At 37.0% G+C, this 144,179-nt stretch overlaps 2 protein-coding genes across 14 annotated transcripts; both read left to right on the top strand.

Annotated features, from left to right (window-relative positions):
• Window positions 1-28,725: 28,725 nt before the first annotated feature.
• LOC133242459 (NADH dehydrogenase [ubiquinone] 1 alpha subcomplex subunit 1-like) lies at window positions 28,726-29,129 on the top strand. Its single transcript, XM_061408631.1, has one exon. It carries the CDS (start codon window positions 28,788-28,790, stop codon window positions 28,998-29,000), a length of 213 nt encoding a protein of 70 aa, XP_061264615.1. The 5' UTR covers window positions 28,726-28,787; the 3' UTR covers window positions 29,001-29,129.
• A 38,810-nt stretch (window positions 29,130-67,939) lies between these two features.
• Window positions 67,940-105,705, top strand: GPR174 (G protein-coupled receptor 174). 13 transcript variants are annotated; one of them, XM_061409629.1, is made up of 6 exons: window positions 67,940-68,429; window positions 81,634-81,726; window positions 98,225-98,350; window positions 99,139-99,195; window positions 100,246-100,280; window positions 101,120-105,705. In XM_061409629.1, exon 6 carries the CDS (start codon window positions 101,666-101,668, stop codon window positions 102,665-102,667), a length of 1,002 nt encoding a protein of 333 aa, XP_061265613.1. In that variant the 5' UTR covers window positions 67,940-68,429; window positions 81,634-81,726; window positions 98,225-98,350; window positions 99,139-99,195; window positions 100,246-100,280; window positions 101,120-101,665; the 3' UTR covers window positions 102,668-105,705. The 13 variants fall into 13 exon arrangements, with proteins under 13 accessions (XP_061265613.1, XP_061265618.1, XP_061265619.1 ...); XM_061409634.1 differs by having other exon boundaries at window positions 100,144-100,280; XM_061409635.1 differs by lacking the exon at window positions 98,225-98,350.
• The last annotated feature ends 38,474 nt before the right edge of the window (window positions 105,706-144,179 follow it).

Genomic DNA, 144,179 nt, shown 5'->3' with positions numbered 1-144,179 from the left:
ACTGGAAGGACTGATGTTGAAGCTGAAACTACAATATTTTGGCCACCTATTGCAAAGAGCTGACTCATTTGAAAAGACCCTGATGCTGGGAAAGATTGAGGGCTGGAGGAGAAGGGGACGACAGAGGATGAGATGGTTAGATGGCATCACTGACTTGATAGACATGGGTTTGGGTGGACTCCGGGAGTTGGTGATGGACAGGCAGGCCTGGCGTGCGGCGATTCATGGGGTCACAAAGAGTCGGACACGACTAAGAGACTGAACTGAAATGAACTGAGACAAGGATATGATCCATGTGATCTGTTTGGTTAAATTTCTACGATTGTGATTTTCATTCTGTCTGTCCTCTGATTAATAAGGATTAAAGGCTTGTGGAAGCTTCTTGATGACAGGGACTCTCTGTGGTTAATCTGGGTCTTGCTCTGATGGGCGGGATCATGCTCAGTAAATCTTCAAAGCAATTTTCTGTTGATGGGTGAGGCTGTGTTTCCTCCTTGCACTTTGGCCTGAGACCAAATTATGGTATGGGTAATGGTGGTAAATGCCAACCTACTTCAAACGGATTTATGCCAGCATGCTGCAGCTCCCAGAATTGTTGTATTCAGAGCACCTACCCCTGTAGCAGGCCACTGTTGAACCACGCCTCTGCCTGAGGTCCTGGACACTCACACACAAGTGGCTCAGTCCCTTGTGGGATCACTGCTCCTTTCTTCTGGGTCCTGTAGTGCAGGTTTTCTTTGTATCCTCCAAGAGTCTGTTTCCCTAGTCCTGTGGAAGTTCTATAATCAAATCCCACTGGCCTTTAAAGTCAAATTCCCTGGGTGTTCTCAGTTCCTTTGCCAGATCCCCAGTTTGGAAAATCTCTGCAACAGATTAATTTCCAAAATATACAAATAAGTCCTAGGGTTTAAGACAGTAAGTACCATTATAAACAACTAATGGAATATAATGGAATAAGTAATATTGATAACATCAGTTTGCAAGGAGACTTAATCATATTAAATCAAGACCTGGCTGGTTCATTTTTCTGTTGTGAATTTTATCTGCATAAAAACTCCAATTTTAAAAAATAACTATCTCTGTATAGAGATAACCAAGAGTACTGCTAAGAGTTGTTTCTTCTCTTATTTTCAAATATTTGAAAAGCATTGAATTTAAAATACTTCAAAATCAATGCATCATCCTAAGTGTTCTTGATATGCATTACTAAAATAAAAATACCAATAACTTTATCAATTGCTTAATACATACCAGAGACTTTACATACACTATTTTACTTACTTCATGTACCTGAAGGTGTTGAAAAATATTTGAATATGTGATGATATTCTATTTTTGTGATTCAATGTTATAATTATGATAAGATGGTTGGTATTATTATCATGCTGCTTTTACTGATAGAAACAGTAAAGCTCCATGTCTATGCTCTTCCTGTTACAAAATATTTGCTTCCTACGTTTTGGAATTAGGCACCCCTGGATCCAAATTTCAGCTTCACCACTTTCTGCTCAGGTATCCTGGGACATTAAGGTATCCAAGTTAAATTTCCTCCTTTGTAAAATACTCTTAACAAAGGTTATTGTGGGTAGAGTTTAAATGGTATACCTGTACAATAATAAGTGGGCAATAAATATTAGTGGCTTTCCTATTTACTTCTCTTATTCCTAGGTGGTTTTTCAGTACATCTAACACAGTTAAAATTCCATTCACATGATTTTCAGAAGTGTCTTGGACTGAGTTAGAATTTCTGGATGACTATAGCACTTAAAGGTAGAGTCCTGCAACTGAACATTTATTATAGTGCCTCTGAAATACTTCTAGCTGTGAGTCATACCTCACCAACCATCCTGCAAGCTCCTAGAAAACAGAAGTCTTGTCCTGTACCTCTTTGAATTCTACCTGGAACTAGATGCAGAGTTGAAAATACAGCATAATGTTTGGGCAAAGGTCTATAAAGGGTGCTGTTGCTACCTTTGACTGTATCATCTCAAGCAAATCATTTAACATTTCTGAGTCTGATTTTTCATTTTTAAAAATGGAGAAAAATAACATAATATCTACCTTATAGACTGAATGACAAAATGCACATAAAATATTAAGTACAGTGACCAATACATAGTAAATGTATAAAAACTGGAGTTGTAATAATATTAGTATAAATTTCAGATATCAGTAAATACAGGATTGATTACTCTATTCCAAGCAATATACTATATTAATCATAGTCCTGTGAGGGTTTTTTATACTATGAAAGCCAGCACTTAAATATTTTTTTTATTTATATTTTTCTTTATATGTTTTAATGTCATCTGAAAAATCATACTTTGCTATCACTGTTTTATCTATAAACATTATATTCTCATATTTATTAAAACATTTTATTTTTTCTATTTTTAAAATTTTAATTTTTAAAATTAGAGTATAATTACTTTACAATATTATGATAGCTTCTGCCATACATCAACATGAATCAGCTGTAAGAATACATATGTCTCTCTCTCTTGAACTGCATGTCCCATCCCACCCCTCTAGGTTGTCACAAAACACTGGCATTCTTGAGTCACAGAGCAAATGTCCACAGAGCAAATGTCCACTGGCTATTTTTTCACATGTGCATGTTATGGTAATGTATATGTTTCAATGCTACTCTCTCAAATCATCCCAGCCTTTCCCCACTGTGTCTAATAATCTGTTCATTACGTCTGTGTCTCCATTGCTGCCCTGCCAGTGGGATCATCAGTATTATCTTTCTAGATTCCATATATATGCATTAATATGTGATATTTGTTTTTTTCTTTATGAATTACTTCACTCTGTATAATAGGCTCCAGGTTCATCCAGTTCATTAGAACTGATTCATATATGTACCTTTTTGTAGCTGAGTAGTATTCCATTGTGTATATGTGCCACAACTTCTTTATCCAGTCATGGGTCAATGAACACCTAGGTTGCCATGGCCTAGCTATTGTAAATAGTGCTGGGATGAACACTGGGGTACATATGACTTTTTAAATTATGGTTTCCCCAGGGTATATGCCCAACAGTGGGATTCCTGGGGTACCAGTTCAGTTGCTCGGTCGTGTCCGACTCTTTGTGATCCCATGGACTGCAGCATGCCAGGCCTCCCTGTCCATCACCAACTTCCAGAGCCTGCTGAAACTCATGTCTATTGAATTGGTGATGCCATTCAACTATCTCATCCTCTTTCATCCCCTTCTCCTCCCGCCTTCAATCTTTCCCAGTATCAGGGTCTTTTCCAATGAGTCAGTTCTTTGCATCAGGTGGCTGAAGTATTGCAGTTTCAGCTTCAGCATCAGTCCTTCCAATGAATATTCGGGACTGATTTCCTTTAGGATTGACTGGTTTGATTTCCTTGCAGTCCAAAGGACTCTCAAGAGTCTTCTCCAATACCACAGTTCAAAAGTATCAATTCTTTGGCACTCATATGGTAGTTTTATTCCTAGTATTTTAAGAAATTGCCATATTGTTCTCCATAGGGCCTATATCAATTTTCATTCTCACCAATAGTGCAAGAGCATTCCCTTTTCTCTACATCCTCTTCATTATTTATTGCTTGTAGACTTTTTGATGATGGCTATTCTGACCAGTGTGAGATGATACCTCATTGTAGTTTTGATTTGCATTTCTCTAGGAATGTGCAATGTTGAGAATCTTTTCATGGGTTTACTAGCCATCTGGATGTCTTCTTTGGAGAAATGTCTCTTTAGGTCATCTGCCCACGTTTTGATTGTTTGTTTTTCTATTATTGAGCTGCATGAGCTGTTTGTATATGTTGGAGGTTAATCCTTCATCAGTAGTTTCATTTGCTGTTAATTTCTTTCATTCTGAAGGGTTTTTCATCTTGCTTATAGTTTCCTTAAAAAAATCATTTAAGTTTAATTCAGACCCATTCATTTATTTTTGTTTTTGTTTCCATTACTCTAGAAGAAGAAAAAAAAAGAAGAAGAAAGTTAAGTAGCTCAGGTGTGTCTCACTCTTTGTGACCCCATGGACTGTAGCCTACCAGGCTTCTCCATCCATGGGATTTTCCAGGCAAGAATACTGGAGCGGGTTGCCATTTCTTTGGAGGTGGGTCAAAGAGGATCTTGCTGTGATTTATGTCAGAGTATTCTGTTTTCCTCTCTGAGTTTTATAGTTTCTGATCTTATATTTAGTTCTTTAATACATTTTGATCTTATATTTGTGTATGTTGTTAGGAGGGCTTCCCAGGTGGTCCTCATGGTAAGGAGCCTGTGTGCCAATGCAGTAGACATAAGAGATGCTGATTTGACCCCTGAGTTGGGAAGATCCCCTGGAGGAGGGCATGGTAACCCATTCCAGTATTCTTACTTAGAGAATACCATGGACAGAAGAGCCTGGTGGGCTATAGTCCTTGAAGTCACAAGGAGTTGGACAGGACTAAAGCAACTGAGCATGCATGCATGGTGTTAGAAGTGTTCTAATATCATTCTTTTACATGTAGCAAACCAGTTTTCCCAGCACCACTTATTGATGAGACTGACTTTTCTCTACTGTATAGTTTTGCCTCCTTTGTCAAAGATAAGGTGTCCACTAATGCACGGATTTATCTCTGGGATTTCTATCTTGTTCCATTGGTCTATATTTTTGGTTTTGTGCCAGTACCATACTGTTTTGATGACTATGGCATTGTAGTATAGTTTGAAGTCAGGAAGATTGATTACTTGAGCTTCATTCCTCTTTCTCAAGATTGCCTTGGCTATTTGGAATCTTTTGTGTTTTCATGCAATTTGTTCTGATTCTGTGAAAAATACCATTGATAGTTTGATAGAAATTGCATTAAATATATAGATTAATTTGGATGCATCCTCAGTCACTTTAGTCATGGCCAACTCTTTGTGACCCTATGGACTGTAGCTAGGCTCCTCAGTCCATGGTATTCTCCAGGCATAAATACTGGAGTGGTTCACCATTCCTTTCTCCAAGGGATCTTCCTGACCCAGGGATTGAATCCACATTTCTTATGTATCCTGCATTGGCAGGTGGCTTATTTACTACAAGCACCACCTATGAAGCCCAGATTGCTTTGGGTAGTAGAGTCATTTTCATTATATTAATTCTTCCAATTCAACAACATGGTATATCTCTCCATCTGTTTGTGTCATCTTTGATTTCTTTCATCACTATTTTATGTAGATGAAAAATTTCCATGTAGATTTTTTTCTCTTTAAGTAAATTTATTCCTAATTATTTGATTCTCTTGTTGCAATGGTGAATGGGATTGTTTCCTTAAGTTCTCTTTCTGATCTTTCATTGTTAAGTGTATAGGTATGCAAGGGATTTCTGTGCATTCATTTTATATCCTGTGACGTCACTATATTCATTGATTGGCTCCAGTAACTTTCTGGCGGCATCTTTAGATCTTTTATGTAGAGAATTATGTCATTTACAAGCAGTGAGAGTTTTACTTATTTTCCAATCTGGATTGTAAAAATTTCTTTATCTTCTTTGATTGCTGTGGCCAAGACCTCCAAAATCTTGTTGAATACAGTGGTGAATATGTGTACCCTTGTCTTGTTCTTGATTTTAGCAGAAGCACTTTCAGTTTTTCCCCATTGAGTAGTATAAGGTTTCCTGTGGGTTTGGCATATGTGGCCTTTATAACGTTGAAGTTTGTTCCTTCTGTGTCTACTTTCTGGAAGATTTTATTATTATTGTTATTATTTTTTATCATATATGGTTGTTGAATTTTGTCAAAGAATTTCTCTGGGTGTATTGGTATGATCATATAGTTTTTTTTTTTTTTTTTTTTTTTTATTCTTCCAATTTTATTTTATTTTTAAAATTTACATAATTGTATTAGTTTTGCCAAATATCAAAATGAATCCGCCACAGGTATACATGTGTTCCCCATCCCGAACCCTCCTCCCTCCTCCCTCCCCATACCATCCCTCTGGGCCGTCCCAGTGCACCAGCCCCAAGCATCCAGCATCATATAGTTTTATCTTTCAATTTGTTAAGATGTATCACATGGCTTTGCATATATCAAAGAATTCTTACATCCTTGGGATAAAGCCCATTTGCTCATGATATATGATCTTTTTAATGTGCTATTGGATTCGGTTTGCTAGAATTTTGTTGAATATTTTTGCATATATGTTGCAAAAATATATCAGCCTCTCATTTTCTTTTTTTGTATGGTGTCTTTGTCTGGTTTTGATATCAGGGTGATGGTGACTTTGTAGAATGAGTTTGGAAGTCTTCCTTCCTCTGAAATTTTCTGGAAGAGTTTTAGCAGGAAAGGTGTTAGATATTCTCTAAACTGTTGATAGAATTCGCCTGTGACACCATGTGGCCATGGGCTTTTCTTTTGTTGTTGTTGTAAGATTTTCAATACAGTTTCAATTTCTGTGTTTGTGATTGGTCTATTCATATTTTCTATTTCTTCCTGGTTCAGTTTTCGAAGGTTATACTCTTAAGAATTTGCCCATTTCTTCTGTGTTGTCTATTTTATTGACATGTACTTGCTAATAGTAGTCTCTTAAGACCTTTTTTATTTCTGTGTTGTCTGTTGTAACTTCTTTTTCATTTCTAATTTTATTGATTTGGGTCTTCCTTTTTTTCTTGATGAGTCTGGCTAATGGTTAGTCAATGTGCTTTATCTTTTCAAGGAATCGGCTTTTAGTTTTACTGATATTTGGTATTGTCTACATTTCATTTTCATTTATTTCTGTTCTGATCTCTATGATTTCTTTCATTCTACTAATTTTGGGGGGTTTAATTCTTCTTTTTCTAGATGCTATAGGTGTAAGGTTAGGTTGTTTATTTTATGTCTCTCATGTTTCTTGTTTCTTGAGGTAGGCATGTATTGCTATAATCTTATTTCTTAGCTCTTAGCATTGTTTTTACTGCATTCCATAACTTTTGAGTAGTATTTTCATTGTCATATTTTAATAAGCATATTTTGACTTCTTTTTGATTTCTTTAGTGATCTGCTGGTTATTCAGAAGTGTGTTTTTTAGCCTCCGTGTGTGTGTTGTTGCAGTTTTTTTTTTTTTTTTTCCTGCAGCTGATATCTCATTTTACAGTGTCATAATCAGAGAAGATGCTAGAAATTGTTTTAATTTTTAAAAATTTACTAAGGCCTGATTTGTGATCCAAGATATGATCTATCCTGGAAAATGTTTCATGTGCACTTGAAAAAAAAGTGAGATTTCTTGTTTTTGGATGAAGTGCCCTATCAATATCAACTGGTCCAGAGTATCATTTAAAGCTTGTATTTTCTTATTAATTTTCTGTCTGGATGATCTGTCTGTTGGTGTAAGTGAGTTACTAAAGTCCATCACTATTATTATGTTACTGTCAATTTCCCCTTTAATAGTTGTTAACATATGCCTTACATATTGAGGTGCTCTTCTGTTGGGTGTATGTATGTGTGTGTGTGTGTATATATATACATATATATATATATATATATATATATATATATATATATATATATAATTGTTATATTTTCTTCTTGGATTTAACCCTTGATCATTACATAGTGTCCTTCTTTGTCTCTTGTAACAGTCTTTATGTTAAAGTCTATTTTATCTGATATGAGTATTGTTACACCTGCTTTCTTTTCATTTCCATTTGCATGGAATATCTTTTTCTAGTCCCTCACTTTCAATCTGTATGTTTCACTAAGCTTCAGGTGTGTCTCTTTTAGACAGCATATATAGGGGTTTTGCTTTTATATCCATTCCATCAACCTGTAACTTCTGGTTGGAGCATTTAGTTCATTTACACTTAAAATAATTATTGATATATATAATCATTTACCTTATTGTTTTGCATTTGTTTTGTATGTCTTTCTTTGTGTGTTTCCTCTCTAGAGAAGTTCCTTTATTGTTTTATGTAAAGCTATTTTGGTGGTTCTGAATTCTCTTAACTTTTACTTGTCTGTAAACTCTTGATTTATCTTTAAAATCTAAATAAGATCCTTGCTGGGTAGAGTAATCTTGGTTTTAGGTTTCCCCCCTCATCACTTTAAGTATATCCTCCCATTTCCTTCTGGCCTGCAGCATTTCTGTTGAAAGAACAGCTGTTAGGTTTAAGGGAATCCCCTTGTATGTTCTGTTGCTTTCTCCTTGTTGCTTTTAATATTTGTTTCTGTGTTTAATTTTTGTTAGTTTGATTAATATGTGTCTTGGCATGTTTCTTCTTGGATTTATCCTGTTTGGGACTCTCTGGACTTCCTGGACTTGGGTGGTTATTTTCTTTCCCAATTTAGGGAACTTTTGACTATATTCTCCTCAACCACTTTCTCATGTCCTTTCCTTTTGTCTTCTTCTTCTGTGACCACTATGATTTGAATGTTGTTATGCTTAATGTTGTCCCTAATGTCTCTGAGACTGTCCTCATTATTTCTTTCTTTTTTCTTTATTGCGTTCTGCTTCAGTTATTTCCATCATTTTATCTTCCAGCTCACTTATCCATTCTTTTGCCTCAGTTACTCTACTGTTGGTTCCCTCCAGTATATTTCCAATCTCTATTATTGTTTGCTCATTGTTGACTGTTTATTCTTTAATTCTTCTAGATCCTTGTTAAACATTTATTGCATCTTCTTGATTCATACCTCCAGTCTATTTATCTGTGCTTCTATTTTATTTTCAAGATTTTGGATCTGCTTTACTATCATTATTCTGAATTTTTTTCAGGTAGACTGCCTATTTCCTCTTCATTTGTTTGGTCTTGTGGGTTTTTACCATGTTGCTTCATCTGCTGTATGTTTCTATGTATTTTCATTTTGTTCAATTTACTGTGTTTGGGATCTCCTTTCTGCAGACTGGAAAGTCATAGTTCTTCTTAATTGTGGAGTCTGCCCACATGTGGGTAGCTGCCTTATGAAGGTTTCCTGGTTGGGGGAACTTGTGCCCTTTTTCTGGTGGATGGAGCTGGATCTTTTCTTTCTGAAGGGCGGTGCCATGTTAATAGTATGTTTTGGGGTGCCTATGTGTCTGGCATCACTTTGTGCAGCCTATCTGCTAATGTGCAGAGCTGTGCTTCTGTTTCTCTGCACAATTGACATGGGGCATCCATCTCTGGAGCTTTCTGGGCTTTTGGTTGAGCTTGGTCTTAGTGTTGAGATTGAGGCCTTTGGGAGGGCTCTCACTATCAATGTTCCCTGGGTTCAGGAGTTCTCTGGTGGATCACAGTCCTGGATTTGGGTCTCCAACCTCAAGCGTTCAAGCCTGAGGTCTTAGAACCAAGACCTCACAAGTCACATAGAACAGAAGACAAAACTCCAAGACTTTTGGTGAAGGCAGCGCTCAACATCCCAGAATACCCAATGAAACTGACCCCAGAATCCTCTGATATTTCTCAGATCTCTGGATTTGTTGTGGGCAGTGTGGGGTCAGCTCATCCTCAGGTCTGGCCTTATGTCAGCTTATCCTTTCTCCTAAAGCTCACTGCTGCTGCTGCTGCTGCTAAGTCGCTTCAGTTGTGTCTGACTCTGTGCAACACCAGAGACGGGAGCCCAACAGGCTCCCCTATCCCTGGGATTCTCCAGGCAAGAACACTGGAGTGGGTTGCCATTGCCTTCTCCAATGCATGAAAGTGAAAAGTAAAAGTGAAGTCGCTCAGTCGTGTCTGACTCCTAGCGACCCCATGGACTGAAGCCCACCAGGCTCCTCCGTCCATGGGATTTTCCAGGCAAGAGTACTGGAGTGGGTTGCCATTGCCTTCTTTGCCTAAAGCTCACAGTTGCCCCTAAAGTCCCTGTTCCATGCACAGACATGAGGGAGCAAAGACCGAGGCTTAATAGGGCACATTTGTTACTCAGGCTACAGAGTAGGGAGAATATAACAGCCACAGTTGGGATGTACTGGGGAGTGTCTGCAGAGATAGAAACCTGCAGGATGTTGTTACAGTCTCTGCCAGGTCATGTATTCTCCCAGAGCAATTGTCTCTAGATCATGAGTCCCTTCAAAGAGCCAAGCTGCTTAAGCTCCCAGCAAAGTGTGGGCAGTAACCTGTGCCTGCTCACAGCCTGGTGGTAGCTGCCACCTCTGGGGCTGAGACAGTATCAGCTACGATTTTTTGTCCACTGCCTCACTTTCCCCTGCTCTGGCAGTGACAGTAGCTTCCAATTTCACAACTGGTGCTCCAACTGGTTTTGCTGCTTTTGGTGGCCACTGGTGGGCACTAAGCCACTGTCTGCACATGTGGAGTTAGTGTTCTGGCAACAAGGACTTCTTGCCACTCTGAGATGCAAAGTCTTATCTCTGGACTTCCTCCACTGAGCTGAATTAGCCCCCTCAGTGTATCCTCGGAGAAGGTAATGGCACCCCACTCCAGTACTGTTGCCTGGACAATCCCATGGACGGAGGAGCCTGGTATGCTGCAGTCCATGGGGTCTCGAAGAGTCAGACATGACTGAGCAACTTCACTTTCACTTTTTACTTTCATGCATTGGAGAAGGAAATGGCAACCCACTCCAGTGTTCTTGCCTGGAGAATCCCGGGGACGGGGGAGCCTGGTGGGCTGCCTTCTATGGGGTCGCACAGAGTTGGACACGACTGGAGAGACTTAGCAGCAGCAGCAGTGTATCCTCACAGCAACCCATCCTGGTCCTCTCTGTGGGATCTGACACCCACGCCTGAGCCTGGTACCCTGCCCCCACTGTCTGCTGTGGGCAGTGATGTGCAAGTTGCTTCTATGCTGGAAAGGGGTGTTCTGCAGTGATTTCTGTGGTGAATTTTCTCTCTTTTGCCTTCTGAGCCCCTGCTGTTGCACTCTCCTCTCAAGTTCTGAAGGTCCTCCCTGGCTCAGCCTATAGGGGGCTTTCCTAGTGTGTAGAAACTTTCTCCCTTTGAGACTCCCTCCCCAGGTGCAAATCCCCATCTTGAAATCCTTTGACTCTTTTTTTGTTTTTATCTTTTGCTTTACCTCATTCTAAGAAGATTGGCTTGCCTTTTTGGAAGTTGGGGGTCTTCTGCTAGTATTCAGAAGTTGCTCTGTAGGAGTTGCTTCATATTCAGATGAATTTGTGATGTGTTTGTGGGGAGGAAGGTGATCTCCCGGTCTTACTCCTGCACCATCTTTTTCTGCCCCACTGCTACCCCATGAAGGTTTTGATGCAGAGAATCCTTATTTCTCTGTATTCTGGCATTATTATCAGTGTGATCATTGCAGAATTGTTAGGGTGACAGGGCAACCTTGAACAGCAATAAGTATAGAAATATTTTACTTTTAATTGTTTTAAACCTCTTAGCTTCAGGATGATTTGTACTCCGTTTCTTATAATTAAGTCAGTGACGCCACATGGAAGAAATTCTAAATCAATTATCTTACTGTTCCAGGTTACTTGGCTGAGCAATGAACTTTGGTTGCTATTCATAAACCACTGGTAAAAACAGGATATAACATCACTTCCTTGGGTTTAAAATAAAAATCCCCTACAAGAGTAAGTGGTACAGTCAAAGTTAATATGTAAGACCAGACACTTAAAACTCATTAGTATTCAGCTGTTGATGAAGAAAGTTATAGGCTTGGGAATTTACCAGATAATAAATTTACCAAAGATGCATGACATCATAAAGAGATAATATAGATTGCTCATGCCTATTCTATTGGTCCAACCTGCCCTATTCAAAGTGAAATTTTGACTCCACTTTTGATAGAGTGGGCAAAGAAAGTCCCTGCTGTACACACCAAAGCCTAAAATGTGCAGACTAGCATGCAGGCCACTGGTTAAAACACATGTCATATATTTGGCACTTGTAATTTCCCCAAATGAGTCTCATTCTTTCTTTTTGCCTGTTACAAAGACCAAACTGCTTTGTTCAAACATTTGGCTTATCAGTCAGCTCTAAATGAGTTTCTTATGGACTATGTGTTCTTCAGCAGCTTCCTTACAATTTAATTAGGAAGTGCAGTATATCCAGAAAAGAAGTAGTGAACACTACAGACATTGCAGAATAAGATAATTCTGTGGCCTCAGAGCTTGATAAATTTTGGACCCAGTGAATATTTGAAAGGGCCTTTGAAGGGTAAAGGACAGTTATGATTTCATTGGGCAGAAGGCCTATTTTTCCTCATACTAGACTATTTTGTGCCTATTAGGATTAGTTTATCAATGCACTGAGCATACAATAGCTGTTTTTTTTTTTTTTTCCATACCCATGTCTTTTCACTTACCCTGTACCTACTTCATGAATCTAAAGAAATAAGCTTTATAGACAAATGAAAATCTGTTATCTTCTAAGCCACAGAAGTTTGCAAACTTAACCCAGCTTATGTTGAAATATAACTCCAAATATTCAGAACTGAACAGAGAAACCTTGACCGCTTCCTCCAAAACAATGAGTTTAACTTAATTATACTTTAGTCATTGATGTAGAACCCCTTGAAATTATTCCATATAGCATTCATCACCACCTGCATTTACATTAGTCTCTTTCTTAAGCACAGCCTGGCACTCCACTAAACATTCTTCAACTTTGGCAGACAGCTTAAATGCAGAAATAATCTCTTCTTCTTTGATTTTAAAATTGGCAATAAACTGAGCACTCAGAGAGACCTGATTGCAACTTGAGAAGTTGCAACACTTTAAATTTTGTTTCCCAAAGGCTCAAGGCTGCAATTAGAGAACTCTGAACAATCAATCAGCTGAGCTGTCTAACAGAGAATATAGCGTTCAGGCCAGAATAGGAAACCCAGTAAGTGCTTTAAATATCAATTTTGAAACCTTTAAAACTCAAGGTTTTGAAGATGGTAGAGGAATAGGATGGGGAAACCACTTTCTTCCCCACAAATTCATTGAAAGAACGTTTGAAAGCTGAGCAAATTCCACGAAACAACTACTGAATGCTGTCAGAGATCAGGCACCCAGAAAGGCAGCCCATTGTCTTAAAGGAGGTAGGACAAAATATGAAAGATAAAAAGAGAGACAAAAGAGGTAGGGATGGAGATCCATCCCGGCAAGGGAGTCTTGAGAGAAGCTTCCAAACACCAGGAAACACTCTCATTGGTGGGTCTATGGTGAGTCTTGGACTCTCAGAGGGCAACATAACCAGGAAGAAAAATAAATAAATAAATAATTAATTAAAATCCACAGATTACATGCTTAATGGCTATTCCCAGCTGAAAAGCACCCCAGACGCTCACATCCGCCACTAGTAAGCAGAGGCTGGACAGGGAGGCATGGGCTGCATTGTTTAGGGTAAGGACTGGGCCTGAATGCCCCAAGGGCAATCTGAGGGAATTAACCTGAGATAGCAACCCAGACTGTGGGATAGCCGGGGGGGGGGGGGGGGGAGGGGAAAGAGAGAGAGGAAAAAGAGAGAGAGAGAGAGAACTATCCAGCGAAAAGGCCTAACCTAAGACACTGCCAGGCCTGCTCACAGAACAAAGGACTGAGCAGAGCTAGCCAGCTTCAGACTGGCCCATTCCCTGCCAGAGACAGGCAGGCAGGGGCAGCAAGAGCCAGAAAGGGGCAACTGTGGCCCCAGAGAGGCATCCTCTACCAAACTGCAAGCAAGCTTCTGTGCTAAACAAGAATATTTGGGATTCTGGACGGTTGACATCAGCTGGGAGGGTCGCAGCCAGAGATCAGCCCCCCAGAAGAGACACACAGCACACCCGAGAAGGCGCCCCCATTGTACACCCAGAAAACCAAGCAGCTGGGACAGGGGAGGTGATAAGACGCAGCCCCCACCTGGGGGTGAGTGCACTCGCCAAGCACCTGGTCACCTGAGCTGCTCGGACCTGGGAAGGGCACAAAACACAGGCCCAACTGAGTCTGTGCCTTTCTGGAGTACCCAAGAACCTGAACCTGAGCGACTTAGACCTGGGATATGCATGCAAACCAGGGCCTGCCTCAGACAGTCCCTGGCGGAGGAACTTAGAGCCTGAGAAGTGTAGACCATGAAAGCACTCACGCCATGAGTGAGGGCAAACCCAATGTGGCTGAAACACTGCAAGCACTCCCCAACCACGACAACGATATTTGTTTGCAGTGTTCCTCCCTCCCCACAGAACAACTGAACAATTGAGCCTAAAAAAGTGAATACCATTGCCCCCTTGTGTCAGGGCTAAAATTAGACACTGAAGAGACCAGCAAACAGAAGAAGCTAAAATAAACAGAGGGAACCGCTTTGGAAGGGATAGGTGAAACAGATTAAAACCCTGTAGTTAGACTGACTACATAGGAAGGGGCCTATAGATTTTGAGAAGAAGTATAAGCCAGATCAAGGAACTATCTCAAAATGAACTGACCCTGCACTGTTCGCAACAGCTCCAGAGAAATTTCTAGATATATTTTTACTATTATCATTTAAAAAATTTTTAAGTCCTCTATTATTCCTTTAACTTTCATTTTTATAACCTACTATTACCCTGCAAAAAAAGACTATTTTAAAAGCAAACTTCATATATATATTATAATATTTGTGATTTTTTTTAATATGGTATTTTTGAGAATCGAAACTCTACTCTAGATTTTTAATATTTGCTTTTTAGTATTTGTTATCAATTCTGTACCTTTAAAAACCCAATGTTCAGTACCCATTTTACTTGGGAGTCAGATTACTGGCTTGTTTGCACTCTCTCCCTTTTGACTCTCCTTTTTCTCCACCAGGTTGCCGCTATCTCCTCCCTCCCCCTTCTCTTCTCTACCCAAATCTGTGAATCTCTTTGTGTGTTCTTGGCTGTAGGGAACACTTAGGGAACTGATTACTGGCTGGATCTGTCTCTCTCCTTTTGATTACCCCCTTTCGCCTCCAATCCACTCTAGCACTCTTGCCTGGAAAATCACATGGATTTAGGAGCCTGATAGGCTACAGTCCATGGGGTCGCAAAGAGTCGGACATGACTGAGCGACTTCACTTTCACTTTTCTCCTCCTGGCCACCTCTGTCTCCTTCCTCCCCCTTCTCTTCTCTGTGTAACTCTGTGAACATCACTGAGGGGTACAGAATGTGGAGAGCACATAGGGAAGTGAATACTGGTTAGCTTGCTCTCTCCCCTTTTGATTCCCCCTCTTCTTCTCCTGGTCACCTCTATCTCCCTCCTCCCTCTTCTCTTCTCCATGTAACTCTGTGAATGTCTCCAGGTGTCCCTCACTGTGGAGAAACTTTTCATCAATAACCTAGATGTTTTATCATTGGCGCTGTATAGATGGAGAAGATTTGACGCCACTGTAAGAATAAGACTGAAAACCAGAGGCAGGGGGCTTAAGTCCAAAACCTGAGAATACCAAAGAACTCCTGACTCTAGGGAACATTAATCAATAAAAGCACATCAAAAGCCTCCATACCTACACTGATACCAAGAACCACCCAAGACCCAACAAGGTCCAGAGCAAGACATACCATGCAAATTCTCCAGAAACACAGGAACATAGCCCTGAGCTTCAATATTCAGGTTGCCCAAAGCCACACAAAACCCATTGACATTTCAAAACTCACTACTGGACACTTCACTGAACTCCAGAGAGAAAAATCCAGCTCCACCCAACAGAACACCAACACAAGCTTCCCTAACCAGGAAACCTTGACAAGCCACCCATCCAACCCCATCCACAGTGAGAAACCTCCACAATAAAGAGGAATCAAAATGGCCAGAATACGGAAAGGCCACCAAAACACAGCAATCTAAACAAAATGAAAAGGCAGAGAAATATCCAGCAGGTAAAGGAACAGGATAAATGCCCACTAAAACAAACAAAAGAGGAAGAGATAAGTAATCTACCTGATAAAGAATTCCAAATAATGATAGTGAAAATGATCCAAAATCTTGAAAACAAATTGGAGTTACAGATAAACAGCCTGGAGACAAGGATCGAGAAGATGCAAGAAAGGTTTAACAAGGACCTAGAAGAAATAAAAAAGAGTCAGTCAATAATGAATAATGCAATAAATGAGGTCAGAAACACTCTGGAGAGAACCAACAGTAGAATAACAGAGGCAGAAGATAGGATAAGTGAGGTAGAATGCAGAATGGTAGAAATAAATGATGCAGAGAGGAAAAAAGAAGAAAATAATTAAAAGAAATGAAGACAACCTCAGAGACTTCTGGGACAATGTGAAACGCCCCAAATTCGAATCATAGGAGTCCCAGAAGAAGACAAAAAGAAAGACCATGAGAAAATACTTTAGGAGATAACAGTTGAAAACTTCCCTAAAATGGGGAAGGAAATAGTCAGCAAAGTACTGCCGGAGTCCAGCTCCAGCAGCCAGCGATTCAACCTGAAGGGGTGAGCAGTGTCAGTGAGAGAAACTGAGGCAGCCTCTCATTTTAATTGGACTGCCTGTTTATTTCAAGCTTATGATTCTCTTTTATACTTTTACAAAAGCATTAGGTCAGAGGTTTGATATTTTTAGTTCCCATGAACCCAGATTTATTTTTCTCCAAAAATCATTGTTGCCCCTCAAAAGGAGTTCCTTCCTCAGCAATTCTCTTATCTACTTTTTCTCATGTGTCCTTGTGAATACACTGTAACTCATGCTAATGTCTGGGCTGCATACCACATTCCTCAGTTTAATTCTTATCTTTCTAAGTCCTGTTTTCCCCTAGTATCCTAAGCTCACTATTTCTTAGAAAGGGCTTCTACCTAATAATATCTCTAAAGTCCCTAATTTCTATAAGCTATAATAAAATATGTTAACATTACAGCAATCCTTAAATCTTTAGCTTCTATTTTAATTATTCCTAAGCCCTAAATTTAGCAAACTCCTTTGCCATAAACTTTTCTCACAAATGGGGTTCAGATAGCAATCCTTCCCATGGCCTCAAGCTGTGGCCTGTGTGCTCACCCTGGAACACTTTTTGGTAAAAGTCCTTGAACAAATGTCAGAGATTAACTTTATAAACTATTCTTTGAGCACAGCTGCAGAAGGCTTTATGCCTTCTCATGCTCCTCTCAAAAACAATAAGCACCTTAATATTCTCTTCAGTCAACTCAGCCCAAGGAAAGGGAAAAACAAGTCAGAATCACAAAGCCTAACTCCTTCATTCTGGGTCTGTGCCTATGGAACAAAGTGAGGGGGTTTAGGGCCATGCCTCCATTTTGTCAGTAATGCCTAACGTGGCTCCCTACAAAGTACAAGAAACCTAGAAAGTCCAAAACAGGATAAACCCAAGGCGAAACACCCCAAGACACATATTAATCAAATTAACAAAGATCAAACACAAAGAACAAATATTAAAAGCAGCAAGGGAAAAACAACAAATAACACACAAAGGGATTCCCATAAGGATAACAGCTGATCTTTCAATAGAATCTCTTCAGGCCAGAAGGGAATGGCAGGACATACTTAAAGTGATGAAAGAGAAAAACCCACAAATCAGATTACTGTACCCAGCAAGGATCTCATTCAAATATGAAGGAGAAATCAAAAGCTTTACAGACAAGCAAAAGCTGAGAGAATTCAGCACCACCAAACCAGCTCTTCAACAAATGCTAAAGGATCTTCTCTAGACAGGAAACACAAAAAGGGTGTATAAACTCGAGCCCAAAACAACAAAGTAAATGGCAACTGGATCATACTTATCAATACTTACCTTAAATGTAAATGGGTTGAATGCCCCTACCAAAAGACAAAGACTGGAGGAGTGGATACAAAAAACAGACCTCTATATGTGTTTCTACAATAGACCCACCTCAAAGCAGGGAACACATACAGACTGAAAGTGAAGTGCTGTAAAAGGTATTCCATGCAAATAGAGACCAAAGGAAAGAAGGAGTTACAATACTCATATCAGATAAAACAGAATTTGAAATAAAGGCTGTGAAAAGAGACAAAGAAGGACACTACATAATGGCCAAAGGATCAGTCCAAGAAGAAGATATAACAACTATAAATATGTACACACCCAACATAGGAGCACCACAATATGTAAAGCAAATGCTAACAAGTATGAAAGGGAAAATTTACAATAACACAATAATAGTGGGAGACTTTAATACCCCACTAACACCTATGGATAGATCAACTAAATAGAAAATTAACAAGGAAACACAAACTTTAAATGATACAATAGACCAGTTAGACCTAATTGATATCTATAGGATATTTCACCACAGAACAATGACTTTCACCTTTTTCTCAAGTGCACATAGAACCTACTCCAGGATAGATCACATCCTGGGCCATAAATATAGCCTTGTAAATTAAAAAAAAAAATTGAAATCATTCCAAGCATCTTTTCTGACCACAATGCAGTAAGATTAGATGTCAATTACATGAGAAAAACTATTAAAAATTCCAACATATAGAGGCTGAACAACCAAAAAATCAAAAAGAAATTAAAATATGCATAGAAATGAATGAAAATGAAAACACAACAACCCAAAACCTATGGGACACTGTAAAAGCAATGCTAAGGGGAAGGTTCATAAAAATACAGGCATACCTCAAGAAAGAAGAAAAAAGTCAAATAAAAACCTAACTCTACACCTAAAGCAACTTGAAATGAAGAACTCCAGGTTTAGTATAAGGCAAGAAATCTTAAAAATTAGGGCAGACATAAATGCAAAAGAAACAGGAGACCATAGCAAAAATCAACACAGCTAAAAGCTAGTTCTTCAAGAAGATAAATAAAATGGACAAACGATTAGCCAGACTCATCAAGAAACAAAGGGAGAAAAATCAAACCAACAAAATTAGAAATGAAAATGGAGAAATCACAACAGATAACACAGAAATACAAAAGATCATAGGAGACTACTATTAGCAACTATATGACAATAAAATTGACAACTTGGAAGAAATGGACAAATTGTTAGAAGAGTAAAACTTTCCAAAACTGAACCATGAAGAAATAGAAAATCTTAACAGACCCATCACAAGCATGGAAATTGAAACAGTAACTAGAAATCTTCCAGCAAACAAAAGCCCAGGACCAGATGGCTTCACAGCTGAATTCTACCAAAAATTTAGAGAAGAGCTAACACCTATCCTACTCAAACTCTTCCAGAAAATTCCAGAGGAAGGTAAAATTCCAAACTCATTCTGTGAGGCCACCATCACCCTAGTACCAAAACCTGACAAAGATGTCACAAAAAAAGAAAACTACAGGCCAATATCACTGATGAACATAGATGCAGAAATCCTTAACAAAATTCTAACAATCAGAATCCAACAACACATTAAAAAGATCATACATCATGACCAAGTGGGCTTTATCCCAGGGATGCAAGGATTCTTCAATATTCACAAATCAATCAACATAATACACCACATTAAAAAATAGAAAGATAGAAACCATATGATTATCTCATTAGACGCAGAGAAATCCTTTGACAAAATTCAACATCCATTTATGATTAAAAAAAAAAAAAAAAAAAAACGCTCCAGAAAGCAGGAATAGAAGGAACATACCTCAACATAATAAAAGCTATATATGACAAACCCACAGCAAGCATTATCTTCAACGGTGAAAACTTGAAAGCATTTCCCCTAAAGTCAGGAATAAGGCAAGGGTGCCCACTATCACCACTGCTATTCAACATAGATTTGAAGTTTTGGCCACAGCAATCAGAGCAGAAAAATAAATAAAAGGAATCTAGATTGGAAAAGAAGAAGTGAAACTCTCATTGTTTGCAGTTGACATGATCCTCTACGTAGAAAACCCTGAAGACTCCACCAAAAAATTACTAGAGCTAATCAATGAATATAGTAAACTTGCAGGATATAAAATTAACACCCAGAAATTCCTTGCATTCCTATACACTAACAATGAGAAAACAGAAAGAAAACTTAAGGAAACAATTCCATTCATCATTGCAATGAAAAGAATAAAATACTTAAGAATATACCTACCTAAAGAAACAAAAGACTTATATATAGGAAACTATAAAACACTGACGAAAGAAATAAAAAAATGACACAAATAGATGGAGAAATATACCATGTTCATGGATTTAAGAATCAATATAGTGAAAATGAGTATACTACCCAAAGCAATCTATAGATTCAAGGCAATCCCTATCAAGCTAGCAACAGTATTTTTCAGAGAACTAGAACAAATAATTTCACAATTTGTATGGAAATACAAAATACGTCGATTAGCCAAAGCAATCTTGAGAAAGAAGAATGGAACTGGAGGAATCAACCTGCCTGACTTCAGGCTCTACTACAAAGCTACACTCATCAAGACAGTATGGTACTGGCACAAAGACAAAAATATAGATCAATGGAGCAAAATAGAAAGCCCAAGGATAAATCCATGAATCTATGGACACTTTATCTTCGACAAATAGGCAAGAATATACAATGGAGAAAAGACAATCTCTTTAACAAGTTGTGCTGGGAAAACTGGTCAACCACTTGTAAAAGAATGAAACTAGAACACTTTCTAACATCATACACAAAACTAAACTCAAAATGTATTAAAGATCTAAATGTAAGACCAGAAACTATAAAAATCCTAGAGGAAAACATAGGCAAAACCCTTTCCAACATAAATCATAGCAGGATCCTCTTTGACTCACTTCCCAGAATGTTGGAAATAAAAGCAAAAATAAAAAAATGGGACCTAATTAAACTTAAAAGCTTTTGCACCACGAAGGAAACTATTAGATCAGATCAGATCAGTCGCTCAGTCGTGTCCGACTCGTTGCGACCCCATGAATCGCAGCATGCCAAGCCTCCCTGTCCATCACAAACTCCCGGAGTCCACTCAGACTCACATCCATCGAGTCAGTGATGCCATACAGCCATCTCATTCTCTGTCATCCACTTCTCCTCTTGCCCCCAATCCCTCCCAGCATCAGTCTTTTCCAATGAGTCAACACTTCACATGAGGTGGCCAAAGTCCTGGAGTTTCAGCTTTAGCATCATTCCTTCCAAGGAAAGCCCAGGGCTGATCTCCTTCAGAATGGACTGATTGCATCTCCTTGCAGTCCAAGGGACTCTCAAGTGTCTTCTCCAACACCACAGTTCAAAAGCATCAATTCTTCGGTGCTCAGCTTTCTTCACAGGCCAACTCTCACATCCATATATGACCACTGGAAAAACAATAGCCTTGATTAGATGGAACTTTGTTGGCAAAGTAATGTCTTTGCTTTTGAATATGCTATCTAGGTTGGTCATAACTTTCCTTCCAGGGAGTAAGCGTCTTTTAATTTCATGGCTGCAGTCACCATCTGCAGTGATTTTGGAGCCCAGAAAAATAAATTCTGACACTGTTTCCACTGTTTCCCCATCTATTTCCCATGAAGTGATGGGACTGGATGCCATGATCTTCGTTTTCTGTATGTTGAGCTTTAAGCCAACTTTTTCACTCTCCACTTTCACTTTCATCAAGAGGCTTTTTAGTTCCTCTTCACTTTCTGCCATAAGGTTGGTGTCATCTGCATATCTGAGGTTATTGATATTTCTCCTGGCAATCTTGATTCCAGCTTGTGTTTCTTCCAGTCCAGCGTTTCTCATGATGTACTCTGCATATAAGTTAAATAAACAGGGTGATAAAAGACCGCCTTCAGAATGGGAGAAAATCATAGCAAACAAAGCAAATGACAAACAATTAATATACAAACAACTCCTGCAGCTCAATTCCAGAAAAATAAAAGACCTAATCAAAAAATGGGCCAAAGAACTAAACAGACATTTCTCCAAATAAGACATACAGATGGCTAACAAACACATGAAAAGATGCTCAGCATCACTCATTATCAGAGAAATGCAAATCAAAACCACAATGAGGTACCATCTCACGCCAGTCAGAATGGCTGCTATTCAAAAGTCTACAAGCAATAAATGCTGGAGAGGGTGTGGAAAAAGGGTTCCCTCTTACACTGTTGTTGGGAATGCAAACTAGTACAGCCACTATGGAGAACAGTGTGGAGATTCCTTAAAAAAAACAGGAAATAAAACTGCCATATGAATCAGCAATCCCACTTCTGGGCATGCACACTGAGGAAACCAGAATTGAAAGAGACACGTGTTCCCCAATGTTCATCACAGCACTGGTTATAATAGCCAGGACATGGAAGCATCCTAGATATCCATGAGCAGTCGAATGGATAAGAAAGCTTTGGTACATATACACAATGGAATATTACTCAGCCATTAAAAAGTATACATTTGAATCATTTCTAATGAGGTGGATTAAACTGAAGCCTATTATACAGAGTGAAGTAAGCCAGAAAGAAAAACACCAATTCAGTATACTCATGCATGTATATGAAATTTAGAAAGGTGGTGATGATAACCTTGTATGCGAGACAGCAAAAGAGACACAGATGTATAGAATAGTGTTTTGGACTCTGTGGGAGAGGGCGAGGGTGCTATGATTTGGGAGAATGACATTGAAATGTGTATATTATCATATGTGAAAAGGATCGCCAGTCCAGGTTTGATGCATGAGACACGGTGCTCGGGGCTGTTGCACTGGGATGACCCAGAGGGATAGGATAGAAGGGAGGTGGGAGGGGGGTTCAGGATGGGGACCACATGTACACCCATGGTGGATCCATGTCAGTGTAAGGCAAAACCACTTCAATATTGTAAAGTATCTGTGCAACCCCATAGACGGCAGCTCACCAGGCTCCTCCGTCCCTGGGACTCTCCAGGCAAGAACACTGGAATAGGTTGCTATTTCCTTCTCCAGTGCATGGAGGTGAAAGTTGAAAGTGAAGGCGCTCATTCTTGTTCCACTCTTCATGACCACATGGACAGCAGCCTACCAGGCTCCTCCGTCCATGGGATTTTCCAGGCAAGAATACTGGAGTGGGTTTCCACTGCTTTCTCCATGTAAAGTAATTAGCTTCTGATTAAAATAAATACACTTATATTAAAAAATTAAAGAAAAGGACACCAAAAAAGAATTAAAAAAAAAATAAAATTCAAGGATTCAAGTGTAGTATCTCAAAGGGAAATTTCATGTCTGTGTTGTAAAGAGAAACCAAGTAAATTCCATGGTAATGGCCTTTTTGTAAATTCCTGAAAGTTGAGGTTAAGAAATCCAAGGAAAAAATATCCTAATGGTTACAGTTACTTTGACAAGAATTCCATTTCCCTCAATATGCCATCATGAGATTAGAAGAAAATTTTAAGAAAGTAAAGTTAGGGTATTTTCTCTGAGCTCCATCTCCATTCTAAAAAATTAGAAATAAGGAGGGAAAAACAAAACAAAACAAATAACCCCCAAATAAATGTTTACATTAATTTTATTGGGTTGGCCAAAAGGTTCTTTTTTTTTTTTTTTTTTTCATAACATCTTATGGAAGAACCCAAACAAACTTTTTTGCCAATTCAATAGTTTTGCCTAGGCACACAAAGCGTTATATCTGAGGTGCATTTCCTTCTCAGTCACAGGTCTGATTTCAGAAGTTGACACCTGTGTCTTTGCTCTGGACAGTTCTACAGAAAACCATGCAAAAAATAGTTTATCCCCCCTCACCCATGCAAAATTTCAGCTTTTATCCCTTCTTAGTTATTCCCATTAAGCTACTCTTGCCCTCCTATTCTGATTTCAATTCCACCCTTTTCCCTTAGATACTAATGACTAAGAACAGTTTGTCCATAAAGAAGACTGTCATTTTAATTCATTCAAATTTGTATTTAACATCTATTAGGCGTAATGTCTTTTCATTCATCTGAACTGGGGGATGAAGGTTTTAAACAAATACACAGACATGTGTTCATGTGTGTGCTTATGCACACAGGCACACACACGTGCACACAGAAGTCTTTCCTGGAAATATTTCAAGGTAAGTCAGGTCGAAGAGATATTTGTCGTGGAGTTTTTGGGTGAATGTAACTACACACCTTAATAGTTCTAAAAGATACCTATATTGAGAAAATTGAAAATTTGTCTAAGAAGGTTTTCCTCTCATCTTTCATAGAGAGGATGTGTTGAGATCTCAAAATAAGCCCTTTGTTTGTACTGATAAATTGACTAGACTCTCCAATGAAAGGATATCTCTCTATCATCCAAATTAGTAATGATTTTAGGTGGCCCAAATTATCTGAACTATCTTATATACAAATTAAGGATTAAGACAATCTCTTTAAAATACTTTTAACAGCAATAACAATAATTTATTTTATTGTCATTGGCAAACATGTTGAATGCATTTACTATATGCATATATACATATGCATACATATTTATATATACTGAATACTTCTTAAATTGCATTTATATTGACTAAAGTGAGCACTCATAAGTAGAGTTGAATATATATTATTTACATTTGGCAAGTGAGAAAAACTGGCAAAAGAATCATACTTTTTTTTTTTCAATTCCAAAAGTTAAATAAGCAGCATATCTGAGATTATTAAATAGCTCAATAGCTATGTACTATACTACCTTTAAAAACTTGTAATTAGAATTAATTATATATCTCTTCTTTTGTTTCTGTAGTTACTCAGTAGGTAAATCCACCCCCCAACCCCGCAAACCACATACTTCGGTTTAAAGGAATGCTTATGGTACAGCAGAAGGGAGAATGTGCTGATCCAGAGGTATTTGTGAGGCTTTCATCCCTAAAAGAGTATAAATCCTGAAGGGGAAAGGAAGGGACTATGAGAATTTGCAGGAGTGAAGAAAAAGAACAACTCACAGGGGTGGGAGAACTGCAGAGGTATGCATCAAGATTCAAATTTCACATTGCGGCCAGATTTGCAGAGACTGTGACCAAAACTGGGTGACTGGAGTGCAACATGGGGAATGCACGTCTTGGGCTTTATGTGCTACTAGGAAAATCTACCTGTACTCATAAGGCTGACTGTTTGCTAAACCCAGGGTAGGCACGGTAGGAGCTAAGAGGCTGGCAGAAGACTCGAGGAGACATAGGAACTGCAGATATATTTATTATCTCCTGGCTGACACAGTAGCCATATCAGTGGACACATTATTTCTCTACTCTTGTGGCCAACCCAATGGACACAGCCATGAAGCAGCAGTAATTGCCACCCCTTTATAGGTGGAGCTCATATATCCCTACAGCACAAACTAGCTCATGACCAAGTGAATACCACGTGATGTGTGTGCACTGTGATATAAATGATTTCAGCTGTTACATAGTCATTATTTACAAAACATAGGGTGAGAGAACCTGAACATACCATCTTGGCTAATTTGCCCTCTCCCCACACTTTCCAAACCAAACCAATCCAGAGGACACAGCAGGAAAATAAAAACTGAAAGATTTAGTAGATTTCAGAAACATTTTTAGAATTGAAAGTGGCCTCAGAAATCATCTAATCTAACAATTTTTTTATAGAGGAGGAAAAAGGCCTGGGTGGATGGAGACAGGGATAAGTAGGCTACACACTTATTTAGTGAGAGAGCTGGAACAAGAGCTTTTTGTCTGTGTTTCTTTCCATTTCACTTTACTTCAAAGACAGATATTGCCTTGCAGCAAGGAAATAGCAATCTGAGTAGAGACACTTTAGAGTTAAAGGGAGACACCATTAGAAAAGACGTCTGCCTAATTACAGCTTTATAGATTACTTAAAAATTATACTAGCTACTCACCAGTTGCCTGCAGAGCCTGAAAGGTGAATGAATACATGGGCCTGTGTGCAGGAGGATTTGGTCAAGGGCAGAGTACAGATACTCAAGAGGAAAATAAAGGAGCTTCCATAACAAGGGAAACAACAGTGCACAGCTGTGGGATAACAAAAGAGTAACAAATCATGTTTGGAATTTCACAGCTTTGGGGGCAAATTTGCAAAAGTTGTACCTTATCCTGGGAACAGCAAGCAAAGTATGGGGAACACGTACTCTTATGTACCTGGTGCTCCAAGTTGGAGAGAGCTAGAAGCTTGGGAGAAGGAAGCCTTCCAAAAATCTACTATATACCTGCTTTTTAGAAAGCCCACATATAAAACCACGCACACATGGACACCTTATCTTTGACAAAGGAGGCAAGAATATACAATGGAGAAAAGACAATCTCTTTAACAAGTGGTGCTGGGAAAACTGGTCAACCACTTGTGAAAGAATGAAACTAAAACATTTTCTAACACCATACACAAAAATAAGCTCAAAATGGATTAAAGACCTAAATGTAAGACCAGAAACCATAAAATTCCTAGAGGAAAACATAGGCAAAACACTCTCTGACATAAATCACAGCAGGATCCTCTATGACCCACCTCCAAGAATAATGGAAATAAAACCAAAAATAAACAAATGGGACCTAATTAAACTTAAAAGCTTTTGTATAACGAAGGAAGCTATAAGCAAGGTGAAAAGACGGCCTTTAGAATGGGAGAAAATAATAGCAAACAAAACAACTGACAAATAATTAATCTCAAAAGTATACAAGCAACTCCTGCAGCTCAATTCCAGAAAAATAAGTGACCAAATAAAAAAATGGGCCAAAGAACTAAACAGACATTTCTCCAAAGAAGACATACAAATGGCTAACAAACACATGAAAAGTTGCTCAACATCACTCATTATCAGAGAACCGGTCAGAATGGCTGTTATCAAAAAGTCTACAAACAATAATGCTGGAGAGGGTGTGGAGATAAAGGAACCCTCTTACACCATTGGTGGGAATGCAAACTAGTACAGCCACTATGGAGAACAGTGTGGAGATTCCTTAAAAAGCTGGAAATAGAACTGCCATAAGACCCAGTAATCCCACTGCTGGGCATACACACTGAGAAAACCAGAATTGAAAGAGACACGTGTACCCAGTGCTCATTGCAGCACTGTTTACAATAGCCAGGACATGGAAGCAACCTAGATGTCCATCAGCAGATGAATGGATAAGAAAGCTGTGGTACACATACACAACGGAATGTTACTCAGTTATTAAAAGGAATCAGTTCTAATGAGGTGGATGAAACTGGAGCCTATTATACAGAGTGAAGTAAGTCAGAAAGAAAAACACCAGTACAGTATATTAATGCATATATATGGAATTTACAAAGATGGTAACGATGACTCTATATGCAAGACAGCAAAAGAGACACAGACGCAAAGAACATACTGTTGGACTCTGTGGGAGAAGGCGAGGGTGGGATGATTTGAGAGAATAGCATTGAAACACGTATATTATCTTATATGAAATAGATCACCAGTCCAGGTTTGACGCATGAGACAGGGTGCTTAGGGCTGGTGCACCCTGAGAGATGGGATGGGGAGGGAGGTGGGAGGAAGGCTCAGGATGGGGAACACATGTACACCCATGGCTGATTCATGTGAACGTATGGCAAAACCCATCACAATATTGTAAAGTAATTAGCCTCCAATTAAAATAAAAATAAATAAAAGAAAAAAGAAAATTTAAAAAATACCATGAAGGATTATTAAAAGAAGAAGAAGAAGAAGAAATACCCTCACAGAAACACCTAGAAATCCTATCTTCTCACTCCATGCATGGACTAGTCAAATTGACACATAAAATTAGACATCATATTCCATAAGGGTAAAAGCAAAAAGAACTATGCAGAAATATTTTACTTGAATTTATAAATTTGTTTTTCACAGAAGTATGGATTAAGCAACTCTTGGAATTACTTTATATCCATTATAAGATTGTGCAAATAAATGTCTAGATTATATTTCTCAGCTATTAAAAAGAATGCACTTGAATCAGTTCTAATGCAGTGGATGAAACTGGAGCCTATTATACAGAGTTAAGTAAGTCAGAAAGAAAAACACCAATACAGTATATTAATGCATATATATGGAATTTAGAAAGATGGTAATGTTGACCTTGTATGTGAGACAACAAAAGAGACATAGATATAAAGAACAGACTTTTGGACTCTGTGGGAGAAGGTGAGGGTGAGATGATTTGTGAGAACAGCATTGAAACACGTGTATTACCATATGTGACATAGATCACTAGTCCAAGTTCGATGCCTGAAACAGGACACTCAAAGCTATTGCACCGGGACAACACTGAGGGATGGGAGGGGGAGGGAGGTGGGAACGGGGTTCTGGATGGGGGACACATGTACACCTATGGCTGATTCATGTCAGTGTATGGCAAAAACCACTATAATATTGTTAAGTAATTAGCCTGCAATTAAATAAATGAATTTTAAAAATCTAATATATGCCTGCTTTTGCTGTGTTTGATATTTTACTAATCCTATAATTTAAAATGTGCATTTTTTCTTCTAAAGTTGCCTGAAGATAGGAAGCATAATGTTGAAAATATTAAAGTTAGCAAGCAAAAATGATTCAAATGGCATCAGGAGAACCTGGGTACAGTTATCTCTCAATATATTTTTAACACTTCAGTGAATCTTCTCTTCCAATACTCCACTCACACTCTATGTCCTTATTTTGCCCTTTCACTAGTCAAAATTCCCTTCTTCAACCCTCCATCCACATCTGCCCCCCCATAAAATCTCCAGAATCCCTAGTTTGTTCTCAGATCATAGATGCTGCTGCTGCTGCTAAGTCGCTTCAGTCGTATCTGACTCTCTGCGACCCCATAGACGGCAGCCCACCAGGCTCCCCCATCCCTGGGATTCTCCAGGCAAGAACACTGGAGTGGGTTGCCGTTTTCTTCTCCAATGCATGAAAGTGAACTCGCTCAGTCGTGTCCAACTCTTTGCGACCCCATGGACTGCAGCCCACCAGGCTTCTCTGTCCATAGGGCTTTCCAGGCAAGAGTACTGGAGTGGGGTGCCAATAGCTACCAGATCCTAAAATAGAATTTCCGTTCCTTGAAACAGCTGATCATACTAATTTATAACATGAATTGGATCACTGGTCAACCCAACTATACCTACAGCCCTCTGAGATGGTTTTCATCTTGTAAGAAAAAGCTGGTTGGAGCCGGGTCACCTTTAAGGGACCTGGAACGGAGTGTTTGGCCTCCGGAACGGCGTCGCGATGTGGTTCGAGGTTCTTCCTGGGATCGCCATTATGGGCATGTGCTTGTTCATCCTGGGAATGGCCACCACGTGCATCCACAGGTTCAGTAACGGGGGGAAGGAAAAAAGAGTTGCCCATTATCCATATCAGTGGTATTTGATGGAAAGAGATAGGCGCGTCTCTGGAGTAAACCATTCCTATGTGTCAAAGGGTTTGGAGAACATTGATTAAGAAAACGTTTTCCTGGTTGATGAAGAACAACTCAGTCATGCTCTTCTATCCCTGCTAGTAGATTATGCAGCATATTGTGTAGCATGCATTGTATTTTGTAGTGTGTAATAAAAATAAAAAATAAAAAAAGCTGGTTGACTGAAGGTAATGTGTATTTAGGCCAGAGATTGGCAAATGTTTTCTGTAAGGAGTCAAAACAGTAAATAATTTTGACTTTTTGGCCATATGATATCTATTGCAATTACTCAGTTCTGACTGATTTCAAAAGTAGGCATAGACAAAAATGTATTCATGAATAAGCTCATATATGAGTGAACATAGCTGTATTACAATAAAACTTCACTTATAAAAACAGGTTGGTAGTGGGGGTAGCTCAGCAGACTTTCTTCACAGAGCAACAAACATTTAGCTCATGAAAATTATAGAAAACAATTATTAAATTATATGAAAATTGCTCAAAGCAACACATAGGAAATGATGAAATAGTTACCCAAGAAAATCTACCAAATCTAATAAATCTCAGCAATAAGAGTTAGAGTCTGTGGCACTTAAGCTATGAGCTCCCATCCTCTGCCCTCCCCAGCTCTGTGTTATAGGAGCTTTACTGTAGGCATACTACAGTTTTACCTGACAGGGGCAGGATGATTGTCTCATGCTCTCCTCTTGATCAATGTTGCTTAAGCACGATTCCAAACAGATCTAGCTGAAAGGACTGGAAGTTCTTCTGACTACCCAACTTAGACTCACAGAGTTAAGACTTTGCCTAAGAAAGGACAAAAAATGTGGGAGCCTGATTAACTCCATTCTCCTTTGCAGAGATCCTACTCTGAAAAAAACAAGCTGAGAAAAATCAAGTACTATCACACCCCACCTCCAAAATTCATGGCACAGGAAAGATTCACTCCTAGAAAAATAATGTGTTATTTTCCACTCTCAGCTCCTACTCAATGGCATAGAGATGTGAACAAGAGAAGAGGCAAGCCACAAGGAAAGAATGGAAAACTCCATACCTAAGTGAAGTCGCCTAGTCATGTCCAAATCTTTGTGACCCCATGGACTGTAGCCTGCCAGGCTCCTCTATCCATGGGATTCACCAGGCAAGAACACTGGAGTGGGTTGCCATTTCCTTCTCCAGGGATCTTCCTGACCCAGAGATTGAACCCAGGTCTCCCACTCTGCAGGCAGACTCTTTACCATCTGAGCCACCAGGGGCCTTGTCAAAACAGTGGAGATTTCAGCTAAGAACAATTAAGAGGCAGCCAGTAGCTCTGATATAAGCAAAACAGAAGAACAGCCAGAAGTGCAGTAGAGATCTCTAGAGAAAGAGAAAGCCATGAAGAACCCTCTTGGGATCACAGTAAACTCTTAGGGTTGGTAAGATTGTGTGCATGCACTACTAATGAGCAGTCAGAGTAGGACATGGGGTAGACTTGAAAGGATTCCCCAAACCACATACAGATAGATCAGCAAAAAGTGGAAGACTTCTTGGCTCAGGCAGCTTAAGCACAATATTTCTCAGGTATAAAAAGGAACAAAATTGGGTTATTTGCTGAGATGTGGATGGACCTAGAGTCTGTCATACAGAGTGAAGTCATAAAGAGAAAAGTAAATATTGTATATTAATGCAAATATGTGGAATTTAGAAAAATGACACAGATGAACCAATTTGCAGGACAGGAATAGAGACACAAATGTAGAGGATGCACAGATAGTAATGAAAGGGAATGGGGATATGATAAAGTGGGAGATTGGGATTGACATATATACACTACCATGTATAAAATAGCTAGCAAGAACCTATTGTAAAGTGCAGGGAACCCAATTCAGTGCTTTGTGGTGACCTGAATTGGTGGGATAGCAAGGTGGGAGGATAATCCAAGAAAGAGGGAATATATGTGTGTATATATATATATATATATATATATATATATATATATATATATATAAATTTAAATATATATATATATATATACACACACACATTCGATTCACTTCATTGTACAGCAAAAACCAACACAACATGGTAAAGCAACTATACTCCAATAAAAAAGAAGTATATATAACAAAAATGAAAATTCTAGAGATTTAAAATATAATAAGCAAAGTGAAAAATCAAATGAATGGACTCAAGGGTGCATTGTTTTCAGATTAAAGAATCAGCATGCTTTGTAATAGCTTATAATGCAAAGTAATCTGAAAATAATGTAAAGCTGAATCATTTTGTCATACAGTCAAAACTAATACAATGTTGTAAATCAACTTCCCATGTGTGCTAAGCCATCTCAGTCTTGTCTGATTCTGTGTGACCCCATGAACCATAGCCAAGTCCAAGTCCAAGTCCCTGTCCATGGGATTCTCCAGGTAAGAATACTGGAGTGAGTTGCCACATCCTTCAAATGGACTTCAATGAAAAAAAGAATCAGCAAACTTGAAAATACATTAACAGAGATTATGCATCTGGAAAACAGAAAGAAAAAGGAGTACAGAAAAATGAACACAGTCTGAAAGAGAGATGCTACAAGATGAAGCAGACTAACAGTGCTGCTGCTGCTGCTTCTGCTAAGTCGCTTCAGTCGTGTCCGACTCTGTACGACCCCACAGATGGCAACCCACCAGGCTCTGCCATCTCTGGGATTCTCCAGGCAACAACACTGGAGTGGGCTGCCATTTCCTTCTCCAATGCATGAAAGTGAAAAGTGAAAGTGAAGTCGCTCAGTCGTGCCCGACTCTTAGAGACCCCATGAACTGCAGCCTACCAGACTCCTCCATCCATGGGATTTTCCAGGCAAGAGTACTGGAGTGGGGTGCCATTGCCTTCTCGAGACTAACAGTAGCATAATAGAAATACCAGAAGGAGAATATAGGAATAAAGGAACATAAAATCATTTTCAAAAGAGATGGCGGTAAACTTTATCAATTTGGTGAAAAATACTAACCTTAACATCCAAGAAATTTAAAAAAGAAACTTAAATTCAGATTAATAGGAAGAAGTCCATAACCAGACACATAAGCAAAACAATGAAAGCCAAAGAAAGAGAAAAACACAAAAACAGCAAGGGAAAAACAATAACATAAGAGGAACCACTATTGGATTGACAACTGACTTTATATCAGGAACAGTGGAAGTCACAAAGCAGTGAAATCGTATGCTCAAAGTGTTGAAAGGGCGTAGGGGGATCAACCAAGAATTCCTTATGCAGAATAAATATTCTTCAAAAATGAAAGAGAAATGAAGGCATTCTCAAATAAACTAAGAAAGAGATTTTCTTGCTAGCAGACATGCATTGTAACAAATACTGAATAAAGTTTCTTTAGGCTAAAAGGAAGTGATACTACATTACAATGCAAAATCACATAGAAAACCAAAGAACTAAAGTAAAGATAACTACTCAGTTAAAAAAAAAAAAAAGCATAATTACATATATCGTTCCCTTTCTTCTCTAAAATAATTTAAAAAGCAAGTGCATAAAACAATATGCATACAATTGCATCACAGCAACCATAATATATGTCTATTGAGCATATTGGTAATAACAGTGTTGGAGTAAGAAAATTACTCTTGGTGGTAGTGTGAATCTACAGGAAGAAATGAAGAGAATCAGAGCTAATAAAAGAGAGTGAAATTATCTTTTTAAAAACTCTACAAATATATTGTGCTCTCGTTCTTCTCCTAGCTTCTTTAGAAGAAACAAAATTATACATAGTAATAATTTTAACAAGGTATTGTTAATCTGTTCATATGTTTGTATATCTATATCTACAGAGTCTTATTTCTTCCAAAGTACCTGGAAGATACATATCTCCCATATATCTTGTGCTTATATAGATTAGTACAGAAATGGGAGAGTAAATGAAGGAAGAAGAGACTGGCGGGATACAGTCAATGGGATTACAAATACTCGGGCAAGAAGAAATGACTGGATAAATGAAGCTATATAGGAATAAATTTCCTTTATTTTACTTTAATTAAGTTGGCATAAATCTAAAAGTAGATTCTAATAAATAAAAATATATGTATTAAGCATCTAAAAGTAGGTTCTAATGAATAAAAATATATGTATTAAGCCTAAGAACTACCAGCAAGAAAACAACTGAAAGCATTAATACAGCTAAAAACTCCTAAAGGAATAAAAATGGCATATTGGAAAATATCTACTTGGAAAACTCAGCGGTGGCCACAGGACTGGAAAAGGTCAATTTTCATTCTAATAACAGAGAAGGGCAATGCCAAAGAATGTTCAAACTACCGCACAATTGTACTCATTTCACATGCTAGCAAGGTCATGCTCAAAATCCTCCAAGCTAGGTATCAATAGAACGGGAAATTAAAACTTCCAGATGTACATGCTGGATTTAGAAAAGGCAGAGGAAACAGAGATCAAATTGTTGACATCCACTGGATCACAGCAAAAGCAAGAGAATTCCAGAAACACATCTACCTCTGCTTCATTGACTATGTTAAAACCTTTGATTGTGGATCACAAAAAAACAGTTGAAAATCCTTAAAGAGATGGAAATACCAGACCATCTTACCTGTCTCCTGAGAAATCCATGTGTAGGTCAAGAAGCAACAGTTAGAAGTGGACATGGAACAACAGATTGGTTCAAAAGTGGGAAAGGAGTGTGTCAAGGCTGTATATTGTCAACCTGTTTATTTAACTTCCCTGGTGGCTCAGATAGTAAAGCATCTGCCAGCAGTGCAGGAGGCCCGGCTTCGATCCCTGGCTTGGGAAGATCCCATGGAGAAGGAAATGGCAACCCACTCCAGCACTCTTGCCTGGAAAATCTCATGGATGGAGGAGCCTGGTAGGCTACAGTCCATGAGGTCACAAAGAGTTGGACACGACTGAGCAACTTCACTTTATTTAAGTTATATGTGGAGTACATTACGTGAAATGCCAGGCTGGATGAATTACAAGGTGGAATCAAGATTTCCAGAAGAAATAAAAATAATTTCAGATATGCAGATGATACCACCCTAGTGGTAGGAAGTGAAGAGGAACTAAAGAGCCTCTTCATGAAGGTGAAAGAGGAGAGAGAAAAAAACTGGCTTAAAACTCAACAGTAAAATAGCTATGATCCATTCTACCAAGTTTTGCCTAGTTTTAACAGTACTCTTGCCTGGAAAATCCCATGGATGGAGGAGCCTGATCAGCTGCAGTCCATGGGGTCGCTAAGAATCGGACACGACTGTGCGACTTCACTTTCACTTTCATGCATTGGAGAAGGAAATGGCAACCCACTCCAGTGTTCTTGCCTGGAGAATCCCAGGGACGGGGGAGCCTGGTGGGCTTCCGTCTATGGGGTCGCACAGAGTCGGACACGACTGAAGCGACTTAGCAACAGCAGTGGCAGTAGCAAGACATAAAGAACAGACTTATGGACACAGGGAGAGGAGAGGAGAGGGTGAGATGTATGGAGAGAGTAACATGGAAACTTACATTACCATATGTAAGATACATAGCCAGTGACGGGGGAAAGAAAAAAAAAAAAACAACAACAACAAAAAACTAAGATCATGGCATCAAGTCCCATGGCATATATATGAGGAAACAATGGAAACAGTGACAGAGTTTATTTTCTTGGGTTCCAAAATCACTGTGGGAGGTGACTGCAGCTATGAAATTAAAAGATGCTTGCTCTTTGGAAGATCCCCTGGAGAGGAATGGCAACCCACTCCAGTATTCTTACCTGGAGAATCCCATGGACAGAGGAGCCTGACCCTGGCAGGGGGTCGCCAAGAGTCAGACAGCACTAAGCACATACATACGCACAGAAAACAAAAGAAAAAAAGCAAACTATGGAAATGCCAATAATAACATTAAATTTAAATAGATTAAATGATCTAATCAAAAGTAAAGAATTAGAAAGTTGAAATAAATTGAAAGAATATTCAACTATATGCTGTCTACAGTGGACATACTTTGTTTTCAAAGCTAAAAATAGGTTGAAAATAAAAGAATGGGAAATTATATATTAAACAAATAGTAACCAAAAATTAGATGGGGTGACTATACTAAAATCAGACAAAATAAACATTGTTACAAACACTGTTACTAGAGAGAAAGAGGGATATTTATAATATAATGGTGATTTCTGGTTAGTAAAATGGCATAATTATAAACATGTTTGTATCTGACAAGAGAGCTCCAAAATACATGTAGCACAAACTGATATATTTGAAGAGAACTAAGTCACTTTTAAAATGGATAGACTGTAAGGCAGAAAACCAATGAGGAAATATAAGATGTTAACACTATAATATACATTTATAGAAAAATTCAAGAAACAGCAGCAGAACACATACTTTTTTCTAGATAGACATGACATATTCTCCTTCATATACCTATACTTGGCCATAGATAAAGCATTATCAAATTTGAAATGACTCAAACTATACCTAGTATGCACTTTGACTAAAATGAAAGTAAATTAAATTTGAACAATAACAAATTTTTTTAAACAAATATGAACACACTTGTAAATAACCACTATATCAGAGAAAAATGTGAAAGAAATTGTAAAACACATTGAGTTAAAACAAAACAAACACAAAATACTACAGTTCCAGAGCTTATGGGATGGAGAAAAATCACTGCTTAGAGGGAAATTTTATCCATCAGTTCAGTTAGTTCAGTCTCTCAGTCATGTCCAATTCTTTGCAACCCCATGAACCACAGCATGCCAGGCCTCCCTGTCCATCACCAACTCCTGGAGTACACCCAAACCCATGTCCATTGAGTCAGTAATGCCATCCAACCATCTCATCCTCTGTCGTCCCCTTCTCCTCCTGCCCTCAATTTTTCCCAGCATCAGAGTCTTTTCAAATGAGTCAGCTCTTCACATCAGGTGGCCAAAGTATTGGAGTTTCAGCTTCAACATCAGTCCTACCAAAGAACACCCAGGACTGATCTCCTTTAGGATGGACTGGTTGGATCTCCTTGCAGTCCAAGGGACTCTCAAGAGTCTTCTCCAACACCACAGTTCAAAAGCATCAGTTTTTTGGCACTCAGCTTTCTTTATAGTCCAACTCTCACATCCATACATGGCCACTGGAAAAACTATAGCCTTTCTAGATGGAACTTTTTTGACAAAGTAATGTCTCTGCTTTTTAATAAGCTGTCTAGGTTGGTCATAACTTTCCTTCCAAGGAGTAAGAGCTTTTTTTTTTTTTTTAATTTCATGGCTGAAATCACCATGTACAGTGATATTGGAGCACCCAAAAATATAGTCAGCCACTGTCTTCACTGTTTCTCCATCTATTTGCCATGAAGTGATGGGACCAGATGCCATGATCTTAGTTTTCTGAATGTTGAACTTTAAACCAACTTTTTCACTCTCCACTTTCACTTTTATCAAGGGGCTTTTTAGTTCTTCTTCACTTTCTGCCAAAAGGGTGGTGTCATGTGCATATCTGAGGTTACTGATATTTCTCCCAGCAATCTTCATTCCAGCTTGTGTTTCTTCCAATCCAGCGTTTCTCATGATGTACTCTGCATATAAGTTAAATAAGCAGGGTGACAATATGCAGCCTTGACGTACTCCTTTTCCTATTTGGAACCAGTCTATTATTCCATGACCAGTTCTAACTGTTGCTTCCTGACCTGCATACAGATTACTCAAGAGGCAGGTCAGGTGGTCTGGTATTCCCATCTCTTTCAGAGTTTTCCACAGTTTATTGTGATCCACACAGTCAAATGCTTTGGCATAGTCAATAAAGCAGAAATAGATGTTTTTCTGGAACTCTCTTCCTTTTTCAATGTTCCAGCAGATATTGGCAATTTGATCTCTGCTTCCTCTGATTTTTCTAAAACCAGCTTGAACATCTGGAAGTTCACGGTTCATGTATTGCTGAGGCCTGGCTTGGAGAATTTTAAGCATTACTTTACCAGCGTGTGAGAAGAGTACAATTGTGTTGTAGTTTGAGCATTCTTTGGCATTGCCTTTCTTTGGGATTGGAATAAAAACTGACCTTTTCCAGTCCTGTGGCCACTGCTGAGTTTTCCAAATTTGCTGCCATATTGAGTGCAGCACTTTCACAGCATCATCTTCCAGGATTTGAAATAGCTCAACGGGAATTCCATCACCTCCACCAGCTTTGTTCGTAGTGATGCTTCCTAAGGCCCACTTGACTTCACATTCCAGGATGTCTGGTTCTAGGTGAGTGATCACACCATTGTGATTTTCTGGGTCGTGAAGATCTTTTTGTACAGTTCTTCTGTGTATTCTTGCCACCTCTTCTTAATATCTTCTGCTTCTGTTAGGTCCCTACCATTTCTGTCCTTTATTGAGCCCATCTTTGCATGAAACATTCCTGTGGTATCTCTAATTATCTTGAAGAGATCTCTAGTCTTTCCCATTATATTCGTTTCCTCTATTTCTTTACACTGATCACTGAGGAAGGCTTTCTTATCTCTCCTTGCTATTCTTTGGGAGTCTGCATTCAAGTGGGTATATGTTTCCTTTTCTCCTTTGCTTTTCGCTTCCCTTCTTTTCACAGCTATTTGTAAGGCCTCCCCATACAGCCTTTTTGCTTTTTTGCATTTCTTTTTCTTGGGGATGGTCTTCATTCCTGTCTCCTGTACAATGTCACAAACATCCGTCTATAGTTTATCATAAGAAATTATATTAAAAAGAAAATTTCACAAATCAGTAACCTAACTTTCCACCTAAGGCACAAGGAAAGAAGAGCAAATCAAACCCAAAGCAAGCAGGCAAAAGATAATGAATGGAAATTTATGGAAAGATTTTTAAAAAGAGAAAAATTGCACAAAAATTGCTTCTATTAAAAGATCCAAACTCTTAAACTAATAAGGAAAAAAAATGATTCACATTACTAAAATCAGGAATAAAATCTGAGTCATTGCTATTTGATTACACAAATAAAGGTTATAAAGGCATACTATGATATTCCTGTATGAAAAGAAGTTAGGGAATGCCAACATTTATTTTTATTCAGGTATAGTTGATTTACAGTATTGTATTAGATTCTGCTGTACAGCACAGTGATTCACACTAACATATGTAGATACTTATTCTTTTTCATATTCTTTTCCATTATAGTTTGTTATAGGATATTGAATATAGTTCCCTGTGCTATATAGTAGGATCTTTTTGTTTATCTATTTTATATATAATAGGTTGTATCTGCCAGACCCAAACTCCTAATTATCCCTCCCACCCTCTTATAATAACCATAAGTTTATTTTCTATGTCTATGCATCTGTTTCTATTTTGTAAATAAGTTCATTTCTGTCATATTTTATATTACACATATAAGTGATACCATGTGATATTTGTCTTTCTCTTTATGACTTGTTTCACTTATTATTATAATTTTTAGGTTCATTCATGTTGCTTCCAGTGACATGATTACTTTATTATTTTCTATGGCTGAATAGTATTCCATTGTGTGTGTGTGTATATTCATTTATTGATGGACATATAGGTTGATTCCATGTCTTGGCTATTGCAAATACCTCTGCTATGAACACTGAGGTGCAGTTATCTTATCAAATTAGAGTTTTCTTCAGTGGATTGCTGGAATCATATGGAAACTATTTTTAGTTTTTTAAGCAACCTCAATATTGTTTTCTACAGTGGCTGCACCAACTTACATTCACACTAATAGTGTAAGAAAGTTCCCTTTTCACCACACCCTCTCCAGCATTTATTATATTTAAACTTTTTAATGATGGCCATCCTTACAAGCATTAAGTGGTACACCATTGTAGTTTTGATTTCTATTTCTTTAATAATTAGTGATATTGAGCATAATTTCATATGCTCATTGGCTATATGTACATCATCTTTGGAGAAATGTCTATTTACATCTTCTTCCTGCTTTTTTTGGCTGAATTGTTTGTTTTGTTATTGAGTTGTAAAAGTTGTTTGTATAATTTGGAAATTAAGCTCTTGTTGGTTGCATCACCTGCAAATACTTTTCTCCAAGTCTGTAGGTTGTCTTTTCACTATGTTTATGATTTTCTTTGCTGTGGAAGAGCTCATGTTTGAATAAGTTCCATTTGTTTAATTTTGCTTTTATTTCCATTGTTTGGGAGACTGACCTAAGAAAATATTGATACATTTTATGTACCAGAGAATATTTTGCATATGTTCTCTTCTAGGAGTTTTTAGGCAACATGTCATATTTAAGTCTTTAAGCCATCTTGAGTTTATTTTTGTGTATGATGCATGGGTGTGTTCCATTGATCTTTCTGTTTTTTGAATGCTTCTGTTCCATGGATCTTTCTGTTCCATTGATCTTACTGTTTTGATTACTGTAGCTTTGCCATATAGCCTGAAACCAGTGAGCCTGATTCCTCCAGCTTCATTTTTCTTTCTCAAGATTGCTTTGACTTTTAGTGTCTCCATTTTTTCCAAGATCTTGGATTATTTTTGTTATCATCACTCTGAATTATTTTATCTGATACATTGCTTATCTCCTGATCATTTAGTTGTTCTTACAAGTTTTTATCTAACTCCTTCCTCTGCAACATATTGCCTTGTCATTTCATTTTGTAAAACTTACTGTGTTTGTGGTCTCCATTCTACAGGTGGAAGGATCATAGCTCCTCTTCCTTCTGGTGCCTAACCCCTGGTGGGTGAGGAATGGTCCAGAGGCTTTTACCATTATCCCCTTGATAGAAGGTTTGATTGGTGTTGTGTTGATTGAGCCTGTCCTAGATACTGAATGGGGCTTCCCTTTGCTCTGTGGTTACCACTGCCCTTTAAGGGGAGTGTCTGCTCCATAGTTGTTGGATTAGGGCCCCCCAAATCTGTTTTTAAGATGTGATGTGACATAGGTGGGATTGGAGCACTCCCACTGGGAGAGAAGTTATGGAATAGTCCTCCTCTGGAGCTGTTCACCTGTGAGTATGCTTTGTTGCTGTCTCCTTTCACCCTTTGTGTGGGTTCACAAATTCACTGTTGTTGCCATTGCTCTAAGTTTCACCTTAACTGTGGGTGTGTGGGAAACTGGCCCTGGTGACTCTTGGCTGTTGTTTTCACTCAGACACTGGTGCAGATCAACTGAGGTCAGGCCCCAGGGCTGCAATAGTTGTGTAGTAGTCACTCAATTGTGGGAGCTATGGAGGCAATTTGAACCCTGGTCTGGCCCAATCTCCACGTGTAGGTGCCCACAGCTGTTAAAATCAGACCCATTCCAGCTACATGAGGACATGTTCTTTTGGATGTTTCACAGGTGCTGAATTTAGGAAGCCGTCAACAGAGGTGTTCATGCTCCTATGTTCATGCAGCCAACAGGAGGGATTTCAGCTCTTCTTTCATAGTTTCCCAGCCCCTGGTGCTCAGCTGTGGCTTCAGCGTTTCCTCTGGGCAGATTTCCTGGTGGGAAGAGCCTTCTGTGCCCTCCCCAGACTCCCTCCAGGGACTGAAGGGTGGGTCCTGATACCCACTGGTGGATTTTGTAGTAGTGAGAGGTTTTCATATGTTCCCAAGTGATGGGGGTACTTTTGGCACCCACTGATAGATTTTCTAGTGGAGAAAGTTATCCATGCACTCCAGGGACAGCATGAGCTGGTCCTGGCACCTGCTGGTGGGATTTCTAATGTCAGGAGCTGTCCATGTGCTTCCAGGTCAGTGTGGGCAGGTCCTGGGGCTCCCTGGCCATAAGTCCTAATGGGGAAAGCTGTTTGTGTCTTTCTGGGACAGTGATGGTGGGCCCTGTGGCCCACTGGTAGAATTTTTAATGGAGAAATCTATCTCTGACCTTATAGGTGAGTTTGGCATCTTCCTATGGGTCTGGAAGAGGTGGCCAGTGCCAGCCTCTGAAGCTTAAGATGGTAGTAGTGACTAATCTCTGCACCTAGAACTCCTATAGGCTGTATCTTATTGCCTGGGAGTGCTCACAGAAATAGAAATTCTTCTGGTGGTCTCACCTCTCTCCTCATGTGCCTCCCTATAATGGTGTCTTGTCTCTCTGGTATGTCCAGGATTCTTCCTAGTACACCATCAGTTGCCATGGCCTGACTTCTTCAAACTGTTTCCACACCTAAACCTGGTCCTCTCCCTGAGACTGAGCTTTGGAGCCTGAGTTTCAGCTCCTGACACACCAACCAACACTGACACCGAAAGAGAAGTGCAAGGTGGTAGTGCTGACCCTCTGTGCAGGTTATTTTCCATTTGCCTTCCACAAACAGGTTGCTGCTATTTCCTCTTAGGCTTGAAAATTCCCACTCCATCCAGTCTAATATCTCCACTGGTGAGGGCCTTCCCAAAGGTGTGCGAAGCTTTCCGCCTTCAAAGCTCCATCTTGAGGGCACAGGCCCTATCCTGATTCCTTCTTTTTGTTTTTCCTTTTGTTCTACCTCATTATATGGAGGTTTTATTGTCTTTTTAGGCATCTGAGGTCTTCTGTTGGTATTCAGTAACTGTTCTGTGTGACTTGTTCCACTTGTAGGTGTATTTTCAGAATTTCTGAAGAGGGAAGTGAACTCTGCTTCCTGCTCTTCTGCAATTTTTATCCCACCCCTTCTTATGTTTGATTGCTATAGCTTTGTAATAGTCTATGAAGTCTGGGAGGATTATGCCTCTGATGTAGTATATCCTCAGGATTGCTTTGGCAATTATGAGTCTTTTAAGGTTCCATATAAATTTCAAGATTATTTACTATAGCTTTGTTAACAATGCCATGGATAATTTAACAGGGATCACATTAAATTTGTAGATTGCCTCTAGTAGTTTGGTCATTTTAACAATATTAATTCTTCCAATCCAAGACCATAGGATATTTTTCCATTTCTTTGAATCATTTTTAATTTCCTTTATCAGTATTTTATAGCTCTAAGCATATAAATATTTCACCTCTTCAGTCAGGTTTATTCCTAAGTATTTTTGGATGCAATTTTATAAATCATTAGATGGCTTAACCTAAAATTTAGACAAGAGCTAACACCTATCATACTGAAACTCTTCCAGAAAATTGCAGAGGAAGGTAAACTCCAAAACTCATTCTATGAGGCCACCATCACCATAATACTACAACCAGACAAAGATACCACAAAAACAAGAAAACTACAGGACAATATCACTGATGAACATAGATACAAAAGTACTTAAGAAAATTCTACCAAACAAAATCCAACAACATATTAAAAAGATCATACCTCATGACCAAATGGGCTTTATCCCAGAGATGCAAGGATTCTTCAATATTTGCAAATCAATCAATGTGATACACTGCATTAACAAATTGAAAGATAAAAATCATATGATTTTCCCAATTGATACAGAGAAATCCTTTGACAAAATTCAACACCCATATATGATAAAAAAAAAAAAAAAACTCTCCAGAAAGCAGACATATACCTCAACATAATAAAAGCTACATATGACAAACGGACAGAAAACATCCTCAATGGTGAAAAATTGAAAGCATTTCCTCTAAATTCAGGAACAAGACAAGGGTGCCCACTCTCACCCCTACTATTCAACATAGTCTTGGAACTCCCAGCCACAACCATCAGAGAAAAAAAAGAAATAAAAGGAATCCAGATGGAAAAGAAGTAAAACTTTCACTGTTTTCAGATGACATGATTTTCTACATAGAAAACCATAAAGACACCACCAGAAAATTACTAGAGCTAATCGACGAACATAGTAAAGTTACAAGATATAAAATTAATATGCAGAAATCCCTTGCATTTCTACAAACTAACAATGAAAAATCAGAAAGAGAAATTAAGGAATCAATCCCATTCACCATTGCAATGAAAAGAATAAAATACTTAGGAATAAAGTTGTCTAAGGAAACAAAAGACTTGTATATAGAAAACTATAAAACACTGATGAAAGAAATCAAAGATGACACAAATAGATGGGAAAATATACAATGTTCATGGATTGGAAGAATCAATGTAGTAAAAATGAGTATACTACCCAAAGCAATCTGTAGTACAATGCACTCCCTTTCAAACTACCAATGGTATTCTTCACAGAGCTAGAAAAAATAATCTCACAATTTGTACGGAAGCACACATAAGCCTTGAAATAGCCAAAGCATCTCAAGAAAGAATAAGGGAACTGGAAGAATAAGCCTTCCTGCCTTCAGACCATACTACATAGCTACAGTCATCAAGACAGTATGATACTGGCACAAAGACAAAAATATAGACCAGTGGAACAAAATAGAAAGTCCAGAGAAAAATACATGTGCCTATGGACTTCTTATCTGGGACAAAGGAGGCAAAAATATACAATGGAGAAAAGTCATTCTTTTTAACAAATGATGCTGAGAAAACTGGTCAACCACCTGTAAAAGAATGAAACTAGAACACTTTCGAATACCATACACAAAAATAAACTCAAAATAGATTAAAGATCTAAATGTTAGATGAGAAATTCTAAAACTCTTAGAGGAAAACATAAACAGAACTCTCTCTGACACAAATCACAGCAAGATCCACTATGACTCATCTCCCAGAGTAATAGAAATAAAAAGAAAAATAAACAAATGGAACCTAATTAAACTTAAAAGCTTTTTCACAATGAAGGAAAAATATAAGCAAAGTGAAAAGACATCCTTCAGAATAGGGGAAAATAATAGCAAATGAAAAAACTGACAAATAATTAATCTCCAAAATATACAAGCAGCTCATGAAGCTCAATACCAGAAAAACAAACAACCCAATCAGTAAGTGGGCAGAAGATACAAATAGACATTTATTCAAAGAAGACATGCAGATCATTAATAAACACACACAAAAAGTGCTCAACATTGCTCATTATTGGAGAAATGCAACTGAAAACTACTATGAGATATCATCTCACACTAGTCAGAATGGCCATCATCAAAAAGTCTACAAACCATAAATCCTGGAGAGGATGTGGAGAAAACGGAACCCTCTTACACTGTTGGTGGAAATGCAAACTGATATAGCCACTATGAAGAACAGTGTGGAGATTTTTTTAAAAATCTGGGAATAGAACTGCCATACGACCCAGCGATCCCACTGCTGGGCATCCATATCGAGAAAACTAGAATTGAAAGAGACACATATACCCCAATGTTCATTGCAACACTATTAATAGCTAGGATATGAAAGCAACCAAGATGTCTATCAGCAGATGAATGGATAAGGAAGTTGTGGTACATGTACACAATGGAATATTACTCAGCTATAAAAAGGAACACATTTGAGTCAGTTCTAATGAGATGGGTGAAACTTCAGCCTATTATATACAGTGAAATAAGTCAGTAAGAGAAGCAAAAATACTGTATATTATCGCATATACCTGGAATTTAGAAAGACAGTAACAACAATCCTATATTCAGGTCAGCAAAAGAGACACAGATGTGAAGGACGGACTTTTGGACTCTGTGGGAGAAGGAAAGGGTGGAATGATTTGAGAGAATAACTTGAAACGTGTATTTTCATATGTAAAATAGATGACCAGTGCCAGTTTGATGCATGAAGCAGGGCACCAAAAGCCAGTGTTCTGGGACAACCCAGAGGGATGGGGTAGGAAGGGAGGTGGGAGGGGGCTTCAGGATGGTGTGACACATTCAGACCCGTGGCTGATTCATGTCGATGTGTGGCAAAAACCATGACAATATTGTAAAGTAATTATCCTCCAATTAAGATATATTAATTAAGAAAAATAAAGTTTTGAGTTTTCCTTTAGCTTTCCCTTTCTGTTATCTCATTATTCATGTATAGAAATGCAACAGATTTCTGTGTATTAATCATGCATCCTTCTACCTTACTAAGCTTTTTTATCAGTTCCAGTAGATTTTTTGCATAGTCTTTAGGTTTTTCTATATGTAGTATCACTTCATCTGCATATAATGACAGTTTCACCTCCTCTCTTCCAATTTGGATACCCTTTATTTCTTTTTTGTGCCTGACTGTTGTGGCTACGACTTCCAATATGACACTGAATAGAAGTGGTGAGAGTGGGCATCCTTGTCTAACTCTAGGTTTTAGTGGGAATTCTTTCAGCATTTCACCATTGAGTATTATGTTGGCTGTGGGGGTTTTCATGAAGAGCTTTTATTGTGTTGCAATATGTTCTCTCTATACACACATTAGGATGCCAACAAATTTAATAACCAATAAAATAGACACATTCTTAGAAAGACACAAACTACTATATTGATTTTTGATGAAATAGAAAATATGAACAGATGTATGTAACAAATATAATATATAATAAAAACTTCCCTAAAAGAAAATCTCAGGACTAATTGGCTTCTCTTGTGAAGTCTACCAAACAGTTAAAGAGGAATTAGTACTAATCCTTCTCAAAGTCTTCCAATAAAACAGAAGAGGAGAAATCATTTCATGCCCTACTCATTCTATGAGGTCAGTAGTACCTTACAAGTAAAGTTAGAAAAGATATCACAAGAAATGAAGACAAAACACTAATATCCCTTACAAATATAGATGAAAAATTCTTCAAAAAAAACACTAAATGAATCCAGTAATATGTAAAATATATTACATATCATTAAAAATAATACTTATACCAGGAATGAAAGGTTTGTTTGAACATCCAAAAATCAGTGTTATATACCTCATTAATTAAAAAGAAAATATATAATTATTTCAATAGATACAGAAGAATCATTTGATGAAATCCAATACACTACCATTATAAAAACTGCTCAACAAAGTAAGGAATTTGAGAAAGGAATTTCCTCAACATGTTTAAGGACATCTATCAGCAATCCAAACCTAACATCATATTCTTGGTGAATGTGAAATTGAGTGTTTCTCCCCTGCTATTTGGAACAAAATAGATATTCATTCTCATCACTTCTATTCAACATAGTACTAACCTGGGCAAATAGATAAGAAGAAGTACAACTCATTTAAATCAGAAAGAAAGAAATTATCTATATTCAGAGATGACATAATCTTCTGTAAAGAAAACCTTAAGAATTCTACTAAAAATATATAAGAATTAATATTAGAGCTAATTGTTCTAAAGTTAAAACTAAGAAACAAGGTTACAGTATATAAGATCAACATACAAAAATCAATTATATTTACATACCCTAGGAATAAACAACCTGAAGATGAAATTAATAATATAATTTTGTTTTATAATACTATGATATCTATCTATTATATAATAATATAACTTGCTATATGTTGCAATAATATAAAAATGAATCAATCAATAAAGTGGAAAACTTGTACATTGAAAACTACAAAACATCATTGAAAGAAATTAGAGATGACCCCAATAATGGAAGTGCATTCTTGATCTTGAAAATGAAAAAATGAAAATAAATTTAGAAAAGTCTCAATTTTCAACTTTAAACCTAATACAAGGGAGCAGTAATCAAGATCGTGTGGTACTAGTATTAATATGAGCTCAGTTACTCAGCTGTGTCAGACTTTGCCAGACTCCTCAGTGCATAAGATTCCCCAGGCAAGAATCCTGGAGTGGGATGCCATTTCTTTCTCCAAGGGATCTTCCGAAACCAGGGATCGAACCTATGTTTCCTGCATTGGCATTGGATTATTTACCCCTGAGCCTTGAGGGAAGCACACTCATATCAATTATAATGGCTATAATTAAAATAAAATTTAAAAAATAAATATACATGAACAACAAAAGAATACAGAAAGTAACGTGTTTACAAGGATATGCAGTAATAATTGGAACCCTTATATATTGCTTGTGGGATTGCAAAATAGTGTATTTAGTTTGGAAAACAGTCTGTTTGTTACTCAAAAGGTTAAAATGGAGTTGCCATAGGATCTAGTAACTGTATCCCTACATATTTACTCTAAAGAAATAAAAAAATTCCACTCATACAAAAATTTGCACAAAAGTTCTTAGTAGCCTTATTCATGATAGTCCAAAATTCAAAACAATCCAAATTTATATCAACTGATGAATGATAAACAAAATGTGGTATATCTGAACAATGAAGCATTAAACAAATATTAGAGTGGTGATGCATATTACAATGTGAATGAATCTTGAAAATATTATGCAAATTGAAAAAAGTTAGTCACAGAATGCCACATATTTTATGATTCCATTTATATAGAAGGTTCAGGACAGACAAATCTATACAGACAAAAAGCGTATTATTGATGGTTTCGGGCTGGAGGTGTGGAGGGAATGGAGAATGACTGCTAATGGTTTCCTTTTGGCATTCCAGTAATGTTCTAAAATGTCCTAAATTTGATTATAGTAATAGTGTACCACTCTTCAAATAAATATGAAGTTAATGGCATAAACATTAGATATGACCTGCATGTCATACCTTGCCAATTCCCAACTTTAGTGATAGAATTCCAATTTGTGGGATAGAGGAGAATGGTAGGTAGAGATTGGGCAATGGTTGGGAGAAATTAATTTTTCAGTCCTTTTCTAACACATAACACTTAAGTAAATCTATACAAATATGAAAGAAAGTGAAGTCGGGTAAATTTTCTTAAATAAGTATACATCTAACATTAGCCTTATCAATTTCCCTCTTTTTTCTTTAGTTCCTTCACAGTTCTGAGCTACTGAAATACAAGCCCTATCCTTGTCAATCGGAAGATGATGAGACCTCTGTTGTTTTTGTTCAGTCGCTAAGTCATGTGTAACTCTTTGCAACCCCATGGGCTGCAATGTAACCATCTCATACTCTACTGCCTCCTTCTCCTTTTCCCTTCAATCTTTTCTGTATCAGAGTCTTTTTCAATGAATCAGCTCTTTGTATCAGGTGGCGAAAGTATTGGAACTTCAGCTTCAGCATCAGTTCTTCCAATGAACATTTAGGGTTGATTTCCTTTAGGATTGACTGGTTTGATCTTCTAGCTATTCAAGGGACTCTGGAGAGTCTTCTCCAACACCACAGTTTGAAAACATCAATTCTTAGGCACTCAGCCTTCTTTATGGTCAAATTCTCACATCCATACATGATTGCAGAAAAAAACTATAGCTTTGACTATACACACCTTTGTCAGCAAAGGGAAGTCTCTGCTTTATTTTTTTAATTAATTAATTTATTTTAATTGGATGCTATTTACTTCACAATATTGTAGTGGTTTATGCCATACATTGACATGAATCAGCCATGGGTGTACATGTGTCCTCCATCCTGAACCTGCTCCCACCTCCCTCCCCATCCCATCCCTCAGGGTTGTCCCAGTGCACTGGCTTTGAGTGCCCTGTTTCATGCATCAAACTTGGACTGGTCATCTATTTCACATATGGTAATACACATCTTTCAGTGTTATTCTCTCAAATCATCCTGCCCTCACCTTCTCCCCAAAAGCTTGTTCTTTATATCTGTGTCTCTTTTGCTGTTCTTTATATCTGTGTCTCTTTGCTGTTCTTTATATCTGTGTCTCTTTTGCTACCTTGCATATACGATCATCATTACCATCTTTCTAAATTCCATATATATGTGTTAATATACTGTATTGGTGTTTTTCTTTCTGACTTACTTCACTCTGTATAACAGGCTCCAGTTTCATCCACCTCATTGGAACTGATCAAATGTGTTCTTTCTAATAGCTGAGTAATATTCCATTGTGTATATGTACCACAGCTTTCTTATCCATTCGTCTACTGATGGGCAATCTAGGTTGTTTCCATGTCCTAACTATTGTAATCAGTGCTGTGATGAACATTGGTGTACACGTGCCTCTTTCAGTTCTGGTTTCCTCGGTGTGTATACCCAGTAGTGGGACTGCTGGGACGTATGGCAGTTCTATTTCCAGTTTTTTAAGGAATCTCCACACTGTTATCCATAGTGTCTGCTCAGTTCAGTTCAGTTCAGTCGCTCAGTCATGTCAGACTCTTTGCAACCCCATGAACTGCAGCACGACAGACCTCCCTGTCCATCACCAACTCCCAGAGTTTACCCAAACTCATGTCCATTGAGTTGGTGATGCCATCTAACCATCTCATCCTCTGTCATCCCCTTCTCCTCCTGCCTTCAATCTTTCCCAACATCAGGGTCTTTTCAAATGAGTCAGCTCTTCGCATCAGGTGGCCAAAATATTGGAGTTTCAGCTTCAACATCAGTCCTTCCAATGAACACCCAAGACTGAATTTTTTAGGTTGGACTGGTTGGATCTCCTTGCAGTTTGCATTCCCACCAACAGTGTAAGAGGGTTCCCTTTTCTCCACACCCTCTCCAGCATTTATTGTTTGTAGACTTTTGGATAGCAGCCATTCTGACTGGTGTGACATGGTACCTCATTGTAGTTTTGATTTGCATTTCTCTGATAATGAGTGATATTGAGCATCTTTTCATGTGTTTGTTAGCCATCTCTATGTCTTCTTTGGAGAAATGTCCATTTAGTTCTTTGGCCCATGTTTTGATTGGGTCATTTATTTATTGAGCTGCATGTGCTGCTTGTATATGTTTGAGATTAATCCTTTGTCAGTTGTTTCATTTGCTATTATTTTCTCCCATTCTGAAGGCTGTCTTTTCACCTTGCTTATAGTTTCCTTCATTGTGCAAAAGCTTTTAAGTTTAATCAGGTCACATTTGTTTATTTTTGCTTTTATTTCCATTACTCTGGAAGGTGGGTCATAGAGGATCCTGCTGTGATTTATGTCAGAGAGTGTTTTGCCAATGTTTTTCTCTAGGAGTTTTATAGTTTCTGATCTTACATTTACATCTTTAGTACATTTTGAGTTTATTTTTGTGTATAATATTTGAAAGTGTTCTAGTTTCATTCTTTTACACGTGGTTGACCAGTTTTCCCAGCACCACTTGTTGAAGAGATTGTCTTTTCTCCATTGTATATCCTTGCCTCCTTTGTCAAAGATAATGTGTCCATAGGTGCATGAATTTATCTCTGGGCTTTCTATTTTGTTCAATTGATCTATATTTCTGTCTTTGTGCCAGTATCATACTGTCTCGATGACTGTATCTTTGTAATATAGTCTGAAGTCAGGCAGGTTGATTCCTCCAGGAAGAAATAGAAAATCTTAACAGACCCATTACAAGTCTCTGCTTTTTTATATGTTGTCTAGGTTTGTTATGGGTCTTCCCAGTTGGTGCTAGTGATAAAGAATCTGACTGCCAATGCAAGAGACATAATGAGATGTGGGTTTGATCCTTGGATTGGGAAGATCCCTTGGAGGAAGGCATGGCGACCCTCTCCAGTATTCTTGCCATGGATAGAGGAATCTGGGGAGCTACAGTCCATAGGGTGACAAAGATTTGAATACAACTGAAGTAACTTAGCTCACACACATGCTAGGTTTGTCACAGCTTTTCATCCAAGGAGCAAACATCTTTTAATTTTATGCCGCAGTCACCATCTACAGTGATTTTAGAGCTCAGGAAAATAAAATCTGTCACTGCTTCCATTTTTTCCCCCTTCTATTTGCCATGAAGTGATGGGACTGGATGCCATGATCTTAGATTTTCAATGCTGAATTTTAAGTCAGCTTTTCAACTCTCTTCTTTCACCCTCAAATGGCAAGAAATTATTGTGCTATTGTTGGATACCTGAAGTTCGTAGCCATACTCTGAGAGTACTCTGAGAGTGGGCTTAGAACTTATTACAAATTATCATTGTGACTTCGTATAATAATGTTATTGATAATAATAATAATAGCTAACATAAATTTAATGCTTACTTAGTACTTTGCTTATATTAACTTTTCATACTGTTCATGGGGTTCTATGAACAGTAATAAATATATTAACTTAAATATGCCTCACAATATCCCCATACAGTAGACTCTATTATTATCCACCTTGTACAAATGAGGACATTCAGACCCTGGGAAGTTAAATTGTTTGTCTAAGATTACAGGTGGATCTCTAGAGACTTTGGTTTTAATTATTGTACTATGTGATCATTGTACCTCAAGTTTGGGAAGGATCAGAAGAATTAGTGAGCTCAACAATTTTTTCCAAATGTTTTTAAAGCTTTCAAATTATTTATTTAAATCACTTTTACATAGGAATTATATATATATAACATTTTAACATGGAACTCTTTGAGTTTTTTTTTTTTTTTTTTTTTGCCAGTGTTCCTGCATTTCCAGATTCCTTCAAAAAGTGAAAATGAAAAAAAATGATAGAAGGGTTTTTAAAAATATTTTGGAATCTTTGACATGGCATAAGTTTTCTTCATGTGCTTAAAGTCTTCTGCAGCATCTCTGCTTTAGTAGGCTTAGGCTGACATAACAGAATAGACTGGGTGTCTCAAAAAACAGAAATTTATTTTGTCATAGTTCTGGAGCCTGGAAAGTCCCAGGTCCAGATTCTGGCAGGATTTAGGATTCAGTTTCTGGTGAGAGCTTTCTTCCTGGTTTGTAGATAGTTGCATTCTCACTGTGTCGTCACAAAGGGAGAGAGACGGAGACAGAGAGAAACAGAGAGAAAGGGAGAAGGTACTCTGGTAGCACTTCCTCTTTTTATAATGTCACCAGCTCTATTGGTGGAGAAGGCAATGTCACCCCACTCCAGTACTCTTGCCTGGAAAATCCCATGGATGGAGGAGCCTGGTAGGCTGCAGTCCATGTGGTCACTAAGAGTCGGACACGACTGAGCGACTTCACTTTCACTTTTCACTTTCATGCATTGGAGAAGGAAGTGGCAACCCACTCCAGTGTTCTTGCCTGGAGAATCCCAGGGACGGGGGAGCTTGGTAGGCTGCCGTCTATGGGGTCACACAGAGTTGGACACGACTGAAGTGACTTAGCATAGCATAGCTCCATTGGATTAAGGGCCCATCTTTTTAACTTCATTTAACTTTTAATATCCCCATCACAGGCCAGCCTCATCTCCAAATGTTATCACATTGGGGACTATGACTTCAACATAAGAATTTTGTAGACGCTTTGATTCACTGCACAGCAAATCCCATTATGAATATTCTAGCTTCTACTTTCATAACTTCTGGGGGACAAGGAACTCATTTGCTTGCCTAGGTTGTCTTTTTAAATTTTGACATAAATAACTGCTTGAATGTTTCTTTTTCTAACATTTAGGAAGCATATGTCTCTTGGAAATCTGCATTTATGGCTTCCTGATCTCCCTTTAGAATTGTGTTAATCAATCTGCTTATGTAAATAGCTTGGTTCTATAGCTGATGTATAGTGATTTCTGAATAAGATATTGTTATTCTTTTGTATAACAGCCATTGATTTATTTTAGGATAGAGGGCATGTGCTCCATTCCAAATTCCCAGATTCTGCACACTAAACTTCCTCAGTTCTTTCAACTGTCTTATCTGGTACCTTTTTATTTTGATAGATGTTCTCTTCTTATTGTAGTCTCGCCTCAAATTGGGGCCACCTGAACTTTATAAACAGTAAGTAGAGTTGACTAACTCAGAGTAGAATGTAAGTATCACCTCCATCATTCTAGATAGTTTATTTTCATTAATTCAGCCTAATATGGAATTTATTTTTTGCTATTGATGATGATTATTGCTCACTGCTCACTGATCCTGTGCCAAGTGTCAGCTGAAATTCCTCAGTCTTTTCTTCATATGATGCTACTTAGCCACGTTGCTCCTTTTCTCTAAGTGATTGATTACAATTTTGGATATAGAGTAAGGCAAGGGACTTTTCCTATTTAAAACTTATCTTATCAGAGCCATTCCTGTTTAGGATGCTCTTGGATCTTCAGTGATGAGCCTTTTCTGAAGCTCAACCACAGTTTCAAGTTTGCAGTAGGCATCTCATGCTATACAGAGAAATCCTGAGCCAAAGTGAGATATATATATATATATATATATATATATATATATATATATATATATATGGTTTCCTTGTTACGTGATGCTGTCAAGTTATATCTGCCTACATTTAGTTACTTAAGCAACAACTGAAGTAAAATGTACGTCTAAAATGATGTGAAGTGTCTGATACAGTCCCATATTTAACTAGCTTTGTGACTTTGAGCGATTCTCTTAGGTATTTAAATCATCTGTGGTTCATTTTCCTCATGTATAAGAGAGTATAACAATATCAGGGCTTCCCTGGAGGCTCAGTGGTACAAAACCCACCTGCCAATGCAGGAACCATGAGTTCAATCCCTGGATCAGGAGGATCCTCTGGAGAAGGAAATGGCAGTCCACTCCAGTATTCTTGCCTGGAGAATCCCATGGATAGAGGAGTCTGGTGGGCTGCAGTCCATAGGGTCACAAAAAGAGTCAGACATGACTTAGCAACTAAACAACAAATAATAATACCTGCTCTACTTATCTTCCAGGACTATTATGAATATAGCATATCACCACTTGTGGATAGCCTACCTAAGAATAAAGCCAAATCAGAGGAAATAAGAGTTTAGATATGACAAAAAATATCTCTGCTTTGATAGTCTGAGAACCTAAGTGCAGCAATGCTTGAAGTCCTGGAAATTCCAGGTACATAAGCTAACACATTTTTTAAAAATCCAGTTTAATTGGGTTTCTGTCCCTTACATATGAAAGTGTCCTGAATAAAACATGTAGGGTAGGGCAGAGGATGATTTGATAGAGATAATAATTGAGATGATAATCCCTGAGAGTTCAAGTGTCTATGCTTCTTTTCCTTAGTCAAGGCATATGGAAGGTAGAGGAAAGGAATAGCAATGAGACACATGTGGAGGCTCCAGAAAGGGGGAAATGACTTTGAATTCATCTATTGAGTATTCTATTAATTACTTGACAGGGAGCATGGCCTTTTGGGACAGGGGACCAGGGATTCACCTTCTCCCTACATAGTGGCAAGGGGAGCAGCTTTTCATACTATTCATTTACATTTTACAAAGTTAAATTTTTCATACAGAATGCCATATTCTCTAGGTTGAAGAATCTGTGCTTTATTCAACATTTCCTTTCCCTTTTTGTCATCTCTCCTCTTCTACCATTACTCATATCTGAAAGTACCAGCATAAACCTGAATTCAACACACTGAGGACCCCCTTTTCCACCAGTGACCCTCAGAAAGATAACATTGAGGGAGATAGAGATTAAGAGAGATTTATTTCTCATTCAGATCAGATGAGTTGCTCAGTCATGTCCGACTCTGCGACCCCATGAATAGCAGCACTCCAGGCCTCCCTGTCCATCACCAACTCCCGGACTTCACCAAGACTCACATCCATCATGTCAGTGATGCCATCCAGCCATCTCATCCTCTGTCGTCCACTTCTCCTCTTGCCCCCAATCCCTCCCAGCACCAGAGTCTTTTCCAATGAGTCAACTCTTCACATGAGGTGGCCAAAGTACTGGGGTTTCAGCTTTAGAATTATTCCCTCCAAAGAAATCCCAGGGCTGATCTCCTTCAGAATGGACTGGTTGGATCTCCTTGCAGTCCAAGGGACTCTCAAGAGTCTTCTCCAACACCACAGCTCAAAAGTATCAATTCTTCAGCACTCAGCCTTCTTCACAGTCCAATTCTCACATCCATACATGACCACAGGAAAAACCATAGCCTTGACTAGATGAACCTTTGTTGGCAAAGTAATGTCTCTGCTTTTGAATATGCTATCTAGATTGGTCATAACTTTCCTTCCAAGGAGTAAGCGTCTTTTAATTTCATGGCTGCAATCACCATCTGCAGTGATTTTGGAGGTCAGAAAAATAAAGTCTGATACTGTTTCCACTGTTTCCCCATCTATTTCCCATGAAGTGATGGGACCAGATGCCATGATCTTCATTTTCTGAATGTTGAGCTTTAAACCAACTTTTTCACTCTCCACTTTCACTTTCATCAAGAGGCTTTTGAGTTCCTCTTCACTTTCTGTCACTTTCTGCCAAGAGTGGTGTCATCTGCATATCTGAGGTTATTGATATTTCTCCTGGCAATCTTGATTCCAGCTTGTGTTTCTTCCAATCCAGCGTTTCTCATCATGTACTCTGCATGTAAGTTAAATAAGCAGGGTGACAATATACAGCCTTGACGAACTCCTTTTCCTATTTGGAACCAGTCTGTTGTTCCATGCCGAGTTCTAACTGTTGCTTCCTGACTTGCATACAAATTTCTCAAGAGGCAGATCAGGTGGTCTGGTATTCCCATCTCTTTCAGAATTTTCCACACTTTATTGTGATCCACACAGTCAAAGGCTTTGGCATAGTCAATAAAGCAGAAAGAGATGTTTTTCTGGAGCTCTCTTTCTTTTTCCATGATCCAGCGGATGTTGGCAACTTGATCTCTGGTTCCTCTGCCTTTTCGAAAACCAGCTTGAACATCAGGAAGTTCACGGTTCACATATTGCTGAAGCCTAGCTTGGAGAATTTTGAGCATTACTTTACTAGCATGTGAGGTGAGTGCAATTGTGTGGTAGTTTGAGCAGTCTTTGGCATTGCCCTTCTTTGGGATTGGAATGAAAACTGACCTTTTCCAGTCCTGTGGCCACTGCTGAGTTTCCCAAATTTGCTGGCATATTGAGTGCAGCACTTTCACAGCATCATCTTTCAGGATTTGGAATAGCTCAACTGGAATTCTATCACTTCCACTATCTTTATTCATAGTGATGCTTTCTAAGGCCCACTTGACTTCACATTCCAGGATGTCTGGCTTTAGGTCAGTGATCACACCATTGTGATTATCTGGGTCATGAAGATCTTTTTGGACATTTCTTCTGTGTATTCTTGCCACCTCTTCTTAATATCTTCTGCTTATTTTAGGTCCATACCATTTCTGTCCTTTATCGAGCCCATCTGTGCATAAAATGTTCCTTTGGTATCTTTGATTTTCTTGAAGAGATCTCTAGTCTTTGCCATTCTGTTGTTTTCCTCTATTTCTTTGCATTGATCACTGAATAAGGCTTTCTTATCTCTTCTTGCTATTCTTTGTAACTCTGCATTTAGATGTTTATATCTTTCCTTTTCTCTTTTGCTTTTCGCTTCTCTTCTTTTCACAGCTATTTGTAAGGCCTCCTCAGACAGCCATTTTGCTTTTTTGCATTTCTTTTCCATGGGGATGGTCTTGATCCCTCTCTCCTGTACAATGTCATGAACCTCATTCCATAGTTCATCAGGCACTCATTAGACTTAAAATAATTTCCATGGAGCTCATCCTGATTATACTGTATTGGATGAGATTTTTAACTCTCTTGGCTTTAATTTGCTCACCTGTAAAATGAGGAGATTGGACAGTTTAGTGGCTTGTAACCATTTTGGGGGATTACTATCTGAAAACTCTCAACTCACTAAGCTTTTCCTGCCAGGATGAACTTCCTGAGAGCAGATAATCCAAGGTGGCCCCAGTCTCATCCAAGTATCAGATTAAAATATGGACTTTCTCCCCACAAAGTTGCATGTATGTTTACACACAAAAATTTTATAAATACTTTCAGAGAATCCAGAACTTTCTGAAGTTCCTGCATGGCCCACCAGTAAAAACTCATGCACAGAAAGATGTCTAAGAATTCTTTTACTCCAATACTTTTTCTCTTAAGTGGTCAGCATGCTTGGCCCAAGGCAAAATTATGTGTGGACATAATTTCCATTCCTTTTCAGTCTTCCTTTCCTGTTAATTGTCCTGAAACTGCCAGGGTCTCTACTTAGAACAGATTTGCTTGACTAACCTACACAAAGTATGGAATATGAGGCTATCTATACATGTTATGCTTCTCAACAGAGTTTGCTTTTGCAAAAAGGACACAGAAGAGGAACAACAACAAAACATTTCTGAAATACTGACTTATCAGACCTGGTGGCAGATTTGTGAATGGGCTTTTGAGTGTTATAATATTTGCACAGAGTTTTACATTATACAAGATAAATGACTTTCTAGTCTGTTTATGGATAAGTGTGTTTCTTTCTCTGTTAGTCATTGTCCATGTGTGTATGTCTGAATACAGGCTGTATAATGTGATCTTGCTGGGCTTCAGCTGAATCCCTTATTACTAAAGGTCTAGTACAGTAGATATCCTTCTTAACTGTGCATGCATGTGTGTTCAGTTGCCTCAGTCATGTCTGATTCTTTGCGACTTCTGTCCATGAGATTCTCCAGGCAAGAATACAGGAATGGGTTGTCATGCCCTCATCCACGAGATCTTCCTAACCCAGGGATAGAACCCAGGTTGCCTGCATTGCAGGTGGATTTTTTTACCATGAGCAGGTGGGGAAGCCCACCCTTCCTAACTACTTATGCTAATTATAAGGACTTAAAATAAGAAACAATAAAATCACCTTTGCTTTGGATTCTGGTTAGACTGTAGATCTTTTACTATGTTCCCTTGGGTGCTGTTCTTATTGGGAAATCCAATGCTCGTTTACATCTAAACTGTTGATTTCAGTATAATATTCTTGGATATTTTCAAAATAATAAAATAGGCTCCCTTCAGGCCCTAAACATGTCTTAATACATGATAACCACTATTACTTTTAACACTGTGTTCTGGATCATATATCTTTATTATCTAGATAAAGGATGAAAATTCAATGAACAAATTAAACTTTACTACTTTGGTTTTGTAAATGAGTATGATCTTGAATAAATTGGCTCTTATTATTTATTTCTCTGGAATAGAAACAACTTTCCACTAACTCCCCTCTACTTTTTTGCTAGATTCAGTAAACTGCTATAATGTGAATACTGTTTTATCATCTTCTTCCATGATTAAATAAGAGACTCTACCCCAAAGAAACACAAAGATACAGGTATCTGATATAAATGAAAACTTTGGCAAAAAAGGAGGGAGTTGAGTAGATTATCTACCTTAAGACTGCTTGAAATTTTGGTATTTAGAGATATATTTCAGTCCATTTAGAATGACTTGGGAGTTCCCTAAATATGGAATCTCCTTTATGCTATAATCCCATAACACCTAGACTATGATAATTTTTCTTTTGGCCTTGAACATCTCATGAATGTGCAATTATAAGTACTTTTATTGTCTCTATATTTATAATAATTAATAGAATTTGGTTTAAATATTATACTTTGCCGACAGGTACCACTATATCCTGAGAATCAATAATGATATTCTCTCTCCTGAAATCTTAATTTCAAAACTCCAAATCAATCCTCAGCATTTCTTGACTATCAAAACTGTGTAACTTGGGGAAAGTTAGTTAACATCTCTGAACCTGTCTTTTTCCAATTATAAATGGGGGACAAATAGTACCTAAAATATAAGGTTGTTTTGATAAGTAAATAATGAATCTAAAACAGGTATATAGAGCCTGGAACACTGCCAAACCTCAGATCATGAAATATCCTCTCCTTTCACACCAAAAAGTGTTTTACTTAAAGTAGGAATGAGTATAATTAGCATTTTAACTGATAACTCCCCCAGGAAAACAATTTAGGTACCTATTTTTAATGTATTTAATCTTTTAATTGCAGATTAAAACACATTTTACTTATACATTTATAAATGATGATGTGTTATTTTCATGAATTATAATGTGTTAATTCTATAAAATTACATAAAAAGGCATAAAGCTTTCTGCAGAATATACAATGCTAAACCAAATGCTGGCAATGAATAAATCACAACCAATGAAAGTTTAAGCTAATGAAAAATCTTAGAAAGGGAGAACCTTTGGTATTGAAAATTGCAGATATGAAAAACAGATATTATATTAATGATAATCTATATTATACCATGTAATATTTTATGTACAACACAACAAAAATATTAAATTGAAATTTAGTAATTTTAGAATTGTGAGGTAGTTATTAAAAAGAAAATTATCTCCTTGAAGTAATCATAAAAGCTCAAACCTTTACTTCCACATTACTATATTTTATATTTCAAAATTAAATTTTTGAGAATGAATAAAGAATTATCTTGATCTGTAGATCTGTATCCTTAGTTTGAATGAGCTTGACTTTCTTTAAGTAAATCTAACTCAAAATATCCACTCCTTATATGACTGAGTGACTAACACTTTCACTTTATATGCACACACACACATACTTACACACACATGCAAATACATAGTTGTTATTCAGTCAACAAGTCATGTCCAACTCTCTGGGACCCAGTGAATTGCATCACACCAGGCCTCCCTATCACTCACCATCTCCCAGAGTTTGCCCAAGTTCATGTCCATTGAATCAGTGATGCCATCCAACCATCTCATCCTCTTCTCCTCCTGCCTTCAATCTTTCCCAGCATCAGGGGCTTTTCCAATGAGTCAGTTCTTCGCATCAGCAAAGACCATAGCCCCAACTATACAGAACTTTGTCAGCAAAGTGATGTCTTTGCTCTCTAATACACTGTCTAGGTTTGTCATAGCTTCCCTGCCAAGAATTAATTGTCTTCTAATTTCATGGCTGCAGTCACCATGTGCAGGGATTTTAGAGCCCAAGAAGAGGAATCTGTCACTGCTTCCACCTTTTCCCATTCTATTTGCCATGAAGGGATGGGACCGGATGCCATGATCTTAGTTTTTTTAACATTGAGTTTTAAGCTGGCTTTTTTACTCTCCTCTTGCACTCTCTTCAAGAGGCTCCTTAGTTATTCTTCAATTCCTGCCATTAAAGTGGTATCATTTGCGTATCTGAGGTGGTTGATATTTCTCTCGGCAGTCTTGATTCCAGCTTGTAACTCATCCAGCCCAGCATTTTGCATGATGTGCCCTGCGTGTAAGTTAAATAAACAGGATGGCAATAAACAGTCTTTTCATACTCTTTTCTCAATTTTGAACCAGTCACTTGTTCCATATAAGGCTCTAACTGTTGTTTCTTAATATGAATACTGGTTTCTCAGGAGACAGGCAAGATGGTCTGGTATTCCCATCACTTTAAGGGTTTTCCAAAGTCTGTTATGATCCACACAGTCAAGGAAGGACTTTAGCACAGTCGACGAAACAGAGGCAATTTTTTTTTTTTTTTAATTCCCTTGCTTTCTTTATGATCCAGTGAATGTTGGGAATTTGATCTCTGGTTCCTCTGCCTTTTCTAAACCCAAATTGAACATCTGGAAGTTCTCATTTCATGTACTGCTGAAGCCTAGCTAAAAGGATATTGAGCATAACCTTACTAGCATGTGAGATGAGTGAAACTGTCAGGTAATTTGAACATTCTTTAGTTTTGCCCTTCTTGGGAATTGCGATGAAGATTGACCTTTTCCAGTTATGTGGCCACTGCTGAGTTTTCCAAATTTGCTGGCATAAAGAGTACAGCACTTTACCAGCATCATCTTTTAGGATTTTAAATAGCTTTGCTGGAATTCCATCATCTCCACGAGCTTTGTTGGCAGCAGTACCTCCTAAGGCCCACTTGACTTCACACTCCAGAATGTCTGGCTCTGGCTGAGTAACCACACCATCCCGGTTATCCAGGTTAACTTTTTTGTACAACTGTTTTATACAGTTCTTCTGTGTATTCTTGCCATCTCTTCTTGATCTCATCTTCTTCTATCAGGTCTTTACTGTTTCTGTCCTTTATTGTGCCCATCTTTGGATTAAATGTTACTTTGATATCTCAGATTTTCTTGAAGAGATTTCTAGTCTTCCTCACTCTGTTGTTTTCTTAATTTCTTTGCATTGTTCATTAAATAAGGCCTTCTTGTCACTCCTTGCTATTCTCTGGAGCTATGCATTCAGTTGGGTTTACCTTTCACTTTCTCCCTTTCTTTTGGTTTATCTTATATTCTCAGCTGTTTGTAAAGCCTCCTTAGACAACCACTTTGCCTTCTTGAATTTCTTTAACTTTGGGATTTTTTTTTTTCACTGCCTCTTGTACAATATTATGAATCTCTTTCCATAGTTCTTCAGGCACTCTGTTTACTAGATCTAATTCCTTGAATCTATTTGTCACCTCCACTGTGTATTCATAGGGGATGTGATTTAGGTCATATATGACTGGCCTAGTGGTTTTCCCTGCTTTCTCTAATTTAAACCTGAATTTTGCTATAAGGAGCTGATAATCTGAGCCACAGTCAGCTCCAGGTCTTGTTTTTACTGACTGTATACAGCTTCTCCATCTTTGTCTACAGAGAATGTTCAGGATGGGGAACACATGTATAATTTTTTTTTTAATTAAAATTGAATAATAAAAAAAAGAGAATGTAATTGGTCTGATTTTGGTATTGACGGTTTGGTGATGGCCAAGTGTAGAGTCATTTCTTGTGTTGTTGAAAAAGGGTGTTTGCTATCACCAGTGTGTTCTCTTAGCAGAATTCCCTTAGTCTTTTCCCTGTCTCATTTTGTACTCCATGGCCAAAGTTCCCTGTTATTCCAGGTATCTTTGGACTTCCTACTTTTCCATTCCAATACCCTATGATGAATAGGACATCTTTTTTGGTGTTAGTTCCAGGAAATTTTGTAGGTCTTCATAGAACTGATCAACTTCAGTTTCTTCAGCATCCATGGTTGGGGCATAGACTTGGAATACTGTGATATTGAATGATTTGCCTTGGAAATGAACAGAGATTATTCTGTCATTTTTGAGATTACGTCCAAGTACTGTACGTCAGACTCGTTTGTTGATTATGAGGGCTCCTCCATTTCGTCTAAGGAATTCTTGCCCACAATAATAGATATAATGGTCATCTGAATTAAAATCACCCATTTCCATCCATTTTAGTTCACTGATTCCTAAGATGTTGATGTTTACTCTTATCATCTCCTGCTTGACTATGTCCAATTTACCTTGATTCATGAACCTAACATTCCAGGTTCCTATACAATCCTGTTCTTACAGCATTGAATTTTACTTTTATCATCAGGCACATCTACAACCGAGCATTGTTTTACTTTGACCCAGCTGCTTAATGCTTCCTGGAGCTTTTACTAATTGTCCTCCTCTCTTCCCCAGTAACCTATTGGACACCTTTCCATCTGGGAGGCACATTTTTCAGTGTCATTTTTTTTTTTTTTTGCCTTTTTATACAGTTCATAGGGTTCTTATTGCAAGAATACTGGAGTGGTTTGACATTTCCTCCTCCATACTTGGAGTAACAGGAAAATTTGGCTTTGGAGTACAGAATGAAGCAGGGCAAAGGCTAACAGAGTTTTGCTAAGAGAATGCACTTGTCATAGCAAACACTCGTTTCCAAAAACACAAAAGAAGACTCCACATAGACATCTCCAGATGGTCAATATCAAAATCAGATTGATTATATTCTTTGCAGCCAAAGATGGAGAAGCAAAACAAGACCAGGAGCTGACTGTGGCTCAGATCATGAATTCCTTATTGCCAAATTCAGACTTAAATTGAAGAAAGTGGGGAAAACCACTAGACCATTCACGTATGACCTAAATCAAATATCTTACAATTATACAGAGGAAGTGAGAAATTGATTCAAGGCATTATATCTGATAGACAGAGTGCCTGAAGAACTATGAATGGAGGTTCATGACATTGTACAGGAAACGGTGATCAAGACCATCCCCCCAAAAAAGAAAAGCAAAATGGTTGTCTGAGGAGGCCTTACAAATAGCTATGATAAGAAAAGAAGAGAAAGACAAAGGAAAAAAGGAAAGATATACCCATTTTAATGCAGAGTTCCAAAGAATAGCAAGGAGAGATAAGAAAGTCTTCTTAAGTGATCAATGCAAAGAAATCGAGGAAACGAATAGAATGGGAAACACTAGAGATCTCTTTAAGAAAATTAGAGATACCACGGAAACATTTCATGCAAAGATGTGGTCAATAAAGAACAGAAATGGTATGGACCTAACAGAAGTAAAATATATTAAGAGGTGGCAAAAATACACAGAAGAACTATACAACAAGATTTTCACAACCCAGATACTCACGATGCTATGATCACTCACCCAGAGCTGGGCATCCTGAAATATGAAGTCAAGTGGGCCATAGGGAAGCATCAATATAGACAAAACTACTTGAGGTGATGGAATTCCAGTTGAGCTATTGCAAATCCTAAAAGATGATGCTGTGAAAGTGCTGCACTCAATATGCCAACAAATTTGGAAAACTCAGCAGTGGCCTGGAAAAGATGTTTTCATTAAAATCCCAAAGAAAAACAATGCCAAAGAATGTTCAAACTACTGCACAATTGCACTCATTTCATATGCTAGCAAATTTATGCTGAAAATTCTCCAAGCCAGGCTTCAACAGTACATGAACAGTGAACTTCCAGATATTCAAGCTGGATTTAGAAAAGTCAGAGAAACCAGAGATCAAATTGCCAACATCCATTGGATCATGGAAAAAGCAAGCGATTTCCAGAAAACCACCTACTTCTGTTTTATTGACTATGCCAAAGCCTTTGACTGTGTGGATCACAACAAACTGTGGAAAATTCTGAAAGAGATGGGTTACCAGACCACCTGACCTGTCTCCTGAGAAATCTGTATGCAGGTAAAGAAGCAACAGTTAGAACTGGACATGAAAAAACAGAATGATTCCAAATCAGGAAAGGAGTACGTCAAGGCTGTATATTGTCACCCTGCTTATTTAACTTATATGAAGAGTACATTATGACAAATGCTGGACTGGATGAAGCACAAGCTGGAATCAAGATTGCCAGGAGAAATATTAGTAACCTCAGATATGCAGATGACACCATCCTTATGACAGAAAGTGAAGAGGAACTAAAAAGCCTCTTGATGAAAGTGAAAGAGGAGAGTGAAAAATTTGGCTTAAAGCTCAATATTCAGAAAACTAAGACCATGGCACCCGGTCCCATCACTTCATGGCAAATAGATGGGGAAACAGTGTCAGACTTTATTTTTCTGGGCTCCAAAATCACTGCAGATGGTGATTTTGGCCATGAAATTAAATACACTTACTCCTTGGAAGGAAAGTTATGACCAACCTAGACAGCGTGTTAAAAAGCAGAGACATTAGTCAAGTCTATGGTTTTTCCAGTAGTCATGTATGGATGTGAGAGTTGGACTGCAAAGAAAGCTGAGCGCTGAAGAACTTATACTTTTGAGCTGTGGTGTTGGAGAAGATTCTTGAGAGTCCCTTGGACGGCAAGGAGATCCAACCAGTCCATCCAAAAGGAGATCAGTCTTGGGTGTTCACTGGAAGGACTGATGTTGGAGCTGAAACTCCAAACTTGGCCACCTGATGTGATGAGCTGACTCATTTGAAAAGACCCTGATGCTGGGAAAGACTGAGAGCAGGAGGAGAATGGGACAACAGAGGATGAGATGGTTGGTTGGCATCACTGACTCAATGGACATGAGTTTGAGTAAACTGCAGGAGTTAGTTATAGACAGTGAGGCCTGACATGCTTCAGTCCATGGGTACACAAAGAGTCGGACATGACTGAGCGGCTGAACTGAACTGAATATTTCTTATTGAAATCCTGCCATTCTTAGTAGACTCAGCCTACTCTCTCCTTCCCCTGTAATACTTTCCTGAGTTCCATCCTGAATTTCCATTTCTCATTCCAGTCATTACCTTACTTCTGCTATGAAATCTTGCAACCTTAAATGTGACATTATTAGACCCTTATCACATATATGTTGCTTCATATTTGTGGCAATTGCATAATGTCTTATCTGGCTAACTAGATGCTAAAAATTTGTTCGGACGTGGTACCCTGCCCTTTGCTATCACTTGTTTCCCACACTTTCCCCCTCATTCTCTCCTCCCAAGCTGCATTTGATCCACTTGTCTTTCATTTAGCAATTTTGAAAATATTTGCTGAATGGAGTATGAGAGGGAAAGAGCATCATAATAAACTCTAGAGAAACCCAAAGCAAATAGAAACTTTTTAAAAAATAAACAAACACAGCATTACCCCCATATTCTGCCAGACCTTGAAGTACAGAATAAAAAGAAAAAGCAGGGGTAATATATTTTGGTCTATTGTCAGCATACCTGACTTAAGGAAAATTTAGATTAATTTACTCTCCCCCCACCTTTATTTTTCCCCAACTAGCTCAGGACTATTCTCACCATAGGTATCATAGTGTAAATTCATTAAAGACTATTTTTGGAAGCTTAGTTTTCCCATCCTGGAATCTCTTCAGTTTTCCTTTATGACTTGTTCCCACTATCTATTTCTGTCTTTTCAATTCTAATTAGATCATTTACACTAAGATTTTAAGTAAGTACATTTTTAAGTGAGCATCAGAATTGGAAAATCAACTTTAAAAAGAAGAAATGCTTACCTCCAAAGGGCTGGTGTTTCAGACATTAGTGAAGGAAGCATTTTAAAGTAGAGCCCTACAGGTTCTCCATATAGTATATCACACAGATATGTCCTGGTGTGAGACTGGACCTGCACTAACATACTTCTTTCTCCTATGGCCTACATGAAAAATGCCCTCTCTCTGATCTAAAAATCAAATCTTGGGAAGTGCTTTTAGCTGTCTCTTGTTCATCTTCCAGTGGTTCTAATGGTGGTAATGTGGTAGGGTGTGTGTGTATGTTCATTCACCAAGTCATGTTCAATTCTTTGCAACCCTATGAACTACAGCTTGCCAGGCTCTTCTGTCCATGGGATTCTCCAGGCAAGAATACTGGAGTGGGTTGCCATTTCTTCCTCTAGGGGATCTTCCCAACCCAGGGATAAACCCACATGTCCTGCATCTCCTTCATTGGCAGGTAGATTCTTTACCACTGAGCCCCTGGGGAACCCAGTGGTAAAGTATTAGGTGCCTAATACAGTATGGTGCTAAACTCTGGGGCTCCAAGGTTCCATCTTCAAGAGATTGTGGTTATGAATATTGGCTACAGGAAACAAGCCTCTTTTCACTCAGTCCTCCCTAAACTGAAAGGAAATGAGTGCTTACCTACAGTTCCTGGTCACAAAGGTTCTGAGGGAAATGGGGAGTGGGTGGACAGGATATGGTGAGTTAAATATCTCCAAACCTCTTAAGTAGTAGGGTATTTATTTCATTGTTAAGACTTTGAAGATTTAAACATAAAAGAATACTCTAGGCAGAGGTCATCCCTAGCTTGACCTCTCCTATTTCAAGCTACCTAAGGGACATCCTCTTGAAGAGATCTCTACTATTTCTCATTCTATTGTTTTCCTCTATTTCTTTGCATTGATCACTGAGGAAGGCTTTCTTATATCTCCTTGCTATTCTTTGGCACTCTGCATTCAAGTGGGTATATCTTTCCTTTTCTCCTTTGCTTTTCGCTTCTCTTCTTTTCACAGCTATTTGTAAGGCCTCCTCAGACAGCCATTTTGCTCTTTTGCATTTCTTTTCCATGGGGATGGTCTTGATCCCTGTCTCCTGTAAAATGTCACAAACCTCTATCCGTAGTTCATCAGGCACTCTATCTATCAGATCTAGTCCCTTAAATCTATTTCTCACTTCCACTGTATAGTCATAAGGGATTTGATTTAGGTCATACCTGAATGGTCTAGTGGCTTTCCCCACTTTCTTCAATTTAAGTCTGAATTTGGCAATAAAGAGTTCATTATCTGAGTCACAGTCTGCTCCTGGTCTTGTTTTTGCTGACTGTATAGAGCTTCTCCATCGTTGGCTGCAAATGATATAATAAATCTGATTTCAGTGTTGACCATCTGGTGATTTCCATGTGTAGATTCTTCTCCTGTGTTGTTGGAAGACAGTGTTTGCTATGACCAGTGTGTTCTCTTGGCAGAACTCTGTTAGCCTTTGCCCTGCTTTATTCTGTACTCCAAGGCCAAATTTGCCTGTTACTCCAGGTGTTTCTTGACTTCCAACTTTTGCATTCCAGTCCCCTATAATGAAAAGGACATCTTTTTTGGGTGTTAGTTCTAGCAGGTCTTGTAGGTCTTCATAGAACCGTTCAACTTCAGCTTCTTCAGCGTTATTGGTCAGGGCATAGACTTGTATTACCATGATATTGAATGGTTTGCCTTGGAAATGAACAGAGATCATGCTGTCATTTTTGAGATTGTATCCAGTACTAACCCTAACCCTGCATCTTGAGAAACCTGTATACAGGTCAGGAAGCAAGAGTTAGAACTGGACATGGAACAACAGACTGGTTCCAAATAGGAAAAGGAGTATGTCAATGCTGTATATTGTCACCCTGCTTATTTAACTTATATGCAGAGTACATCATGAGAAACGCTGGTCTGGAGGAAGCACAAGCTGGAATCAAGATTGCCAGGAGAAATATCAATAATCTCAGATATGCAGATGACACCACCCTTATGGCAGAAAGTGAAGAAGAACTAAAGAGCCTCTTGATGAAAGTGAAAGAAGAGAGTGAAAAAATTGGCTTAAAGCTCAACATTCAGAAAACTAAGATCACAGCATCTGGTCCCATCACTTCATGGCAAATAGATGAGGAAACAGTGGCTGACTTTATTTTTCCGGGCTCCAAAATCACTGCAGATGGTGATTGCGGCCATGAAATTAAAAGACGCTTACTCCTTGGAAAGAAAGTTATGACCAACCTTGATAGCATATTAAAAAGCAGAGACATTACTTTGCCAACAAAGGTCTGTCTGGTCAAGGCTATGGTTTTTCCAGTAGTCATGTATGGATGTGAGAGTTGGACTATAAAGAAAGCTGAGTGCAGAAGAATTGATGCTTTTGAACTGTGGTGTTGGAGAAGACTCTTGAGAGTCCCTTGGACTGCAAGGAGATCCAACCAGTCCATCCTAAAGGAGATCAGTCCTGGGTATTCATTGGAAGGACTGATGTTGAAGCTGAAACTCCAATACTTTGGCCACCTGATGCGGAGAGCTGACTTATTTGAAAAGACCCTGATGCTGGGAAAGATTGAGGGCAGGAGGAGAAGGGGACGACAGAAGATGAGATGGTTGGATGGCATCACCGACACCACAGACATGGGTTTTGGTGGACTCTGGGAGTTGGTGATGGACAGGGAAGCCTGGTGTACTGCAGTTCATGGGGTCACAAAGAGTGGGACACGGCTGAGTGACTGAACTGAACTGAAGTGAAGGGACATCCTTAGACAGGGTGTGTCCACTTTGGTACTTGAACACAGTAGTTGAGGGTCTGTGAGAAAAGATAGTAGTAAAGATTACAGTCATCCACTATCTATGCATGTGGCCAAAGGAAACCTAGTTTCAGAAAAAGGCTGCATTCACAAATAGGCTGTGTATTACCACAGTCTCAAAGCTGAGTGCAACCACAAGATTGAAAGACAATGCACTGTGGTCCTATAAATAGAAATGAGAATTTCTCCGTTAAGTGTAAAGCTTTGCAGACTGTATGTGTAGCCCATAGTGTTAGTCCTGCATCATTAATTAGAGAGAGAGAGAGAGAGAGAGAGAGAGAGAGAGTACATGCACAAATGTTAGTTCAAGCTGCCCGTGGAAAACGGAAATGTTCAGTGTTCAGAGTGGCTTGCATATTTCACTCTGACATCTCACTATCATGTTTTTCAATATGATAGTGGTTAGGCAATGCAGATAATTTTTTTCTTTTTTCTCTTGCTTTCTTCATTTTTCTTTTATTTTGTTTTCTATTTACGCTTTCTTTCCAACCTTTATCCCTCCTTTGTTTCTCTTGTGTCTTTCTTTCTTTCTTTTTCTTTTTTTTTTGGTAGGGATTTGTAGTGAAGAGAGATTGGATTAGTTTTTCTCAGAACAAAGAGAAACGCTTAAATTGATCAGTAGCATCCATGTTGGAGTGGTTCACACATGAATTATTTGGATATCTCTGGAGAAAACAGAAAGAAGTTGAAATGGTAAGCTCCACTTTTTAAATGCATATTAGCTGTTATCTGTGCCTTTCACCTTTGATCTCTTCGACTGACCTCTTTACACCAGATTCTGGGCAAACTGTCAGATCTAAGGGTGGCATGGATGTAGTAAACCTGGACCATCCTTGTATGTCATTTCCTTGGTATTTGCACAAACAAAAATAATTGTACAGTTGGCTACCTGAGGTGGGAAGGAGGAAGAATCTTTGAACTTGGAGAAATATAAGTTTGACATAGAGAGGTTTTTCATAATGTGTTTCCATCAGTTGATACTGAATAAAAATAGCCTTATGGACATTCATGATTTAATCAACTCTGTATTAAGTAGAGTTGCTTATATGAATGTTCAGGATTGTTTTTATCTACTCTTTGCTATAACTCTTTGGAGATGATATTTTTACCTGCCAAAATATTACATTTGTGACTTTTTCAAAATGAGCTATAATAAGAAAACAAGAAGACCCTTATCAACATGAATGTGTGTTCCTATTAGCTTGTACAAGTTACATATTTTCACTCTAAATTATAATTTAAATGATAATAAATGTTAGCTATAGAGAATTCTCTTTCAAACAAAACATTTCAGTAAGAAAAAACATATTTCTAATGAGAGGGGAAATAAGAAAGATAACAGACACAGTTGCTCATACATAAGCTGTATCTATGAGAATAAATAATCAGTATATTTATAAAGTCAACAACAGATAAAATAATTTTGAATTAAGTTTGCATTTTATACATTTATAATTGACAACTTATTTTGAAAAAATGTAAGTGAAATTGTTTTCTAGTATGCATGTTGTTTTTCTTTTATGCTCAAAGAGAAAATATTAATGAAGATACCTTCAAAATTTCAAACTCCCTGGGTTGGGAAGATCCCCTGGAGAAGGGACTAGCAACCCAAACCAGTATTCTTGCCTGTAAAATCCCACGGATGGAGGAGCCTGGCAGGCCCCAATCCATGGAGTCACAAAGAGTTGGACACGACTGAACAACTAACACACTCACACTCAAATTTTAAGTGATGAGTCTATCAATAGCATGTAACCACTAGAAATTGCATCCCAAGATTAAAAGAAAGGAAATTATATATTCTTATGGTGCAACAACACCCAAGATTAAATTCCAAATGGTTTTCCTTCTCTCTTCTCTGCTGTTGACAGTTGTGTGCAAGGGCTTCATATTATAATGCTATAATATTTCCAAGGAAGAAAAAGGTTATAATTTTATTCAACTAGCAAAGCTTACATTTATTTTTTAGAAAGCTTTCTGTCATTCAGCAAAGAGTATATATTTCTGAGTGTTTTAGTTGCTGTAAATCTCAGATATGGTGGCAAAAGCACCAATCTCATAGATGGGATTTAAATTTTTTAGCCCAGGGAAAGATTCCATACTAGTGAATATTTGGAATACATAAATGCCATCCTCCAAGAAGTCTGTGCCAGAGGAAGATTTTTTTAATTACAAAAATTTTCTTTGCACTTGTGAACACATGTACCACTCTGCCTTGCTAATGTTTACAATAACATTTCTGTGAGACAGGAACCATCTAGTGTATCTATTCTGTTGGGGCCAGCAAATATAGTACAGAACATTGTAAAGGTGAATAAACACATGAGGGTCATTGACTCTTCCAAAAAGTTCACTGAATTTCCACCTAGGGATTCTTAGGAATGAATGAACTCAATTATCCCCCTTAACACTAGGTTCAGTTCAGTTCAGTCACTCAGTTGTGTCTGACTCTTGGCGACCCCATGGACTGTAGCATGCCAGGCTCCCCTGTCCATCACCAACTTCCAGAGTTTGCTCAAATGCATGTCTGTCGAGTTGGTAATGCCATCCAACCATCTCATCCTTTTGTCTTCCCCTTTTCCTCCTGCCTTCAATCTTTTCAAGCATCAGGGTGTTTTTTAATGAGTCAGTTCCTTGTATCAGGTGGCCAAAATATTGGAACTTCAGCTTCAGCATCAGTCCTTCCAATGAATACTCAGGACTTATTTCCTTTAGGATTAACTGGTTTGATCTCCTTGCACTAAGATAGCTGAAATTAAAAGGAGAAACAAGCATGCTTTCTGTCTTTCTCTGATAGACACTTTTGGCACCAATCAGATACCTAAATCCCTTTCTTAATAATTGACAATATATTTGTTTCTTCCAAGAGATTTTGCTCTGCTGGAAAATGAATGCTATTCACAATATGGACTGATTTATTATTTATCTGATTTGTTTCATTTTTTAAAAAAATCAATTTCAAAACTGCAAAAGGACATGTTTTCTTGATATTTGTAATTAAGGTCACATCAATGGATATAATTAAGCCATCTTGATTACAAAGATGAGTAAGACAGTGGCTCCAAACTACAGAAAAAATTTGTGTTCTAAATTTACTATAACAAGTTGAAAATCTCTTTCTCTCTTTTCTTCTTGTAAAATGAAATTGTTGAAACTAATGAACATTCTTGGCAACTTGACAATAATATATTGTGATACTAGTGAATCAAGGATATGTACTAGACATTCTTGTAAAGAATCTGAAACAAAAGACTGGTGTTATCTTTAAACACAATGATATGACAAAGTTAGATAACTTTTATTAAAATTCTATCAGAGGTACTCTAAGATAAAGTTATGCTTATACATGCCTCTCACAGTGGAAAGTTAAATAATTATCTAAATAATTCAGTTAATGTTGATAAAGGAAGATCATAACTTGGGTCCAATAAGCAAACTTTTCTTTAGTAGACACAGTGTTGTTCTCTTCCTGTTTTTGTCCAATATACTAGGTTAGTTTAAATTTGTAAGTATAAAAATAATTTAGAAATTTCTATTTTTTTTCTTGGGTGGTAGGGATGTGCAGAGGGGATTTTAAAATCTATGTTATCCTGCTCCTTATTAATTTTTATAACCAAGAATTTTACTGATTTAATATTCTAAAGATATATTTGCCATTTTCTCCATATTTCCATAATAATAATGTTTTTTTTTTTTTTCCTACATGATCTATTGTTCTGGTCTTTATTTATTTTTTTTTCTCCAATTTTATTTTATTTTTAAACTTTACATAATTGTATTAGTTTTGCCAAATATCAAAATGAATCAGCCACAGGTATACATGTGTTCCCCATCCCAAACCCTCCTCCCTCCTCCCTCCCCATACCATCCCTCTGGGCCGTCCCAGTGCACCAGCCCATAACATCTGTTTCTATCTCTTTTGATTCAATTTTGATTGGTATCTAATTTTTTTTCCTGTTTTGTTGTTGGTTAATCATTTTTTCCTTTCATCTTAATATTTTTTTAATTCTAAAAGTACAAGTAGACCTCTTTTTTCTAAGAATGCTAAGCATAAAACTGGGTAGTACTAATTTTATTTAATATAATAAGGGAAATTTCAGTCACTTAACCTAGCATTAATCTCTCTGTGGAAGAGCCACTGATGATAGAAATACCCAGTTTGATTATCAAAATCAAGCACAGTCCATGTCAAGACATCAGGTACAGTAATGTCTTTCCCTCTGAAAGTCTATGACTTCCAAATCTTATCAGGTCTTAAAAAAATGAATTGTTTTAATTTCACATCAATGGATATGATAAATTCACTCTATTTATGCTCTACCTAGCTGAAGCACAATAAATATGACATACTGTGAAGCTATCAATTAGCTTCACAATTAGGGTTAATTAGGGAAAGTAGATTTTTGGGACTGAGTTATACAGAGTGTGTGATCATACTCTGAATTTTGAGTTGCTCAGCTTTTCTCTGGCCACTTGCTAGAAGAGCCTTTTGGTCACAGAAAATAGTGTAAACTTCATTCAATTTTGGACCATGAAATTTGACTAATCAAAGCACTGTAAAGACATTTTGCAATCAGCAGAGACAAGAGTGCTATTTCTCAGAATTCACAGAAGATGGCTTGGAATGTATTTTACATAGAATTACTTGTTAATAAGCATCTTGATTCAAAATTACAGTTGTAATAACTGAACATTAAGAAATGTCACCTGTGTATCTGAGTCTTTTCTAGGGGAAAAAAATCGCTGAGGAAATTTAAAGCTCCTTGACCTCTGGGAATCAGTAAATTGAAAATCCCTGTGATATCATTCAATAAGGAAGAGATGTTAAGGTTGATTAACCTGGGTTATAAGTTGCTCCTTGACTGGGACTTGGGAAAAACATATAGAGCCAGAATAAAAACTTATACTAAACAAATATCTGGAAAATATGGCATTATGGTTAATCATGCTGGCTCGTATCCAAATGCAGTGTGATCCCCAATATGCAGGATGCTTTAATACATTGGATAAAGATGCAGTCTTTTCCCCAGCCTTTTCATTTAGTCACATATTTGTGAACTTGAAGCAAATATTTTGATATGAAATGTAAATGAAAGGTGAATCATCCTAGTAAACTCATCTCCAAAGAATTATGATACTGCCTTGGAAATTTTAATTCTAATCTAGTAATGAATTCGTGCATTAACTCTCTTGTCATATTAGGCCAAAGAATGGACAATACTCTTATGCAATGATAGTTTATTCTCTTTTCCCATGAAGTTTTAACATTTTCATTAAAAAAGATGGATTGTCTAATAGTGTGTTTTCAAAATAAGATTTTAATTTCACATTACCCTTTTTTAGACTTGAAAAATTCATTTTGGAATATAAGTTAATTTTGATTTGCTCAATCTCACTCTTAAGCATGTTGATTTCATTATCCTCATGAAAAATTCCGAGTCTTTCTCTTTCTTCTATTATTACAATTCTGGGAGACCAGTCTAGTTTTTATAAGAAAGGAAAAATAACTAGAATTTTCCAATATGATTTATGAGTTTAGATATACATTTAGTGGTTCCAAAATCCTCCTCAAAGCTCAAGCTGTGAACTCTGTGGTCTAAGGGTCAACATCAAATTCAGGCTATCCTTGAGCTGTTTTCTCCCCAAGGAACTAATGCCCTAATCAAAATCATGTATCTTCCTAGTAATGACTCCAGAAAAAACTGCTAAATAATTAATAAGCTACCTATAGCCTACGATTAACCAATTTTTAAAGCCTATCTACTACAAGCCCTAACTTTGCTTTTGAGTTCTATAACATCAAAAATAAAAATGATTATTATTTATTGTGCACTTATGATGTGCACTAAGCATTGGGCAATAACTCTTACTTCTCAATAATAACTTTATTATCTCCCCCCATCTTATAGATGAAGAAAAGCAATGTGAAAGAAATTAAATAACTTACTCAACGTTTTACAACTGTCTTGTTCAGATGGTAACGACAACCCTGTATGTGAGACAGCAAAAGAGACACAGATGTATAGAACAGTATTTTGGACTCTGTGGGAGAGGGAGAGGGGGATGATTTGGGAGAATGGCATTAAAACATGCATAATATCATATAAGAAATGAATCGCCAGTCCAGGTTCGATGCAGAATACAGGAAGCTTGGGACTGCTGCACTGGGATGACCCAGACAGATGGTATGGGGAGGGAGGTGGGATGGAGGTTCAGGATTGGGAACACGTGTACACCCATGGCGGATGCATGTTGATGTATGGCAAAACCAATACAATATTGTAAAGTAAAAAAAAAAAAAATTAAATGTTAGTTAAAAAAAAATTTCAAACCCAATTTTGTTGGTTGTCAAAGCCTTTTCCATTACACTAGGCTGTCTCTATATGACAATGTCACATCACACTATTTTGACCCTTTCCATTTGAAATCAACAGAGTTTATAGCAGAAGGAATCAAGTTGTACCAATTTTGAAATAGGTTGTCCTTTTATTAGGTTTGGGCTGAGTAAACTAGGAAATAAGAGAGTATAACACATAAAATGAGAAATAAAAATGGATTAAAAAAAGAGATCATAGAAAGTATAGATGAAGTACTTTAATTCTCTTTAACCAATCTATATGGTGTGATGACTATTTTTTCAGTGTAGTATGGATAATAATAGGAGTCATATAAGATAAAGCTTCTGCCCTCATGGGGCTTATTTACTTGAGGGAGATAAAATAGCCCACACTAAACCTGAATATACAAAACCGATTTAGAAAATACATTGTGTTTTGCATTAAACAGAGACTCACTATCCACATTTACATTTAAGCTGATGTGACACAAAAAGTATTTTAGCCTGGTTAGGCCATTCCTATGTGTCTGAGTCTTTCCTAGAAAAAAAAAAAAAAACACCCTGGAGAAGGCAATGGCAACCCACTCCAGTACTCTTGCCTGAAAAATCCCATGGACGGAGGTGCCTGGTAGGCTGCAGTCCATGGGGTCCCTAGGAGTCCGACACGACTGAGCAACTTCATTTTCATTTTTCACTTTCATGCATTGGAGAACAAATGACAACCCATTCCAATGTTCTTGCCTGGATAATCCCAGGTACAGATGGGTCTGGCAGGCTACATCCATAGGGTTGCAAAGAGTCAGACGTGACTGGAACAACTGTGCATGCATGCACCAACCATCAGAAGAAAAAGTAGAGCTATATTTATATTAGTGAATCATTTTTTTCCTTAAGATCAAGGCTTTGGTGTTACAGGATGTATGTCCCAGATTCAGAGCATAATCTATGGCTATATTACAGAAAGAATTAGTTGTAATCTAACATATATAAGTTTAGAAGTTCAGTGGTATAATATCTGACCCACCAGGTTACAGAACTCTGTGTAAAAATCATTTTGATATATGGCAAAACCAATACAATATTGCTTCTGTTGCTGTGTTGCTTCAGTCGTGTCCAACTCTGTGCGGTCGACCCCATGGACTGCAGCCTACCAGGCTTCTCCATCCATGGGATTCTCCAGGCAAGAACACTGGAGTGGGTTACCATTTCCTTCTCCAATATAATATTATGAAGTTAAAAAAATAAAATAAAGTTTAAAATAAACAACAATAACAAAAAACAAAACAAAATCAGAGGAACAAAGTTTTAAGATAGTTCATCTCCTGATAATGTTGGTTATCCCCTCATGTCTTTCTTATCTCTGCAATGCCCCCTCATCCCCCACCCATGTCTATGTTTCTTTATCCAAGAAGAAACAAAAGAAAGAACTTAAGACATCTACACCTGATTTAGAACTCTAAATCATACTTTCTGCAGGCACCAGTTACATACATGAGCTTCAAGGTGTGCTCCTTTGGGACTGGTTTGGGGTATAACCTGAACAAGACAGCAAAATTTCCTGTTTTCAGTTTCTCTGTCTGTAAAAGCCGTGTGATAAAGGGTACCTCTTTCTATAGAGTATGAATCATCACGCTAATGCTTAATAGATACTTTGCATTCCTCTGGTCAGAGTTCCTCTACACAATTTGTAAAAGTGCCATGTGTGCTTGGATTGAAATCACACTGGGAAAATTAGGTTGCACCTGTCTTTCATCTGACAGATTTCCTTCAGCACATGAGAGCATTACATTTGGTCAAGTTTGCAGTTTGAAATGCTTATAAGAAGGATAATAGCTATACACATTAGAGCAGAATAAATGAGAAAGAGAAGTGTAGTAAGTCCCCTATATACAAACGAGTTATTTTCTGAGAGCACGTTTGTAAGTCCAATTTGTTTGTACATCCAACAAAGTTAACCTAAGTATCCAACTAACAGAATCAGCTAGCTATATAGTACTTTACTGTAATAGGTTTATAATACTTTTCCCACAAATAATACATAAAAAAACAAACACAAAAGATAGAGAAGACATTTTCAATCTTACAATACAGTACCTTGGGAAGAACAGTAGGACAGTACAGTAACTGTCATACAGGGGCTGCCATCAAGAGAACAGGTAAGAAGAGTTACTGACTGGAAGAGGGAGAGAAGGTGGAAGATGACAGAGCTGAAGGATCTTCAGCAATATAAAATGGAGGGCAAACCTCAATTTCACTCATGCCTGATGTTGTTGGAACACATGCTTGCATCTTTGAAAGTTCACAACTTGAAGATTCATATGTAGGAGACTTACTGTATGAGTTTTATGGATTGGTGAAATCACTGCTTTTAGAAATGCCTTGGGCTTCCCTTGTAGCTCAGTCAGTAAAGAATCTGCCTGCAGTGCAGGAGATCTAGGTTTGATCCCTGGGTTGGGAAGATCCCCTGGAGAAGGAAATGGCATCTCACTCCAGTATCCTTGCCTGGAAAATCTCATGGACAGAGGAGCCTGGAGGGCTGCAGTCCATGGTGTCGCAAAGAGTTGAGCACAACTAAGTGACTAACACTTTCTTACTTGTGGTATCAGAAATAGAGACACGGATGGAGAAGAATACCTTATGGAATGGCCTAACCATGCTAAAAACTATTGTGGGTTTGTACCCTAAATATATGGCAGATTTTACATAGCTTGACATTTGAATTGCTCAATTTAGTATTTGATTTTACTAATTTCTCTTGTTTTGTTTATCATGTCACTGCTACCAGTCTACAAGCTTTTGAGGAGAGAGACTGTGTCTCCTTTCTTTTTATCTCCAGTGGCATCTAGCATGGTGACTTGACTTACTTTATGATATTGCTCATCTCATTGCTTAATTCCTTTTTCTTTGATAATTTAACAAATTATAGCATCAAGAAAGGCGCTAAAGGGGAAAAAAAGAACAATTGTCTCATTTTGGTTAATGTCTTCCAGTCTTGTATGTCAGCAGAAATGGATGTCTGAGTGTCTGTGTTTCTCTGTGTGTGAGGAGTGGGATATGGAGAGAGATGAGAAAGAGGAAAGAATAGATGAGTTTTTGCATAAAGATCTCTGGTTTCCATGTCATTGCAGAAAGAAAAATGAGAGACATTTATTTCTGCTGATCTTTACATTCACCATTAGTTAGTAAGTTGGCAATCTTAATAATATACATAAAGTTTTCATTCAAATGATTAGACTGTATGAAGGGAAGAGAAATATGTGTGGATACACACATATTAGAGAATACACAGTTGAGAGAAAATGTGATGTAGATAAACACACACACACACACGGATTTTGAATTAAAACTTAAGCTGTAGTTTTGGCTTAGTTATTAGCTTCCTATGTAACTCAGGAAGAATCCCCTACTTCAGTTACCTTGTTTGTAATAGCTAAATCATTAATAGGGATTATTAGGTTATTAATAGAGATTTAATAAAGATTAGTAGTCTAATCTTTATTTTAAATGCTCAGCCTGCCAGAAATTTAAAAATTATAATAAGGCTCACTGAATCATTATGTCATCTTTGGGTGTATTGATGTAAACAGCATGGCATTCCAAATGCTCAATAAATATTTGCTGTCTGAAATTGTTGAATTACTTACTCCATGTATAGGCTACTGAACCAGTGTTAGTGTAGGAAATAAGGGCTCTAACCTGATTAGCAGGTTTCCCTGTTGGCTCAGTGGTTAAGAATCTGCCTGCCAGTGCAGAAGAGGAGCCTGGTGGGCTACTGTCCATGGGTGCACAAAGAGTTGGACACGACTTAGCTACTAAACAAAAAAGAGTCTAATTAAAACCTCTCCCTTACTCTCCACCTATGATACCACACTCATTTTGCTTAGGTCTGCCAACATTTCCATGATTTAGTTAATAATAAACTGCTAGGAAAATGTCTGCATGTTTTTTGCGAAGGTCTTGGATAATGTCTTATAGTTCTCTATCATTAATGCACTAGCTTAATTTCTCAGCTTAAAAGCAGAGATAGTGACCCTATTTGTGACCCCATAGACTGTATCCCACCAGTCTCCTCTGCCAGTGGGGTTTTTCAAGCAAGAATGCTGGAGTGGGTGGTCATTTCCTTGTCCAGGGGATCTTCCCAATCCAGGAATTGAACCCACATCTATTGCATTGACAGGTGCATTCTTTATCACTGAGCCCCCAGGAAGCCCCTCGATGGGAATCAGTTCAGTTCAGTTCAGTCACTCAGTCGTGTCTGACTCTTTGTGACCCTATGAATCGCAGCACACCAGGCCTCCCTGTCCATCACAAACTCCCGGAGTTCACTCAGACTCAAGTCCATTGAGTCAGTGATGCCATCCAGCCATCTCATCCCCTGTCGTCCCCTTCTCCTCCTGCCCCCAATCCCTCCCAGCATCAGAGTCTTTTCCAATGAGTCAACTCTTTGCATGAGGTGGCCAAAGTACTGGAGTTTCAGCTTTAGCATCATTCCTTCCAAAGAAATCCCAGGGCTGATCTCCTTCAGAATGGACTGGTTGCATCTCCTTGCAGTCCAAGGGACTCTCAAGAGTCTTCTCCAACACCACAGTTCAAAAGCATCAAATCTTCGGTGCTCAGCCTTCTTCACAGTCCAACTCTCACATCCATACATGACCACAGGAAAAACCATAGCCTTGACTAGACGGACCTTTGTTGGCAAAGTAATGTCTCTGCTTTTCAATATGCTATCTAGGTTGGTCATAACTTTTCTTCCAAGGAGTAAGCGTCTTTTAATTTCATGGCTGCAATCACCATTTGCAGTGATTTTGGAGCCCAAAAAAATAAAGTCTGACACTGTTTCCACTGTTTCTCCATCTATTTCCTATGAAGTGATGGGGCCAGATGCCATGATCTTCGTTTTCTGAATGTTGAGTTTTAAGCCAACTTTTTCACTCTCCTCTTTCAGTTTGTGTAAATCAGGAAAGTCTGCCTAAGATTGTATATCTTGGATTGGATATGGAATCCAGGCAGGTAGGCTTGTGATATGAGGCCTCTTGATCAGACCTGAGGTGATGAAGTACTGGAAAGAAAGAACACAAATTTTCTTCTTATTTTTCCAATTTTTATTTAGAATTGAGGTAAGGTAAGGTAAGTCACTTCAGTCGTGTCTGACTCTGCAACCCCATAGACGTTAGCCCACCAGGCTCCCCCGTCCCTGGGATTCTCCAGGCAAGAACACTGGAGTGGGTTGCCATTTCCTTCTCCAATGCATGAAAGTGAAAAGTGAAAGTGAAGTTGCTTAGTCATGTCCGACTCTTTGTGACCCCATGGACTGCAGCCCACCAGGTTCCTCCGTCCATGGGATTTTTCAGGCAAGAGTACTGGAGTGGGGTGCCACTGACTGAGTCTATCTGCCAAATCCAATTTTCTACTAGACTTATAATATCAGAACCTTAGGGATAATTCAGTCTCTCATTTTACACACAAAAAAAGATGAGTCCCAGAGATGGAAGGAACTTTCCTAAGATTATATCACTAATTACTGATATGGCCAAAACTAGAAGTCAGGAATCCAGTGCCTGGCCGGTGTTCATTCCCCTACATCCTGCTTTCTCTCAGCTTAAGTAACCTGTTCTGGGAGTTGAAAAATCCAGCAAGTAAAGCAGAATACTTCTGTAGTATATGGCTCTTTTAGAAGTAATCAATGAAGTGACTCCAAAGTAAAAATCCACTTGTTGATACCTTGCCTGACTCCTGTCCATGAAATACAATAATTTAAATGACTTTAAAAAATAGTTCTTGAGAATATTTACCATCTTAGAATCTACTTCTAGCCAGCTGGATTTTCTTGGTAGAGTTTATGATTAATCTGTGACTCTGCTCAGTCACTGAATTATGTCCCTATAGTTTGTCCTCAGATATCTGCCCCACTTTGGTGGTATAGTTGAACTTGGATAGCTCTTGTTTTACCTTCTAACAAAGTACCAGTAGAGATCATAACTTTGTAACTTCCTGTCCGGGCTTTGGTTCAAAGCCACCATGACAGACTTCTGTGGATTCTGGGGCATCTGAGAATGCATTCAGCTTACTCATTGTCTTCTCATGTCTATTTCTTTCACATTGTTACCTTCTTTTAATGACAAAGCAGTTTAGAAAAAACTTCAGTCTACTTTATCTACACTATTAATTTTCTTCATCAGGCCATTTTAAAGCCTATATTGAGGAGTTTCTGTGTGCCTAGCATCCTAATTACTATGTCTTAAAGGCAAGAAGAAAAAGACAAACAACATGCATTGGCTATCTATTGTGTGTCAAGCATACTCTTACTGACTTTTACTTGGTATACTTCATGTAATCTTAATAATATACCCCAGGAACAGGCATTATTTATTATACTCATTTTACAGAATGGAGAAAGAGGGCAAGAGAGAAAGAGAAGGAGAGAGAAAGAGAGAGAGAGAGAGAGAGAGATTCCCCAACTGACCCTGGTGTTTGAACTCTAATATGTAGTCTCTTTGAAAGGATCCCCTTCCTGAAGGGACTGGCAATCTGATGAGAAAAGACTAGCTTGAATCAAACTTGTTTAGGTGGCAGCTGCTATGTTTATTGCCTACCTCTTGTCTTTCCTGCTCTCTCTTTCCTATTGTAGAAATCTCTGCTAAAACTTCTGCAATCTGGCTTCTCAGGTAATCCTACTATATCGCACCATGTAAGGCTATCTGCCTCTGCATTCATTTATTTTCCTTCTTCTACCAAGTAAAAAAGTATACATATATATTTGTATTTCATCCAATTCACCTTTTATGGTGAAAACTAGCTTATCTGATTGATTAATCGGTTAATGTGAAAATCCTCCCTGTAGCACTTTTATTTTAATAGGAGATTGTTGGAGACAAAGTGCCCTAAAGGATAGCATCTATACTGGTGTATTTAAGGCAAAGTGGCAAGTCTGGGCAAGAAATCATTGGGTAAAGTGGAGCAGAGAGGAGCAGATGTGGAGTGTGGTTTTTTGATGCCTCTAAATCACCCTACGTAGGAAGACATCTATAATCATTGCAAGGATACCTGTAAGGTAGTTTTGCATACAAGTTAGTCTCTCTTCTTAGCACCGGCTGTGCTAACAGCCAGTGGCCAGCTTGGTTTCCTTATATGTGTATTCACTAATTAAACAGCTGTGGTCACGAGAACTCAGAAAAATCACTAACTGAGAAAAAGTCAGTTTCTACATTCCAAGTGTGTTGTGAGTTTGACTACAAGTTGTTGAGATTTTCCTGGGGAGCTCATCAAAATGAGGAGCTCCTTATGAACAAGGAAGGACTGTGAACCCAGCACTGACATCCTTATCCACTTATACCCTTTCAAAAAGCTACTAAGTCAAAAAGAGATGTCAGATGGTAGTAAATGGATTCCTGCTCGCTCTACTTTGCTGTCACTAAGGGCTAAGGTAACTCTTTTCATGCTCTCACTTGTCCACAGTAATCTAATTCTAGGTTCTAAGCATCCGCTTTCTGAAATTTGCCAGCCTTCTGTGAGAATGCTGTTCCCACTGTTTTTGACCATGGTTCTTCTATGTTCTTTCAGGCACGAATGAATCAAAGCAGCCGGATTCCCAATGGCTTCCTAAAGAGACCCTGTTGCTCTGATTAAAGAATTTTAATGGCACTGGAGAAAACAGTAGGTATTCAAACATTACCTTGACTTCTCTTTTTTCATCATCCTTAAAAGAGTGTGCTTACACTCTGTGGGCCCTGGAAAGGCACTAAGAGCCTGTCTCACATTTCCTGGTCCACTTGACAGATTACCAGGTGATGACCAGGTAAATTACATTTATCTTAGGCAATAAATGTAATCTTATAGAACATGAAAGGCCACAGTTTATAGAGTATTTGATAGAATGTTATTTTTATTAATAGTGTCCCATTGAGTCATATTGGAATCTGAGACAAAGGGAAGAATAAGTTTAAATTATATATATATATATATATATATTATTATTATTACTCAACACACATTGGCCACACTAGTCATACAATAGAGAATAATATGTGTGTGTTGAGAAAGAGTATTCCATTTGCTGGAAAGGAAGATTATAGTAGCTATAGGTGACTCACATACATATTAGGCAAACATCTATTCACTGATTGGTAAGCTTAAAATCAATAATCTTAGGCTAAGAACAGATTTTAGAGATGGGGGGGATTTGGTATGCTTCTATTGGTTTCTTTGTCTTGATGTCTATTCTTAAAAGAAGAGTATTACTGAAAAATCAGCCTAGATATCTAACAATCAGAAGTGAAAATATCTAATACTTAAGCTTACTCTAAAATATCATGAGTACAAACCAAATTGACAAACCTTAAGCTAGACATATCAAAAAAAGAGAGAGGGCTCAAAATATATGAAAGAGAAGTTATAACAGATGGCACAGAAAAACAAATTACCATAAGAGATTACTATGAAAAATTGTATGTCAAAATATTGGACAACTGAGAACAAATAGTAAATTCCTAGAAAAAATATAATCTTTCAAGACTGAATCATGAGAAAATAGAAAATCTGTATAGACATATTACCAATAAGGAGACTGAAGGATTAATTAAAAAATCTCTGAAAAGGAAGGGTTAGTCAGGGACTTTGGAATTGACATGTACACACAGCTATATAAAATGGATAACCAACAAAGACCTACTATATAGCAGAGGGAACTCTGCTCAATATATGTAACAACATAAATGAGAAAAGAATTTGAAAAGGAATGGATGCATGCATATATATAACAGAATCACTGTGCTGCACAAATGAAATTAACATGACATTGTTAATCAACTATACTTCAACATAAAATAAAAAGTTAAAAATATCTCCCAACAAACAAAGGTCTAAGATTAGATACCTTTAATCATAAATTCTACAAAGCACGAAAAGAAGATTTAATACCTATCCTTCTCAAACATTTCCAACAAATTGAAGAGGAAGAAATCCTTCCAAATGTATTTAATGAACTGAACATTACCCTGATATGACAACCAGACAAGGATACAACAGAAAAAGAAAACTACAGGAAAATATCTTTAATAAACATAGATGCAAAACTCAACAAAATATTGGTGAATCTAATTCAATAATATACTAAAAGGATTATATACCACAATTGATTAGGATTTATACTAGAGATTTAGGGATGTCTCAACACATACAAATAAATCAATGCAATTCATCACATTAACAAAATGAAGGATAAAAATCATATGACGAGCTCAATAGATACATGAGTCATTTGAAAAAAAAATTCCACATACATTTGTGATTAAAATCTCAACAAAATAGTTAAAAAGGGAAGATAATGCAACACAATGAAGGCCATATAAGACAAAACCACAAGTAAAATCATATTCAATGTTGAAAGCTTTTATTCTAAGATTAGGAACAAGATGAGGATTCCATTTTCATCACTTTTATTCAACATAGTATTAGAAGTCTTAGCCACATCAATTAAGCAAGAGAAATAAATTAAATGTGACCAAATTGGAAAGGAAGAATTAGAGCTGTTAATATTTTCAGAAGAAATTATACTGTATATAGAAAACACTAGAGACTGCACCCCAAAATTTTTGGAAGTAAGTGAATTCACAAAAGTCACAGGATACAAAATCAATATACAGAAATCTGTGGTGTTTCTATACACTATATACAATCAAAAAGAGAAATTAAGAAAACAATCTCATTTATTATTGCATAAAATTACTAGGAATAAAATTAACCAAGGACTTAAAATACCCATACACTGAAAATTATAAGACATTGATGAAAGAAGTGGAAGAAGATATAAACAAGTGAAAAGATATTCTATGCTCATGGAATGGAGGAATTAATATTGTTAAAATGTGCATACTGCCCAAAGCAGTCTACAGCTTCAGTGCAATGCCTGTCAAAATTTCAATGGCATATCTCATAGAACTAAAACAATGCAGTACAATACATAACTACAACAACTAATACTAAAATTTGTATCAAATAGAGGGTTCAGGATGGGGAACACATGTATACCTGTGGCGGATTCATTTCGATATTTGGCAAAACCAATGCAATAGTGTAAAGTTTAAAAGTAAAGAAAAAAAAAAAAAAAAACAAAACAGAAGATCCTGAATAGCCAAAATAACCTTGAGAAAGAAGAAAACTGGTGGCATCATGCTCCCTGATTTCAAACTCTACTACAAATTTATAGTGATTCAAACTGTATGGTACTGGTGTAAAAACAGCCACACAGATCAATGAAACAGAACTGAGAGCTAAGATATAAGCTCACACATATGGACAATTAATTCACAACAAATGAGCAAAACAGTGGAGAAATGACAGTCTCTTCAATAAATGGTGGTAGGAAAATTGGACTTTCACATGCAAACAAATGAAACCAGCTTACACAACATACAAAATTAACCCTAAATGAATTAAAAATTTGAATATAAGATCTAAAATCATCCAATTCCTAGAAGAAAACATAGGTGGTAATCTCATTGACATCAGTCTTAGCAATGATTTTGTTGATCTGACACCAAAAGGCAAAGGAAACAAAAGCAAAAGTAAACAAATGGAACTACATCAAGCTTACAAGCTCCTGTACAGCTAAGGAAACCATTCTCAAAACAAAAAAGTAGCCTACTATATGGGGGAATATATTCTCAAACAGTATATCTGATAAGGGGTTAATATCCAAAATATTTTGCTGACAAAGATCCATATAGTTAAAGCTATGATTTTCCCACTGTCATGTATGGATGTGAGAGTTGGACCATAAAGAAGGCTGATCACTGAAGAGCTGATGCTTTCGAACTCTGGTGTTGGAGAAGACTCTTGAAAGCCACTTGGATAGCAAAGAGATCAAACCAGCCAACCCTAAAGGAAATCAGTCCTGAATATTCATTGGAAGGACTGAGGCTGAAGCTGAAGCTCCAATACTTTGGCCACATGATGCAAAGAACTGACTCATTGGAAAAGACTCTGATACTGGGAAAGATTAAAGGTAGGAGGAGAAGGGGATCACAGAGGTTGAGATGGTTGGATGGTATCACCAGTTTGATGGAAATGAGTTTGATCAAGCTCTGGGAGTTGGTGATGACAGGGAAGCCTGGTGTGCTGCAGTCCATGGGGTTGCAAAGAGTCGGACATGACTGAGTGACTGAACTGAACTAAATCCAAAAGATATGGGCTTCCTAGGTGGCCCTAGTGGTAAAGAACTTGCCTGCCAATAGAAAAGACATAAGAGATGTGGGTTCAATCCCTCGGTCACAAAGATCCCCTGGAGGAGGACATGGCAACCCACTCCAGTGTTCTTGACTGGAGAAGTCCACGGACAGAGGAGCTTGGTGGGCTACAGTCCGTAGGGTCACAAAGAGTTGGACATGACTGAAGTGGCTTTGTACGCATGCTCCTATGGTCTATGTTCAATTCCTGTACCTTGTAGATACAGCAAACATTAATGGTTATAAGAAGGGAAGGAGGTTGGGGGAGTGGTTGAAATGGATGAAGAAGGTCAACTTTGTTGTGAAGGACGGTAACTAGACTTGTAGTGGTGAACATTTTGGAGTTATCCAAATGTTTGATTACAATGTCATATACCTGAAACTTACATAATAAAAAATCATGTGCAAAATGACTACACAGATCACTTAAACATGGATAAAAAAAAAAAAAAGCCCCTAAATATGGTCGCTTTGGGTTATATTCCTAACCATGAGGTCAGTGTTTTAATAAATAATACAATACTTTGTAGTGAACGTATCATTTGTATGTTAATGTGTGCATGGCTAACAAGTATTTAGTGTATGGATTTATGGATATGTGAAAGCCAACCTGAAGCCACTCCATCCTTGCTTTCTTGTTGTACTTTCTCATAAAAGGCGGAAGAGCCTCTTCTCAAGATTACTTGAGACATTTCCCCTGAGGTGATGAGCATAACTGGAGAGCTCAGTAAGACAAAGAGAAAAATTTAGGCAACTGTCCAAAATGTATAATGTTTGTAACAATCATAAATCAGTGACTAGTGATAGGTTGAGTAGGTTACACCGCTACTGATATATTTCTATTGTCTTTTGTGAAATAAATATCTGTTGGCTCAATTAATGGACCATACTTCCATGGGAAGTATTACAAATGAAAGTGCTGCTTTAGCCTGAATTCCAATCATGATATAAAATTCAAATTAACTAAGGACAATTCAAATGCATTTTCATTTCTGAATAACCATAAAAGTCCATAAACAAGATATAACCTCAGGCTCAAGAGAGAAAAAGAGAAATACTCAACTACTACAATTAGCAAACAAACAAACAAAAAGCTAAACAAGACAAATAACAATAAATTCTTTGTATTAATAGGTATGTAGTTTGCAATTTGTATTAATAGGTATGCAACTTGTAATTTATGTAATTTGTTTAAATGATTTCCTCCTGGAGACATTAGCTAGCATTTGGTTTTTGGCCACACATTTATGAATATTTATAATTATTTTACACTGTGTAATGCTAAGAATTTGTTCATTTTATTTAATATATTTATATAGCACTTGGTGTAGAATCTTAGAAATATCAACTCCTTATACCCATAGAGAAAGGCATTGTTATCTCATTTTACAGATGAGGCAATTGAAATGTAGAAATCTTTGTGTTACTTGCCCAAATTCAACAGCTAGTCAGTTGCAGAGCCTCAGTTTGGAAACACAAAGACTGGCTCCAGAGTCCATTTTATTGTCAACTACAAATGATGCCTCATTATTTGTAAAATATTTACATATTGTGCCATAATTATATATGCATGTACATGAAAACACGACTCAGCCAGTAAAGAATCTGCCTGCAATGCAGAAGATCCCAGTTCGATTCCTGGATTTGGAAGATCTTCTGGGGAAGGGATAGGCTATCCACTCCGTATTCTTGGGCTTCCTTGGTGGCTCAGATGGTAAAGAATCTGCCTGCAATGTGGGAGACATGGGTTCAATCCTAGGTTGAGAAGATCCCCTGGAGAAGGGAATGGATACTGACTCCAATATTCTGGCCTGGAGAATTCCATGGACAGAGGAGCCTGGCAGGCTACAGTCCATGGGGTCACTAAAAGTCTGAATGATATGACTAACACTAACATGAAAACATATATATATGGCATAGAATGCCAGAGCTATTTAAAATCCAGAAGTAAGGGAATTCTCTGGTGGTCCACTGGTTAGGATACTGTGCTTCCAATGCAACAGGCATGGGTTCAAGCCATTTTCAGGGAACTAAGATTCCAAAGCATGTGGTGCAGCCAAAAATAGTAATAATAATAATAAAATAAAATTCAGAACTAAAAGGACAACATACTAGTGCTAGAAGTGCTGTTAAACATTTGGCTTAACCTACATATTTCAAAGAAAAAAATGGAGGCCCAGATAAATTGACTTGCTCAAGGTCACACAGATATTCAATGGCAGAAGTGAAACAAGAACTGATGTTTTCTCACTCTCAATCTGATATTATTTTCATTTCACTAAGTTACCTTTGCTATTATTAATTTAAGGAAGTATATCATCATTTATATTTTTAATGAGTATCACCTTCAGATCTTCATTTTTCAAAGCTATATGCTTATAATCTTTGCGACCCCATGGACTGTAACCTACCAGGCTCCTCTGTCCATGGGATTTTCCAGGCAAGAGTGCTGGAGTGGATTGCCATTTCCTTCTCCAGGGGATCTTCCCGACCCAGGGATTGAACCCAGGTCTCCTGCATTGTAGACAGACACTTTACCATCTGAGCCACCAAGGAAGTCCTAATAGTGATGTCGTGTTTCACCAAATAGTCTTATAACTTATTCTTTGAAATTATCTTTGAGACTGAATTGAGCTAATTAAGAAAACTGAGTCTTAATACACTGTGATCATATCTTGTTTTTGGCCAAAAAAGGCATTTTTAACTTGATCCTTAAACTTCATTCTTCAGACTTATTTCTGAATAACTTTTAACTGTTTCCAAAATTCAACTACCATTAAAAGACAAAGACTTTTCACCACAGGATTATTCTAAAGTATGTGGGGCAAACTCTGAGTGTAATTCTAAAGGAGAGTTCCAAAATGTTCCTGAGCAATAGGAATGTAATTGGAATAAGCGTATAACTTTTCAAAGTGACAGCCTAGGAAAGACAAATTCAATTGGTTGCTTGCTTACTGATAAATTTGTTTGTTTGTTTTGAAACATATTGTTCCATCTATTTAAGCATTTTAATTTCTCGGCAACATCTTGTAAATATTAGTGTACAGCTTTTTCACATCACTTGCCAGATATATTTCTAAGTATTTCATAATTTGATGGTATTATAAACATTATTTTCTAAGTTTCAGTGTCCAACTGTTCATTAATAGTACATAAATATAAACGGATATCTCTTTATTGACATGTTTTCTGGAAACCTTGCTTTATTCATTTTTTTAACTGGCAGTTTTTTTTTTTTTACTGTATTTTTAAATAGACAATCATGTCATTTAAAAACAAAGATTATCTTGATTCTTCCATTCTAGTCTGAATGCATTATTTTCTTTTATCTTGCCTGGTTGCATTCGCAAGTTGTACAATGTTGTATAGAAGGAAAGAGAGCAGACATTATTTACTTACTCTCAATCTTAGGAGGAAAGAATTCAGTCTTTCAACATTAAATAAAATTTTAGCTGTAGGATGTTCCTAGATGTCCTTTATTTTTTATTTTTATTGAAGTATAATTGGTTTACAATGCTGTGTTAGTTTCTGGTGTAAAGCAAAATGACTATGTGTGTGTGTGTGCATGTGTGTGTGTTTTCAAGTTATTTTCCATTATAGGTTATTATAAGATATTGAATATAGTTACACTTTGTTGTTTGTGATAACTTTATTTTTAAAATATATTACCACTGTAAGGAATCCAAAGTCTTAAATGTTAAAAGCATGCATGTTCTGCATTGTGTTTCTTGGGTTACTTTTCCCAGATAAATAAGTTCAAATAGAGAATACCATTCATGCTCCCAGGCAAAGGAAATTTACTAGAGATGAATATATTGGTGTGTGGTATGTAGGATATGTTGATAATACAGTTGAAGATGTTGTGAAAGTAATGAGAAAGTCAGATAGAACTAGAAATAAGAAAAAAACAAAATAACAATGTGACAGAGAAGGTCAGATGAAGTAAGTTGCAGTCTAAACAGGGGGCAGAGAAGAGAAATAGGACAGAGTGAAGAAGGGGATTAAATAAAACTTTAAAGTTTAAATTTTGAGTTATTAATGATATCAATGATCTGCCCAGTATTGAGAAGGACAAGGAAAAAGAAGGGTCCCAGTTTTAGATAAATTTGCTATTTAGGATTGCTAGCCATTTGTTTCAACCTTCCTCTTAGCTTATCTGTGAAGTCTTGTCAAAATAATCGATGGGCAGTTAGATAAGAGGCCAGTCATGGAACTAATGATGGAAGCACATTAACACTTGATGAATATCTTAAAATGAAAAGAATCATATTTCTCATATTTGCAGTTCTCTGTCACTGAAGTCAATCACTGAAACAAACAATTGTTAAAATGTTGCAAAGAAAACAGGAAGAAAATGAAATGATTAAATTTAAATGAATATCAAGAAGTGGTGAGCCACTTAGTTTTCAATCCAGTGATATAAAGAGTCATCTCAAACCAGCCAAGCACTGAAAATAACACCATTCACTGGAAATAATCCTTTTATTTACTGTCACCAGTTTTGGTTTAGAAGTACCTTCTCTCTTTAGCCTTCCATAAGACACATTTAAGGGAAAGATATAAGAAATAAATAAAGAGCAAGCTTCTGCCTAAATTGCTTCTAAACTCACTCTAGGCCAAATTAATTCCCTAGGCATATAGGTATCCAGAAATCCAGCTGTACTCTGATTAGATAATGACAGAAATGTAAGCAATTGCCTTATGTCAGAAATAAAAGTGAGCAAGCCAGCAGATAAATGTAATAGGGAAAAATATAATCTTTTCTCAACTGCAGGTTTTAGGAACAAGTGCTTGTTCAACACAGTTTCAGTACTTGGTAAGTCCCCTGGGTATGATGGGGGAGGGAGTTGTCATTTCCTGCCAAAAGAAAGCAGCAGGTGGTGGTTTAAAAAAAAAATAAAAATAGCACCACATTACCACAAAGAAGTATGCTCTTCCATTCTGGTGTGTGTGTGTGTGTGTGTGTGTGGTAGGAGGGTAATATTTTTTAAACTTGAGTTGATTTTATTTGCATTTCCTTTAATTGTAATACAATTCAGCTGTTTAAATGTATACTGAAAGTTGAGATTTTTTAAAAAGGCACTAAGTTTGTTTTGAGTTCTGTACTCTGCCTCGGGGCTTCCCTTGTGTCTCCATGGTAAAGAATCTGCCTGCTAATGCAGGAGATACGCTTTCAATCCCTGGATCAGGAAGATCCCCTGGAAAAGGGAATGGCAATCCAACTCCAATACTCTTGCCTGGAAAATCCCATGGACAGAGGAGCCTGGCGGGCTACAATCCATAGGGTAGTAAAAGAGTCAGATGTGACTTAGTGACTACATAACAACAACAATTCTGCCTTAGTTCAGAGGTTGCAGGTAAATATGGTAACATTGTAGCTGAATTATTTTTTAAATGATAGGTGAGCATGGAAGATTAGCAGGGTCACTGTTGCCATGAAGGAGGGATTTTCTTTTTGATTGTTTTTGAAATTTCTTCAATTTGATCTCCAAACACTTATATGAATATATTTGATTGTTTTGAGGAAACTGTGGATGAAATCATAATCAGTTCAATGGTATGGCATCCAGAACAATTATTTTATCCACTGAGAGATGACTAAGAAGGAAGAACAAATTTTCCTGCTATTAAAAAATTCAGATGTGATCCTCAGTAAATAAAAAAAGGAAATTCTTTAAAAAGAGGTTTGGTAATCTTCAAATGCTTTGCAGTAGCCACTATCAATTATTAAAACAATAGCTGGAAATCACTAAATATGTTTTTAGATTTTATAATTTCAAGAGCCTTTAAGTGACATACTTCAAAAATTATACAAAACTGGATAATTGGGAAAAAAAAATATCCTACAGCCATGCAGGAGAATTTGTATTCAAATTTAGTAGGCATCTACTAAAGGTCTGCCAATGAGCATTTAGTACTGGTCTAAGTGTTGTGAGAGTTGGACCATAAAGAAATCTGAGTGCCAAAGAATTGGTGCTTTTGAACTGTGGTGTTGGAGAAGACTCTTGAGAGTCCCTTGGACTGCAAGGAGATCAAAACCAGTCAATCCTAAAGGAAATCAGTCCTGAATATTCATTGGAAGGACTGATGCTGAAGCTGAAACGCCAATACTTTGGCCACCTTATGTGAAGAGTTGACTCATTTGAAAAGACCCTGATGCTAAGAAATATTGAAGGCAGGAGAAGGGGGCAACAGAGGATGAGATGGTTGGATGGCTTCACAGACTCGATGAACATGAGTTTGAGCAAGTTCCGGGAGTTGGTGATGACAGGGAAGATGCTGCAGTCCATGGGGTTGCAAAGAGTCAGACACGACTGAGTGACTGAACTGACTGAAGTGTTGTGACAGATATGTGGATGATTAGGACAGAGTTCCTGTTCACAAAAAGCTAACAATTTAGCAGTTATATAGACAACTAACTATACTGTTAGTCAGGCCCCATCAGAAGGTTTGTATGCATGCTAAGTCGCTTCAGTCATGTCCAGCTCTTTGTGACCCTATGGATTGTAGTCCACCAGGCTCCTCTGTCCATGGGATTCTCCAGGCAAGAATACTGGAGTAAGTTGCCATTTGCTACTCCAGGGGATCTTCCCAATCCAGAAATGGGGTCGAACTCGAGCCTCCTGTGTCTCCTGCACTGGCAGTAGTGTTCTTTACCACTAGTGCCACCTGGGAAGGAGAGCTAATTCCAATCTGAATGACTCAGAGTCTTGGAGGAAGAAATGAAATTATCAAAATTCTCTTTTCTATCAAGATTTTTTTTTTCAAAGTGGGAAAGTGAGGGTGGGGGACTGGACCTTAAAAACTTTCAGACTAAATTAAAAGAAAGAGAGAGAGAGACATTAAAAGGTACACAATATATTCAAGGTCAGCCTGGCATGGTGAAAGCCTAAGACATTTGGAAGAGTATAATAAGAGATCATGCTAAAGAGACAAAATAGAGCTTTGAATGTCAGATATTTTAAACCATCAGTGTGAATATTTGAAAGATTTTGCATAAGTTCATGATTTGCTTTATCCTGTATCTGATAAAGATATCTGTAGAAATATGTTCATCTAAAATAAGAAAGGTGTGCTATTTAACATAATAAAAAGGAAGTTGGGCTATTGCTTATGCTAAAATGTTGTAAACAGAGATAAAATATGAATGTTTGTTCCTCCTGAAATACTGCTAAGTGCTACTGATACTATGCTAGAAAGGTACAAAAAGTTTGCAGCTGCTGGTGGGTATTCTTTATTTGCTTACCTATTCATTTTACGTATGAACACTATGTTTTGAGTCAAGACAGAATAGAATCTAATCATCTTTCTGTAATAACATCTGCAAAAGACTTTGGAAGAAGGGATTTTCAGGGTTTCTTTTTTATGCTTTTCAACTACTACAGACTGCTAGAAAACAGTGAATGCTATAGATCTGCTTTTAAAGCCAAAGAATAAGATTAATGAAGGACATTGACTTGTTCTTCATTATATACCAATCTTACAAATATTTCCACTCACTGAAAAATTACCTTATTTACTAACAGAGCATTATGAAATGAAAACAAATATACAAAATTCCAATCAACTATTGGCCATGCATCAAGCTCCAGGGGCTGACATAATCCCAGGCTTAACTTCAGATGGAGTCTGTGATCCTTCTAGGACACCTCAGCCCTGTCTTAGAGAAAAGTAAAATGTCTGGATATTTGTGAATTTAGTACTTTAAAGACTGGTGTGGGATGAAAAGAGTGTCATATGAAAGGGTTCTATATTACCCAATTTTCACTATTTGTTTTCAATCAACATATATATGATGCCATCTCCAACATATATGACAACAGTTCTGGTGAGGACCTACAGAATAATCTGATGTTTGATATTTTGTACCTAAGGCATCCTTATTCCAGATTTGGGCTACAGTGACCTCCAGGTGAATATGTCATTACCTTGTTCTTAGATCATGAGTAGAGTAGATTTGACACAAGAGTCTATGAGTTTAGTCTGGGACTTGCCCCACTTAACACCCCCATACTCTTCCTTTTGGAGACAGAGCAAAGGAAACATATACCTACTCTACTAACATTTTATATTCATAATTATTTTCTCAAATGTGGTGGCTTATAAAAGAAGAAGAATATGGGAAGAAGATGCATTAGCAGTTATGTGCCATCCTCTCTGCTTCCATCTAAAGCCAAGGGACATGTACCTGTCATAGCATTTCTGTCACTGTTAGAAAATTAGTCAAGGAATCCAATAATCTTCCTTTTCAGTGACACTTTAGTGTCAATAATTAGAAAGATATCTCTAAGAGCCAAGAGTTTCCAGAAGACTCAGTTTGTTGCTGCTGAAAGGAGAAGTGTAGGACCACAGTAATTGTTCCTGGTATATGGTCACTTCTTGGACAATATACATTATCTGCCATTTAAAATTCAAAATTAAGATTGCCCTTTGTCAGATTAATTGCCTTGTTCTTGGGATATCAAATGTTCTCTGGTAGTTTTTCAGAGTAGTTACTGAAGTCTCTATGAGTACTTTTTAGGGCTTTTTACTGAGGGCTAACTAATTCCTTTTTGCCATTTGTACTTTAGTATTTAAAATTTAATTCTAAATAATTTTTCATAAGGATCCTTTATGAAGTTTCTGAAGACCCCAGTGTCTTCTGAGAAGCTTCCACATTTACTTTCCTTTTAATAAACAAAATACTGTACACTTTGAATAATATAGTGTGGAGAAATGGCTCCAAATTACAAGTAAAACACAAGTAATGGTGGAAAGTTGAAATTACTAAGTACCAAGACCAGAAACATCAGATACACTGAGTAGAAAGGCAAAGGATGCAAAAGTTCTGAGGTCTATTACAACATGATCCAGAAATTCTGAGTTTGTATGAAGTAGTGACATTCCTCAAGAAAAGTTACTAGGTTTAAATTACAGGACTCTATCTTTAAAGGTGGGAGGCTGATATCCCAAGCCAAAACTCTCTGTATAAGGCAAAAGGCTTATCCTTAAGAAAAAGGAGTTTGGACTCCAGCCAACAAATGGGAAAGGGCTTTTTCTTTCTTCTTTCTTAAAGCAAGGAGTTTGGGCAATTCATGAATTTACATCACAGTAGGTAGTTACCTACATCTCAAAGCAAGGCCAACCCAGGACTGAGGTCCTGGAGACTGGTTTAATTTTCGACTTCATGCTTGCCCTTTTTACTAAAACTCATAAGGTTTGTTTCAGTTCAGTTCTGTTCAGTCACTCAGTCATGTCAGACTCTTTGCGACCCGATGAATCGTAGCACGCCAGGCCTCCCTGTCCATCACAAACTCCCGGAGTTCACTCAGACTCACGTCCATTGAGTCGGTGATGCCATCCAGCCATCTCATCCTCTGTTGTTCCCTTCTCCTCCTGTCCCCAACCCCTCCCAGCATCAGAGTCTTTTCCAATGAGTCAACTCTTCACCTGAGGTGGCCAAAGTACTGGAGTTTCAGCTTTAGCATCATTCCTTCCAAAGAAATCCCAGGGCTGATCTCCTTCAGAATGGACTGGTTTACTTATCCACTTTCACAGACTATTAATCATGTGAAGCACTGGATACTTTGTTTGGATACACTCTCAAACAGAAAATTGCAAGAAAGAGCTGCAGAAAAAAAAGGGGGGGGGGTGGGCAGAAAGACTTGATTATCTTGGACCTTAGTTTATTTTTTGGAAGCTTATAATTTTACTTAAAAAAAAAAAAACTTTCTTGCCCAAATGCTCATGTATGGCCTCAGACACAAGGTGAACATTCAAAAGAGCTGAGGAAAATCCCCACAGCCCTGTCAGCACTGAGAACAGGAAATTCGTACAGTTTTCCCACCATAACAGCTTGTGATCTTCTCATCACTTCTATAAAACTGAAAATATTTTAAATGTAATGTGTAGAATTGAACTTTGTAAAATGGTTACTTGTATTTTAAATAGAAAGTTATATGCACTATGTTTGCCCAGGGATCATATTTTGAGAAGCTTTGTTTAAGAAAAAAGGAAAGACTAAACATAGACACCTATAAATCACGTGGATAAGAGCAAGACCCTAAGACATGAGAGCTGTCTAAGAAAAAACTAAGTTTTTTAATGAATGGCAGAAACAAGAAAGTGGATAGTGGCTAAACTAAGTTTTAATTATCAGTACAGATTTCGACACCTTCTGCAGTCCCCCAATCAAATATCAGTTGGTATGCCCTGGTCTCTAGGATGAGAAGTGATTGTGAACTAGGATATTTGAGAAAAAGCAACATGACTGGGCATTATCATTGGTGATGTGAAATTGAGTGATGACCTTCCCTCTTTCTCCAAATAATTAAAAGTGCACTACTCAGAGCAGAGGAACAAGATGCCCAATCTGCTGGAGAGGAACTGTGCTTCAGATCTGAAAAGAAACATTTAGACTTGGCTAAGTGAGACTTTCCAGTAAAATAATAACTGTAGATAGCTGCTTTGTCTGTCCACACAAAGATATTTCCTCCCTTCATGTATCTGGCCTATTGGGGAGTCATAGATGCCAGAGATAAGGGAAGTTGGGAACATGATTAGATATGGTATGTATACAGAATACCTCTTTCTAAAATAAAAATTCTGATGGAACATTCTCTCTAGAAGAATTAACCAGGTAAAGACTTTCTAAAAGTATTTGCTTACTGAACTGTATTCAGCTCTTAGACACAGTTGCTGGGCAGGTTTCCTGGAAATACTGTAAGCTATTTGACTCTGAAGATTTTCAAAAGTGAAAGTAGCAAGCACATTGCCTGGCAAATGATAAATGCTGAATAACTATTTGCTTAATAAATATTGGATGAACCCAATACATTCAAGACATAGTTCTAAGTGTTCCAGAGGATATAGAAGTACATAAGACTAAACCCCAGACTTCAAGAATTTTCTGGCCTTGTTGTGGTAGAGTGGGGTGAAAAGGGGCAGAGGCATAAATAAAACGAGTTACTAACCAAAAAGCAGAAGTATATGCTTTAATGGAAGTATAAATGGGGATTTTAAAAGGAGTTAGGACAACAACAATAAAGTTTCCATGAAGAACTGGAAATTTGAGAGAGGTCTTCATAAATAAGTAGGACTGCTATGCAAAACAAAAAAATGATATTCCAAGCTGGGCAACAGAATGAGCAAAATCTATTTGTTGAGGAAGAAAAAGTCAATTTGAATGGTATGGAGCTCAGTTTGGCTGGAGTTCTTGGCACATGAGAACATTGGAAGACAAAATTTTAAACGTTGATGGCACTCTATTGACTTCCAGGAAGCCACTGATTTCCAGACTATGTATTTTGTAATTTGTTGGGCAAAAGGAAGCCATTAGTGCTTTTTAAGGATCTCATTTAAAGGAAAAAGATAAAGGAAGAGGTAGAGAGATAAATTAATAAACCCCTGAACTAGAGTAAAAACAATGCAATTTAAGGAATAATATGATTATGAAAAATAATGCAGTTGCAGAAAGTAGTAAAAATAAGAATGTTGGTAATTAAGCACTTATGTACTATCAGTTCAGTTCAGTTGCTCAGTCGTGTCCGACTCTGCCACCCCATGAATTTCAGCACGCCAGGCCTCCCTGTCCATCACAAACTCCTGGAGTTCAATCAGACTCATGTCCATTGAGTCAGTGATGCCATCCAGCCATCTCATCCTCTGTTGTCCCCTTCTCCTCCTGCCCCCAATCCCTCCCAGCATCAGAGTCTTTTCCAATGAGTCAACTCTTCACATCAGGTGGCTAAAGTACTGGAGTTTCAGCTTTAGCATCATTCCTTCCAAAGAAATCCCAGGGCTGATCTCCTTCACAATGGACTGGATGGATCTCCTTGCAGTCCAAGGGACTCTCAAGAGTCTTCTCAAACACCACAGTTCAAAAGCATCAATTCTTCGGTGCTCAGCTTTCTTCACAGTCCAACTCTCACATCCATACATGACCACAGGAAAAACCATAGCCTTGACTAGATGGACCTTTGTTGGCAAAATAATGTCTCTGCTTTTGAATATGCTATCTAGGTTGGTCATAGTTTTCCTTCCAAGGAGTAAGCATCTTTTAATTTCATGGCTGGAGTCACCATCTGCAGTGATTTTGGAGCCCCCCAAAATAAATTCTGACACTGTTTCCACTGTTTCCCCATCTATTTCCCATGAAGTGATGGGGCCAGATGCCTTGATCTTCATTTTCTGAATGTTGAGCTTTAAGCCAACTTTTTCACTCTCCACTTTCACTTTCATCAAGAGGCTTTTTAGTTCTCTTCACTTTCTGCCATAAGGGTGGTATCATCTGCATATCTGAGGTTATTGATATTTCTCCCGGCAATCTTGATTCCAGCTTGTGCTTCTTCCAGTCCAGCGTTTCTCATGATGTACTCTGCATATAAGTTAAATAAGCAGGGTGACAATATACAGCCTTGACATACTCCTTTTCCTATTTGGAACCAGTCTGTTGTTCCATGCCCAGTTCTAACTGTTGCTTCCTGACCTGCATGCAGATTACTCAAGAGGCAGGTCAGGTGGTCTGGTATTCCCATCTCTTTCAGAATTTTCCACAGTTTCTTGTGATCCACACAGTCAAAGGCTTTGGCATAGTCAATAAAGCAGAAATAGATGTTTTTCTGGAACTCTCTTGCTTTTTCCATGATCCAGTGGATGTTGGCAATTTGATGTCTGGTTCCTCTGCCTTTTCTAAAACCAGCTTAAACATCTGGAAGTTCACGGTTCACGTATTGCTGAAGCATGGCTTGGAGAATTTATTATGTAGGGTGGCTCAATTATCACATTGACTCTCTAAGTTAGGTACTATGATTATTCTCATTTATCAATGAGAAATTAAAGAATTGGAGAAGTTTAATGATACAACCAAAGTTGCACAGCTATTAATTTAAAAAGCAAGAATTTAAACTCAAATAATTCTGACTCCTAAACATATGTTATTTCCCCCATAGTACACTATCTTCCCCTCAGGAACCAGTTTGGAAATGGAAAACAAATGACAACGAGTCAATGCCTCCAAGACTTTGAGACAACCTGGGAAAACATGGATGAGCTTAACAGCAGTGAAGAAGTCAGGAGTAAAAACTGGTTTGAAGTTTCGAGGGATGATGATTTTTGTATAAGATACATTGATGTTTATAGTCAAATGATTTTATTTACTGAAAGTATTTCATTGAATAAATACTGAGCACTTACTTGTGTTTTCCACAGTCCTTGGTGCTGTTTTAAGGCAAGTAAACAAAATATACAAGAATCCTTGTTATCTTGGACTTTGCATTCTAGTAGGGAAAACAAAATAAGTAATAATCAAAGAGTATGGTAGTTATGACTGGAAATGAGTAAAATAAATACTAAAGGGAGATAGGAAGTGTTAGAGGTGAGCTTCAGTTTTAAATAGGCAGATAAGGGAAAGAAAAACTCATGAAAATGTTCCACTTGGGTAAAGATCTGAAGGGGGCAAGGAAGTAAGGCACATACATAACTAGGTTAAAGCATTTCAGGTACAGGAAACTGCCAATTCAAATGCTTTGAGACGAAAATATTATTGGTCTGTTCACCTCACAGCAAGAATGATAGAATTGCTGGAGCAGAGTTCAAAGGGGAGAATCATAGAAGGTGAGGTCAGAAGAGTAACCAGGGGCCAGATCGGATAGGTGACATAGGCTGTTTGTTGTAAGAACTTTTATTTTTTCTCTGAGTGAGATGAAAATACATTAGGAGATTTATCAAAGACACAACATGATCTGACAAGATATGCCATATTTCATTTTAGTACATATATAATGTTTATTGTAGACATTATACAAGAGTCTATAATAGCACCTATAGATCTTATAATAGGAACTACCATTATGTCCTCATCCAGGATCACTTCCCAGAAATAAGAGCTTCAAGAGCAAAAATTTGTCAACATTTTAAGATGGTAAGTATAATTAGACTGCTCTTTAGTCAATATTGGAAACTAAAATATTCACTAGGAATGTATAAAATAGTGCATTTGTACACATCCTTGAAGGAAATGGATTTTGTATAAATAGATATTGCTTCATTTTCATAAGTTGAATTCTGAGATGATGATAAAATGTCCAAAAGAAGAGGTGATATATATTCAGGAAGAGAGCGACTGCTCAAGATTGACATGTAGATTTAAAGCCACTGACTGTGATAGGAGAGGTGAATGTTCGTTAGAGGTTACTAGATATATTTTTTAACTTTTGATTTCTAATCAGTGACATTAGCAGGTGATGATTTCTATATATGGGCTTCTCCAGTGGCTCAGTGAATAAAGAACCCACTTTCAATGCATTTGACACAGGAGATGCAAGTTCAACTCCTGGGTTGGGAAGATCCCCTGGAGAAGGGCATGGCAACCCACTCCAGTATTCTTGTCTGGAGAATCCCATGGACAGAGGAGCCTGATGGGATACAATCCATAGGGTTGAAGAGTTGGACACAATTAAGCATACATGCACACATGACTTTTATACATAAACAGTTAAAAGGAGGTTGAAAAACCAGGGTTTGTGATTTTTTGGTCGTCTACCTAATTTTGCCTGCCACATAATCAAAGTCACTACCTGTGAAAATATTTCAAAGATATATTTCAGTTTGGAGGCTAAACAATCTAATTTTAACCACTCTTTCAGCATCAACTTTTACTATTACAGTAATGCTTCTTTGTGTTTTATGACACCATCTCTCTATTTCCTTATATGAGAAATCTGAAGTATTTAACCTCATCAATCTGCATGCCTAGTTCATATCATTCATCAGGATGTTTAATTAAAGTATGTAACATATCTTGAACAAAATGTGCTGTTCTAGTTACCAGGCAATTGAGGCAAAATAATGACAATAATAATTCCTTCAGGGGCTGAATCAAGCCTACTTCAAGCCACATGGATTTGATAATCCAAAGCAGGATGTTTTATAATTCCTATTTCATTTCTGTTCTTCCCTCATATCTTTAAAGTCAGTTACGTCCTCCTGGATTTCAGCAGCCTTGAGGTAACTATCCATGCCCTTAAGTTAAAATTTGTTTTAGAACAAAGATTGTGGACCTAACTGGGTCAACTTTCTGGAAATTTTGAATCTTTGTACTGATGTTGTCTTGCATAATTGAAAAGTGTCTTAATAACCCATGTTAATGGAAGTATTTAAAGAGAGGCTAGTTGCCCACTTATTTTCAGACATCTGGGAAATATTTGAACCAAATCAGTGGCCTCTGAATGATGATTCAAGGACAAATGCTGGGTTGGCTGTATCTTAATTATATAGAGATCTTTTAAAAATACAAATTCCAGGCCTTAAACACTGACTCAGAATTTCTGGGGGAAACACTGGGAAGTCTAAGGAAAGCTATAATTTTTTTTAAACTTCCCCAGGTGAGTCTGATAATCAGTGATGTTTGTGGTCTATATCAGAGCCTCTCAAATGTTAACATGCCTAAGAATCACTTGTGGTTCTTCTTAAATTGCTGATTGTTATGCAGCAGGTTCCAGGTAGGACTTGAGATTCTTCTGCATTTCTAATAAACTCTTAAGTAATGCTGAGTCATGTATCATATTTTGAGTAGTAAGGAGCTAGATTACTTCTCAGATTCCTTCTAGCTATACTCTCTTGTGATTCTAAAGTGCCTTATGGAACTTGTGTCTATCACCCTTACTCATGTCAGAACTTTCCATTAATGGTAATAGATTTTTCTACACATAAGCTTTTTTTGTTTTTGCAAAAACAAGATTTTTTAAATTAAATTTTAATTTTAATTAAATTAAAATTGTAATTAACTTTTAAAAATTTATTATTTTTGCAAGACAATAATTGGCTCTTTTTTTTTTCATTTGCAGTTCTGACTTTGTTTTCAACACATAACTGAGAAAGTCCCAGGAAGCTGACCCATCCAAGTCAATCATCTCTGAAGAGTTGTAGACACACTAAGTACTAGAGTAAACCTTTCTTCTATGTGAGCCAAAAAAAGAGAAAAACAACCTGCCAAACACCAGTAAAGAGATGACTATCATCGTATGGGAATTTGAAGAGCTTCTATATGGCACATTCATGATCCAAATGGGAGAGGATCAGCCCTCATAATGTCTCAGAAGGCCTTTTAACTGAGTAACAAGAAGGGGAAGTTATAATAGCTTGTCATCTGTGCTTGCACATTAGACTTCCAGGTAGTTAATGTAGACAAATTCAAAGCAAACATGCAGGTAGTTCTTTGAAAAGCCCCCAAATCATGTTTAGAAGCTCTGACCAATGCAATAAAAAGGAAGTTATTCTATATTCAGTTTCTCCAGCCCATCGATGATCAATCTTTCAGAAAGAGCAGTAGTAGATTGTAAATTTAGATTTTTAACCACCATTTAGCAAAGGCAGCTTCTCTAGAAACAAACATGACTGCTAATGACACGTGTGCTGAGATCAATAGAGACAACACAGATTCCCGATACTTCATCTATGCTGTGACATACACTGTCATTCTTGTGCCAGGTCTCATAGGGAACATATTAGCCTTGTGGGTATTTTATGGCTATATGAAAGAAACCAAACGGGCTGTGATATTTATGATAAACCTGGCCATTGCTGACTTACTACAAGTCCTCTCCTTGCCCCTGAGGATCTTTTACTATTTGAATCATGACTGGCCATTCGGGTCTGGCCTCTGCATGTTTTGTTTCTATCTGAAGTATGTCAACATGTATGCAAGCATCTACTTCTTAGTCTGCATCAGTGTGCGGAGATTTTGGTTTCTCCTGTACCCCTTTCGCTTCCATGACTGTAAACAGAAGTATGACCTATACATCAGCATTTCTGGCTGGTTGATAATCTGCCTTGCTTGTCTGCTATTTCCTCTCCTCAGAAGCAATGATGACACCCCTAGCCACAGAACCAAATGCTTTGTGGATCTTCCTACCAGGAATGTCAATCTAGCTCAGTCTGTTGTCATGATGACCATTGGCGAGTTGATTGGGTTTATCACTCCTCTTCTGATTGTCCTGTTTTGCACCTGGAAAACAGTTTTATCACTGCAAGATAAATATCCTGTTGCACAAGACCTTGGAGAGAAAAAGAAAGCCTTGAAGATGATTCTAATATGTGCAGGAGTTTTCCTAATTTGCTTTGCACCTTATCACTTCAGTTTTCCTTTAGATTTCCTGGTCAAGTCCAATGAAATTAAAAGCTGCCTAGCCAGAAGGGTGATTCTAATATTTCATTCTGTTGCCTTGTGTCTTGCTAGTCTGAATTCCTGCCTTGACCCAATCATATACTACTTTACCACTGATGAGTTCAGAAGACGGCTTTCAAGACAAGAGTTGCATGATAACATAAAACTCCATGCAAAATCACTTGTGAGCAACCACACCACATCAATCGTGTCAACTGAATTATGTTAAATTAAAAAAAAATGGATGTGAACTGAAGTATATTAGAACATATTTGCAATACTCCTAGCTACTGGGAAGTAATCACAGCAAGCACTCAAAGCTTTTCAGTTATGCTCTATCTTATCTATATGAAGATTTCATGTCTTCATAACACAATCTATTTAGAGCATTATATTCCACTATCATTAATGTTGATATGTCCTTGTAGTAATTTATCATAAAGTCTTTAAGATTTAAGCTCTAAAATTTCAGTGACATACTATATGCACATGCTTTCAGCAGGAGTCAGTAGTTTTATCTGTGAACCTAAGATACAGAGAGATAATTAGCTTGAACTCATTTTAAGCACTTGGTTTTGTTACAATGGACACTGAATTTCTTTATATTTAGAAACAATGTAGTTGTCTATTTATACTAGTAATCACAGTTTATATCCCAATATCATGTTTTAGTTGTCTTTTTTTTCAGTTGTCTTTAAGTAGGATAGGCAATATATTATTTTGTGAAACAGTGTTATAAACATGGACCATTTTGATCTTCTATATGTGATTATACTCTTGAGTCTGAAGACTCAAATAGCTATTTCCTTCATTTAAGTATCAGTATGAAAAATCATCTATCACATCGATTAATAGAATGAAAATCTGAACTAAGGCCTCTGATATGTTTAAAATAAGAACAAGAAACTAATTCACATACTGTCTATGACTGTATAAATTGCCATATTTAATCTATCCAGGGCAGGTAGCTTATCAAAGTTCATATAATGTGACCCACATTGTCTTTAAAGGTCCAGGAGAAAGCATATGCATGATAATCACAGTTCTGATTCTCTTAAACTATTTCCAGACAGCACCTTTAAAGACATATATATCTTTCAAATAAAGAAAGTGTCCACTATGCTTCTAGAGTGACATTGAGATACCTGAGAGGCTACTGCACTTTCTGAGCCTATACAAGAAACAGTGCACTAAGTTTAGGCAAGAGCAAAAAGATAAAAGTTATTTTTTACTTTTAAGTGGCAACTATCAGGCTACATTCAGAAGCCAGAGTAAGATCTAGAAGCAGACAGGCATGTAGACTCATGCCTGTCTCAGTAATTTTTTTGATCCAGCTTTGCTCCAGTCATACTATTCTAAGGCCAGTACAGCCTCTTCCAAGGCAACTGGGAAAGTCAATTTCTCCCCTGTTGAGAAAAGTGCAGAAGATTAATTTTGGTGACATCGGGCACCTATTAAAATGCCTTGCCTAGTAATACCTGTTTAGATCTAGTATGCAAGAAACAGACCTAGAATATGAGTAGCAATTAAACCTGAGGTCTTAAATATTAGAATACTTTGAAAAATATTTTGGCAAACAGCTCTAACTTTTAAAACATGCTTTAATTAAAATCTGTGAGGTATATAACACAGATAATTCTGGCCTGGAAGGAATGTGAAAATCAAAGAAGAGCTCCATCATATATACAGGAAAGGAGTTATTTTAGACACACAGTTATGCTATTAAGACTTTTGGGGGGATTAGTGAAATCAAAGTGAATTCTAATATCTTAGATGAATGGAAAAATTTCTAATCTTTTCTCTAGACAAGTGTTGATTTGCTTGTACTTTGTTATGAAAATATTATCCTGTTAGAAGACTGACTTTTTACTGCTAGCAATAGTGTATGTATCTATCTCCTAATTGTTCATGGTAAGGATGTGCTAAATGAGTTCTTAAAAAGTGGTAAATTGTGTTTTAAAATGAGTAACTGTAACTATGTCTAGTCTATTTGCTTTAAAGTGATTTGTGTTTGACCATAATTTAGTGTTGTAATGGGATCAGAAGTAATAATTTTGTGGGTACTTGTAATGAGAAACTTGTCTATATAATATGTGTTTACTAGTTTCTATATTATCATGAACTACACTTTTAGGGTCATTTGGGGGAGACCTGTGATTTAATTTCATTAATGTATTAATTTCACTTTAAACATACCTGTTATCTTAAAGAGGAAAAAATATTTCCAGGAGATTACTGAACTTCTTAGAGGAAATTTTGAGGTTAGAGCCCATTTATGAAGCAGTCCAGGAGTCCTTGAAAATTATTTATGTCATTTGAGAAAAGTACAGAGAGAACAAGTGTCCAGTGTTCTTATGCTGCTTAGCTAAGAACTACCACTTCTCTTCAGGTTTGCCCATCTAAGTTTGTATTTAATGTTGTGATTTACTTTATTAACCCCTTTTCACCATGAATATGCTTTGTCTTCTATTCCCTTGTTCTAGTCAGTAACTGATCAGTCTATTCACACTAAGGTACTAAGGACTAATGTTAGCTTAATATTAATTTGCCTAAAAATATCTGAATTCTAGGCCTTAGGGATGAATTTTATCTCAAAGTGTAAATATTTTGTTTTAATGGAGTGATTAAAAGCACTGAAACAGACTAGAAAGAACGATATTTTGAAGAAAGTGGGTCTTAGAGCAGTGCCTTTCAGATTACATATGGTAAATAAATACCTACTTTGCTTACCATGATGGGGATGCCATATATATATATATACATACATATATACAAATACCTATTTATTATACTAATACCTGGCCTATACTAAGTTTAGGCCAGAACAAAAAGATACAAGTTATTTTTTTACTTTTAAGTGGCAACTATCAGGCTACATTCACAAGCCAGAGTAAGGTCTAGAGGCAGCCAGTCATGTAGACTCTAGAGTCCTCAGTAATTTTTTTGGTACAGCTTTGCTCCAGACATACTATTCTAAGGCCAGTACAGACTCCACCAAGGCATCTGGGACTGATTGGAGTGATTTCCATGTTATTATTATTCTCATTATTGTTATTATTATTATATTAAAATGGTGTATACATTTTCATTGTCACTTGGTTAAGCAACTAATTCTGTTAACCTGTAATTCCATGAAAAGGAACCATCTGCCCTATGGACAACAGAACAAACTATATTGGTCTGAAAGGGTGCATAAGTGGAACTCTTGTGCAACTTCATTTTTATATCATCTTTTTGTTTTTATTCCCAATACACTGTGAAAATGTTGATTTGTAATGTATTTATATTTATAATTTATAATACACATTTTTATAATAAAGATGGTCTTTGTATTTGCATAAAAATTTCTGTCCCCAGAATTCCATGTATATATAGCCAGTTTTTCAGCAAACTGATGTAATTGAGAATCTTTGTCAGTATTCTCAACTACACGGATAGTAAGTTCTCTGAGGCTCTACTCTCCCTTTCTCTCTGGAGTGTTGCATACTATTTTCAAATGGAAAGATAAACCACTTCCCCAACCTACCTTACACTTGCCCTCCACTCTTCCCATAAACAGAATCTTTACTATCCACACTCTGCTAAGATTATTCCCTATCCTCACTTGTTGACCAAGTTATTCTAATGACTTAAATACTTGTACTTGTTAGAGTATAGTCTTTTGGGAAGAAAAGGAGATGAGGAGAAAGAAAGAATGTTTTCTATTTAGTTTTAAGAGTTTTTAAGACTCAATATTTTGATTTTCCGTATAGTTTAGCAGAGGAAAAGCTATCATTCACTGTATCCTTCTGCTCTTAGCAAAACGTATTTCCATAAACAATGAAATAAAACAAAAAGTGAAGTCAGGGCAATTGTCTCTGGCTCTCCTCTCATCTTAGTTATCTTCCTTCCACTTTAGCAACTCTCTCATCTCACTATATTCCTAGTACTTTCAGGAGGCCCAAGTGTCTTCTGAAATAACAAAGTTGTTATAAATTACACATTTTGACTGCTGCAGAGAAATTTTCCTAGAAAGTGGTAAAGGATTTCCCAAGAAGAAATTTCTGATGTTTTAGTAGACTTCAAGAACATAATGGGATTTAAATATGGGATTTGCCCACACTTTAAATGTCCTCAAATAAAGTGCATTCCTCCTATGTGCCTTCCTGAAGCCAATTCAGAAGTGATCCCACTGCCATCACTGTACTATATTTTGAGGGGAAAAAAGTAAAAGATGAATTCTCAAGTAAGTGTGGCTCTTTCAACTTATTTATTCCTCAACAATTAAAGGATGTGATGTGTGTTTGAGGGGTGGGAGGTGAACTATAACTTTCTTGAACACAGACCATTTCTTCAGCAGTACTTCCTCAGTCTTAACCACTTACTTGATTTTTCCAAGACCATATTTCTTCTACTTTTTGTTGGCTAGGTTCTCTTCATCTAATTCCTTACTGAAAATTTTCTGATTCATCTATAGTCATAGCCCTTATTTAAGGGCTTAAATTTGCCTTTTTGGACATCTTCAAGGAATAATAGAACAACTGCTCCTTCGTAGGGGTAGGCTATAATTAGGCTATCACTCTCACCCCAATATCTTTTTCTCAGCTTTGCTTCTGAAGCAAAAGAGAAGATCCTGCAAAAAAAAAAAGAAGATACTGGAGTATCAGCAGAAACTCTAAGGTCAGGAGTGAGTGGAATGATATATCCAATGTTGAAAGATAGAAATTGCCAACCAAGAAAACTTTATCTGACAATGGTATCTTTCAGATAAGAGGAAGAAATAAATGTTTCCCCAGTCAATTGCTGAGGGAGTTCACCACCACTAGACCTGCCTTGAAAGAAATGTTGAAAATTCTTCAAGCTGAAATGAAAAAACACTTATCAGTGGCAGGAAAACCTGTGAAAGTACATGACACACTGGTAAAGATGAAAGTCAGATTCAGAAAACCATAACTCTATATTAGGATGTTGTATTAATTGCTCAATTATAGTAAAAAAAAAAGGAAGAGAGTAGGAAAAATAACTATAGCTACCATAAATTGTATTATAAACAAATACATGGCATAAAAAGAAGTAAATTGTAACATCAATTATATGAAAAGAGTAAAAGAGTGGAGCTTTTATAGGCATGCAAAGATAAGTTGCTATTAACTGGAAATGGACTACTCAGAAACCTAGACTAGATCTACAAAAGACAAAGAAAGGGGAAACAAAGAATACCACCATGGAAACTAACCAATTTATAAAAGTATGTAGAGACAGAGAGAAAACAAAACAATGGAAATACAAAATAGTCAGAAAGTTATTAATAAGATGTTATAAATATGTTCTTACTTAGCAATAATTAGTATAAATATAAATGGATTGAACTTATCAATCAAAAGTCATATAGTGACTGGATGGGTTTAAAAAAGAAAAACAAGACCCAACTATATACTGCCTAAAAGAGGCCCATTTCAGATTTAAGAACACACATAAACCTGAAGTGAAGAGATTAAAAAAGATATGAAAGTGGAAACCAAAAGAAAGTGGGGTAGCTATACTTATATCAGACAAAACTGAGTTTAAGTAAAGAAAGGACATGAGACAGAGAAGTTAAGATATGCTTCATTAAAAGAATTAATGCATCAAGAAGATGTAATAATCATAAATATGTGCAAACCAAACATTGAGGTACCTAAATATTTTAAGTAAACACCAATAGCTCTGAAGAGAGAAATAGACAGCAATGCAATAATAGCAGGGGATTTAATTCATTGTTATTTAGTCCCTAAGTCATGGCCAACTCTTTTGCGACCCCATGGACTGTAGCCCACCAGGCTCCTCTGTCCACGTGATTTCTCAAGCAAAAATACTGGAGTGGGTTGCCATTGTCTTCTCCAAGGAATCTTCCCAACCCAGTGATCAAACCTGCATTGGCAGGCAGATTCTTTACCACTGAACCACCAGGGAAGCCAGGAAATGTTAATACCCCACTTTCAAAAATGGATGAATCATCCAGACAGAAAACCAAGAAAGAAACAATGGATTTAAACCATACATTATAGCAAGTGAACCTAAAAGACATTTATACATTATTCCATCCAACAACAGCAGAATGCATATTCTTCTCAAGTACACACAAGACATTCTCAGGGATAGATCATATAAGACATAAAATAAATCTTAGCAAATGTAAAAAGATTGAAATAATAATATCTAGTATCTCGTTTGACCACACATTTCTAATATGAAACCAGATATCAACAGGAAAACTGAAAAAAATCTACAAATATGTGGAAACAAAGCAACACACTTCAAAACAACCAATAGGTCAAAGAAATCAAAATGAAAATCAAAGAATATCTAAAGTCATTTGAAAATAGAAACACAAATCACCAAAACCTAGGGGCATCGCAAAAGCAGTTCTGAGAGGAAAGTTTATAGTGACAAATGCATATATTAAGAAATTAGAAATATCACAAATAAAAAACCTAAAATTGCACTTCAAGGAATTAATAAAATTAGAGCAAAGCAAACCCAAAGTTAGGAAAGAGAAGGAAACAATAAAGATTGCAGTATAAAATAACAAAATGAAGATCAAAAAAGAGAGGGGGAGAGAGAGAACGTCAAAGAAACCAGTGAGACTACTATGAAAAGATATATGTCATCAAAGTAAAAAAAAAAAAAAAGGTAGATAACATGGAAGAAATGGATAATTCCCTAGAATCATAAAGCCTGTCAAAACTGAACTAGAAAGAAATAATATGAACAGACCATACAATATTTGTCCAATACACAAGGAATTGAGTCAGTAATCAAAAACTTTGAAAGATGAGCAACAATGTGTCAACAAATAGGATCACCTAGGAGAAATTGAAAAATTCTTAAAAAACATACAACTTATAAAATTGAATCAGGAAGAAATAGCAAATTTGAATCTACCATTTACTCTTAAGGAGATTGAATCATTAAACAAGTCTCTCAGAAAAGAGCAGAATCATATTGCTTCAAAGATGAATATTAACAAACATATAAAGAAGAATTAACACCAGTATTTCTTAAACTATTCCAAAAAAAAAAAAAAAATCGTAGAGAATGAAACACTTCCAAACTCATCTTATGAGTTTAGTATTATCTCGATATCAAAACCAGAACACTACTAGAAACAAAAATTATGGGTCAATATCCCTGGAAAATATAGATGCAAAATTTTTCAATAAAATACTAACAGATTGAATTCAGTAGGGCATTAAGAGCTCATTCACCATGATCAAGTGGGACTTACCCAGAGATGCAAGTATGCATCAATATATGCAAATCAAAAAATGGGCCAAAGAACTAAACAGACATTTCTTCAAAGAAGACATACAGATGCCTAACAAACACATGAATAGATGCTCAACATCACTCACTATCAGAGAAATGCAAATCAAATCCACAATGAAGTACCATCTCACGCCGGTCAGAATGGCTGCTATCAGAAAGTCTACAAACAATAAATGCAGAGAGGGTGTGGAGAAAAAGGAACCCTCTTACACTGTTGCTGGGAATGGAAACTAGTAAAGCCACTATGGAGAACAGTGTGGAGATTCCTTAAAAAACTGGAGGGATGGTACGGGGAGGGAGGTGGGAGTGGGGTTCAGGATGGGGAACACGTGTATGTCCATGGTGGATTCATGTTGATGTGTGGCAGAACCAATACAATATTGTAAAGTAAAAAAAAAAAAAAAAAAAAAATATATATATATATATATATATATATATATATATTCTTTACTAAAGCAGTTGTCAAATTTTTGACCTTAAGACCCCTTTCATTTATTAAAAATTATTGAAGATGTCAAAGCACATTTATGTAGATTATACCTGTTGTTATTTACTCCTTTGGAAATTAAAACTGAGAAACTTTTGAAATGTTTAATTTACTAAAATAAAAAAAAAATAGATTGCATGTTAAAAAAAAACACAAAAAACTATAAATAGAACTGCCTTATGACCCAGCAATTCCACTGCTGGGCATACACACTGAGGAAACCAGACTTGAAAGAGACACGTGTACCCCAGTGTTCATCACAGCACTGTTTATAATAGCCAGGACATGGAAGCAACCTAGACATCCATTGGCAGATGAATGGATAAGAAAGCTGTGGTACATATACACAATGGAATATTACTCAGCTATTTAAGAGAATGTATTTGAATCAGTTCTAATGAGGTGGATGAAATTGGAGCCTATTATACAGAGTGAAGTAAGTCTGAAAGAAAAACACCAATACAGCATAATAATGCATATATATGAAATTTAGAAAGATGGTAATGATGACCCTATATGCGAGACAGTAAAAGAGACACAGATGCAAAGAACAGACTTTTGGACTCTGTGGGAGAAGGCAAGTGTGGGATTATTTGAGAGAATAGCATTGAAACATGTATTTTATCATATGTGAAATAGATCCCCAGTCCAGGTTCGATGCATGAGACAGGGTGCCCAGGGCTGGTGCACTGGGATGACCCTGAGGGATGGGATGGGGAGGGAGGTGGGAAGCAGGGTCAGGATGGGGAACACATGTATACCCATGGCTGATTCATGTGCATGTATGGCCAAAACCACCACAATATTGTAAAGTAATTAGCCTCCAATTAAAAAACAAACAAACAAACAAAAGAAACAGACGTGGCCCATCCCAGAGCTGGCATGTAGTGAAGGAAATCAATACTATATATATATATATATATATATATATATATATATACACAAATCAATTAATACCTCACTTTAATAGAATGAAAGGAAATAGTCATATGATAATCTCAATAGATGTAAAAAAGTCTCTCAACAAAATTTAACATCCATTCCTCATAAAGACTCTATAAATTTGGCATAGAAGGAGCATACCTCAATAGAATAAAGACCTTATATGACAAATGCACAGCTAACATCATACTCAATGGTGAAAGAAGTACAAAACAGTGGTGCATATTCTCACCACACCTATTCAACACAGTATCAAAAGTCTTAGCTGGGAAAATCACAGAAGAAAAAAGAAATAAAAGGCATCAAAATTTGCAGGAAATAAGTAAAATATTCTCTATTGGCAATGATTTATATATATATATTTATTTATTTATTTATAATAGCACCAAGAGTACACAGAAATATATTTACCTAAGGAGATAAAAGATCTCTAATCTAAAAACTACAAGACATTGAATAAAACACAAAGAAAGGGAAAGATACCTAGGTATAGGAGGAATTAATATTATTAACATGCCTATTCTATCCAAAGGCATCTATGATTCCAATGCAATACTTATCAAGATTCCAATTAAATATTTATAGAATTAGGAAAAAAAAAAAAACTCCTAAAATTTATGTGGAATGACAAAGAACCCTGAATAGCTAAGGAAATTCTGAGAAAAGAACAAGGCAGGTGTCATCACACTTATAGATTTGAAGCTATACTCTTAAGGTATAGTCATCAAAAGAGTATCAGATCAGATCAGTCACTCAGTCGTGTCCGACTCTTTGCGACCCCATGAATCGCAGCACGCCAGGCCTCCCTGTCCATCACCAACTCCCGGAGTTCACTCAGACTCATGTCCACTGAGTCAATGATGCCATCCAGCCATCTCATCCTCTGTCGTCCCCTTCTCCTCCTGCCCCCAAAATAGTATGGTGCTATTATAAAACAAACAGATGAGTGCAACAGAATCAAGAGCACAGAAATAAATCCGACTATATATAGTCAACTGATATTTGACAAGAAAGTTGAGAATACTCATTGGAAAAAAATGATAGTTTTTTCATTAATCGGTCCTGGGATATTCACATGTATAAGAATGAAACAGAACCAATATCTTACAGCACTTGCTAAAATTAACTAAAATATATAAAAGAATTAAATGTAAGACCTGAAACAACAAGACTGCTTGAAAAAGCAGGAATAAAGCTCTCTGACCTGGATCTTGTAATGTTTTTTTATGACACCTAATGTAGAAGCAATAAAATAAAAATAAACAAGTGGGACTACATTGAACTAAAAAGATTATGCAAAGCAGAAGTGGTCATCAACAAATTGAAAAAAGAAATTGCAGAACGGAAAAAAAATATTTGCAAACCACATAGCTGATAAGGGGTTAATATACAAAATATATAAGGAATACATACAACAAAAAACAAGCAAAAAAAGCAGACAAAAATATCCCAATTTAAAATAATAGAGCTAAGAACCTGAGTATATATTTCTCCAAAGAAGATATATGAAATGCTATTAGGTACATAAAACAATGCTCAACATTACTAGTCATTCAGTTCAGTTCAGTTCAGTAGCTCAGTCGTGTCTGACTCTTTGTGACTCCATGAATCACAACACGCCAGGCTTCCCTGTCCATCACCAACTTCCAGAGTTTACTCAAACTCACGTCCATCGAGTCGGTGACGCCATCCAGCCATCTCATCCTCTGTCGTCCCTTTCTCCTCCTGCCCCCAATCCCTCCTAGCATCAGAGTCTTTTCCAATGAGTCAACTCTTCGCATGAGGTGGCCTCATTAGGATAGAGCAAATTAAAGCCACAATGAGATATCACCTCAGTCCCGTTAGAATGGCCTTTATTAAATAGACAAGAGAAAACAAACGCTGGCATGGATGTGGAGAAAAGGGAATATGTGTGCACTATTAGTGAAATTGTAAGTTGGTGCCGTCACTATAGAAAACAGTATGAAGGATCCTCAAAAAAAAAAAAAAGAAAAAGAAAACAGAACTGTTATATGGTATGATCTGGCAATTCTATTTCTTAGAATATATCCAATGAAGATAAAAACAGTGTCTCAAAAAGATATCTGCCCTCCCATGTTACTAGCAGCATTACTTACTGCCGGGGTCCAGCCCTGGCTGATCCAGGATATTCAGAGAGACGGCATAGGTGACCTATTTATTTAAATATTTATCAAAGATATAAAGAGTAATAGAATGAGGATAGCTCAGTGAGGAAATTCAGTGGAGAAAAGAGGCTGAGTAGCTTGGTTTACGTGGGAGACCAATAAAACTTCAAGACAAGAAGTTTGCACCACTTACGTAGGCCGCAGGTGTCCTTCCTTCTCCCGAAGGAGAGGAGACACTGAGGCCTCCCTGGTTGGGTCTTAGAAGCCCAGGCATAATTAGCAAGCATGGAGGGTTCCGCGCTCCAGATGGAGACTCAGCCAGAATTTGAGAGAGAGTGACATGGGGAGACCAAGTTTTGGTGAACAAGGCCCACACTTTATTTTCCAAAGTAGTTTTTATACCTTAAATTGTGCATAGAGGATAATGGGGGAAGGGGTGGAGTCATGCAAGGACAGCAGCTCCTGGTCCTAATCGAAGCCCGGCTTTCAAACTTATCATATGCAAAAGTTCAGATGAATTACATCATCTTCTGGCCAGGAGGCCTGTTAACATTTTAAGAAACTTATCTTTCTCTAAAGGTGATTATTCCAAAGTCAGGCACCAGCCTCCAAAAAAAGCATTGGACAAAGCTGCATTCCTATAGGGCAAAGGTGAGGTGGGCTCAATCAAGAAAAGAATTAACTCAAGGGTCCAAGGTTACAAACATTGAGGCTACTACTTACATTTCTATACACCCATTATATCAATCAATACACTGCCAAGGACACAGTAGGTAAGGAGTATGGAGACTCAGCAGCAAACATTGGCCCAATAAGTGAAAAACCCTTCACCAATACAATTTCTAATCAATCTTTTAACTACTCAAAGGAATCTGTGTTTAGACAGTTTAGAACATCTCCTGCCTCTCACAGTTGGGAGGCTCTGAACAATCACATGTGGCCGGAAAAACCTATTCAGGCAGGCAAGAGGATTTCCAAAGTAGTTTGTAGGTTAAACACTGTCACACCCAGGAATTATTAACTGGAGCTGTAAGCTAACTCTTTTTCAGAGAGAGGTAGTGGGGGACAACCCCCCGTAAAGTCATAGGTGTAGGTGAAAGCACAAAGCAGAAAGTAGGCAGACTCTGGTTTTGGGGGTAAATGCTCGAGAATTTCCAGGGGGACTCCTGAGGCTCGATCCCACCTTTGCGTTTGCTGAGCCTCCTTCCTCATGACCTTTGTCATGGGTGGAGTTCCTCACACTGGCTCCCGGCAGTGATAGAATTCCAGTTGAGCTATTCCAGATCCTGAAAGATGATGCTGTGGAAAGTGCTGCACTCAATACGCAATATGCCAGCTCCCGGCAACTTACAATAACCAGGACAAGGAAATAACCTGTGTCCACTGAAGTGTATACTGATAAAGAAGTTGCATTATATATGTGTAAAAATTAATACCAGTATTTTTCAAAATCTTCCAAAAAGTCAAAGAGGAGGAAACACTTCCAAATTCATTCTATGGGGTCGGTATTACCCAGATAACAAAGCCAGATAATCACACTACAAGAAATAAGACTATAGACCAAGATCAGTGATGAACACAGATGAAAAAATTCTTAATAAAATATCAGCAAACCAAATTTAAGAACTCATTAAAAAGAATTATACACCATGCTGCTGCTGCTAAGTCACTTCAGTTGTGTCAGACTCTGTGCAACCCCATAGACGGCAGCCCACCAGGTTCCTCTGTCCCTAGGATTCTCCAGGCAAGAACACTGGAGTGGGTTGCCATTTCCTTCTCCAATGCATGAAAGTGAAAAGTGAAAGGGAAGTCACTTAGTCGTGTCCAACCCTCAGCGACCCCATGGACTGCTGCCCATCAGGCTCCTCTGTCCATGGGATTTTCCAGGCAAGAGTACTGGAGTGGGGTGCCATTGCCTTCTCCATTATACACCATGACTAATAGTAAATGTGATACACCATATCAGTAGAATGAAAGACAAATTTTATATGTTCATCTCAATAGAACAGAAAAAATTTGACAGAATACACAATTCTTTTATGATAAATATTCTCAACAGATTGGGTAGAGAAAGGACACATCCTAACACAATAAATGTCATAAACTACGAACACATAGCTAATATTATATTCAGTGGAGAAAACTGAAATCATTTTCTCTAAGATCAGGAGCAAGTAAAGGTGCCTTCTCTCTCCATTCTTATTTAACATAGTACTAGAAATCCATGCTAGAGCAATCAGCTAAGACAAATAAATATTATAAAAGGCATTTGAACTGGAAAGAAAGAAGCAAAATTGTCACTATTTGCTAATGATATGACTTTATGTTGAAAATCCCCAAATATAAACTAAAAGCATATTGGATATAATCAATGGATTTTTGCAAACTTGCAGGATGTAAAATCAATACACAGAAATTAGGTGATTGTGGAAACAGTGTCAGACTTTATTTTTAGGGGCTCCAAAATCACTGCAGATGGTGACTGCAGCCATGAAATTAAAAGACACTTACTCCTTGGAAGGAAAGTTATGACCAACCTAGATAGCATATTCAAAAGCAGAGACATTACTTTGCCAACAAAGTTCCGTCTAGTCAAGGCTATGGTTTTTCCAGTGGTCATGTATGGATGTGAGAGTTGAACTGTGGAGAAAGCTGAGTACCGAAGAATTGATGCTTTTGAACTGTGGTGTTGGAGAAGACTCTTGAGAGTCCCTTGGACTGCAAGGAGATCCAACCAGTCCATCCTAAAGGAGATCAGTCCTGGGTATTCATTGGAAGGACTGATGCTGAAGCTGAAACTCCAATACTTTGGCTACCTCATGTGAAGAGTTGACTCATTGGAAAAGACTCTGATGCTGGGAGGGACTGGGGGCAAGAGGAGAAGGGGATGACAGAGGATGAGATGGCTGGATGGCATCACTGACTCGATGGACGTGAGTCTGAGTGAACTCCGGGAGTTGGTGATGGACAGGGAGGACTGGCGTGCTGCAATTCATGGGGTCGCAAAGAGTTGCAAATGATTGAGTGACTGAACTGAACTGCACTGAACAATAAGAAATCTGGAAAATAAAGTTTTAAAAATATCCAATTCACAATAGCATTAAACACAATGAAGCATTTAAGAGTAAAATTATCCAAGGAATTGAAAGATCTGTGCAATAAAAACATATGAGACCTTCTTGAAAGAAATTGAATAAAACACAAAAATGGAAGGATATTCTGTTTTCATGGATTGGAAGAGTTAATATTGCTGACTCAAAATGTCCTTGCTACTAAAGTCATCTATAGATCCAATGCAACCTCTATCAAATTTCCAATGATTTATTTTATAGAAATATAAAAACAATTGTAAAACCCATAAGGAAGCACAAAGGATCATGAATAGCCAGAGCAATCATAAGAAAGAATAAGAAAACACAAGTCATCACTCATCCTGATTTTAAACTACTAAAGTCATATGGTACTGGCAAAAAAAAAAAAAAAAAAAAAGAGACACATAAATCAATGGAACTTAAAAGCCCAGAATTAAACCCCTACATAAATGGTAAGCTAATATTTGATAAGGAAACCTGGAGCATCCAATGGGGAAAAGACAGTCTCTTCAAGAAATGGTGGCGGGAAAACTGGCTAACCAACAGAAGGAAAAATGAGTTTGGGTCCTTATATAACTCATTCAAAAATATTAAATCAAAATGGATTGAAGACTTAAAACATAAGGCCTGAAAATGTAAACATTTTAGAAGAAAACAGGAAAGACTCTCCTTGACATTTGTCTTGAAAATGTTTTTTTGGGTACAGCACCAAAATCACAATCAAAAAAAAAAAAATCACAATCAAAATAAAAAAGTCAATAAATGGGACTACATCAAATAAAATTTTCTGCAAAATGAAAGAAACAATATCAAAATGAAAAAGCAACCTGCAGAACTGGAGAAAATTTTTACAATGAATTGAATCAGGAGTTAATATCCAAAATTTATAAAGAACTCATTCAATTAATTCATTACAAAAAAATCTGATTCAAAAATGGGAAGAGGAGATATACTTTTGTCCAAATGGCCAACGAATATATGAAAATGTGCTTAACCTTGCTAATCATGAGGGCAATTAAAATGAAAACTTGGATGAGATATTATCTCAGACCTGTAAAAATAATGATTATCATGAAGACAAGAGAAAACAAGTATTGAATAGCAAGGATGTGGAGAAAAGGAAATCCTTGTACACTGTTGGTGGGATTGTAAACTGATTTAGCTACTATGGAGAACAGCATTTCTATGCCTCATAAACTAAAAACACAACTACCACGTAATCCAGCAAGACCACTTCTGGGTATATCAGTTCAGTTCAGTAATTCAGTTGTGTCCAACTCTTTGTGACCCCATGGACTGCAGCATGCCAGGCTTTCCTGTCCATCACCAATTCCCAGAGCTGTCTCAAACCATTGAGTCGGTGATGCCACCCAACCATCTCATTCTCTGTTATCCCCTTCTCCTCCTCCCTTCAATCTTTCCCAGCGTCAGGGTCTTTTCCAGTGAGTCATTTCTTCACATCAAGTGGTCAAATATTGGAGCTTCAGCTTCAGTATCTGTCCTTCCAATGAGTATTCAGGACTGATTTCCTTTAGGATGGATTGGTTGGATTTCCTTGCAGTCCAAGGGACCCTCAAGAGTCTTCGCCAACACCACAGTTCAAAAGTATCAATTCTTAGGTGATCAGCTTTCTTTATGGTCCAACACTCACATCCATACATGACTATGGGAAAAACCATAGCTTTGACTAGACAGACCTTTGTGGGCAAAATAATGTCTCTGCTTTTTAATATGCTGTCTAGGTTTGTCATAGCTTTTCTTCCAAGGAGCAAGCATCTTTTAATTTCATTGCTGCAGTCACCATCTGCAGTGATTGTGGAGCCCAAGAAAATAATGTCTGTCACTGTTTCCACTGTTTCCTCATCTATTTGCCATGAAGTGATGGGACTAATGCCATGATCTTAGTTTTTTGAATGTTGAGTTTTAAGCCAACTTTTTCACTCTCTTCTTTCACTTTCATCAAGAGGCTCTTCAGTTCCTCTTAACTTTCTGCCAAAAGGGTGGTGTCATCTAGCTATATACTTAAATTAAATGATAATTGGTTATCAAAGAGACATACACAGTCTTATATTTATTGCAGCATTATTCACTATAGTCTAGATATGGACATAACTTTTGTCTGTCAACAAAAGAGTCAATAAAGAATGTATATATATATATATATATATATATATATATATATATATTATAAGCTGAAGAAAATGAGCAAGGCATACATATAATATTTACTTTTATGTTATTCTATTCTGGTATTAAAAATGGAAATTCTGCCATTTACAACAATGTGGATGGACCTTAAGGACATCATGTTAAGTAACACAGAGGAAGATTGATACTATGTGACTTCTCTTGTATGTGGAATTTAAAAAAAAGAAATGAAAATAATTCAGTCAGAGAGCAAAATGTTAGAACCAGGAGCTGCAAGGTGGAAAAACAGGGGAGATGTTTTTTAAAAGTACATATGTGCAACTAGTAGATAAACAAGTCCTGGAGACCTATACACAGTATAGTGATTACAAACAACAAAACTGTATTATAAACATTAAACTTGCTAAGAGATTACATCTTCATCCTACCACATGAGGAAATGTTAATCACGTGATGCAATAGACTTTTTTTAAATGCTACAATGGCAATTACATTGCAATTAAATGTATCAAATCACTATATTTTATACTTTAAACTTACGTAATGTTATACGTCAAGTATATCTCAATAAAAATACATACTTTGAAAAGGGAAACAGACAATGAGGGTAAATAAGTTGAACTCTGTTTTCTCATATACTATTGTTTGAAATTCTGTATCAACAGACAATTTTTGCTTTATAGCATACAAAAACAGTTTAGATTTATTGTTTATCATAAAGGCTTTGCAAGATCTTCTGGTGCCATTAAACTCATCTAAGAGGAAACATATTCATCTTATTTTTTTTTGCATTGTGTGCATTTTCTTGTGTTTGTTTGACTATATATAGATAGATAGATTTATATATGGTTTTTTTCTCCTTGTTCTTTGCACAGAACTTCAAATACTCTTGGGGTTTCCAGAGTGGTACAAGTATATTTGTTATGCTGATAAATTAACTTATTAAGGAGTACCTAGATACCTTCATAATGGGGGATGGGTCACCAAAAAGAGCAATTATATGATTAGAATGTTGGAACTCTGAGTCAGACTAATGTTCAGGATGGGAAGAGAGGCTGCAGATTCAGTTCAATAACTTGACAACTTAATCAGCCATGCCTTCATAGTTAAAACTGGGAAAAAAATATCTGAAAGTTGAGATTTGGAGGAGATTCCTTGTTAGTGGACATATTGAGATCCTGGGAAGTCGGCACTGTCTGACTCTACTTGAACAGAAACTCTTGCACTCAGAACCCTCCCAGACCTTGCCCTATGTATCCTTATCTGGATACACATATGTATATATTTTATTTAAATTTTATTTTATTTTTAAACTTTACATAATTGTATTAGTTTTGCCAAATATCAAAATGAATCTGCCACAGGTATACATGTGTTCCCCATCCTGAACCCTCCTCCCTCCTCCCTCCCCATACCATCCCTCTGGGTCGTCCCAGTGCACTAGCCCCAAGCATCCAGTATCGTGTATCGAACCTGGACTGGCAACTCGTTTCTTACAAGATATTTTACATGTTTCAATGTCATTCTCCCAAATCTTCCCACCCTCTCCCTCTCCCACAGAGTCCATAACACTGTTCTATACATCAGTGTCTCTTTTGCTGTCTCATACACCGGGTTATTGTTACCATCTTTCTAAATTTCATATATATGCGTTAGTATACTGTATTTATGTTTTTCCTTCTGGCTTACTTCACTCTGTATAATAGGCTCCAGTTTCATCCACCTCATTAGAACTGATTCAAATGTATTCTTTTTAATGGCTGAGTAATACTCCATTGTGTATATGTACCACAGCTTTCTTATCCATTCATCTGCTGATGGACATCTAGGTTGCTTCCATGTCCTGGCTATTATAAACAGTGCTGCGATGAGCATTGGGGTACACGTATCTCTTTCCCTTCTGGTTTCCTCAGTGAGGATACACATATGTATATTTTATAACAAAATAATAATTGTAAACAGAACACTTTCCTGAATTCCAAATCATTCTAGTGAATTATTTAGCCTAGGGGCATTGTTGGAGGCCCCAAATTGTAGCCAGCTGAACAGAAGTGGGATCACTTGAATATATATGAAACTTGTGGTTAGTTTCTGAAGTGTTGGTGGTCTTATGAAGGACTTGCTCTTGTGGGGTCTGTGTTAACTTTGTGTAGTATCAGAATTGAACTGTAGGATAACTTGTTTGTGTCAGAAAACTGGTGGCAGAGCAATACTGGAAATCTAGACGTAACTATATTTTCACTCTCAACCACATGCAACTTTGAATAGCAAGACCGTCCCTATAAACTTATTTGTGTCAGCTAGCAGAGAACTTGTTAGAACAATTACTATATTCTTAGATAAATAGTCCTTCTAATGCAAACAAAAATTGAAAGATCTAGTTGATTTAATAATTTCCAGTAACTAAGTTGAAAGATATAATAAAGAAAATAAAAAGGAAATGAAGCCAGTGGTTTCACCAGTAACCAGTAGTTTAAATTACCAGTTGACTCAGTGGTTTTTAAAAGTCCAAATTTATTTTCTTGCAATAGACACAGCTCTGAATCAAAATGTTAGTCTTACAAAATAGTGTGACACTTGAATTTTGCATACTTCAAAAACAATATCTCCTCAATGAGAACAGTCTGTTCATCTTGGTTTTAAGCTGTCATACTTGGTTGTATTCCAAATCCATTTAAACATGATTTAAAAGCATGGTAAAGCCTACACCTGAGGCAAAATAGAATTAGGCCAAGAAGAGCATTATAAATGTACCTAACAATATTAAACAGGGTTAAGGTTAGGTTAGGTTTAGTCACTCAGTTGTGTCTGACTCTTGCAACCTGATGGACTATATAGCCTGCCAGACTCCTTTGCCCATGGGATTCTCCAGGCAAGAATACTGGAGTGGGTTGCCATTTCTTTCTCTAGGGCTTTTCCCAACCCAGGGATAGAATCCGGGTCTCCTGCATCGCAGGCAGACTCTTTACCAACTGAGCCACCAGGGAAGCCCCATATTAAACAGAAACTCAAACAAAAAGAATGAACTTCCTCAAAGACATTGCTTGGGAAGGAAATTCTCTAGTCCTCTATGAATCCATCCAACCTGATAATTGCTCCCATGGGACCTTGCAGAGGTATTTAAAAACCATTTTGAAAAATCCAATCACTGCTGGACTTAAGGTAAGAATCATGGAACATTCTAACTCTTTATTTATCAACTATAATTCTAGTCTATCATTTCTGAATATGTATAAAATACTCCAATCATCCTTTCTTATCTAACACAAACTATATTGGGTTCCGGATTTGGGGTCTGAACTTGACTTAATAGGTGTAGGGAAATTCCCATCAGTACCTCTGCCATTGCTCAATTTAGGCTCTGAGTTAAGCAAGACAATTATTTACTAGCAAATCTTCTAAACTGAGATAGTGTAACTGAATGTGGGGTCTGGCTGCTCACTGCTCAAAAGCCATTAAAGAGGACAGGGTGGTGGAAAGGAAAGTTTGCTTTATTTTGGATGCTGGCAAGCCAGAGTGGGCAGGGTGAATGCCTTTTAAAAGTCTGACTTTTCTCCCCCACCCCAACAATCAAGGAACAAGTGTTTCTGTAGGCTGAGGGAGGTGTCTACATGTAGAAATATATATCTTGAGATTGGTCATTGGTGGTCTGGCCAGCAGCAACTTGATTGTTTCAGGTACAGTTAATCTTCAGTTTGATGGTTGGATAGTTGCCATTTCCTTGAGGCTAATTCTTGGAATTGTGATAGCTTATCTCATGTCTAAAGTCTGGTCATTATGTAGTTAACTTTTTCCACCTGGTGGGGTTTCATTATCTATAAGGTTGCTCACAGGATATGGCTCAGAATATTGTCTATAGTCCTGGAGATGAACTAAAAATCCTTGACTATGCTCAATGACTAAACTATTAACATTTGGTCTGCTTTAACTGTTTTTCTTTGTTTCTGCATGTTCTCACTTCTGTGATTAAACTCATTCTTTGGCTATTTTTTTTCCCACAGACAAAAGGCAGATTGAGGACATGAAGGGCAAAGACCATAGGGTCCTGCTCAGTTTCAATAGTTTACTGCAAATCAGTAGCTTGTATATAATAACCTTGGAAATGCAATTTGAATTTTACTTAGCAATATGATTAAATAGTTCATAACTAAAGAGAAGTTTGGAAAATAAAATGTAGCCAGAATAAGAGATGGAATTCTGGGTTGAGCCCTTTTAAGTTTCCTTGTCTACTGGTCAGACTCATCACAACCTATGTCATTGACTTTATTTACTTCTATCAGTTTCAGATACCTCTGGGAATTAATAAACAGTGTCTTCTAAAATTGCTGCCATAGTATGAAGAGGTAGGGGAAGAACTATGGGTTTTGGAGACAAGAGGGTGAGTAAGGATCATTAGAACTGCTGGAGAAGCATGTGCATTTAGAAAAGTAGTTTCTAATAATATACTTAATATAAATAATTTGCAAAGTTTTTTTTTCCCCTTTGAAGCATTTTTTTTCCTTTTCCTGTTTGACTATGAAAATAAAACAAATTAGTAGCCATGATAAGTAAAGTGATCTACAATGTGTTGTAGTTCAACATTAACTAGAATAGAAAAATTGTAGAAATTCACTTGTCTTAATACTTGCACTAATTAAACAGTTAAATATTGAATGAATACCATGCAACATGATTTGTGTTAGGCACTAGGGATATGAAGAAAATAGTAACAGTTTAGCTTAATGGTACTGTCTCAACTTTCACCTCATATTTGCTTCTCAGAGCATTTAAAACCTGTTTCTTCTGTCATAATTTTATTATTTATCCATCTAATAGCAAATATTTTTTGACAAACAACTAGTGCCAAGTACTAGCTGGGCATTGTGAGCTTACCATCTAGATAACTTATGGTCAAAATTATGTACATTTATACATAAATTTCTGTGTTTAGTTTCCAAGGTAATATATATATATATATATATATATATATATATATATGGCTCAGTGGTAAAGAATCTGTCTGCAATGCAGGAGACACTGGTTTGATCCCTGGGTTGAGAAGATCCCCTGGAGAAGGAAATGACAACCCACTCCAGTATTCTTGCCTGGAGAATCCCATGGAGAGAAGAGCCTGGTGGGCTATAGTCCATGGGGTCACAGAGTCAGACACGACTGAAGTGACTTAACACACATGCAAAGGAGGGCATGAGTCTGCTTTGTATTATTATTATTATTTTTAAAGAGAGGCATGAGTCTAAAATGAGGTTTAAAAAAGATATCACTAAAATAGATGATTGAGTCTCTGATTCTGAGGGTAAGTTTCATTAGGAGTAAAAAGCTCATTTCTATTTTTATAGGCATATGTCTGAGTGAAAATGGAGATTTATGCTAGTTATTTGGATCACTGTAGTAAGAAACAAGCTTATTTTAACAAATTAGGTTAAGCTCCCCCCCTTTTTTCTCTTACCATCACTTTTATAGAAAAGCAAAGTGAAATTCATAAGTCTTTAAATTTTATCTACAGTTTAGTTAGCTTTCATACAGTATTTTGTCCTGTGACAAATTAATGTTTCTGAACTCTATTATGTTATTATTATAATCAATAGATTTCTACTATAATCTTAGGAGGTTTAACAGTCTTTGGAACCTCTGTTTTTTAATGTGTAAACTCAGGTAATTAGACTATGATTTGTACAGATCTTTCCATTATTAAAGTTTTATAGTTTTATGAAATTATCTGTATTGTCTGAATAATTAGAAATGTTACTAAAAGTCTTTATGCCATGGTGTATGAAGGTAAGAATATCCCTGTCTTTAGGTCACCACAAAATTATTCTAGATTGTAAAATAGCAGTGCAAACTTTAACAGTACAGGCATAGCTCACAAGACAGTCATATTCAGAATTTAGTATTTTATGTCATAGTTCGCACCTTATGATAAAATGGGTATCTACCTCCATCAGTTTAGGGAGGAATAATGCAAAGAGCTACTACATTTGCCTTTGATTTCCTTCTAAGTGTTCTCAAATCCCTAGAAAGTATTCAGGCAAATTTTCATAGATCATCACAGCAAAGCTGTCCAAGATTTGGATTTTGTAGTTCAGAAAATATTCCATAATGTAAAAATTAAATGAGACTAACGAAGGTTGTGTTTTACCAAGCACATTAAAGCAAATCACCAACGAATTAGGGAAACTATTACCTCTATTTCAATTACATTTAATTTTAAAGAATATACTCAAGGAGAGACTCTCAAGATGGCAGAGTAAGAGGTGGAGTTCACCTTCCTCTGCACAGACACACCAAAAATGGATATAGGGCTTCACTGGTAAATAATCCAACTGTCAATGCAGGGGACAGGTTCAGTCTCTGGTACAGGAAGATCCCACATGCCATAGAGTAACTAAAAAAAATCAGAGAGAGAAATTAAGGAAACAATCCCATTTACCAGTGCAATAAAAATAATCAAATGTCTAGGAAAAAAATCTATCTAAAAAGGCAAAATATCTATATGCAGAAAGATATACACTGATGAAAGAAATCAAAGACTACTTAAACTGATAGAGAGATATAACATGCTATTGGATTTTAATAATCAATATTATGAAAATTACTAACTATCCAAAGCAATCTACAGGTTCAATGCAATCCTTATCAAACTACCAATGTTATTTTTCATAGTGGTAGGCTGCAGTCCATGGGGTCGCCGCGAGACAGACACGACTGAGCGGCTTCACTTTCACTTTTCACTTTCATGCATTGGAGAAGGAAATGGCAAACGACTCCAGTGTTCTTGCCTGGAGAATCCCCGGGATGGGGGAGCCTGGTGGGCTGCCGTCTATGGGGTCGCACAGAGTCGGACACGACTGAAGCAACTTAGCAGCAGCAGCTAGAACAAAATATTTCACAGTTTCTATGGTAACACAAAAGACTTTGAATAGCCAAAGCAATCATGAGAAAGAAGAATGGAGCTGGAAGAATCAACCTTCCTGACTCCAGAAAATACTAGAAAGCTACAATCATCAAGAAAGAATGGAACTAGCACAAAAACAAAAATATAGATTAATGGAACAAGATAGAAAGCCAAAAGTTAAAGCCATGCATCTGTGGACACCTTAACTTTGACAAAGGAGGCAAGAATATACAATGGAGAAAGACAGCCTCTTCAATAAGTGGTGATAGGAAAACTAAACAGCTACATGTAAAAGAATGACTAGAGCATTTCCTAACACTTTACACAAAAATAAACTCAAAATGGATTAAAGACTTAAAAGCAAATCCAGAAAATATAAAGCTTGTAGAGGAGAACATAGGCAGTATACACTTTGACATAAATGGCAGCAAGATCCTCTTTTACCCATCTCCTAGAATAATAGAAATAAAAATAAAAATAAGCAAAGTGGACCTAATTAAGCTTGAAAACTTTTGCACAGCAAAGGAAACAATAAATGAGATTAAAAGACCAGCTTCAGAATTGGAGAAAATAATGCAAATGAAGCAACTGACAAAGGATTAGTCTCCAAAATACATAAAGGACACATACAGGTCAATATCAGAAAAACAAAAAGCCCATTCACAAAATGAGCTGAAGATCTAAATGAACATTTCTTCAAATATAGCATACAGATGGCCAATAAATACATGGAAAGATGATTAACAAAGTTTATTAGCAGAGAAATGCAAGTCAAAATTACAATTACCTCACACCAATCAGAATGGCCATCATTAAAAAAAAAAAAAAAAACACTACAAACAGTAAATGCTGGAGAGGATGTGGACAAAAGGGAACCCTATTGAATTGTTGGCAGGAATGTAAATTGGTGCAACCACTATGGAGAACAGTACGGGCATTCCTTAATAAATTGGGAATAAAACTACCTCATGACCCAGCAACCCCACTACTGGACATATACCCTAAGGAAACCACAATTAAAGAAGACACATGAACCCCAATGGTCATTATAGCACTATTTACAATAGCCAGGAAATGAAAGCAATCTAAATATTCATCAACAGATGAATGGATAAAGAAGTTGTGGTATATACACATATAACCATAGAATATTGTTCTACCATTAAAAAGAATGAGTTTGATTCAGTTCTAGTGAGGTGATGAATGTAGAGCCTGTTATACAGAGTGAAGTAAGTGAGAAAGAAGAAAAGAAATATCATATATTAAGGCATATATGTTGAATCTAGAAAAATAATGCTGATGAAAGTATTTACAGAGAAGAAATGGGCACAAAAACATAGAGAATGGTCTGGTGGACACAGTGGAGGAAGGAGAGGGTAAGATAGACTGAGAAAGTAGCATTTAAACTTATAAAGTATCATGTGTAAAAGATAATTAGCAGGAAGTTGCTGTATAACACACTGAGAACAGCCTGGTGCTCTATGATGACCTAGAGGGGTGGAATGTAGGGGGAGTGAGGGAGGCTCCAGAGAGAGGAGTTATATATTTATTACTATGACTGATTCACATTAATGTACGGCAGGAAACACTATACAAACTTTTGTCAACAGAGTAATGTCTCTGGTTAGTTATAGCTTTTCTTCTAGGGAGCAAGGGTCTTTTAATTTCATGGCTGCATGTGAAGCACTGATTTTGGAGCCCAAGAAAATAAATTCTGTCACTGTTTCCATTTTTTCCCCATCTATTTGCCATGAACTGATGGGATTGAATGCCATGATCTTCATTTTTTGAATGCTGAATTTTAAGCCAGCTTTTTCACTCTCCTCTTTCACCTTCATAAGAGGCTCTTTAGTTCCTCTTCACTTTTTACTATTAGGGTGGTGTAATCGGCATATCTGAGGTTATTGATATTTCTCCCGGCAATTCTGATTCCAGCTTTTCAACCCAGCATTTCACATTAAATAAGCAGCGTGATAATATACAGCCTAGATGTACTCCTTTCCCAATTTGGAACCAGTCCATTGTTCCATGCCCAGTTCTAACTGTTGCTTCTTGACCTACATTCAGGTTTCTCAGGAGGCAGGTAAGGCGGCCTGGTATTAACACCTCTTTAAGAATTTTCCGCAGTTGGCTGTGCTTCACTCTGTCAAAGGCTTTAGTGTAGTCAATGAAGCAGAAGTAGATGTTTTTCTGAAACTCTCTTGCTTTTTCTATGATGCAATGTATGTTGGCAATTTTATCTTAACAATATGAAAAGGCAAAAAGAAGAAGACATAAAGATTATTAATATATATGCACCCAACATAGTAGCACCTCAATACATAAGAAAATGCTAACAACTATTAGAGGAGAAATTGACAGTGATACAGTGACAGTGGGGAACTTTAATGCCACTCGCACCAGTGGACAGATCATCCAGACAGAAAATTAATAAGGAAATGCAAATTTTAAATAATTTATATCTACAGGGCATTTCATCCAAAAATAATAGATTTCACTGTTTAACTCTTACAACTCAAGAATAAAACATCCAATAACTCATTTAAAATGGGAAATTATTTGAATAGACTTTTATTCAAAGTTGATATACAAAAGCCAGCATATGAAAATAAGCTAAATATCACTAGTTATTTGAAAATGTAAATTAAAATCACAGAATACTAGTTAATACCCACTAAGATAACTATAATAAATGAGATAATAGCAAATGTTTGAAAGGCAGTGAAAGTATCAGAACCTATATATTACTGGTAGAATGTAAAATTCTGCATCCACTTTGGAAAACAATTTGATGTTTCCTCCAGGAGTTACACATAGAGTTATTATACAAACAAGGCATTCTACTCCTAGATCTCTACTAAAGAGAATTAAAAAGATACATCTATGCAAATATTTGTGCATGAATGTTCATTTCAACATTTTTCATAATAGTCATAAAGTGGAAACAACCCAAATGCTATATTCATATAATGGAATACTATTTGACCATAAAAATAATAATGAAATATGATGCATTCTATGAGACATAGATGAACCTCAAAATCAGTGAAAAAAGCCAGACTAAAAGTGGCATGTATTATATGAATCTAGTTGCATGAAATATCAACCATAGGAAAATTCATTGAGACAAAAGGCACATTCGTGGGCCTGGGGATATGAGGAAATAGGGAATGAGTACTAATGGATATGGAGTTTCTTTTTGGAATAACGAAAATTTACTGGAATTAGTGGTGATTTTTGCACAATTTTGGCAGAACTAACAACTAACAACTACTAAAACTTAAATGTGAAATTATAAACTGCAGTGTTTTTTGTAAAATAATTATTTTTAATCAAAATAATTAAAATCTGTTTGACCCTCCCTCACATTCACTCCATGCTTAAATATTTTGTGAAAATGAAAGTTGCTAAGTAGTGTCTGACTCTTTATGACTCCATGGACTTCTCCAGGCAAGAATACTGGAGTGGGTAGCCTTTCCCTTCTCCAAGGGATCTTCCCAACCCAAGGACTGAATCCAGGTCTCCTGCATTGCAGGCGGATTCTTTACCAGCTGAGCCACAAGAGAAGCCCAAATTTTTTTTTTCACAAATATTTGTTGTTGTTGTGAGCATCTGCTAAATGTCTGACAGTATACTAGATCTTGACAGTGCTGACTCTAGTTGGCTAATCTCTATAATGCTCTGCAATGGTTACTGCTTATTGACAGAGGATTTTATCTGATAGGCTGATTTTTGGTATGATAAGCCACAAATTTTCCTGACTAAGACATCTACAGGAAGACAGTTTACAGAGTACAGGCTCACCTAGCATTCAAAACATCTTCCTGTACCTTTATAAAAGCACTTGACTACAACAAAGAGTTTCTCTCAATTTTGTTACATGAAATGAAACTCCTTTTGTTTAACACTACAGTTCATGAAATGCTTTCTCAGATGTTTTCTCATGTAAGGACCCCAAATAAAAAACCTCTATCTAGTCACCATAACAATGATAATTCCATTTGCATAATGAAACCAAGGTCCTTAGAAGCTAAGATATTGAGCTAAAGTTATCACTTTACTTGCTAGAAGCAGAATTAGCACTACAATCCAGGTTTTCTGATTCCAAAATCATCATTCTTTTCTCTATACCAGTAATTTTTTTTTTCCAATTTCATAAATTAGTGCATGGAAAAATGGATATTGCCATGGGATTGCTGATATTTTATTTTGTCAATAGATTAGTAAATAAAAATAAATAATAGCCACCAAAAATTAGGAAGAAAATAAACAGAGAAGATAGGAGAAGTCTTTAAGTTAAATGCTTTAAATTTATAAAATACTTGTCACATTCTCCCAAATTTCTCATTTTACTTTAGATTGATGAAGTCTTCCTCATGGGCAGTCACTGGCCAACTACTTCTGGAAGATAGCTAGTTTCATGTTTGAGGAAAACTTTCTATGTATTTCATTGATAGAATAATGAATTAAGTTCCTTTATTGCCAATATCATCTTGAACTCGGGTAGCAATAATGTTCACATATTCTCCAATTTATTTATCTTGATTTGGCCAAACATGATTATTCTTGTTTGTAAGTAAAAAAGCATATTTTAAGTGAAGCAAACATAATATACAAAACATATAAACTAAAAGAATAAAAGCACAAAGTATTCTTCCTCCCACTTCCTGGGGGTTTCAGAATATTTCAGAATATTCAAAGCATATGATTATCTTGTGTGCTATATATAAAACATAATTACTTTTGCTTCCTTCTTAACTGCATTTTGGGCCATTTTAGATTATGATTACATTTACAAGATATCAAGCCAGAAAGAGAAAAACAAATATTATATGTTAACACATATATTTGAAATCTAGAAAAATGGTACTGATAAACTTATTTGCAGGGCAGGAATAGAGACACAGACATAAAGAATGGACTTGTGGACACAAGGGAGAGGGAGAGATTGGGGCAAATTGAGAGAGAATAGCATTGACATATACACACTACCATGTATAAAATAGCTAGTGGGAAGCTGCTGTATAGCACAAAGAGCTCAGCTTGGTGCTTTGTGATCACCTTGAGGGGAGGATGGGGGTGAGGGGGGGATGGGGGTGGGGTGGGAGGGAGGCACAAAAGGGAAGGGATATATGTATGCTTATAGTTGATCCACATTGTCGTACAGCAGAAACTATCACAACATTGTATAGCAATTACACTCCAATTATTTAAAAAAGATATTTGTAAGAAAGAAAACACTTTAGCTCATTACTCAGTTGATTTAACTTCATGATTCTCAATGTATGGATGACTACAAATATCTGGGTGATTGAAATTATCAGTCTATAAAATGTGTCCATGGTTAACAACATTGATGAATGAAATCATGCTGTGATGTTGATTAAGATTGAATTCGATAATTGTTAGGTAAATGTTGGGCTGCTGAAAGGCTAAATGGATGGATGAATAGATGGAAGGATGGATATATAAGTGAATGGATGAAGAAATTTCATTTCAGTACTATTTGTGTAAATGCTATTTAATGTTTAAAACATTAATAATATTATGTTGCTCAGGTCCTATGATTCACAGTATTTTGTATTATTTTACCCATAAATACTTCATTTATCCAGTTTTTAACAGTTTCCATGTAAATAAAGTTTCTATGTAGTATACTTAGCACTTTAAGTACTGTATTAGTTTTCTATGTTTGGAGTACAGATTACCACAAACTACATAGCTTAAAAAAACAGAAATTTGTTTTCTTATAGTTCTGCAGCTCACAAGCCCCAAATCAGCATTGGCAGAGCTCTTGTACTTTTTTCCTCAAGGATCTGGGTAGAATCCATTTCATGTCTCTCTCCTAGCTTCTGGTGGCTGGTCGTAATTCTTGACCTTCCTTGCCTTTCTCCACAGTACTCGAATCTGTCTCCATCTTCATATTTCCTTCTCCTCTGTCTATATCTTATCCTTTCTTGTCTTATGAGGATATTTGTCAACGGATTTAAGGCCCTTCCAGATAATTAAGGATGACCTCCTCATCTCAAAATCCTTAACTTGTGAAATACCTTGTTTTCCCAAAGAGGTAACATTCCCTGGTTCTAAGAATTAGGACATAGACATATTTTGAGGGGGCACCAGTCAACCTGCTACAAACACCAAAAACATTTTAAGCAGGGTTGTTTCTAAAGATAGTTATTTATCTGCCTTATTAAGTAGAAGATAGTTAACATAAGTCTATCCTAATTGCTCAGGTACTTCATTGTGTAGTTTACATATACAGTGAAATTTTCATGAGGTATGCAGAGCTGTTTGCTCCAATACTGAGTGCCTCTGAACTAACATTGCTTCTTTAATTCTTGTATATTTTTAGAGTGTTTCTGTCCCTTCTCTTTTTGTCAGCTGTAATTTCTTAATCCTGTGTTAGTATTGACTCTCATTTCCCTATTCTAATTTAATGCTTCTAATATTTTGTAATAATAATGCTTGCTATAAGTATTTATAAAATAATAATCAGTAGTTTAAAATTATTTAAATATTGCAAAATTCTGGGTAAAACAAAAACATAAATTCTAACTAATTTACATATAGCATTTAGACTCAACAATATGAAAAGATCTGACATGATAATTCATATTTAAGACACAGATTTAATTGAGTGTGAAAACTCCACTGTATAATTTGTTTATCTATAAGAAAGAAAAGTGCTTTAATATATTAAGAAATATTCATTTCTCACAATTAAGATGGTGCCATTCTCATTCTAGTCCACATTGGTCAGATGAGATTTTTGTCACATTTTATGACATACTTAAATGAATTCAAATAATCAGAGGAAGGTGACTAATATATTGAGAGGTTGAAAGCTTGACTAAGGAAGTATATATATGGTGAAACTAATGATGAACATCCTGAGGATGCTGGACAAGGGGAGGAAAGAGACTTCTTGCTGTCTGTACATAGAATAACGGTTGTCATGTATAAGAGTGCAGGAAGCTAATCCTTTCATGTAACAGATGAAAGAAATATGACCAATAAATGGAAGTTAGGTGGAGATGGACTTCCATTTATAATATAGAACATATGAGCAGTTCTTAAACAGGTTGTTTATGAAAGTATAAGTTCCACATTACTGAAAAGGATTCAACTGAGATTGACTTTTATTTATGAGGTAGAAAATATGCTGAAGAAGTTTCTTGCTAAAAAAAAAAATATATATATCTATAATTGGAATGTTGTGAAACATTTTATTTAATGTTGTGAAAATTTTATTTAATAGGCTGCTACTGCTGCTAAGTCACCTCAGTCATGTCCAACTCTGTGTGACCCCATAGACGGCAGCCCACCAGGCTCCCCCGACCCTGGGATTCTCCAGGCAAGAACACTGGAGTGGGTTGCCATTTCCTTCTCCAATGTATGGAAGTGAAAAGTGAAAGGGAAGTCACTCAGTCGCGTCCGACTCTTCATGACCCCGTGGACTGCAGCCCACCAGGCTCCTCCGTCCATGGGATTTTCCAGGCAAGAGTACTGGAGTGAGGTGCCATCACCTTCTCCATTTAATAGGCTAGCTTATAACTAAAGTGAAATATGCATCTAAATGCTGGCAAGAGAGCCACGAGGCTGTGGCCATTGGCTTTCTAACCCTCTAATGTCTATGCCTCTTTTTAGTTTTATGTTTGTTTTCTTTTTCTATTCATTTGATTCCCTCATCTAGTTTATGCCTTAAGTCACAAGGGGCTTTAGTCTGTAAACATCAAGAGTATATTAGACACTGAGACTTGACAGGGAGATTATTCTCACCCTAATTGATCTAGTTCTATTTCTTTAACTGTTAATTGTATGGTTTGAAGCAATTTTCCAAACTGTTTGGATTTTAGTTTCTGCCCAGTGTAAAATAATTTAAATAAAACTTGTATTTCTTTGTTGTTGAGAGAATATGCACGTGTGTGTAGGTGCATGTGTATATGTAAGAAAGACATCAAAATCAGCAACCAAGGCAAGGTATTATTAATGAGCTAACTCTCTTAAACATGAGTTTTAGCAGTTTAAATAAGTTTGTTCCCCCCCCCCCATGGGAAGTCCTCCACAGGTGCATGTTTAATTGTAGTGGGGATAAGAGAATAGACTTAACTCAGTTGTTAGTCAGTTATTCATTACTAACATTCCAGACGTTTTCTCCCTTGAAAATGAAAAAAAAAAAAGAAAAAAAAACTTTTCTCTGAGCTGGAAATATTTTCTAGGGGCAAATAAAATATTATTTGGGGGACTGGAAAACAATCCCATCCTCAGAAGCATTGCCAACTTTGTAGTTTCTCAGATAATCACTCCATGAGCATAACACAACAGATATTTTAAACAAAAACAAATTAAACCCCCTCCCCCACCCCCACTGTGGACCCTGGAATTTCTGAAAAACCACAGAATACAGCTACTGACTCCCTCTGCTGGTGAACTGCAAAGAATTGGTGAAGAAATTGCAGCATTATTCAACATAAGAAATAGTGGCAAGTGAAGCCTAGCTCTAGAGAGTTGGCAGCTAAACTTGTGTAAGGCTCTGTGAATAATCATAAGGAAGATATATGGCGTTTTCAGGAGCTTTAAGCAACTGAAGACCCATTTAAGTTAAATATTGATACATAATCCCATATATATCTAGTTAATTCTGGCTTGGATAAAGGTATATGATTCAATACAAACAAACACAATAAAAAACTGAAGTCTTCAATCCTCACCCCCCAGACTACAGAAAGCTATGATATTAGAGTTTAATTTTAGGGTCTTTGAAACTGTTACCTAAAAATGCTGATATATAAATACTACAGAGAAAAGTTAAAATGGTATTAAAAGGCAACCAAGAAAAGCACCAAAATTTTTCTAATTCTTTTGATATTCCACTGAAAGTGCAGGGCTTGTCTTATCAATGAATATTAAAAAACATTCCATCCCAGATTTCTCTGTGATAACATATCATGTTGAGAACAAAATATCTGTTATCCAAGTCCTATATTCTCTAGGACATCTAGAACATCTAGAGTATCAGAGCTGAGACTCTGATGGCATCACTGTTTCTGGAATCTAGTATGTGACTATGCATTAATCATTGAAGAAATGTCAGTGTAGGAGAGAACAAAGATTAATTTACTCAGAAAAAACTGGGAAATAAGCACATATTCTCACTCTTAGAGTTAGCTTCACCCCAGAAAAGAGGCCTTGAATGAGGCGTGTAGTCACTTGATAACTTTTACATTTTCTCATTATCAATAAATACCCTTCAGTTCACACACACTTCAGAGATTACTATGTTTGCTTAGAATTAGTAAAATTTGGAATTTCTCTCAACACTCCTAGGTCATGGTTGCCAATTTATAGATAAGTTCACTAAGGAGAAGCAAGTTTATTTGGGTTTTCCTGGATGGTAATATAGATATGATGATGATGGTATATATTTATTAATATATTTCCTTATATTATATATATATATATATAATTTCATTAAATCATCACAAGACCCTGTGAAATATAGGACCTATTACTATGACCATTTCATATATGAGAAAATCGAGGTTAAAAAAGGGTTAAATAGTTTTCTCAAGGTTACACAACTATTAAATTGCAAAGTTGGAATTAAGATCTCAGGCAGTCTGACTCCCACAAGGTGTAGAGCCTCCTTGCTGCTGCTGCTGCTGCTGCTAAGTTGCTTCAGTCGTGTCCGACTCTGTGAGAACCCATAGACGGCAGCCCACCAGGCTCCCCTGTGCCTGGTATTCTCCAGGCAAGAACACTGGAGTGGGTTTCCCTTTCCTTCTCCAATGCATGAAAGTGAAAAGTGAAAGTGAAGTCGCTCAGTCGTGTCCAACTCTTGGCGACCCCATGGATTGCAGCCTTCCAGGCTCCTCCGTCCATGGGATTTTCCAGGCAAGAGTATTGGAGTGGGATGCCATCGCCTTCTCCAAGAGCTTCCTTAGTTGCTGCTAATAATTGAATAATCATGACTTGAAAACAAGTTCCTACCTGCAATGCTAATATTCTTGTCATTCTCTTCTGACCTACTAAAGACCTACTTTCTTTGCACCATCAAAGAAACTGAAGGGCTACATTTTAAAGGGTCATGGTCAAAGGAATTATGTCTTTATGAAAATACATAGATAGCTGGAACTGTAGCCTGCAAAATTTACTTATAACCCTGAGTACCCTTTTTAGCCAAGGGAAAGGTGGTAGTCCAACAAATGAGTCTGTAGGAAAGAAAATTTGAAGTTCCAAATACAACTTGACAAACACAGAAAATTATCATTTGCTATTGCTGGAGGAGGCTGGAGTTAGCGCATCCCCTTTACAAGTTGGTTTCTCTATGTCTCACTTGAGCGGCTGTTTCCATAGACACCCACACATCAGTTTCCCAGCTTAACCACATTCAAACAAGAATGCAGGCTTTGGTTGCAACAGCTGTGAACTGTTTTACCATGTGTCTAACAGGCACGGCTTATCTACTTTCCTCTACGTGTGCAACAGGACAGCAGGGGGTTTCAGCAAACAGTAATAAAAATTTTTCTGAACAACTCTTAGAAATTCCAAAACTGAAGAAACATATTTTGATCTATATGAAAGAAGAAAAAAATCACAAAGAAAGGAGGAGAAACTTTTATCTGTCCTTGGCTTTTGGGAACAGGGGTGGGGCAATAGTGACTGGTACTAAACTATTTCACAAATGCAAAATTGAAAACACATGCCTTTCTCCTATGTCTGAAACAAAGTGGTGGGTCCCTGGGGACCCATAGAGGAAGGTGGTGGGGTGTGGAAATCACTGTGGGCACTGAAAAGTACTTGAATAATAAGCTAATACTATTCACAGGCCACTTGGCTGTGTTTATTTTGAACTTGTGCTAATGATAATTAAAGAAAATAATCAAATTAAATTGTTTAAAAGCATTTACTTTCTGATAAACTGGGGAAAGTAACATTGTATTATTAATAGAAGTTTCCATAGAGAGAAAATACGTAAGAATTATCTTTAAAATGTACACGTGTGAAAAAGATAGATAGCAAACTTATCAATTGGCCTAGAAACTTTTGGAACAGACATGCTGAAAGAGTGTGCATGCATATACACACAAACACACATACATTCTTATATGAAGCCTTTGTGTACACATAGTACACAAAGCTTGTTTGCTTGTGCATATCTTATTTTAATATAACATATATCAAACATGCCTCACATTGAGGAGTGCTTTGAAGTTCAATGTAACCAATCAGACAAACATTCTGTACTTAGATGAAACCTAGTCACAAAGAGGGCATGATGAGGAATTCTAAGTCTTAAAATAGTGATACCAATACAATATTGTAAAGTAATTAGCCTCCAATTAAGATAAATAAATTTAAATTAAAAAAATAAAATAGTGACAGAAAGCAATTTCAACTCACATAATTATCACAAAAAAACCCTATGATATAGACTCTATTGATACATTATATGAATGAAGAAACTGAAGCACAAAAGTATTAAGTGACATGCCAAAAATTATTTTACTATTGTGAGGTTCAGCAAGGATTTAACCTCAGGCAGTCTGGTACCAAAATCTACTCTTAACCTTTGTAGTCAGCAAGTGGAAAGAAGTATTCAGAATCCAGTAGGAAAAAGTGAATGCTGACCAACCTCCACTCTGTCTCTAAGCATCTAGAACATTCTGTGAGTTACTGTCTATATCAGTGGGTGAATGGGTGGGATTTTAAGTGGTAAAGATATTTTAGACAGGGAGAGATGTGCTGCTTGAAAAGTAGTTTTTATTTGATGGAAAATGGACACAGCAGAGATTCTTGTTCTCCCTTAGCGACAGTAAGAGTACTGTTAAAATAGTGCATCATCTGGATCTTGCCCTATATTACATTTCTTTAAAAAAAAAAAAAAAGTCATGTTCAGAATGATTAGGTGGTGACAATAATTCAACTGGGTCTTCAAGGTTCTCTTGCCCTTGTCTATTATTTTGTGGTTCAAGAAAATAAATAACTTGGTCATCCAGCATCTTCTGTTGCAACTTGAATGGAACTGAGTTGCTATAATATTCATATTCATGAGTGAACTATATAAACATTATAGTAAATAGTTCATATAAAGATTGCTTTAATCTTTAAAGCACTCTTTAGCTAGTGTGTGGTTTATTCTTCTGTGCTCAAGGAAGCATTTCTCAGCTTTACAGACTCACATATCTTCCCAGCTTTACAGACTAAAATATCTTTTCACTTGTAAATAAAACTTTTAACAAGCAAAGCTTTGTCATCTTTCTTCAGATTCATCTTCCAGAGAAATTTAATCTCACTGAGTAGAAACTGGGCCATTTGAAATGTGTAAACTAGGATGCCAATGTTTTCATTTCAATACCCGCCTGTACAAATACAGTAAAATCATGGATTAGACAAATAAACCATATGAAAGTGAAAGTGTTATACAAGGCTCCAAATATAGGCAGTTCTAACAATCCTCTCACTCATGTTAATTACAGATGCTTTGCACAGATAGACTGCTGGCTTTGTCTAAGGGCAAGTATACTATTATTATTCTTTGTTTATATTATTTTATTTTATTGCAAGGAGTAGAGACAACCGAGAAACTGTTTCAGCATGGCTAGTTTTTGAATAATCATGAAATTTGATTTGGAGCCTAAAAGAGAAGGACAGAGCAAAAATTTTAGAGGTAGTATGATCGAACTATTGGTTAAACAAAAGAGCTCAGTAATAGGCACGTCCAAGTCAATAGAGTTGAATCATGGCTTCAATATAAGGGGCAAAGGAACATCTCTGGTATTAAGGCAAAGTCTTTCCATCATTTTTCCTGGGTACAGTCCCAGGCCTGCTTATAGGAGAGAAGGAAATAAGTGATTCATGATCCTGGTTGAGCACATTTAAAAGCCTGGCAATTATCAAAAAGATTTGACTTCAGGATAAAAAATACATGAAAGTGGATACGAGGTATTTATTAAACAATTTAATATTTCCCAAATAAAGTGCTTAGACTATTTCTTACAAAAGATAATCCCCACATGAGCTCCTTTAGTGGTAATTAATAAAATAAGGTTAATGTTATTTAAGCAACAATCGTAAAATTCTTTTAAATATAATATCATTATATAAAATATATCAACAACTATCTAGATGTGAGGCAGAATTATTGCAAACATTAAAACTTAGGACTGGTTCTTTAGAAGTTTGACGATTACGTGAAATTATTGAGGTGGTTGGGTAATAAATGAATTTCAACAAATGGGTACCAATAAGTTGCATTTGAAGATTAGTAGTTATGTGAAACACATAAACTTTTCTGATGAAGAAAAGCCATGAAGTCCCTGGAGGCTCTACTTATAAAACTTAAGCTGAACTGAAGTTACCCTCTTTATGAATTTTGCACATTTTTAAAGTGTTGAAATATGACCTGATCAACTGCTCAGGCTATGGAAATGTTTCACACCAGGCTGGGGGAGTCCATGTATTCACATTTCAGTTACAATTAGGAAAGGAATAGGAACTGGCAGACATTGAAAGACTATGATTCAACTTGGGGATTACTCCTGAAAAAGAGTCAGGGAACTACAAGAAGGAGAAGAGAAGGTGTAAGATAAGGGAATTTGAGACCTTGCTAACAGTGTTAGATTTTCCCTAGGTTTAAATGAACAAGTTACTATGTTGAGATCCTTACCATTGAGAACTGCAGAGAGAAGTTGCTATTGAAATATTGTAAAAAAAAAAAATAAAATAAAGGAAATATACTGTATATGTACAGACATGAAAATTCATGGAGTTTTAAAGCAATTTAAAATATTTGAGCCCAGTTGGAAATGACTACTTTTGTCTCTGTACTATTCATTAGTAACATCATCATTTACCTGTTTCTTTCCCTGGGCCACGTATTTTCACTAAAACTTGAAAATATAGGCAAAAAGAGAATCTTTAAGAGGGACAGAAATAGACAGACCAATCCTAAAGTTGTTTTCCTTTTTTTAATGGTACCATTGGAATTTGAAAAGATTTTATTTTTTCCCCAGAGTCACGAAACACTGTGGGTGGAGTTATTTCGTCTCAGTGGAAAATAAGGGGATAAACATTGGGGTACACACCTATACCCTAAAGTGCCAATGAGCTCAATTCTCTTTTCCCCTGTGTTATAGTAGTCACTCAGTCATTTCTGACTCTTTGCAACCCCATGGACTGTAGCCTGACAGGCTTCTCTGTCCATGAAATTCCCCAGGCAAGAATATTGGAGTGGGTTGCCATTCCCTTTTCCAGGGGACCTTCCTGACCAAGGGATTAAACCCCAGTCTCCCAGATTGCAGGCAGGTTCTTTACCATCTTAGACACCAGGGAATCTTTCCCCTGTGTTATGATTAAATGCAAAAAAGGGACCCATGTAGTTTATTTTTATTAACTTAAAGATAGATATAAGCTACATTAACCTCACTGCCTCATCTAATAAAAATTCTGTTTTTATTTTTAAGATAGGAATTATTCATACATCATTTTTTAAATTATTGGAATATAGTTGATTTACAATGTTGGTGCATATATACTCATTTTTTTTAGATTCTTTTCCCATTACAAATTAGATTATTTTCCCATTATAGGACATTACAGAATATGAAGTAAAGTTCACTGTGCTATACAATAGGTCCTTATTAGTTATCTATCATGAATAGTACTGTGTATATGTCAATCGTAATCTTCCACTTTATCCCTTTCCCTGTCACCCCCAATAACCAGAGTATGTTTTCTACACCTGTAACTCTATTTATGTTTTGTAAATAAATTCATTTGTATTATTCTTTTTAGATTCCACATATAAACAATATCATACGATATTTGTCTTTCTCTGACTTACTTCACTCAGTATGACAATCACTAGGTCCATTCATGTTGCTGCAAATGGCACTATTTCACTATTTTTAATGAGGAGTAATATTCCATTGCATATATGTAGCACATCTTTCTTATCTGTTCCACTCTTGGGAGACATTTAGGTTGCTTCCATGTCTTGGATATTGTAAATAGTGCTACAGTGAACATTATAGTGCATGTATCTTTTCAAATTACAGTTTTCTCCAGATATATGTCCAGCAGTGGGATTGCTGGATCATATGATAACTCAACATCACTAATTACCAGAGAAATGCAAATCCAAACTGCAATGAGGTTATCATCTCACACCAGTCAGGATGGCCATCATCAAAAAATCTACAAACAATAAATGCTGAAGAGAGTGTGAAGAAAAGGGAACCCTCCTTACGTTGTTGGTGGAAATGCAAACTGGTACAGCCACTATGGAGAATAGCATGGAATTTCCTTTAAAAAAACAACTAAAAATAGAGAACTCTTTAAATATCATTAAACATAGAATTATTTTTCACCAAAGTTGCAATTCTGTTTTTACACACACATTTAAACTTTTGCTAAAAATGTCTTTTACCCACTGCATCCATATTGGTATCTCCCAATCTCTGTTAAAACTTAGATTCTCATTTTCTAATAAAAAAAAAAAAAATACTCTCCTGAAGGTCACTAGTCACTTCCCTGATCAGTATGTAATCTCTTCTCAAGTCCTCACTGCCTTTGACCTTTATAAAGTGTTTGACACTGTTCACCACCACTTTTTGAAACTTTTTTCTCTTAGTTTTCTTAAGCCAATAGCTATCCTGATTTTCTTTCTACCCGTATTTCTTTTCTTTTTTTTTTCCCCTTTTGGTACAAGCCTCCCCCTGCCTAACCCTTAAATGTTTTTCTTCTCCAAGTTATATTAAAGGCCTATTGCTCTTTTCCTAGCACTGCCTGTTCACACTGTGCAAGCACATCTATTTTCTTTCATCTTTTTTTCTTCCATTTTAGTACCACATTTTCTTTATCCATCTATCAATGGGCATTTAGGTTGCTGGTATATCTTGGCTATTGTAAATAATGCTGCAATGAACATCTGAGAGCACATGTCTTTATTAATTAGCTTTTATTATTTCCTATTTTCTTTGGATAAATACCTAGAATTGTAATTGCTGGATTGTATAGTTATTCTATTTTTACTATTTTGAGGAATGTCTATATTGTTTTCCACAGTGGCTGCACCAATTTACAGTCCCATCAATAGTGCATGAGATATTTTTCTCCACATCTTTGCCAATACTTGTCATTCGTTTTATTTTGATAATAGCTATTATGACAGGTATGGAATATTGTCTCTTTATGGTTTTAATTTGCAATACCCTGATGATTAGTGATGTTGAGCACATTTTCATATGTCTGTTGGCCATCCATGTATTTTCTTTGCAAAAATGTCTATTCAGTTTTTCTACCTTTTTAAAAACCTTTTTATTTTATATTGGTGTATAGCCAATTAACAAACAACATTGTGATAGTTTCAGGTAAAAAGCAAAGAGACTCAGTCATATAGATACATGTATCGATTCTCCCCCAAATCCCCCTACCATCGAGGCTGCCATATAACAGTGAGCAGAGTTCCATGTGCTATTCAATAGATCCTTGCTGGTTATTCACTTTAAATATAACTGTGTCCACATGCCCATCCCAAACTCACTAACTATCCCTTCTCCCCATCCTTCCCTCCCTGCCACCATGCAACCATAAGCTTGTTCTCAAAGTTTGTACTGAGTCTGTTTCTGTTTTGTAATTTAATTTGAACCATTTCTATTTAGATTCCACATATAAGGATCCTCACAAAATGGTTATTTTTTGTGCAAAAGCTTTTAGTTTGATGTAATCCCATTTTGTTTGTTATTATTTAGTTTTATGGTATAAACAACTTCTACATTGATGACTCCTAAATCTCTAGCCTTGTGCTCTCTCCCTTTTGGTTTCAATGGTATTCTGAGATCTGTCTTTTTTCAGAGGTAAAAAGATATCTGAAAACATTATTCTTAGCTTTTCTGTCTTTATTAGTCCTTAGAGATAATTTATTACTATGTTAGATGTTGTTTGAAAGTAAAAATCAGAAGTTTATTCACCTGAAGACAAAAGGAAAACTGTGTGTAATGATCTATTCAGTTGTATTACAAGACCGGGTAGTTATATTCAAGAAAATTAGAGATACCAAGGGAATATTTCATGCAAAGATGGGCACAATAAAGGGCAGAAATGGTATGGACCTAACAGAAGCAAAAGAGATTAAGAAGAGGTGGCCATACACAGAACTGTACAAAAAAGGTCTTAATGACCCAGATAATCATGATGATGTGATCACTCAGACATGCCAGACATCCTGGAGTGTGAAGACAAGTGCACCTTAAGAAGCATTACTATGAGCAAAGATAGTGGAGGTGATAGAATTCCAGCTGAGCTATTTCAAATCCTAAAAGATGATGCTGTCAAAGTGCTACACTAAACATGGTAGCAAATTTGGAATACTCAACAGTGGCCACAGGACTGGAAAAGGTCAGTTTTCATTCAAATATCAAAGACGGGAAATGCCAAAGAATGTTAAACTGCCTCACAATTGCATTCATTTCACATGGTAGAAAAGTGAAAAGTTAAAGTGCTATTCATTCAGTTGTGTACGACTCTTTGTGATCAGTGGACTATACCCACCATATTCCTCTGTCCGTGAAATTCTCCAGACAAGAATACTGGGGTGGGTTGCCATTTCCTTTTCCAGGGGATCTTCTCTACCAAGGGATAGAACCCAGGTCTCCTGCACTGCAGGCAGATTCTTTACCATCATTCATTGGAACATAGTAAAAGAAAGGGAATTACAAAAAACCATCTACTTCTGCTTCATTGACTACACTAAAGTCTTTGACTGTGTGGGTCACAACAAACTGTGGAAAATTTTTAAAGAGAAGGTAATAACAAACTGCCTTGCCTGTCTCCTAAGAAACCTGTATGCAGGCCTAGAAGCAACAGGTGTAAGCAGACATGGAACAACAAAAGTGGTTCAAAATTGGGAATGGAGTACTTTAAGGTTTCACATGGTCACCCTACTTATTCAATTTTTATGCAGAGCACATTATGTGAAATGTCAGGCTAGATGAAGCACAAGATGGAATTGAGTTTGTCAGGAGAAATATCAATAACATCAGATATGCAGATGACACCACTCTAATGGCAGAAAGCAAAGAGGAACTAAAGAGCCTCTTGATGAAGGTGAAAGAAGACAGTGAAAAAGCTGGCTAAAAACTCAACATTCAAAAAACTAAGATCATGGCATCCTGTTCCATCACTTCATGGCAAATAGATGGGGAAAAAATGGAAACAGTAACAGACTTTCTTTTCTTGGGCTCCAAAATCACTGCAAATAGTGACTGCATCCGTGAAATTAAAAGATGCTTATTCCTTGGAGGAAAAGATATGAAATACCTAGAGAGCTTATTAAAAAGCAGAGACATCATTTTGCCAACAAAGGTCCGTATAGTCAAAGCTATGGTTTTTCCAGTAGTCATGTATGGATGTGAGAGTTGGACCATAAAGAAGGCTGAGCACTGAAGAATTGATATTTTTGAACCGTGGTGTTGGTGAAGACTCTTGAGAGTCCCTTGGACTGCAGAGAGAGATCCAATCAGTCAATCCTAAAAGAGATCAGTTCTGAATGTTCATTGGAAGGACTGATTCTGAAGCTGAAGCCCCAATATTTTGGCCACTTGATGCAAAGAACTGACTCATTGGAAAAGACCCTGATGCTGGGAAAGATTGAGGGCAGGAGGAGAAGGAGATGACAGAGGATGAGATGGTTGGATGGCATCACCAACTCGATGGACATGAGTTTGAGCAAGCTCCAGAAGATGATGAAGGACAGGGAAGCC

Source organism: Bos javanicus, chromosome X (assembly GCF_032452875.1).
Source record: "Bos javanicus breed banteng chromosome X, ARS-OSU_banteng_1.0, whole genome shotgun sequence".
Classification (NCBI taxonomy): domain Eukaryota; kingdom Metazoa; phylum Chordata; class Mammalia; order Artiodactyla; family Bovidae; genus Bos; species Bos javanicus.
The sequence above is the reverse complement of the archived record's forward strand: the minus strand, read 5'-3'. Positions and strand labels throughout refer to the sequence as shown.

Excerpts from the sequence above, each read along its gene's own strand:
- LOC133242459 (XM_061408631.1), top strand. The coding sequence starts at position 28,788 with ATGTGGTTCGAGGTTCTTCCTGGGATCGCCATTATGGGCATGTGCTTG.
- GPR174 (XM_061409632.1), top strand. The coding sequence starts at position 101,666 with ATGACTGCTAATGACACGTGTGCTGAGATCAATAGAGACAACACAGAT.